Genomic DNA, 141435 nt, shown 5'->3' on the forward strand with positions numbered 1-141435 from the left:
ATTTTACAAAGAAACACTAAATTTAATCCAACAATCATATAATTTCAGGTCAGGTTGATTTTGAGTGCACATGATATTTGAAGGAAGACTTAAAAGATACAGCCTACATCATTGAAATACATTACAGAATGGATCATACAAAAACTTGTGTAAGAAATTATGTAAAAAAAGTGATATCACGTATCTGCCCTTTGTGTGTGTGTGTGTGTAAGCATGATGTTGGATTTGTAAAACCCATTCAATTTGTAGTTATAAATGGAAAAGAAAAGAACATGGAGGTCCTTCCAAAAACTAGTTGGATTTGGAAAACCCATTCAATTTAAGAATGGCTTGTGAGACCATAATTCAAATATAATTTCTACAAAAATGCTACGGTCAACATGGCATCTAAGATTTCAATGTACACAAGAGCTGTGAAGTGAAGGTGTTAAAGTTACGGCCCCCTTTAAACCCCTGATCACAACTACTAATGGCCAAACCCTACCTAATCAGAAAGAAAACGCAGTTAAAAAAATTGGGTGCTGACCTTACCATGTACACGTGCTTACTTAACCCACCTTTGGATAGAAGCATCTTCACACCTTTCCTCCAAAAGTTCATTGTCCATCGAGCTGCAACACAAATTCAATGCAGTTTTCAAAATAAATGGATTTGACTTTAGTAACCCCTTTACAAAGTCATATAGTGAATTGCCCTGTTTCGCAATAGCTGGATTGTTTTAGTGGTTGTGTTTTTTCCTTCAATTTACTGCGATCTGATTTTAAATTATCCTCGTTTCTTTTAATGTAGATATTTTAATATAAATAAATAAAAACCTTGGTTCCAAATATAACATTTTTTTTACCAAAAATACCTTGTTTTATCGTCAATATTGTATCAATTTACTATTAACTCAATATCATATATCAATATTGTATTTATATACTTCCAGTATTAGCGATAAAGTGCATATTAGTGCTCGAAAACAAGGCTAATTTAAAATTTTAGTTGGTGGTTTTGTAAACTAAAGCCAATTTCCCACCAAAAAAAAAACTTTAAAAAATTGAAAAAAAAATACAAGAAAATTGAAATGTCCAGTAACCTAAGGACACTTGTGTTTATTGAACGCTGCCTTCGAATGTGAATATTTGGCTTAGTTTAATCCAAAAAATCAAATATTTTTAACTTAGGTTTATGCATGGTTTGGTGTAACTAATTGACAAAAATTAGGTAACTTATTCGCAACTAAACTTCTCTTGCTAAGAAAACACATGTATAAACTGGTAGGCACCAAACAAACATATTGAACGGTAGTTCTACCCCAGTTTCTCCTCTCTCCCTTCTATTTTTCTACAAAATGTGACAGGACATAAATATACATAATCCCATTACTCCTCCCAGGTAAAACACACACTCTCTCTCTCACAGTGTCATAGCAAGTAGTGGTGGCTCAGCCGTCTGAGGTTACCATGGGATCGCAGGAGGAGTACCAACCGCTACTCATCCGGCTTGATTCATACTCCCAGATACCTAACTTGTCGTCCAGTGCCATTGAAGAGTTTCTGGAGCACAAGCCCGTGGCGGTTCGATGGTGGCCTAAACTGGTGGCTTGGGAGTCGAGGCTCCTCTGGATTTTATCCGGTTCATCTATCGCTGTCTCCATATTCAACTACATGCTCAGCTTTGTGACTCTCATGTTTTGTGGGCACCTGGGTGCCTTGGAGCTTGCTGGGGCCTCTATAGCTAGCGTTGGAATTCAGGGTCTCGCTTATGGTATCATGGTAAGTCCTCTAGTTTAATGTACTTTATAAATAAGGATATTAGCACACTCCAGCATCTAATAATCCTGAAAATGCACTATGGTAACTATTATGTTGCGCAGATAATAGTTCTCTGATTAATTTATATAGCAAAATTTCATCATGTTTTTTCATACGCTTCAGTATAGTATTTGTGTTTTCCCTTCGCGCATGAAAAACACACAAAGTATTCGATTAGGAGATATGACAGAATTTCATCTCCCTATTTTTCTTGTGTGGTTGGATTAACACTTTTTGTGTTCTTAATTCTTGGTTTGGAATCACAGTTGGGAATGGCAAGTGCTGTCCAAACAGTGTGTGGGCAAGCATATGGAGCCAAACAACTGCCAGCAATGGGAATCATATGCCAAAGGGCAATCATCCTGCATTTGGGAGCAGCAGTACTACTCACATTTGTGTACTGGTGGTCAGGACCAATCCTCATAGCCATCGGCCAAACAGAAGACATAGCAGAGCAAGGCCAAGTATTTGCCAGAGGAATAATCCCACAGCTCTATGCATTTGCCATAAACTGCCCCCAGCAGAGGTTTCTCCAAGCCCAGAACATTGTAAACCCTCTAGCTTACATGTCGTTCGGGGTCTTCCTCGTCCACATTCTGCTCACTTGGGTGGTCGTTTATGTGGTGGACTATGGGCTGATGGGGGCGGCTCTGACACTCAGCCTCTCTTGGTGGCTTCTTGTCATCACATATGGAATTTACATTCTTGTCAGCCCGATGTGTAAGGAGACTTGGACTGGCTTCTCATGGAAGGCTTTTAGGGGCATTTGGCCTTACTTTAAGTTGACTCTTGCCTCCGCTATCATGCTTTGGTAAGTATAAGATTTTGAGAAATATGCAAAAATAGAACCGGTTACACATTTTTTCCACTTTTCACTTTACCATTCACTTAAAATATTTTTTGCTTGCAATTAACTGTTGGGTTTTATGGTAGTTTGGAGATATGGTACAACCAAGGACTAGTGCTGATATCAGGGCTTCTCTCCAATCCTACAATCTCTCTAGACTCCATTTCTATTTGGTACACCTTTTGTTAAAGCAATCCATTTTTTAACCTTTTTACTTTTACCCTTCAACTTGATAATTTTTGTAACTGCTATTTAACTTTACATTTTCTCATGTGATACAATTCCAGCATGAACTACTTGAACTGGGACATGCAATTTATGTTAGGCCTATCCGCGGCAGCCAGTGTTCGTGTTAGTAATGAGCTCGGTGCCGGTCACCCGAAGGTGGCCAAGTTTTCAGTGTTTGTGGTGAACGGGACGAGCATATTGATTAGCATAGTCTTCAGTGCGATTATATTGATATTCCGAGTTGGATTGAGCAAGCTTTTTACAAGCGACGCTGAAGTTATCGCGGCAGTATCTGATTTAACCTCATTGCTCGCCATCTCTGTTTTCTTGAATGGCATTCAACCTATACTCTCAGGTATTGAAAAATGATGGAAGCCGTAGAGAAACAAACTAAGTTTGCAGGCACTATCAGCATCATTTCTAATTCATGTTGTGTGGAATTTTAGGTGTGGCAATCGGAAGCGGATGGCAAGCTGTTGTGGCGTATGTTAACCTGACTTGTTACTATATTATCGGTCTTCCGATTGGATGTGTTCTAGGCTTCAAAACTAGCATGGGAGTTGCAGTAAGTTGAATCTCACCTCACTTTTGCCGGTAAAGTGATTGCTTTGCTTTGTGAGTGATGGAAAATGATGAACTTTTGGTATTTTTCAGGGTATTTGGTGGGGAATGATCATTGGAGTTTTTCTACAAACAGTAACTTTAATTGTTCTCACTGCAAGAACAAACTGGGATTCTGAGGTAATTTAAATTTCAAATTTTGTGGGAAATATAATTATTAAATGAATATATATAGACATGAACTGCATTTGACCAAAACTTCTCACCATTGATCATGCTTTTGTAGGTTGTAAAAGCAGCTGAACGATTGAAGAAATCTGCAAGTGCTGAAAGATTAGACTTGTTGACCGATATATAAGGCTGCCGTGAAGGTTTCTGAACTTCATTTCACCTGCGATTCCTGTTCAAAATCCTTTGATTCGACAGTGCATTGCGGTTCAACGAGAACTAGCATAGATGTTTGTTACGTTTCTTTTTTACCCTGCACACAACTAAGCAGATTATTACCAATTTTGATGATTTAAGGGAAAGAAAAAAGTCCTACTTGTTTGGAGCAGTAAAAATTTCTACCAGGCATAATTTCAGTAGAAGCTGCACTACTCGAATCACATTGTGCTTGTAGTTAAACTGCTACAACATCAAACGGTTCCATTCTGTTCTCCATCCGTCTCACCCCGAATGGTAAGACGAAGGGTGGCCAGAATGCTGAGCCAATACAGTTCACAAGCGGCAAAACGTACTGGCTTAAGCTGGTGATCATCGTCAAGATTGTTTGATTTGGTTTGATACCAGTTGCCTGCATTTCCTCATATTTCTCCATCATCTTCTCGATATTATTTGTCTTAGTCTTTGATCCATGTCAGATGCATTTACATATGCGGATAGCATCGTCGCATAGGAGCAACGATCAGGGTTAAACCTGAAGCAAAAACAAACAAAAACAGGGCTATTTCTACCCTCCTACAAAAGCATGTCTTTAATTATCTGTCGAAGGAGCACACTGTTTTTGCCTTGCGATACTCACATTACGACAGACAACCACCTAATGAATTATGGTTCTATCATGTTGGAAAATTTCAAAAACAAAAGAGGAAAACGAAAAAATCCGACCAATCGGCGATATCGAGCGACCGATAGATGAAGGCAGAATATCGTGATTAGAACTTCTAGCATGGGCAACCAGTCGATCGGCTGGGCCAAAAGCACGAGTAGCACTCTTTGCCGTGGTCATACCGGTCGCTCGACTTCGCACGAGTGCCCAGTTCTTTTCTATTCGCATCTAAGCATTGGTATTCCGTATATAAAAAGAAATTGGCCAACGGACTAGTTTAAAATTTAAAGGACAACTTTTGAAAAAATAACAAGAGGCGCCATCAATTGGAATGTGCCTCATTAATCTAATGAGGCGCCTAGTGAAATTGTTGTCCATACGTCCTTATTTTATTGGCACGTGACGCCACGTGACAATACATTTGTGCTACGTAATTTCAACACTGGTATGGCTATCCGACCGGTCACAATCAATTTCAATTTATAATGGAACACTGCCTTCGAATGCGGATACTTGACTATATTTGACTTGGGTTTATGGATGGTTTAGTGTAATTATGAAAAAAAAACAGGTTGCTGCAGCTAAACTTCTCTTGCTAATGTCACGCGTTTATACACTGGTGGTCACCTAACATTTTTTAATGGTGGTTATACCTTACAGTTTTCCTCTTTCAAGACCATCAAATAGTGGTGGCTCAGCTGGTGGCTCAGCCGGCTGAGCCACCACGGTCAGCGAGAATTAGACATTTTGATTAGAAGCTAATCAGATTGTTACAAAGTTTGATGATTTAAAGGAAAGAAGAGAATCCTACTTGCTTCGCAGAATGGAGTAGTAAAAATTTGTACCAGACATTTTGTGTAGAAGCTGCAATACTTGAATCACAAAAATTGTGCTTGTGGTTATACACATTAATTAGGCTGCTACAAGATCGAACGGTTACATTTTGTTCTCCGTCCATCTCAAAGAGCAAAATGATCAAGGGTGGCCGGAATACAGAGCCAATATAGTTCACAGGCGGCAAAATGTACTCGCTTTAGCTGGTCTGAAACGATACCGCTCCCACGTAGTAATTCTTAACTTATATTCTCGACCAACCATCAAGCCTGAGTAACGTGACTATATCACAAATTAGGATATCCCAACTTTACAAATCTGCAACTGCAAGTAAGCCCTCAAGGTTTTTCTCGTTAACACCGTTGAGATAAACCAGTTCATGTTTTTGCTCAGCATTTGATGAAGTGACCAGTGAAGGACCATCTAATTCATCATCATACTTTTCATCCTCATCCTCATCCTCATCCTCGTCCTCATCCTCACTATCATTCTCATCGGTAGGCACCGGATACTTACCAGATCCTTGTTCATTGCTACTCTGATCCAGATTTCCTACAAGTTGGTTAGCCACCTTCTGTTCCTCTGCTGTTTTTGCCAAAGACAAAAGGATATTCTTTGCTTTCTGATCAGGCGGAAGCCTACAGGATTCCATTTCCTGGTACCAAACAACAGCACTGCCAAAATCTCTGTTTTTTCCATATGCATCCATGATTGTTGTCAAGATTGTTTGATTTGGTTTGATACCAGATGCCTGCATTTCCTCATATTTCTCCATCATCTTCTCGATATTACTTGTCTTAGCATACCCTTTGATTAATGTCCCATAAGTGACGACATTGGGTTTAAATGCATCTTGTTTTATTCTTATGAAGAATTTCTCAGCACCCTCCATGTCAGATGCATTTACATATGCTGACAGCATCGTCGTATAAGAGCACAGATCAGGATTAAACCTGAAGCAAAAACAGACAAAAAAAGAGGGATCACTATCCAGATCATAGAGTGTAAACTTTTAGGGATAGGGCTATTTCTGCACTCCTACAAAAGCATGCCTTTGATTATCTGTCGATAGACCACACTGTTGTTTTAGACATACGATACTTGACATTATGACTGAAAACAGCTTAATAAATTTGTGGTTCTAACAAACAGATAGTAGAACCATTAGGTGCATTCAATTACACAGGTATTTCACTCCAGCAAATATGTGTGAAGATAATAGGTGAAGGGAGAGAAGTAATGAAAGGACTGATGGATGCCAATTGAATCCAATGGTAAGGAATGGACTGATGGGTGCCAATTGAATCCAATCTAATGTTGACTGGTTTGTAGAATTCACAATCTGATCTAATAATGATCAGTTTGTGGAAATGCGAGTCAGTTGTTATGCATGCTCGGATACATAAACAGAACAAATTCACCATAAAACAAAATTTTAAGCAAACGGGATGGACACAGGCAACACGTCATATATACATGAAAAATCCTGCTTGCAAATGATATTTAAATATCTTATCAAGTATGAAATACTGACATCATCCAAGTTCCCCTGTTAACACGTAAACATCAGTTAACTATAACTTCCAAGTCCCAGACTTCTAGGTCCTAGAATCTAGGATATGTGAACCTAACAACTAACAGGTCTAACCTAATATGTCAACGTAACCACTTATTTGTAAATTCATTCTGCTCATGATAGAGCTAGACAAGAAAGAGACACTACGTAAATATTTTATAGTTGAAACCTTTTCGTATACAGTTTTGGTTATTAGGTACTATCCCACAAAGAGTGTGCTAGGTATTCATTTATAGCAACTAATTAGCACAACAACAATCCTTTGGGAACCAAAACAAGAATATAAGGTTTAGCAAGTGCAACTCATCTTCAACTATAGCATAATCAACATAAAGGTACTGAGAAATATACCTGTCCCTTCTCATGCTTTTAAAAACTGTTCGAGCTTGGTCCACCATTCCTGATACTGCAAATGCGTCAAGCAAAATGTTATAAGCTTTGCGGGTTGGTCTGCAAAAGAAAGAGAATGGTGGCGATTATAGGTTTCATCAATGGTGAGGAATCAATGTCAAAAGTTGAAAATCCATTTTTAAGTTTCAAACACTTCAGCTCCCTGTATCACAAGAAATAGTAGCATTAACCCTGTACCTGACACCAGCATCAAGCATCTCCTCAAAAACAGCTAAGGCTTCTTCCTCTCTTCTAGCTTTCCCATAAGCACTAATGAGTAAGGCATAACTCACTACATCGGGTCGGAGACCAGCTCTTTGCATCTGCCATTAGAAGTTTCCTTTAATTTCTGATGCATATATTAAGGTCACGGAACTTTAAGTGGGTAGTTTGTACCAATTTCAACAAAACGAAGTAACGTGATAAGCATGAGAAAGGGAAAAATACAGGACTTTTAAGTCTGCTTTGATCAATAAATTTTGTCAAATCTCTTTCAGAATTATACAGAACATTGATAAGTAACTTTTATGTGTGATTGGGAACCACGTAACATTATTGTTAAATCTGGGTGATGAAAAACGCATCGGTTTTTCATTAAGGTAACTATTTTTTTAAATTAAACAAGATATCATTGCTGCAAGACCGGACATTTTCTATTTCGATCATAGATCAACCAATGATGCTTAAAAAACAGACTAAGGAAACTATTTTTCTTTCTTCAAAACAAACCAGGAAAATATTGCTGTAACCTTATTTTATAATTCTAAAGCATACTCTAATAGGAAGGTTTAGCATGCTCTACCAAGCTGTATGACTAATTATTAAGATATTTTTCCCAAAATTTACCTGGTTATACATCTTGGAGACTTCCTTGTAATTATTTTCAAAAGACATCAAGCTATTATAAGTAACCGTCGATTGTGGAACCCCTCTCTCAGACATCACTGAGAACATCTTCCGAGCTTTATCATAGCTCCCAGCCTTCTTATACATATAAATCATCATGTGGAACATCTTTTGGTCTGGCTTTAAAGGTGATTTTTCCTCATTTAAAAGAGTCTCAAATATTTCTTCAGCTTCCTTGAACTTACATCCCTGTATTTCAAGGTACCATGTGAGGCAGGTAGAAAGACTCCAATGAAAGCATGCATATTGCTCAAATGGCAGCTATATCATAAATATTGAAGATGCCAGCATCATCAAAATGTTGTCAGCACTAGGCTGAAAATTTAGAATTAAGATTTAATCGATGTTTTTAGGGACACTGACAAGTTTGGCTAAAGAAGGTTATTACCTCAACAAATATCTTTAGTATTATTTGATATGTCACAGCAGACGGTTCAGGGCCAGAAGACTGCATCCTTCTAAATATTGCTTCAGCATTGTTATATCGGCCTCCTTTTCCATATGCTTCCATAAGAGCAGTATGAGATATTACACTTGGTGGATAGCCTTTCTCATTCATCAAACTTAAAAGCTTCTCAGCCCTCGTGTAGTGCCCTTGCTTTCCATAAGCTGTTATAAGCATCAGGAAATCCATTTTGCTGAAGTCCCACCAGTTCTGAGTCTGAAGCCATTCGAGAATCTAGAAGACAAAGAACATAAGCAAACAAGTGATTTAATCATCAAATAAAATCAAGTACTTAAAGAAATACGCTCAGCAACCGAATAATTGCACAACAAAAAAGAGCATCTTTACATACCTGGCTGACTAGGTTCCATTTTTTCAGTTGCTTAAATCTAACCAAAGTTCCAAGGACAACATCCTTGGGAATAGTCTTGTCCTTGAGCTTTTCACTTTTGAGCACAGAAACTGCAGAACCTGTCTCCTCAATTTCATTCATAAGTCTCCTCCAGTTCTTCTGCTCGGCTTCATCAGCAGCATCTTTGAAAACTTCTACCTTCTTCCTTTTCTGCAAGAATTTTCTTGGTGCCAGCATGCCCATACAAACAACCCCCACTCTTCCACGCACCCTGACATTGGAACCTATAGAATTTGTGCATTCTTTCAATCTACTGAAGACACAAATTCACACAGTTATTACTGGATATCACAATGAACACATAAATCATCGAAGAGCTCTCGGACTAGTAAGTTCTATGAAAAACATGATCCTCCCCCGTTAATGGCAATCAGAATGTACAAAGTCGATATACATCCACTTGCGCAAATAAGCCAAAGGCCACAGCGCAAAGAATAAACTACTTAACACTGCAATTAGAAAGATATAAAATAATGTAAATGTACTCCTACATCTATTGTATATGCTTGCACTTCTTCGACTTTGAGTATAATAGCAACCCAATTTCACTCAATGAGTTTATGACTCCCTACTTTGATTCCAAAGACATAAAGAACCAGCAAATTCACCTTCAACCCAAGAAATGCAGCAGCGCTAAGACAAATGCAATCATGCAAGACGGGAAAAGTGTAACAGCAACAAAAAACATACTTTATATCAATCTTTCAGAATTTTGAATCATAATTGAAACTTTAGTTAACCACAGTTCCCTGTTTGGCTGCCTTCATAATTTCATAGCTAAAGCATGCAACTTTCTAAGTAAAACAACAACCCAGAACCCCAAATTCTCCATGCTATCCCCCTAATTACACAAGAAACCAAACAGGACACTAAAAATTCAAACTACAACCCGAAAAGAAACCCAAATGCTCAAACGTCAGATGGGTTTCTGAGGGTTTTGCAGGGGTTTAACAAAAGGGGGTGAAGGAAAAACAAACAAACCTCCAATTATCCAAAGGAGCTGATGAAATAAAGGGCTTTAAGAAAAGGGTTTGAGGCATTTCTCCTCTGGATGTCTCTCAGAAGTAATTGAACCAAAGCTGAGTGTCAATGAAGTTGAAGGGGATTTCTGAAGAAGGTGTGGGAGCAGAAGATTGTCATATTTTTTTGGCAAAAATCTTATCTTTTTAGAGCGGGACTGACTGGTAATACTGAGAAAACCTGAAAGTTGTGGACATACACTCACAAACAATTTTAGGCCTCGGACCTCAAGGCTCAAGACCTGTTGGGCTTTGGGTTCTCCGTTTGTTATAAACATGGTCTAAAATATCCATAATATTTTGATATTTTCATCAAAATTTTCGTGTTTTTTAACTATCGATATTTTTTTGGACTACCAATATTTCTAATATCATCGATATTTTAGACCTTGCTAAGTCACTCATGTATCTTACTATGCAATGTATAGAGTGTAAAATATTGTACTAATTCATTATATATAAATTATTATGGTGTATTTTATTAATTACTACATATTTTCTACACTCACAATGTTTGCCAGCTCGCTATATAATCAACTTAAATCAGTTATATCTATCATGCAATGCATTTCCTTCTAATTTTTTGTGATAAACTAATAGATAATTGACTAAATAAACATCATACAAAGTTTCAATAAAAATTTCCAAGTTTTTCTTATAATTTCCGTGGTTTTTATTCAATTTTTATCGATATCGATAATATCCCGATATTTCCATCGAAATTTCCTTGTTTTTGAACTACCGATATTTCCGATATCATCGATATTTAATACCTTGGTTATAAACCATGATTCTCTCCCGCCCGTCATTTTTTATAATTGGACGGTCGAGATTTAAATAAAAATTAATATTTTTTTGTACTTGTAAACAAAAAATTATTGTTTGACTTGTATGAATAACGAATTCAATATCGTTTAATAACGAGTTCAATGTCGTTTATAAGTGTTTGGCCACAAGCATATTCTTTAAAAAGTAATTTATCGATTTTCCTCCTAACTTATACCCCACTACCCATATCCCCCTTGCCCTTTATTTTGGTCAATATATTCTTGAGCTATTATAAATAGTCAATATCCTTCACTAGTACATCTCATCTAACTTTTTGTTAAAAGTTTATCTCATGTTGATCATTAATGTTATTTAAATTACACAAAAAGAAATCAATAGTGGGATACAAGTTTACAAAGAAATCGAATAAATAATTTTATTAAAATCACATCAAGAATTTTAGTTACAAGGACTTCAAACTTTTTTGTCAATTTTTTGGTTATTTGAAAACGATCTTAGCTATTTTCTATACAGACAATATATTATGCTTTTAGTTATTTTTAAACATTTTAACCTATTTTAAAGACAATTTAAACATAGGTGAAAGATTTTAGGATTCCGCTACACTCGTCATTCAAGCCGCCATAGGTTAGCCATAATATCACACAATGCCTAAAATTACAGTTCTAAAGACTGGTTTGGTATTGCTGTGCTTTGAAAAAAAGTTGTTGTAAGAATAAGCGGTTGTGCTGTGAGAATAAGTGGCTGTGAAATAAATCAGCAGAGTGTTTGGTAAACTTTTTTGTAAAAGTGCTTTTGGAAAAAAAAAAAGCAGTCTTATAGTGGGTCTTTTCATTAAAGGAGCACTGTAGCTCCGTGTGCTTTGAAAAAAAGCCAATTTTCCAAAGCTACAAATAGCAGTTTCAGCTTTTTCCTTTGATTTCAACTTATTCTCACAGCAGCTTCCAAAATAAGCCCTTTTTTTTTCAATTTACCAAACACCTAAAACCCGCACAGCTTTTTTTCATGTGTGCTTTTTTTTTAAGCACCTCACTCCCAAACCACCCCTAAGTAAGCACAGTCATCCTAATCCCATTCAATTCCCCATTTCCCAAATACCCTTCGTATAAAAAGAAAAATAAAACTTAGTTTGAATCAATGCCCTATAATACTAGTGCCCGCTCATAACCATGGACGGAGCCAATGAAGGCTCACTGGGAGCAGATGCTCCCACTCAAGTAATTTGTTTGTTTAGTTGCAAACTACAATTATATAATATACACGGGTTATCTTTGAAGAAAATATATGTATCTAATATCCAACATACATTCATTCTACTTATACTTCATATCAAATATTATATGAGCAATAGTGCTCTTGTTCTGTCATTCAAACCGAAAAAACCCTCTCTCGCCTATTATGTACTTATATTTTTCTCATCACTTTGCCACTTTCCACTACTATATTGAAATTTTTGTAACATTGGAATTGTGATACATCATCATTTGAAACCATCCTTAATATCATATTGCGTATAACCAGTGAAGAAAATATCGATAATATCGGCGAAATATCGCCGATATTATCGTTTTTTTTGGACCCCGATATTTTATTAACTATCCAACTTGTTTTCGGCAGAATATCGCGATATTATCGATAATATCGATAATATCGCGATATTTTCGAAACTATCGCGATATTTGGTATGGACTCATCGGAGAACACAGCCGGAGCAAATAATCCGAACCCCTAAATCCCCAAATTCTAATTCAAAGCAAATGAACTGAATCTACAATACAGGAATCCCTAAAATCGATTTCAGTACAAAAATCAACATGCAGAAAAATCGCAATCTGTACAAAAATTGTAATTTACAAGCCGAGAAGAACGCCGGAGCAAATTAACCGAATCCCTAAATCCCCAAATTCGAATTCAAAGCAAATGAACTGAATCCCTAATTCCTAAATCCCTAAAATCAATTTCAGTACAAAAATCAAGCAACATGCAGAAAAATCGCAATCTGTACAAAAATAGAAACCCTAATTCCTAAATCCCTAAAATCGATTTCAGTACAACAAAGGTGCAACATGCAGAAAAATTGAAATCTGTACAAAAATTTAAAGTAAAAGCCGAGAAGAAGAGAAGTAGGAGCCTGGGAACATCGTCTTCCTCACGAATCCAAGAAGGCTGGGACAACGTCGTGCTCCTCAGTGGTGTCGACGGCTGGGACTACGATGATTTTCGGTCGATCTCCATGGATCAAGGTGGTTTAGAAGGCGGTTATCGAGTGGTGTCGACGGCTGGGTTTAGGGCGGGTGAGATGGGAGGAGCAGAGGGAGACACGGAGACACGGACGAGGAGGATTGAGAGATGGATCGAGATTCGAGAGATGATGTCTGTGTGTGTGTGTGGAAGAACTGGTGAAGGGGGAAGGGAGGGAGAAGACTGAGAAGTTCTCAGTGAGAACGAAGGCTCAGACCTCAGAGGGAGAGAAGAGAGAAGAGAGAGATTGAGAGGATTCGAGAATATGGTAGTGGGAAATGAATGATCGAGAGAGAGACTGAGCTCCGTGTGTGGTGTACGTGTGTGGTGTGCGTGTGTGGTGTGGTGTGGGGGGTCTCGAAGTGTGTGTGTGGTGGAGTGTGAGTTCTTCACTCTTTTTGACTGTCTGAGTGGTGGCGTGTAAGAAAAAAAAAGCATCCAATGCTCCAAATTATTCAAAACCAAATCATTCCAAACCTATGTCTAGCTCTCTGATCCAATGATCCAAATAACTTTTTGCAATTTCAGAACATGGACAACAAATAATACTGCTTTCATAATGAAAAATTTGAACCTCATAGGAACTCTATGTGGTACTAAAGTGTAAAATATTGTACTAATTCATTATATATAAATGATTATGGTGTGTTTAGACTTCTTTCATTAATTACTACATATTTTCTACACTCACAATATTTGTCAGATCGCTATATAATCAACTTGATAATGTTAAATCCATCATGCAATGCATTTCCTTCCAATTTTTTGTGATAAACTAATAGATAATTGACTAAATAAACATCCTACAAAGTTTCAATAAAAATTTCCAAGTTTTTCTTACAATTTCCGTCGTTTCCATGTAATTTTTATCGATATCGATATTTTACCGATATTTCCGTCGATATTTCCGTGTTTTCGGACTACCGATATTTCCGATATTACCGATATTTTCTTCCTTGCGTATATAACCATACTATAATAAGGTTTTCTTAGTTGTTTTCGGTTGCTCCCACTAGAAGAAATTTCTGTCATCCTCCCCGATCATAACTTGGATTTTTTTAATATATTCGATAGTATTAACAACACGAGTAGGAGAGTGAGCTAAACTTTTCATTGGATTAGCTATAATAATTTTATTCAAATTTACATTTGACGAAAATCAAATAAAAAAAATACCGATACATCGTAATAACAAGTGGTAGTAAAATTTGATAAAAGATTCTAGGGAACCATCCATTTTTAACACTGTTCATTGTTTTCCATAAAAACCAATTTTAAACTTGAGATTTACCCCCAAGAATGAAATAAAATAATAAAGACAGAAGGGGAAGGTGGAGAAGAAGAAAAGAAGAACGTTTATTTTTATGTCGCAGCCGCAGATAACCCCATTAAATGCATAATACTTTAACATTCTCTCAGATCACACACGCATCCTCTCCGCCTCACAAACGCCCTGAATTTTCTCACTTACCAAACACACCGCTTCCGCTGATTCTCCCCCACTGGTCGCGTTCCGTCGCGGGAATTCGATATTCAGCTGCGTCGTTTTCAGCGAGCCGTGATCTGAATCTGGTACGACAGGGAAGGTGAGCAATTATTAGGAACTGGGGATTTTGAAAGGTGTTTGGTTGGTGAGAAAATTGACAGAGGAAACGAAATAAAATGGAATGGCAGTGTGATGAAATTGTGAAAGGTTGTGTTTTTCAGATGGGGTTCTTTTGGTATTTCGAAATGGCGGTGCCAACTAAATGGATATTGACAGAAAATGTTGCTTTTTGGGCCCTGGATTATGAAAGCTTGTAAATTTATGATTTTTGATAACTTTTCGTCTCAAATTATTACATTTTCTTAGCAACCAAATGATAATTTGACTTCTTTCTTTCACCTTAATTGGATTGCATTGGATCTGTAGATTGGTAATTTTCCTTTGGCATTGTTCGTTACGTAAAACTGTAGTAGATTATATAGATATTAGTAATGTAGTGCTTAACCATCTGTTTCTCTGCTGAGGAATTTTGGGAAATGGAATAGCTTCTAGTCATATGCATTTGGGCTTAGCTGAGATGAAATGTGTTCCAGGTTAGATAGGGAAAACCTAAGATCAGTTTTTTCTTCGGCTTCCAATACCCTCCCCTCAAAGTTTTGGTATAATTTTCAGTTTAACTAGAACAATTTCCCCCACATTTTCCTGCTATCTTTTGTGTTTTTGCTTCCTGGGATGCAATGCTAACTTGGTCGAGTGGCGTGAAGGTTGTAATGCATTGTAAGGTTTTGTTTCAATTAAGTGAAAGCTTACAGTTTACAGCTTGTGACATTTTTGCTATGCAAGTTAATGTAGATGTACATATGGAATTAGTACACATGCACAGAATGTGTGAGGGAAGCTGGATGTTTTTACACAAATTATGTTTTATACTTCAATTGATTTTCTTGTTTGACTTTATAAGAACCGCGGCATTTGTATGTTTGTCAGCTAAGTGTTGAATGGATCAGAGACCGGGACAAAGGTGAAATTTGTGAACAAAGGGCGAGGGAGCAGATAGTTGTGAACCAATCTATGGAGTCTGGAGAGTATGAGGAAGGCATGGAGGTTGAATTCTCTGCAAATGGGAATTCCATGAAAGCAACAGAGGTTCAGGCCAAGCTTGATGAAGGAAATATTCAGGAGGCAGAGTCTTCATTACGAGAAGGGCTATCACTCAATTTCGAGGTTAGTTTATGCCATCATCGATAGGTGTCAAAAAGAAACCATCTTTTCCATAAGTTTATCTCTTTCTGTACGACTATTAGCACCAATCAGAGTAGTGCTTTGATGATTGATTATGACTTATCCAAGATGAAAAACACTCATTTCTGATAATCTACAGGAAGCAAGAGCCCTTCTTGGAAAGCTGGAGTATCAAAGAGGTAACCTAGAAGGTGCACTTCGTGTGTTTGATGGCATTGATCTTCAAGCTGCCATAGAGCGATTGCAACCTAATCTTGCTGAGAAAACACCTTCTAAGAAGGGCCGATCTCGTTCTGACTCACAGCATACAGTCCCACAGCATGCTGCTACTCTCGTTCTTGATGCCATATACTTAAAAGCCAAGTCTCTACAAAAGCTTGGGAGATTAAAAGGTTTGGTATTGTTCCAGTAATTTATGTGACGGTTTTCCATTATCTTTTACCTTTTTAAGTTTGAATTCAAGTAAATTGGAATCTTGTTTTATGTGTTTGCAGAAGCTGCTAATGAATGCAACAATGTTCTTGATGCCGTGGAAAAAATATTCCATCAGGGCATACCTGATGCACAAGTAGATGGCAGATTACAAGAGACAGTCAGCCAATCTGTGGAGCTTCTTCCTGAGCTTTGGAAGCAAGCTGGCTACCCTCAAGAAGCAATATCTGCTTATAGACGTGCCCTACTTAGTCAATGGAACCTTGACAACGACTGTTGTGCAAGAATTCAGAAAGGGTTTGCTGTGTTTTTGCTGTACAGTGGAGTAGAGGCTGGTCCACCCAGTTTAGGTGCTCAGGTTGAAGGTTCATATGTCCCTAAAAATAATCTGGAGGAGGCTATTCTGCTTTTGATGATCCTTTTGAGAAAATTATCCCTAGGTAAAACCAAATGGGATTCATCATTGATGGAACATCTAACGTTTGCTTTATCTTTATGCAACCAAACTTTTGTTTTAGCCAAGCAACTTGAAGAAATCATGCCTGGAGTATATCACCGTGTTGATCGTTGGAATTCTTTAGCCCTTTGTTATTGTGGAGCAGGACAGAACCAAGAGGCTTTGAACCTATTAAGGAAGTCTTTGCACAAACATGAACGACCAGAGGAACTGATGGCATTGTTATTGGCCGCCAAAATCTGCAGTGAGGATTCCTATGTTGCAGCTGAGGGAGTGGGATATGCACAAAGGGCTATTAGCAATGCTCAGGGGTTGGATGAACATTTAAAGGGTGTAGGACTTCGCTTGTTGGGTCTTTGTTTGGGGAAGCAAGCAAAAGTTTCTTCCTCTGACTTTGAGAGGTCACGTCTTCAGTCTGAAGCACTGAAATCACTAAATGAGGCCATTAATTTGGAGCCGAACAATTCAGATTTGGCTTTCGAGTTGGGTGTTCACTACGCTGAGCACCGAAATCTAGATACTGCTTTGCGCTATGCAAAAAAGTTCATTGATCAAACAGGAGGCTGCCTAATAAAGGGTTGGAGGTTGCTTGCTCTTGTTTTGTCTGCTCAACAGCGATTTTCAGAAGCTCATGTGGTCACTGATGCTGCTTTAGATGAGACCGCAAAATGGGAACAAGGGCCACTTCTCAGGCTTAAAGCAAAGCTAAAAATCTCCGAATCGTTACCCATGGATGCAATTGAAACTTATCGTAACCTTCTTGCTTTGGTTCAAGCTCAAAGGAAATCCTTTGGGCCTCTCAGAATTAGTCTTCAGGTTAACATTCTGACTACTGCTTTACGTTCTTCACTTCGTATCAAAATAGAGTCTATCCAGATTCCTCCTAAATATAAGAGTCCTCCCTAAGCTATTATTTGTAGTGGTGGGAAAATGGTATTATATTGTGAATCTGCAATATTTGGGAGGAAGTTCAGAAATTTGATCTGATTGTTTCATTCACGTAGTTTTTTTTTTCAGATATTGGGGTTGGTATGTGAACGCTGGATTAAGTTGCTTTATCTGAAGATATCGGTTGGGTTGGGGTGGGGGTAGGGGTGCTTAAAGGTCGTTATGAGTTTGATTTACAAGGTGGGGCTAGTTCTGCACTTTAAAAGATGGACAAACTTTAAAATATACCAAGATGTGTGGCACTGTCTAGTAACTGGGAAACGAGTAATTGTTGCCATTCGATTAACATTTACTTGTTCCTCTTTCATTTTCAAATTCATTTCTGATGCAATATTTTGTGTATCTAAAATTACATTTTAAATATTTTCTCAACAAGTTGTTCCTTCCTATGTTTTTGTTTGCCTTTTTATATAGGTTGAGGATGATAAAGTCAATGAATTTGAAGTTTGGCATGGATTATCAGACTTATACTCTAGCCTTTCATATTGGAAGGATGCTGAAATTTGTTTGAGCAAAGCCAGAGAGCTGAAGCAACACTCTGCAGAAACGCTGCATGCGGAAGGTAAGAACTAAACTCGTGTGCTATAATTAATGGATTTCTAAGGCATTTCTATTCTATTTCCTAGAAAGTGATGCATGAAAATCTCCAAAGTGTCTTTCAAGGGTGAGTTTTAATCATGAAGGAACTAAATAGTGTGACAGAACTTTCAAACACTTCCAACACTAGGGGACCTAACGTGGCACAGAAGCCGTGTACCTTCATAGAAATGTAATGTGATCATTTGATATGCATTATGTTGACTGTTAAATTACATCATGTGTAGGTGTCATCTTTGAAGGACAGGGACAAATTCAGGAAGCTCTAGCCGCTTATATCGATTGTCTTCTGCTAGAACCCTGTTATGTTCCGTGCAAGATTTTGATTGCCGCTCTTCTGTCAAAGATGGGATCAACGGCATTGCCTGTGGCAAGGAGCTTGCTGTCGGATGCATTAAGGATCGATCCTAGCAATCGAAAGGCTTGGTATTACTTGGGAATGATTCACAGAGATGATGGACGAATAGGGGATGCCATAGACTGCTTCCAGGCAGCTTCCATGCTTGAAGAATCTGATCCTATTGAAAGCTTCAGCTCTGTTCTCTGATGTCTCCCTCTGAAAGAGCCACTCGGGGAACTCGGAATCTGCTTAACTTTCATCTCATTCATCTGTTGAAGGGAAACATTTTTTTGAGCGTATTACGAGAAGAAACGAAAGCAAGGGAAGCAGAAGCTCGTTTGATTTTTGTGCATTGGAGAAGTGAAAGTACAGGAGATTTTTTTTTCTTTTATTCTTTGTTTTGTTTTCATTTTTGGAGGGCTGGTTTTTAGCAATACTTTTGCTCAGCTGTGTAAATGTATGTGGTTTAACTGAGCAAAAGTATTTATCTAAATGAAATTCACACATTCATTTTATTGAGTTGTATCAATTGTATCTTCTCATGCTCTCAGTTTTGGAGGGCAGGTGTTACGCACACCGTTATGTAGCGTTACAAATTCACTTTACATAACGCATATTTTTATTTTATTTTATCAAATATTATATTCTAAGTTCATACGGTATCAACAATATTGTCAACGTATATTGTAGTACGTGGATTAATAACACCTCCCGGTAGTGCCACCAGGCACCACGCCAACAGTCCTATGTTCTCCATCCTCAACTCCATCTCCACTATTTATTTATCGTATAAATACAATTTTTCTCCAAGGAATGTATTTCGAGGGTGATATAAACAATAATTTGGGTTTGGAAGTGGGTATTTGAGGCTTTGCGTCCACCCCAGATGGATAAGAAATGCAAGTGGGAAGAGGGCCCAGCAAGCTGCAGCAACACGTGAAGGGGGAAGTGGTGGTCCCGCGGGTCAAAAGCAACATGACCGCGAGAGATTCGCTGTGGGTGGGCTCACAACAAGCCCAGTTTCTATGATTGAGATCGGTAGAGCCATTGTCATTCAAAGCTGCCATGCCTCCTGGGTTATATGATTATTGTGGCGAGCCCAACTACATCTTTTTGTAAATCCCACGGCTCAAAATCAATTCTAACGGTAATAAAAAAAAAATCTAACGGTTTAAATATAAATTTAAACGGTCAAAATAATACTATTAATTAGTTTTAAAATCAGATATACCCATTGCATTTGACCATTAATAATAATATTAATTAATATTACTTTAATATATTTTTTGTATTGATTTGGAAGGAAAAGCTGCAGCAGCCAAATGAGAAAATCGACTAACGCTGAGCGGCTGATAAGTTGTAGTATTCAAATTCTACTTTGTAATTTGGGTAACGGATATCACAATTAAACGGAGGCCACCTAAATATCACAATTTATTTATAATATTCCGTTACCTATTTTATTCTTAGGCTATATTTTATAATAATAATAATAATAATAATTCAGTGATCGTCCAATGATTGTGCAAATACTGATATATGCCACTCACATGAGACCTGCAAACACAAAACACCACTGCTTGATCCACAGGGAAAACAGTAATTTTCCACACCCTTTCCCAGCCACCCCAATCGAAATGGCGAGTTTATGTGAGCCATTCTGACGTGAACGTATCTTCAAGACTTGGGTTCATGTAGCCGGAGGATGGCGGCCGGGAAGTTACAGGCGGGAGATAAGAAGCGGTATAGACATGGCCTCCTCGCCCATGACTGGCTCGAACAAATCCAACTCCCCATAACGCTCAAGAACTCTCATCCTGCAGTCTTCGGCTGCCATTGCTCCAGTAGCGAATGCACCGTGCACTGAGCCTGGGAAGTCCACACTTGTTGCCTCCCCGGCAAAAAATAGGGTATCCACCGGGACCCTTAGCTTCTCGTACAGATCATGCGGTTTGCCTACCATGTCGTAGCTATAAGACCCGAGCGTGTTAACATCGCTACCCCAGCGAGAAACAAGATGCTGAATCTGCAAAGTTGGAAAGGGATCAATTAAGTTAGGGTTCAAAGATTGAAAGAGACTAAATCGCATTTCAGTGTCTGATATGGAGTTTTGGAAACAAGAATTACCGGAGTAGAAGCGTCTGGAAGGATCTTCTTGAGTTGCGTAAAAGCAAAATTAGCAGCCTCTTCATCAGACATTTTCTCTATGTCTTTAGCCAGCTGCCCTGCAGGCATATAAACAAGCACAGAGTGACCGGTTGCCTTGTGAAGATTTAGAAAGTAGCTGCAGCAGTAAGATGTGTCAGCAACCACTCCTAAGAACTCCACGTTTGGCCAAAACACATTTTCAAAGTGCAATACGATTTTATTCTCAATTCCCACTCCGAGGTCTTCAATGGCTGCTTCCTTCCAATCGGGTAGCTTTGGCTCAAACGTTATGCTCTTTGCTTTAAGCACACCGAGAGGAACAGCAACAACAGCAGCATCTGCAACAAACGTTCTCCCATCCTCTACTGTTACCTTCACCCCATTATATCGCCTTGTTATTTTTTTGACCCTGAGAATAGGAATGTACAATGCTGGTTAGTTTAGCTGCATGCAGATTGCCGAACATATATAAAACAACATGGTCGTACCCAGTGCACAAGGCTCCCGCTTTACGCAGGGTCTGGGAGAGGTGAATGTCGGCTAGCCTTACCCCCATTTATGGAGAGGCTGCTCCCAAGTCTCGAACCCGAGACCTACCGCTTATGGGCGAAGGCACTTACCATCGCACCAAGTGCGACCTCTGATATATAAAACAACATGAATAAAAAAAAATGCATACCTGTGGCTCAAGCGTACATCGAGACCCTTGGCAAGGGTGTTAATAACAGGGAGGTAACCCCTGACCATCAGACCATGACCACCAGGGAGCAGTTCTTCCTATATAAGAGAATAAAAAACTATAATTAAATCACCTAGGTTATAAACTCGTTAATGCAAAAATTCGGATTAACGTACACTGACATAATAATTTACAGTTGAATTAAGACTCAGAAAGGCAATGCGTTTATTAGTAATCTGATGGATGAGAAACTTGCCTGATCCCAGCATTTAAGTGAAATTGTATCAGCATCTGCAGCAAACCAACCTTCCATTCTGCACAAATACCACTGCAGTACCTTATGCGCAACTCCTTCCAACCTGTCCAACATAAAGCATAACACTTTCCCTAAACTATTTCTAGACCAACAAGACGTAAACAACTGAAACAACGTAATTAAATATGATTTTAAATTATGTACCTTAATTCTGGTTTCCTTTCAAAAACAATTGAGAAAGCACGGGCAATGGGCATGTCCTCACTAAATTCCTGTCTTACCGCGTCTGTCTGCATTAAGGAAACAAAAGCATATCAAAGAATGGCCAAAATGGCAAGACACTATTTAAGGCTTAAGATAAAAGCAAAGAAACAATAAGAGTATTTCAAAAACCCAAGTCTACAGCTTTAGAAAAATAAAATATACACATCAGATGACTTGCCTCTTTCAAAATGTTCTCAAATACTTCGCCAACTTTCGTGACCAAATCTTGAGGAACTTGATTCCCATCCATATCAAAGAGTGCATAGCTGCAAAGAACACAAGAAAATCTCCATGATGTCAGACATGCCGGTGCACATGACAGCTGGGGAGAAAGAAATCAACTTCAAAGAAAAGAGAAAGCAATGTATTACCATCACAAATATTTAAACACACTTGAACGTATCAACCGTATATATATTACATTGTAGACTGCTGGTAATACTGTAAATTGTCGACGGCATACCTTGGTAATATACTAGAATGTAGGAGTATAAAGCGACAAAACAATTTAGACCCAAAAACAAAGAACCAAGCACTGTAAAACTAAAGCAATGCTCACCGACAACCCAAAATTGAACAACATTTAAAATTCACATCATTTCAATACAGCCACTCATTTCAATACAACACCTACATAAAGGGAGTATCAGTTTGAGGAAGATATTAGTACCTTTCCAAGTCATGGTCATATAACACAGAGTTATCTCCACTCGTACGGTATAAGGGTAACCCCAGTCTCCCAATCAATGGTGCCAATGGATTCTCTTTGCATACTCCGTGCAACCTGAAGCATCAAACAACAAAATTTAGGCTTCTAAATTCAAGTCATCCGAATTCAAAATTCAGGCGAATCGAATCCCTATTACAAGCAGGCAATCCACATTCTTGGCTTACCATGATGCACCCAAATCAATGGGGAAACCGAATGAGTAATCGGTGCAAACTCGACCGCCAAGTCTATCTCGAGACTCCAACAGCACAACCTGACCATCAAAATTCAAAATTCAACAAAACCCATAACTGCAAATTTCAATGTGCAAAACACTGAGCTGGGATTTCCATCTGGGTACCTGAATTGAAGCATCGTGGAGAGCACGTGCGGCTGAAACACCCGCCATGCCGCCGCCTATAACTATTACAGACGGAGACGGCGCCGATCGCTGCCTCTTCTCACCATTTGAGCAAAGAGCTGAATTTGCACAAGAAAAATACCAAACAAATTAATTTTACACATAATCCAGGATTACGAACTTTTAAAAGAAACGAACTTTTAAACCCCACATGGAAATTAAAAAGGTAAATGTGAACGGACCTCTTCGCAATTGGTGATTACTCTTGCTTCCAGACGCCATGGTGATTCAAATCGAAATTGGTATTGGAATTAAAATTAAAATTGGGATTAAAATTAAAATTAGATAATAATAATAATAAAGGATCGAGGGCTTTCTTCTCGAATTTAAGAATGGTAAGAGGCAATTGAGGGGAGTAATGGGGAATGAAGAGCAAGAGACACGTAATGAAGTGATTGGAATTGGAATTGGAATTCAATGTCCTCTTTGAAAAACCGAGCTCTCCCAACCAGCTCATGCGACTTTCTTGTTACCAAACGATTTCTCAAACAGCTGCGATCGCCGATCGGATTCCGATTTCCGGCGAGATATCGAGCGCAATCGAACAATGGAGAGATCGGGGGGAGGGGGGTGAAAGTCGGGATTTTTGGCCGCGGATTTGGGTGCAAACTGGAATTTAGTGGGTTTTGTGAGAAATTGGTGAAAACGACACGTGAATTCTGGAGAGAGAGAGAGATTTGATTCCCACCGCCCTGGTTGCCGTGGGTATATATAGACAGCTAGGCCAGCCCCAACAGGTTAAGGAGATAAAAGTATTCTCAACTCGCTGGGGTATCTGGATGTGTACTCGCTTCAGGATTGTGCCGCGTGGAGATGATATTTTGGAAATTATAGGGACTCTGATTTCAAATTTTCGCGCAAAAATGGATTTTCCCGAGTAGGGTTAAATGTGGCAACAACTGAAAAGAAAGTGAAGCGTCAATTGTCGTACCGTGTACGGTATTCAACCTGTTTTTTTTTAACAAATAATATTATTCACATTAAGAAAGAAGTTGTAGATTTAATCTCACAATAGATTAACAATAATATATCTTTTATTTATTTTTTATTTTTTATTTTTTGTTCTTTTCTTAAGTTTATCCAAGTTTTTTCTTACAAAAAAATAAAAAATAAAAAATAAATCTAATAATTTTATTTAATGAAAATGACTAAAAATTTAATATGATAAGTAAAAAGGCTTTTTATATTAGCACCCCACAAAATGTTGAATGTACCCCACATTAAAATTTAGGGGTGTGATATCCACACACCCCATTTTACTTCTCACACACCTTTTTAATTTTCGGCTGTCGGATCAGATGAATTGAAGAAGATCAACGGACATAAATTATCAAGGGTGTGTGAGAAGTAAAATAGGGTGTGTGGATAGCACACCCCTAAAATTTAATATTAAATGACTTATTTATCCCACTATACAGTGACAATTTTGACCTTATTGGATTTAAAAATGTTCTAAATACACTTCAAATCACTTTTAGTGTATTATTTATCTTCTCAACTGTCATAACACTCTCACCCTCTATTGTTGAATAAAGCCCTAACCAATAAAACTACAAACATGTTGATTGAGAAAAATTGTTTTTGACGAATGGAAAGGCCTAAATTGATGATCGTATCCAGAAACAAATCAAAGAGCAAAACCAATGAGGACTTGTTGGTGGAAATGTCTGAGAAAATTGGGTTTGAAGTTGAAGTTCTTAGACCTAATTCGAGCACCAAGTTGGCAAAGATTTATTGGGTTCTTAATTTGAGTGATGTCGTGATAGGGGTTCAAGGTGCTACAATGACATATTTTCTGTTCATGAGACCTGGCTCTATGTTGATCCAAGTGATTCCTCTTGGAACTAGTTGGGCAGCTGAGGCATAATTTGGGGAACCTGCAAGAAAGCTTGATTTAAACTACATCGGCTACAAAATTCTTCCCATAGAGAGCTCGTTGTACGAAAAGTATGGTAATTAAAGATGATCATGTTCTTAAAAATCCAGCAATGAAGCCATTACTGATGTTATCCTACTTAACGATGGTAAACATCTGTCAATGCAAACTATGCTAAGACGATTTCAAAACATTCGACAAACTAAACGTCTAGATGATTCGAAATATTTCTACAAACTAAACGTTCAAATGGTTAGATTCAGTCCTTGAAAATTAAAAATGAGTGTTATAAGATTTGAGAAATGTGAGGTGTATAGAAAACGTGGGGTGTATGTACAAAATATAAGGTGTATATTGAGAATGCGGGGTGTGGGGGTATTATGGGAAAGTATGTGGGGTGTATTAAGATAATTTTTAAGTGAAAAAAAAATGTGGGGTGTATTAAGTATGTGTGGGTTTATTCAATAATTTGTGGGGTGTTAATATAATAAGCCTAAGTAAAAAACATAAAATAGGTTAACAGGCAAATCTCGCACATCTCTACTTTTCTCTCTCTCTCTCTCTCTCTCTTCTTTATCTTTTCCTCTCCCTCTCTTCACCCATCACCATCATCTCTCTCGTTTCTTTCACTCGTTACAAACATCATCTCTCTTCTTTTTCACACATCAATATCATATCTCTCTTCTCTTTAATGTCACTCCTTCCTCTATCCCTTTCCTTTTTTATTTATTTTGTGAGAAAATTGTAGAAATAGTCATTCAACTTTAATTCAATTGGAGCAATAATTCTTCAACTAAAAATTCATGATAATTGGTCTCTTAACTTATCAAAAACGTGCAAATATGGTCATTTTTGTCTACTCCATCAGAATTCCATCAAAATGAGCCGTGTTGAAATGACCGTTACTACAACTGAGTTAAAGTTTAGGTACCATTACTCCAATTATGTTAAAGTTGAGGGATCATTTCTCCAATTGGGTTAAAGTTGAGGGACCATTACTACAAATTTTCTCATTTGCTTTTCCATATTTGTTTTTTGATTCAACCTCACGTGTGTAGCACGTTACTCATTTTAACGGAAGTTCTAATGAAATTGACGGAAAGTTGATGAGAGGTGGCTGGGAGGAGAGAGGGGAGAGAGAAGATAGAGAGGTGGATGAGAGGAGAAATGAGAGAGAGAAATAAAGAGAGAGGGTGGCGATGGGTGGAAAATGAGAGAGGGAGGGAGAGAAAAATGAGTCTTATTGGGCCAGTTTTATTGAGCTGTTTAATTTGAGTTTTGTCATAACTATTAAACAAAGTTATTAAGATACTTTTGGTTAAGATTCAAATTTTTGAAGTCATTTTCATTAGTATTCCTTCATAAGAAAAAAGTTAACAAACATATTTCACGTAGAACTCGGTCCAGTGAATTGTGCTACGATGGATATAATTTATGTAATTTATCAAAAATATAAAAAATGAGATTCAAACTTAAGGGTAGATGATAAATCATAAAACACACAACTACAACCAACTTGGGTAAACAGTAAATCCATATTTAAGAGATGTATTAATGCCAACAGGATCCTCTCCAGATCCTTTTGGTGAGAATCTTGAAATCTATAAATCGTGTCCGTTCATCGTACATCATGCGGTCAGTTTTTGTCAGGTATTATTTGTATTCAATTTTAAATAAAAATAATTAAAATGATTTCTGATCGCACGATGTACAATGAACGGATATGATTCACGAATTTCTAGGATCCTCACAAAGAGAATCCGGCGAGGACCTAGATTCGTATTAATGTACCACTTTTGTGGGCTTTGTCAAAACACATTGAGCTGTAAATAAAGTTATATTTACGTGTCAAATTAATTGTTTGCGCACATCTTTTAAGAGAATGATAGGAGTTGGGTTAATATTGAATAATAAGAAAACATGGGTAGTATTATAAGGGGGTGTTTGTTTTCCTTCACTATAGTTCACTGGACTGGACTGGACTAAGGCTTAGTCCAGTCCCATGTTTGTTCCCCATGGGGCTTAGAGTTAATGAGATTAGCTCTCACTCGCCCCGACTAAAACAGGGCCTAGCCAGTCTTAGCAAAGCCCCCAAAAACCATGGGATTGCTAATCCCGTCTCCAAACTTGCGTAGAACGATCGCATGCAGCAAGGCTTATGAACTGCAAATCTGCAAAAATGCTTCTGGGCGACTTTGTTTGCCAACCCATGTCCAGATCTGAAACCCAGCCCCACCCACAGCCTAAATCTCAACACCAAAATTCAAAAACATATATGCAAAATGATGATAAACAACAATCCCAATAGCAAAATTCTTCCTTATTCTTGAAAATTCCCAGAAAATTTCCAATTTTTTTTCCTTTTCCCCAGAAAATTTCGGAAATAATGGATAGAGAAGGGGAGAGAGTAGCTTTGGGACAAAGAGATATGGAGAGATAGAGAGGGAGAGGATAGTAGCATGGGGACGATTTGCAAGAAGAATGATTTGAAGGATTTTGTGTTGCAGGAAAAAGATGGAGAAAGGAAGTGACGGGGACAAAATTAAAGAGGAAGAAAAGGGAAGAACTCTCTAGAGAGAGAGGTGGTGCGTGTACTTTGGAAATAAAAAGGAAAAAACTTGATTTAGTAATAAAATATTATTGAATGAATAATAAAATATTATTAGATGTGTATTATATAATATAATATTATAATTATTAGTTATCATGTTTTTTAGTCCGACACTACATCAAACGCATCACTAAATCAATCCAACTTAGTCTAGTCTAACTTAGTCCCTGAAACTAGTCCAGTCCGAGATAGTCCGGTGCAACAAACGCACCCTAAAGGGCTAATCAAATGATTTTCCTTCTCAATTGAATCTTTATCATTTTGTCACACTCGCATCATCGAAACAACTTGAACTTTGAGAGGTAGTTTGGCTCATTTGAAGAAGTATATTCGAAACTTGTACACACAAGGACAAATCTTCCACAGACCGAGAAGTGTAAACTTGTGGGAATTCCCGAATAGATACAATAGGCACGAAATGTAAAAATATGTTGCATGTAAAATTTCTACAATATAACATGTTTGTAGACAAATACACTCGTGGTATTGACATTACACTCCTCTTCCTATTTGGTGATATTTATATAAAAATAAATGTGGTCATCTCAAGCCTCATCCAGTGGCGGAGCCAAGATTTTTTGTGAGGATGGGCCTCTTACAAAGGTTCTTAAAAAACGATGCATCAAAGGTAATTAAAATTCCAAAATATATATGCATCGATAATATTTCATTCATTTTATGATCGAGATCGTTCATATTATAAATTACTATAAAAAGAATATGCATTAAAACTAAGATCATTTCGTCAATAATTGTAACAAATAGATAGACCATTCGTAATGCTTTTATTGAATCCGTCTATCTGTTTCCATACAGTTCGATGACAAAAATCTTAGTTTAATTGATTTTTACAAATATGATATTTATATATTAATTTAGGGTAAATTTTCGTTTGACCCCTAAACTATAATCCCAGTTGAAATTGAGCTCCTAAACTTTTTTTTTTGATAAATTAACCCCCTAAACTATGTAAAATCAGTCAATTAATCCCTTATCATTAGAATGCGAAATCAATTCCGTCAAATTCAAGGGCAAATTAGTCCTTTCATGATTAATTGTTACTTGTCAGCTATAACCACCAATAAAATTTTGACACATGGACACAAAATTATCCAAAAACATATAGCATAATGAGAAAATATTAAAAATGAAAATAAAAACCAACACATTATTTTGTTTTCACATGTTATAATTTTATTGGTGGTTATAGTTGACAAGTAAGAATTAATGAAGGAAATACTAATTTTCCTTTGAATTTGACGAAATAGTGGATGAAATATACTAATAAGGGGTCAATTGACTGATTTCAAATAATTCAAAGGGTTCATTACCAAAAAAATAGTCCATGTGTTAATTTCAATTGGAGTAATAGTTCAAGAGGTCATATGACAGTTTACCCAATAATTTATGATATGAACGATCTCAATTATAAATACAAAATTCTATAAATTGATCACGATGTATCTTAAAGTTCCTCCTAACCCTTGAGGAGTCAAATCTTTATTTAAAAAAAGGGTAAAAGACTGTTTACTTATGTTTCGTGGTTTTCAACATTTAGTACATCAAGTTTTTTTCATCTCAGATTCATACCTAAAGTGTAAATTTTGGGACAGTCTCATACATCCGTTAGTCAAACTGTTAAATCTGCCGTTAATTGTGACCTGGCGCCCATGTGGACAATGACTGGATGCCACGTGTCATCCACGTTTTTTTTTTCTTCTTTCTTCTTCCTTCGACTGCAACTTTTTTTTTTCTTCCTCCTTCTTCTTCCTTCCTCCTTCTTCCCCTTCTTCCTTCTTCCTTCTTCTTCCTTCTCCTTCTCCTTCTCCTTCTTCCTCCGAATCTGGGGAAGTTTTTCTTCTTCTTCTTCTTCTTCTTTTTCTTCTTCCTCCGAATCTGCCCAAATTCAATTTTTTTTTTCTTCTTTCTTCTTCTTCCTCATTCTTCCTCTCCTTCTTCCTCCGACTGCAACTTTTTTTTTTCTTCTTCCTCCTTCTTCCCCTTCTTCTTCTTCCTCCTTCTTCTTCTTCTTCCTCATTCTTCCCCTTCTTCTCCTTCTTCCTTCCTCCCTCTTCCTTCCCCTTCTTCTCCTTCTTCCTTCTTCTTCTTCTTCCTGCTCCGAATCTGGGGAAGTTTTTTTTGCTTCTTCTTCTCCTCCTTCTTCTCCTTCTTCTTCTTCTTCTTCCTCCGAATCTTCCGAATCTGCCCAGATTCAATTTTTTTTCTTTTTTTTTATTTCTTCTCTTCCTCCTTCTTCCTCCTTCTTCTTCCTTCTTCTTCTTCTTCTTCCTCTGACTGCAACTTTTTTTTTCTTTTTTCTTCCTCCTTCTCCTTCTTCCTTCTTCTTCCTTCTTCATCTTCCTCAAAAAAAAAAAAAAAATCCTTCATCTTCCCCAGATTTGGAGGAAGAAGAAGAAGAAGGAAGAATGGGATGGAAGAAGGAGAAGAAGGGGAAGGAAGAAGCGGGAAGGAAGAAGAAGGAAGAAAGAGGAAGGCAGAAGGAGAAGAAGGAGGAAGAAAAAAAAAAGTTGTAGTCGGAGGAAGAAGAAGGAAGAAGAAGGAAGAAGAAGGAAGAAGAAGAAAAATGAAAAAAAAAACAAGAATCTGGGCAGATTCGGAGGAAGAAGAAGAAGAAGAAGAAGAAGAAGAAGAAGAAGAAGAAGAAGGAATGAGGAAGAAGAAGAAGAAGAAGAAGGAAGAAGGGGAAGAAGGGGAAGGAAGGAGGAAGGAAGAAGAAGAATGAAGAAAAAAAAAAGTTGCAGTCGGATGAAGAAGAAAGAAAAAAAAAACGTGGATGACACGTAGCACCCAGTCATTGTTCACATGGGCGCCACGTCACAATTAACAGGAAAATTAACATTTTGACTAACGGATGTATGAGACTGTCCCAAAATTTACACTTTAGGTATGAATCTGAGACGAAAAAAACTTGATGTACTAAATGTTGAAAACCACGAAACATGAAAGTAGTAAACAGTTTTTTATCCTAAAAAAATAAAAAGTATTTGATCGCCAAACCGTCTTATGTATCATGAGTGACAACTCTATAATTATAGGCCCCGCTTATATTATTATTATGAAAACCACCAAGTTGGACCACTCCCTAAGTCTAACCATAGAGAAAATGAAACGTAACTGAAACCGATAGGTGTTGGCCTCCCTTTTTAGTAAATTTTCTCTGCCTCAGCAGTCGGCATCACATGAGTGCCTTTTCAGAAACAAAAGGAGCCCCAAATCCAACTATCCTACCACCCGGCAAGTTCATCATCGTTTTTAAGTGGTAAAAAATATATGATATTCATTTAACTACTGATGAAACGGAGATGACTCTTTCTACAGGATTACATCAATATTCTACAGATAAATATTGAGGAGACTTTTTCAAAAATGATTTTTCATGAACTCTATTTTACCTCATGTCTTTGATATAATATTTTATAATGTTATGATGAAAATTAACGTTAAGTTGTGACGTATCAGAAAATATCACTTTGAGAGTCTTCTTAGCATTTCTCATGTTCTACGTACAAGGAGTCTCTTTCCACGTAAAACTACAACTAGTGATTGAGGACTTGCAGCCAATTATCAATCCCAACAATTAAATATATTTATAGGGTGGAAAACACTAAATTTATATAACTATATATAGTCAAAGAAAATAAAGAAAGCAAGATAGCAATAATCGAAGAGAAACCAAGTTGCTAATGGAGGGTGATTAGGCATGACAAATGCTTATGCAGTGTGACGTAGGTTGATGGAAGTAATTCTAAACCCTAAGTCCTAAATCAATGTCACATGTTGTCTATAATATATGAACTCAAAATATGATATCTTTAGCATTTTTCATCAAGATTTAATAGAATTTACCGAACAGGTGGAGATTTAAGAGATGGCCGGAGGGCAATCGACAAGAGGAGTTATACATGAGCCTAGCTCAAACAGTACTAGCTAAAATACGTGGAGCATTTCTAACAGTACTAGCTAAATTTCTTTTATTGAAACTAGACATATGACCCGCGTATCATCTGTCCATATCTAAACTATTTATTAAGGGAAGAGCCATGTTAACTACTTTTCTAAAATTCTTATCATGTAGTCATTTTTCTAATATATTTTTCGTTTAGGGAATTGCTATTAACACTCCAAAAATCTCATTCTACATTCCAAACTTTCTATATTAAGAAAGAAAAATACACTTATGAGAAGTGCAGAATAAGATTTTTAGAATGTCAATAACACTTCCCTTTGCTTATTATATATATTAGGGACATTTCGTATAGTTTTTTTTATTAGGGCTATCTATATCAATTACTAAAATTTTCACAATATCAATAAGTTATCTTAACTGTTTAGCATATGTACATTGCTCATAATCCCATAACTTCTGGTCAGATTTTTTTTTTTTAAAACAAACTATATTATTTATACTAAGAAGGTGATGGGTAGGCTAAGCCTGGACTACCAATTATATTGTTCAAATTCGTCTTTGGCGATAATTGAATCTAAGACCTCTCACTTACAAATGAAGAATAATACCATTAAACCGTAGTACTAAGTGACTCCTTTTAGTTAGATTTTCATTAAAACAAAAAATCCTTTGGTTAATAAGAAAAATTAGAAGAGATCGACAATTCATAATCCAATAATAAAATAATACTTTTGAATTTGAAACATACACCCCTTCCTTTTGAGGATTAAAAAACCAAAACAAAAAACAAAAAAAAACAAAAAATCAAAAGCCCAAAGGAGTAACATACAAAGGGTTAGATCTTTTCAATGTAGTTTTAATTACTAGCAACCTAATTTTGCAGAATTGGAGCAAATGCCAAATGGTTTTCCTTACCTAATTACGTACCAAATGTTTCAACTCATATGATTTCTTGGTGATCCTACCTACCAATGCTTTGCACAAGGATTATTATCAGCCACAAACTTTTACATAACTAATAAACAATGATTAAATTAGATTAATCCATTCAATATTGCTCTTTCATTACTCAGGCCGGTCAGCACCGACCACCTTTTTTTAAAGCCCTCAAAGGCTCAAACGCCATTTCTGTGCGGAGGTTGAAATGTCAAGGGGAAAGGGACGTTCACATTCATGAGGATTATGCATGGGGGCACTTGACCAACCACGTGTTGAAAATACATAAATAATTCGTGTTTAATTGTTGTCGCAAAATTGTCTTCCTATGGGGGTGTAAACCAAAGGTCACGTAAATATCTTACTTTCCACTCCACTTGAGGATTTGTCAAGCCAGAGGCTTGGGGACATAAGTCAGTGACTTGGGGACACGTGCACCCTTTCATTTCCTGACGTTTGTTTTGTTTTTCTTTCTCCCCAAATGGAGTTTATTCAGGCTTTTGAGCCCGTGACTCAGTCTTTTCTTCTGTTGTTTTTCTTCATGAAAAATTATTTGGTGTTCCTGAATATAGATTATAAGGTTGAATTCATTCGATTTTTAAAAAAGATTACTAATCTTTAACTTTTGATGAATCTTTCATTAGTAATCGTGAATGATCCTTAATTTTTTTGATCTTGATTCCGTAGGAGTAAGTCAGAAAGATTGAGAAATAGAATCATCTGATTTGATTCATTCTCAATAACTATAATATGATAGATAAAATCAACGCTAGTAAGAAGTCCTATTGAAGCCAAGAAATATGAGGCTGCATTTTCTAAGCTAATTAAAGTTTAGCAAAGTTAGGTCCTCTAACCCTAGGTTTTGCTTAAAATCAGGATTATATTGAGTAACCATACTTAAGGAGCTTCAATTTTCAAACACCAAGGAACATAGAGAAATATAAAGAAATGAAAAACAAGTCCCTATGTGGTGACTTAGTTAAGTTATGCTCATATTTAAGTATTCTATGGCTTATCTTTGAGTAATCTTTCATTTTAATCCTTCCCCCAAAATCTTCTTTTTAAATTTATCATTTTCTCTAACTTTTCTACTCTTTATTTGGTGGACTTCGCTACCACTTGCCCATGTGTTAGCTTTTGTTCAACTTTGTCCAGTTAGGACTTTTTGTTGTTATTATCTGATTCTTATTCACTATTAGTGGGATTGTTGAATATTGATTATTTCTCTTATATGCCCATTTGTCTACAAATTCATCGTGACTACTGACTAGATGTGTTGAGTTATATGGCTGTGCAATTTCGATTCGTAGTGGTAGTCATGACTTATGCGCTTTGGTTTCCAACCTATTTTTGGATACCAATCTAATGTTCCATATTAACCACACGTTTTTCATATCCTCTCGTCGTTCTTGTTTTTATCATCTAACCTAACGCAATGGACAGTCCACCCCTAAATGATAAGGTCATTGCCCTTCACACACCCTTAAATGTAGTTTTCGTTCTCACAAGATGATATGAAAAACGTGGAACTGAAAGGTCATGACCCACATGCACGTTACCTGCATGCACGGTGTACGTATACTATGCCCTACTAGGAGCAAGATGATATGAGAAGGGGTCAGATAATAAGGCAACCTCTTTTGTAAGCATCCTATTCGTTAAGGGTTGAAAAAGCCTCTAAGAAAACTTTATCTTGTAAAGTTAATAGGATTCTTTTTAAAGGAAGAACAATCTAAAGGGCACGATAACTGTTGATGCTAAACATTGCATCAACTAGGTTAACGCTATAAAATTACACAATCACAAAAAGTAACACGACCGGTTTGTCGCGGTCCACCCAACTCCATTGGAGCATCAGGCTACGTTTATAAGTTAATACACAACATGTTATAATATATTTTGTGAAGATTATATTACTTATTGGTTTGAATCCCACACAAGCATTTCTCTTTTTGGCATATTTGTTAAGGAAACAAAAATATTCACAAAAGGCATTAGCACGCACTAAAATGAGTTGTCTTAACTTATAGTAAAAATTTGATTTAAGAAATCAATTCATGGTAAATCTTTTTACGACGTTAGATTGTGTGAGGATTTTAGTTTCAGTTTCACATATGATCCTCATAATCTCATGGTCGCTGTTCTCTATGAGAACATTTTTGTACAAGTGATATTGAGAGGAGAAAAAAAATCAAATCTTGAACTTTGGATTAACCTCTTTTTGTAGTAGATTGATAGGGTTAGTATGTCAAAAAGTTAGTCGTTACGGAGAGGAGAATGTATAGGCGTGATTGTTTTCACCATGCAGTAAAACGCCATCTTCAAATAGTGTAACCTATAGATTGGTAAAATTACAAGATACAAGCTCCTTGCTAAAGCTGAATGGTAAAAATTTAAGATGGATAAAATAGAGTAAATTGTCGATTTGGTCCTTTAATTAAATTCCGAGTAAAAATTTCATCCATAAACTAAGTCTTTAAACTCATTAAAAACTACAGAGTTCATCTTTACTATAAGAATAAAAGCTATTCAATTCAAATTATCATTACTTGCACATGAAAATAATTGGCATGCACCGTTGGAAAAATGAATGAGCTCTCCACGTCTCTATTAGGCTTTTAATGTGGCATTCGAAGTGGACTTAGGCCCAGTCCAATTGGCTGGGCTAGCCATTCCAACAATGAGTCTAGAGACATTGATTTCCACGGTAACATCGCCAAATTTCCAATGACCAAATTTCCATCACCGAAAGCAAAGAACCAAAGAAACTGAAGGCATGTTTGGTATTCAATTTGTATTTTTAACTTAAAAACAGTTTTTGAGTTTCAAGCTAAGAATCTTTATTTGGTAAAACTATTTTTAGAAATTGAGCTCAAAACCAATTTGAAAAACTGCATATATTAAAAACACAAAAAGTTAGAGTTTATTTGGTACTCTACTTGAATCCAACTTTTTAAATTCAAAAATAATTTTCAAGTTTTAGGCCTTAAAAACTTGTTTGGTAAGACTATTTTCAAAAACTAAATTCAATACTAACTAAAAAAATATAGTCTATTCTTTAAAAACATAAAAAGTGACTTTTTAAAGTTTTTAAACTTAAATTCTCATTTCTTTTCTCTCCCTCCTCCTCTCTCACTCCAAATCTATCTCTCTTTTCTTATTTCTCTTTCCTTTTTTTTTTACCATTTTTGGCTCTCCTCCAATCCATTTTCTTCATTCTCTCGGTTCTTTTTCTTACTCCTCTTCCTATCTATCTCGTCTGATCCTCTCCATTCTTTATCTTTCCTTCAATTATCTCTTACTTTCTTTTCTACACTCTCCTCTTTCTCCCTCTCATAAGATTTAAAAATTTTAAATCACAAACCAAACAAGTTTTTGAGTCTTAAAGAAAATTGTTTTCAAGAAATGTTGTTAAAAAATGTTTTGAGAAATAATAAAAAATTTCAAATATGATACCATATAGCCCTTAGTTTTTCAGAGTTTTCAAGCTCAACACTCTCCACTCTCTCTCTCTCCTCTCTTCCTCCTCTGTCCCGATCTCTTCTCTTTCATCTCTCTCTACTCTAATACCATATCCTATCTCTCCCCTCTTTCTCTCTCCTCTCTCTACTCTCACGACAGATCCTCTCTTTCTTACCTCCGTCAGCGCCACCAATGAATTGATGGGTGAATTTTTTTTCTTTTTAAAAAAAATGTGAATATAAAAACAATTTTAAATTTTATACCAAATAAGTTTTGAGTCTTATTAAAAATTGTTCTTAAAAATGGTCAAAAGAAGTATTTTTTAAAATGATGAAATTTTTTAGTAGGATACCAAACAGGCCTTAACTACTTTTTTCGGAGAAAAAAAGACCCTTAACTACTAATGCTATGATTAAGGAAACCATTTAATATTGCTTAAAAATAAATTAATAAAAGCACTTAACCAAATTAAGGCTGCAGTTTTGAAGAAAACCTAAAGAGACTCCACCAATGACACAATGTTATTGTGCCAGCAGTTAATGGGCTAGTTGAGCACCTTCTTATGTAGGCCCAATGTGAGATTTGCTATTTTAAAAACCAAACACAAACATTTTGTTTGCAAATGCAAGTCATGTAACTTAATGAATATTTTCTAGTGCACATTGAAGTTATACATTTGATAGATTCTCTAAGGTTAAATGATCTAACGGCCTTTATTTAGACGTATAACTTAAATGTGTATTTTTGATGTGCATTAAAAAAGTCTCATTTTGTCTGATTCTTCTTCCCGTTCTATTGTATTATGGTGCCCAAGTTAGAGCTTGGAGCCCAATTTTGCAAATGTTGGATTTTGTTGTTTCCAAGCTTACGTCTCATGGGCTTCTCTTCAATTCTTCCAGTCATTTATTCTACATTATAAACAAAACTTACTGACATACTATTAGGGTGGTGGATTCCATGACATTAATTTTTGTGATTATATAATTATTAATTGATCGTAGGTACAAAATATATATGTCTACACATATAACTATTCAAATTGAAATAGTAATCTTAAGTAACAAACAAAAAACTTCATTTTGTCATCAATCAAAGATTAGGTGGTATAGAACACCAATGATTGATAGGGAAAACAAATTAATTCATAACGATTTAAACATGGTTGTTAAAATCTTTGAAGTGCGGTATAACGATGTTGATGATTAATGCCACGCACATGACTACTGGATATTAATTTTTATGTCGATCCAACTTGGATAAGACAGAAGCTGGGAAAAAAGATGTTCGTGAAAGTTGGCTGGGCAAGTTTTGCTAGAAATGGGACCAATTAGTGATGCCGATCAGTCTTCGTCCACCTTTCCAACATCAAGAAAAAGATATGCAGTGGGGACGACTGAGAGAGATATTAGTAAATAAGAGAAGCTGCCATTTGCCACTAGCTTCAAATGGTTCATGTATCATCTCTTGTGGTTATCTGTTTATATGGCCAGATCTTCTAGTGGAGGTCCTGTTTGGATTAATATTTGAATATTGTGCTTAGTAGAAGGGAAGCCCAAAGGCACTAAATCAAGTCACATTTGCCCGAAGCCTAACCTTGAAGCCTGAGTGCCGGTTCAAAGACTTCTAAACCAAGACACAAGCCACGTGTCTATAATGGAAGTGACAAGTGATGGAGACTAACCTACTATCAGCCAAAAAACACTTTTTAGTGGCACTTCAAGTAAAACGATGATGACTCACTACCCCCCAAAAGCTTTTGGGCAAGAGTAGAACTAAGGGCAGTCAAGCCAAACTGCCTATAAAAAAAGCTGAATCAACCCAGATTTAGTCATTTTAGCAATAGTTTCCTTAGAAAAGCTATCTTTTGTCTAGTATAAAAGCTCTGCTACCTCCCTTAGTGTTGTAGTATCGATTCCCTCGTGTAAACCTGTTTACCACCATCCCTTTTTAGTGTACAACCCCTATAAATTCAAAGAGAAGTGGCTGCAAGAGGTTCAACCTTGCCAAACAAGGTGAAATCTTGCCTGAGTCTCTTTGTTTGTCCTCTAAATTAGTAGATTTGTTGTTTAATGCACTCTTTAGCATGTATTCAAGTCATTTCCGCTTGTCTTCTATTTTAAGAGTCTCATTTGCATCTGAATCTGGTTAACTTAATAGATTTGTTTTCATTCAGAGCAACTTGGAATCAAACAAGTGACTTAAAGGGCTCTAGATTCCCTCCATTCGAACATACAAGATCATGAACTAAAAGACCTTGTTTACAAGGCAAGAAAAAGAACTTAATGCAGACTTAACCCATCTCCGACAATCCTTTGATAACAAGAAGTTTGAGTAACTGGGGGCGCAAGTAATCACTTAAAACACACTTGTTTTGCATCTGCTATATTGCGATAGTAGTGGCATGCCTAGCACTTTGTTAATTTTGATTGCGAGCCTCAAAGCCTATACCTAAGGCCCTACAAAGGCACCTTTCAAAATTAACTTTATACTCTTCTTGTAGAACACCAACAAGCAAAAGCCTGACTACTAAACATCAAAGTGCCAATCCTTGGGGAGCTGTGCTGAGGTCTAGAGACCTTCTCCAGAGAAATATTTGCCCAAATAGACCCCATCGGTACAATGTAACAATTGGGAGGCAATAGGAGTCATGGGATGATGACGGTGGTTGTGGTGGTAGTGAGGCGTTGCTATTTCATATTTGCATGTGAATTACATCAATGGGAAACTGACCATGATGACAGGACCACCCTCAAACCCTCATCTCAAAAGACATAAAATAGGGTACAAGTTGGGGGAAGTGAGAACAAATTGAAAAGGTTGTACTAAACTTCGGAGTATGACATGAATATGATGTATGAGATGTGTAGTCAGGAATCAACTAGTCATAAATGGCATTATATAGTATACGGTTGCATACTAAAAAAAAACTAAATCATAGCAGTTAACATTTACATGTACTGCGTTTGTTGATCATATTGACGATTATAATAGCTTTGATGGAGATAAAACTGGCTCATATAAGCGACTTTCACACAAATGTACTCTTTATGCAAGATGCGATTAGTAAGTGTACTAAGTTTAGTTTTACATTTTATTCTACTCTGTGATTAGTGTACGTTAGTTCTCAACTTCTCATTTTCCTTTTCCTCCAAGTGAGCTTTTCAGGAACTTGAAAAGATGACAATGAACTCCACCCACTTGGTGGAATATAATGCTATTATCCCATGCATGTCGGAGAAAGCAGAAATCCTTTCTTGCTGGAAAGGGGAATGGAATTTTGATCAATTATTTTATAGATTATAATGATGATGGGAGACAAATGTCAATTATGCACGTCCACATGTAAGTAATTGTTATATAATATTGTACTTCTAACTAGAACTGCACTAGTTAGTCTAAGTACCAGAACCCTAATCCTTAAATCCTAATAGGCGTTTACGCTGCAGATGTACGTAGTTTCCCGTTGCTGATGAGTGCAAGTGATTGATGGCATTGCATGAGCCAAAATGAACCCACCATATATAAGATGTACCAAAGCGTAAGTTAATCGGCCATCGATGCATGCGAAGCCCACATCGCATAAATAATACGACGATTGTTATCCATTTAAGTAGGTAACTACACTTAACATATTTCTTCAAAATACTAAACACATACTACTTTGTGGTAATGTTCTAAAAATCGACCAAGATAGCTTCTAGACATAGGCAATGACCAGCCTCAATTAGGGCCTAGGTGTAGGCGATATGCAACCGCATTTCTGGCCATCCCACTAAGGAGACAATAACTTTGTGGTGGCTGTCGACTTGAATCCAAAATGCTAAAAATGCAGAAGCACAAAGTTGTATAATTGACACTATGACAAGTGTCCAATTCAAATCTCTCAAACATAGAAGGCAATTAACTTGGATCCCAAGTCAAATAATGCAATAAAAGGATAAGTCGTGCAAGCCAAGTGCATGATCCTGGAGTTTGATGACTATGTAACATGAAAGTTTACAGATAAAAAGGTAGCCAATATCAGCCGGAAGTAGTTGTGTCACACTAATTGTGAATTGAAATGCATAGTACCAATTAAATTCTTTTTATTTTTTGGTTGTATTTAACTTTTAGTTTAAATTGTTTACGTAGGGATCAAACTATTTGGATTCCACCAATTATTTATTATTTTCTTAATCCCTGATCTATTACTGACTTCATCAACATCCAACCATATCTTTAAATTGTACCATCACAATTTCAATTAAATTACTTTTTGCATGAATACATCTTATTAAGTAGTATAACTCAATCTGCTCAAATATCTGTCTTAAGGTTCCAACTAAATAAAAGTATACGTTATAGTGACAACTCAACCAACATGCAACATGAATTAGAGCTCCAGCAGCCACAAAGATTCAAGAATTTACCTTGGTTGCTTCAATGTATCCTCAATCTCCAAATTACGTCTCCACTAATTACAATTAACTCAAATCTAGCTCTGTAGATAGGGGCGGATGCATTAAGGGGCAGAGGAGTTAGCTGACCCCTCGAACTTAAGTGAATATTCAGGGATAACTTGAGTACTGACCCTTTGAACTTCGGTGAATGTCTATAGATGACTTGGGTGTTGCCCTTTAAAGGTTGGAGTTGCCCTTCATATATGCCTTTCAACTACTTGATAAAATGCATTAGAGAGGTGTTGCTCCTTTATAGTCTACTCCTAATATTATTTACCTCTGGCTTGTTTGTTGGTTGTGATTACAATGGTAGGCAGAAAGAAAGAACCAAGTAAAAAACTATCCAAAAATGCAAGGTAAATGAAATGGTGATCTCAGAGACTAACAAAACATCATCATTCTTGGACAAACATATTAATGAGATGCAATAATATCAAACATTGTTAGTGTGTTCAAGATAAGTGTGTTTCTTTGTTAAGCATTGACATGGGAGCAGCCTTGGAACATGTTAGTTGCCCACGTAAATGAGGCATTAACAGGTGTATAGTATGTCTTTTCCAAATGACTTCAGACCTACCAAGACTCGATGAAATGACGATATACATGTTATTTCTGTTAAAAAAAAATTACACGCTGCCCGTACTATTCTTATTAACCCCCCTAATATTATTTCTTGGACCGCCACTGTCTGAAGAGCACCCTCATCCGACCGCACCAGGGCTGTTCGTTGGTGCTTCGGAAGCCAGAATCAAGGGCTCTAAGGAAAGAAAGCTAAAGATGAGAGAGAGGGCTGACCCCCAAGAAGGATGGAATAGCACCCCCAAGAGGAAAATAAGGCCCCGAATTCTCCAGCTTCCCTTCCTTTTCTCTCATTTTTTGTATTTTTTTTTCTCCACCTTTTTACCCTCCTTTCTAGAGCATCTAGCTCTCTCCTTTCATTTTGTTTTTATTTTTTTTATTATAAATTTTGGTTCCACATGAGTATCCAGAAACCATAACTTAAAATCAAAATGGCACTTTGGTAAATCTTCCAACAATGAAGGTTAAAATAATCACTTTGATCATAAATTGAATTACAAAGTCTAAATGGTAATCGTGTCATTGTCGAGTCAAATAATTAAAGGGTATCACAAGTTGGCTTTGGTTGTATTTTGATTCCAAGACCGCTGTAATTGACTAAGAGACCAAGATATATAAAGCTTGAGATAGGTTATTGATGCTCAACTTTGAAAACAACATGCAATAATTTCACAAGAGAGAATCGAACTCAGGATTTCGGAGTGCAAATGTTGAATGCTCTTTATGAACTGAGCAACAAGTCTCTTGAAACATATTATAATTAGCATGTGTTCGAACTAGGGATGGACAACGGTTATGGCTGACGAGTAACCGCAGTTATTTATCCATAACCGTTTATTCTCATACCCGTATAACCGTTTATCCGTTGAGTAATTGTCTAACAGTTATACCCATACCCATAACCGTTTATAAATGGTTAACCATACCCATAATCGTGTACCTATTTAACCGTAACCGTTTAGTACCCGTTTACCCATTTATCATTTTTAAACTCGTTTATCCTTTCTTTTTTACCATTTACTCATTTTTCACCCGTCTACGTGTTTTTTAACAACTTGAAAATTAAAAAAGAAAAATTTGTCATAATTTTCTTTTTCTAACAATTAAACACTATTATAGGTACATTTATCATACATTTCCGCATTTTAATTTTTTAAGTCCTTGTACCATTCCAATAATTGAAATAATATTTTACAGACAATATTTTTAACTGTTAGCAATGAAGATAATATAAAATTTGCTAAGTATTCTTGGGTTACGAAAACTGTTGAAAGACAGTATTCTTGGATTATTTAACTTGGAATGTAAAATATTAACATAATATATATAATGGACCATGCAATTTAAAGTGGTTCAGGAAAGTTATATTATATTAGCTATAGAAGTCATGCACTATAGTCAATAGCATTGATCTAGGTTTTGTCTGATAAAGAACCATGGTTTGTGTTAATTTTACATATATAAAATAAATGGGTAAATGGTTACCCGTTTATAACCGCGATTAATACTTATAACCTCTCATTTAAATTTTACGGGTAAACGGTTATACCCATAACCGTTTATTTATCTAAACGGTTACCCATAACCGTAACCATAAAATTTAAATGGACGGGTAAGGTTACCCATAACCGATGGGTATTTGTCCAACTGTAAGTACAACATTGAATTTACCAAAAAACAAAATTTAAAGGTAAGAACAAAGAAAAGCTTATGTGATCATTCAACTTTATTTATTTATTCATTTGAGTTTTCCAGTTTCTCCATATATCTGCAGCGACAGACAAGCTCCTCACAGGCAAAGCATAAGCATAACGGCGCAAACAAAGAAAACACTTGAAGAAACATATATCAGTTTCCATTAAAATTTTGAGGCATCCTTTAACAAGAGGAACATCGATGAGCAGCAATAATATGCCCGTGTTTATACATTTTTATGGGGCATGAAATACTATCTTCCTTTCTTCCCAGAGTAAAAAAAACTCAACTCAGAAAGCTACACAACTAGTCTTGTGTCCGCTTGTAAGGTTTCAGAACCAGTTTAATGCCGGATTGAGATGTTTGAACTCTTGCAGTAGTTGTTCATTGGCATACACATACGAGAGTGACTCTTCGAATTATCTAAATGGTAAGATCATGCGATCTGCGTGAGCAAAAAATGTTCCAATATAATTCAACAACTTCTGCCACCAATTATATGATCTTGTTTTATAAGCCAGCTAGGGCCGGGGGACCATATATAGAGATGAGATAAGTATGCATCCTCTCTCATTAACCTGTTAACATCAGAAAAAAGCAGTGTGTCCACTGAAATTAGTATGACAGTGACACTTATGGCATCAATGATTCAACCAACCAAACTACTTTTAACATATTATCAGTAAAAATGAAGAGCTAGAAGAAGAATTCAATTCAGTGAGACGCGCCCATGTGTTTCTGAACAGATTTGTCCATCGGTAATGGAGATCACATTGGTTGGAATATAGGCCGATACGTCTCCAACTTGTGTTCAATGACAGGTAAGGCGGTTAAGCTACCTGCATCTGTCTGGTCCGATTGTTTAGCGGACGGGAATGCAAATAGAAAACATCGCCTGGGGTGTAAAGGTTTTTTTTTTTTTTTAAATCTCAGCAATTAGTGTGAAACCATTAATTATATATTGTAATTTATTTTGTCAAGTCTCCGACGTGAGATTCTTACATTCTTCAACAGATATGAGCTGCTATACTGCGCAACAAGAATATATGCGGCCAACCCCTTTAGAGAGAAGTAACAAGTTTGTGACCATTCACTTTCTTGAGAGATGGCAATGAAGATAAGGTGGGAAATGAACACAAAAAATTAAACCGAATTCACCACACAGCCCCTGATTTTGACAGCCACTTGCTAGGGTTCACAGAACTTATTTAAACAAATTATTCCTTTTAAGTTTGAAAAAGAAGTTATGCATGCTTCTTGTATAAAAAGTGATTATACGTTAAGTGCTTTTAAGTGACTTACTCATTTTTCCACTTAAAGGGTCATTAGTTGCAGCTCTTCCACCGAAAGGTCCACTGCTGAGACCATTTGGTGCCATCATCTGATTCTGTTGTAGAGGTTGGGAGCCAAATCTGAACATATTCATTGGCTACACAAAAATTTCAATATGATAGAAATGAAAATCGTTTGAGTTAGATAATTAACGACAACAAATTTTTTAGTCTAACAAGACACCGATGACTAATAATTTACTCAAGACTAAGAAGACAAACCTGAGACATAGTCTGCATGTGATGGAAGTTCATGAGACGCATGTATTGTTCCTGAAAAGAGGGATTTTGCATCTGGTTGTGGTAATCAATGGGATTCAAGACCGGTGGTTGGCACATTACAGTCTGGTTTGCTGCTGGAGCCATATTCATGCACTGATCAACGAGCGGATGCCTAGGTAAATGCATCGGATTGTGCATAGAAGGCAAGGCCGGCGGTCCCATTCCCATTCCCATTCCCATTCCCATTCGGGAAATATAGTGCTGCATGCCCGGAAACATCATTGGTGCCATCCCGCTTCCCATCCACATTACCTGAATCAACAAGAAAAATTGTTAGTAGCTTGAGCTACGTACAAACAATATAGGACCAATTTCGGTTTTATGAGGGGACGTTGTACCTGCAGTTGCATCTGAAGTGACTTCAAGTAATCAATTGCCTCATCTAACATTGATGCTTTATCTGTCTGAAAAATCAAGGATCAAATCAGTAAAAGATATTTATAACTAGATAATAATTAGAAACAATTAAAGGGGTTGTAAGAAAGTAAATTCACCTTGTTAGAATGAGGTATAAGCTCTTGCAATGCTCTCATTTTCTCGTTAATCCGATCTCTCCGTTTCTGCACAAATGGACAAGTTATTAGAAAGAAACAAAAAGTGACAAATTCCGAAACTTTGTAATGCTAGGAAACTTAAAAAATTCTACCCTTTCTGAGAGGTTATGGACTTCAGCAGCACGACTCCTCCTGGTCGATCCTGATCGATGCGCTGACTTACTTCTCGCAGCTGAAGCTGATTCAAGTTCAGCAGCCTAAAACATAAGTAAAATCCTATTAATCGCGGCAAAAATCATTATTACAAGTCATGTGTTGGAAAGAGGGTTTTAATTAAGTTTTTACCTCACTTTGGCACTCCGAGTCTTCTGCCTCTCTACCCTTTCTCTTGTTGCTATTGACAACATTAGACTGGTTTCCTCCTCTGCCAAAACTACTACCAGAACCGCCAGAAGACGAAGTAAGCGTTGGATCAAGCGTATCCGTTTTCCCTGTCTCGCTCTGAGGCATTATCTTATGAACGTTGTCGTAGAAATGTCCAGCCGATAAACCAGTAGTTCCATCACAATTGCTTGAAGCCCTGCTCACATCAAGGTCATTTAGAACTTGGTTGCTACCAACGTAACTCGAACCAACCGTCATCACAGAACACTCCCTAACCTCCGCTTGCGCTAAATTTCCGGACTCTTTCCCTCCTAACTGTCCTCTAGAAGATCCTGCTGAAACCTTTCCCGGGGTTGCAAATTGCGAAAAATTAACTATTTTCCCCAAGCCTCCTTGATTTTGGTTCTGCTGATCAGTTGAATTAATGTATTGATATCTTGGAGGAGGCATTGGATTTGCAGGGTATTCCACACCAGCGGAGGACTTGCCATTAGGCCGCGGTGAGTTGGAAACAAGACGCGCGGTGTCAGAAGCATCAAACTTCACAACCTTCTCTCCCTCAAACTGTTTGATTGGTTTGTCAAGCTCAATTGGATCACAGGAAGGCAATTCAGAGAAAAAATGGGAACAAAACTCTTTGTCGAAAGAATCCTCAAGCGGGTAGTGGATAAGTGAAACGGTGTCATCATCTTGAATCAGATTACTTGAATTCCCATACAACCCCCCAGACCTTATTGATTGCTGATCATGTTTCTGAACTTGTCTCGATTGATCATTCGGATTAAAACTTGGTTTTCGATGCGTTTGGCTGTTCAAAACTACTTGCCCATTTCTCCACAAGAGCTCTACAAGTTCATGGTCTGGCCTGTAAAATATTTCCCCCCAATCAAGATAGCTCAACATGGAAGGCGAAAACTTTGAGAATAAGTAAAGAGAATACAGACCCTATTGGTTTCTTCTGGTTGGTCAAGGGGAGATCAGACTCAAAGTTCCACTCGGGAATGCAAGAATTCATGTCTCTGAGCAGACAGAAATTGCTGCAAAACAAAGAAAGAAGACAGATTTAGAGATGATTGCAAATGATTAATACTACTATAATTAAAAAAATGCTGCATACTAAAAATGGAACCAATCCTAAGTCCTAACCCCAAATATATAACTACAAAATTTAATATCATGTTTACTAGACCACATAAAGTTTGTGGATTAAAAAATTCAGAACCCAAATCAGACTCTTCATCATTAAAGTATTGATTAACATAAAAAATCATTAAAAATTGAGAATAAAATAATCCCTACCATAAAAATAGGCAAAAGATGGAGAAACTTCAACAGGAAAGTTGCAGTTGGAAATAGAGACATCATTCACCACTTAAAGGAAAATATTATTAAGAAAAATAAGATAAGAAAGAATAAAGAAGATTATGACATGAAATTTTTTCTGCTTTTCTACAAAAGTAGAAGCCCAAAAAGCAAAAAGGAATTCTTTTATTGCATAGAGCAATACAAACCCAGAAGGGAAATGAGAAATAAAAGAAAACCCAAAGCAGAAAATTAAATAGAAAAGCACCCCTGATCAAAAGCACGGCTCTTGAACTGGAAACTGAAGGCTTACAGTACAAGCTCTAAACTGCTGTTGTCAAAAGCACTTCTTTTTCTCTCTACCCCTCTCTTTGTGGTTGTGAGGTGAGCTTGGAGGGCAACAGGAAACTGGGAAACCGACCAAATTAATGAGACTTTTACAGCAGTTAGAGTTAAGACAGGGGCTTGTTGTCAGTGAGAGCAAGGATTGGCTAGTGACACAGAGAGCTACGTATTTCTACAGAAACCCATGCCATCAGGCCACGTGGCAGTTACCCAGTTGTGCTATGCTGAAAACTTGTGGCTAGGTCAGTTACTTGTAGAATGCAGGATGGTTTGGAAAATGGATGACTGGGATTGGTTATTTGAAGGCAGCCAAAATCTAGAACTTGAAGGGCAATCGATCTGTGATATGATAATGTGTAAGGGTGGTGCCACGTGTGCATTGGCAATAATATTTTATTGGACAATGATGAGGGACAAGATTGTCAGAGGCAAAGTTTTTGTTGACAGCTTGGCCTAAGTTGGCAAATTTTTAGATTGCTGGATGATGCAATTGCAAATCTGCACTTATCTTATTCTTATCTCCATAGAAGTTAGAAGCAAGGAAAAATAAAACCTACAAAGTCAACTTTTTTCTATTTTTTTTAAATCAGTTTCAGCTTTGAGTTCCATCTAAGAGTTCGAAAAAGAATTAGTCAAACGATATATGGGTCTGGTATAAGGCCAATTTTTTAATATAATCACGTGAAGAGTATTATAGAAATATATGATATCGGTTTGCATGGTACAATATCTGTGTAAGAGGAGGAAAGGTGTACTGAGAAGAATAAAATTAAAGATGGTATACCTTGAAGTTTGTCTGTATAAGCACCCCCCAACCCCCAATATATGTAATCAAGAATTTAGATTCGTTAGTCATTTTCTAAGTCACCCATCACGTGAATTGTCATAAGTACATACATAATAAGTGATATAGAGTGATGAGGAATCAGAAATATATCACTGATTGCACCAAAGTTTTTCTGCCTTGGAAGCCAGCAATTGCCATAAATATTGGAGGCAGCAGACCTATTGATCCAAGCCAAAATTTTATGGAGGATGGTGGCCAGTCGAATCTGCTAACAGATCATGTTTTATATTTTCATGTGAATCAACACAAGGAAAAAACAGATTTCCACTTTAAAAACCTCAGCTAAGGGCAAGGTCCAAGTCTTTGGAGAAAACTGTTGGATTTTGGAGCAAAATCTTGTAGCTAATGTTCGCTTTCATTTGTAGGTAGTGCTTGTTGGCTAGAATTTTGTGTATGTAAGTTTATGCACAAGGCTACTAAGTACTAGCTCACAAAGGAGGTAGACACAGTTTTTTTTTTTTTTTTTAAATGAGTAGACACGTGTCATGTTTACTTATAGAAAACAGAAATTAAAATAATTTCGATTATTGACTACCATCTACTACTTGGAATTTTAGGAATCAGATCAACTGGAGGGACTAATTGATTTCCTTCCCCTTCCTTCTTTCTTGGCCCTAATTCATTACTTCCCATTTTTAAGTACGTAAAAAACATGCTACTAATGAAACACAGTTTGACTTTTTAAATGTAAGGAGTCACTCATCCAATTTACAAAAAAAAAAAAAAATACTTGAACACACATAACATTGTGTGGAATGTAAAAAGTAATGCTCCCTTACAAGTAATGAGTAATGGTCTCATAGAGACTATTAGGGTGTGTTTGTTTGACCGGATTAGGGGGGACTGGACTAGACTAGATTAATTGTTTGTCCAGTCTTATGTTTGTTGTCCACATTGGACTAGTTTTAATGGGACTAACGGGGACTCGCCCCGACTGAACGCTTCATTAAACATTCTTAGCGAGACCCCTCAATTTCAAGTGGACTGCTAATCCCGTTCTTTCCCCTGCCATTGATCCCTCGATGTCTCCCTTCTCCTTTGCTGCTTTGCCCTCTCCCTTCTCCTTCGCACCTTCGCCACTCCCTTCTCCTTCGCACCTTCGTCCACTCCCTTGGGCCTTTACTATCCCACCCAAAAGCCTAAACCCAGACCTCAAACAAAAATTGAAAAACAATCCACTGATTCCCTTTCTTTCTTCTTCATTCAATTCACTCTCTCCTTCTCTCTCAGCAAAATCGCCATGGTTGCAACCACCAGACGACCATCACCAGAAGCTCGATGTCGATCTCCGCATTCGCGCGCGACCCAGACGCAAGTCGGGACCGAAAGCGTACCAAATGCTCAAGCACCTGCGAATCCCCACACAAATTCAAAACAAAAAGGAAAAATCACTACAGAACCCCGAGATTTTCCGAGAAATTCAGAGGAGGCGCTGGGTGGAGAGCTCCGATGAATCCTCCGCGTGAATCTTCTGCATAAGGAAAAGAGGGAGAAGTTAGGGATAAGTGGACGGAGGAAAAAAGGGAGACGGGGGGGGGGGGGGAGACAGTAGCCGGAAGAAAATAGGGAGAAGTATGGAGAGAGAGGAAGAATATTCTGGAAAAATGGTGAAACATAATAAAAAGAGGGAGATGAGAGGGAGAATGGCGGAGGAAAAGATGAATAGGCTACAGAGAGATAATTTTAAGAAAAAATTAAAAAAAGATTTTGGCCTTCACGGAAGGAATATGATTCTAGAAACAAATAAAATGATAAATTAATAAATATAGATAAAATAAAATAATATTTGAGTTAGATAATTATTCAGCTTCTTAGTCCAACATTGCACCAAACGCTTCACTAAGTTAGTCCAGTTTAATTTAGTCTAAGTAAGTCCAGCTTAATCCCTGAAGCTAGTCAAGTTCGAAATAATCCGATGCGACAAACGCACTCTTATTGTCCGACTTGTACGTAAGAAGCCAATTATTTTCTGACTCCATCGATTAAGGATCCAAAGTTTATGAACTTGACATTCATGTCACTTTGTTCTCAGAGGCCTGCTGCTGTCCATCTATGAACCTGCAGGCTATGATGTTTTCAGTACAGGAGTAGCAGGCCTATCATTTAGCTGCTACTTTAATATCAAGTTAGAACCTTCCTTCCACTCTCATTTTTTTTTTCTCAATGTAAAGAAGTTCATAAGAGGTCGCACTTGGTGCGATGGCAAGTGCCTTCGCCCATGAAATGTTGACCTAATTTAATTATGACCGTTTAAACAAAAATATATTGGAGATGAGAAAAATTTGGAAGGGAGAGAATCCTACTTCATTTAAGAGAAAGGCTAGTTAATGCGTACTGTACCTATATGCTTTTTTTCTTCATCGTCCAAGTTATATGTTTGAGATCTTGGATTTGTTTTTCCATTTACAAGCAAATGTCTTTAGTTAAGTATTTATACGATAGTGTTTCAACTTATTGTTAAAGTCAAACTACATTATTTTCTTCCTTGTAAGTCATAACTACTCGTATCGGAAGACGAAAAACAGAGAACTGTCGTTAGATGTTTGTTCTCCGCCCGTATCGTGTCCATCTGAACAAACACTTACGAACTTGTTCTAAGACCACAATGACAGTGTATGACTACGATTACTAGTTACATCAATGGTCAGCCTGCAATCACTTTTAAATTAGATATGTCAAATTTGCATTAGATGTGAAGATGCGTATACATATTTCTTGTATAGAAGAACTTACAGCCCAGATGCTTGTATAAGAATTTATAATTTTTCAACAGGGAAACCAGTAACAGGTTTTATCTTTGTAGCCAAAGCGCGCAATTCGGCTACTTCTTCACTGTTGAGCCTCCATCCAAGGGCACCTGCGAATTCTGCAGCCTGTTCTCCGTTTTTGGCTCCCGGGATTGGCACAACGTTGTCCTGGGCTATCAGCCAGTTTAGGACTACCTGTTAACAGGAACCCGACTCGCATTAAACCCCAACACCTATTTCTACATTTCAGAATTCTTGCCTGATATATCAATATGTGGTTTTATGATCTTATATGGAGAACATGAAACTACCAAGAGTTGGACCACATGTATATAAAACAGTGAAACAAAGAGCTGCTTTCAGCATGAACTGGAAGTTGCAACAGTATCTATGATGCGTTTGATACTCGTATTCAAGGGTCCAAAATGAATGAACTGCTTAAATACAGATCTTTTGGGGATAATTTTTCAGCCATGCTTCACACAGAAATGAAAACTTTAGGGCTTCTAATTGAAAAGGATAAAAGCTAGTTAAATTTAAAGAGCATCAACAAACCTGTGTGTTTGTTTTACTGTACTTTTCTCCTATTTCCTTGATCCGGTTCAGCAGAGGTTGGAGCTGCAGATAACAGCAGTATTTTAGCAAAAAAAATTGGAACTTGTGTAGCGGCATTCAAAGTATTGATTATGACCTTTGTAAGAAATTCAGGAGTATAAATTTGTCCTCGGGGGCCACTTGGGGGATTTTCAGGTGTATACTTTCCTGTAAGAGCACCTGCATAAGTATAAATAGTAGAAATGTCAATCTTCTCATCTCTTTTATCTCTGGATCGGACAGGCAAAACGTGACTGCTGTGACAACCAATCTAGCAAGATCTGCGTTTAAAGGCCATAATCGTTGTAACCGGAGTTGTGAAGAGATTACAAGTACTAATATAATATCCGAACAGACATCTTTTATCAAGAATCCCTATGTTTTTTTTGTTTGTTTTAGAATAACTACGTCCCTTTTGTATCGTTAAAAACTGTTTAATTTCTTAACCAAAAACAAGATGTTTGGAATTTTTTGTAAGGTATTTATTGGTTTGGTGAAAATATGAGTGCAAGTGTAGAACAACAAATAGACAACACCTCCTATTGCTAATAAGATATTTCACCCTTTACCATGCAAGACCGCCATTCGCCAACTATCCAGCGACAGTTGAATTCAACAAAAAGAAAAATACAAGCAAGATGTTGAAAAGATAAAGCACATTAATGCACAAGATATACAGAATTTTATGTGCTTCACTGTTTCATTTAGGCATATAGTTGGAAGGTGATAGCCTGAAAGGTGAATCTTTATGTGCACAACTTAAGTCCATAACTATCATGAAACATAAAATAAATACGATCGTAAAGTTGAAGTTAAGAACTGCTTGACAAGGAATGCTCGAAAATTCAAAATTCAGATTAAAAGGCCGACTGAGAAAAGCGAGTAGGTCTGCCTTCCCCTAAGTTCTAACTTAGCAAGGATTAAGTTCACGCAGAGAGGTCTTGAATACTGTAAAATAAGAAGATATTATATCTTCTAGAAATTCTTTTATTAATTCTTAAGCTAACATATATGAGTGACGATAAGAACATGGTAAGAAAACACAAGGTTCCAACTTCACCTTGAGCAATAGGTGAATAGGCAATCAAAGTGATCCCAAGTTCATCACAGGTAGACTTAACTCCGTTCTCCTCTGGTGCCCTGTATATGAGGCTGTAATTCACTTGATTCGATGCTAGTGGGATACCTCTCTTTTGAAGTTTCGTGTGTGCCTCACGCAATCGCTTTTCTGAAATGACAAACTTTATGCGTCATCTTCTGGTTACGAGCATCTATGATAGAACCTTTTTTTCATGGTTTGAACTGCTACTTTTAACCAACAATATAAAATAGATAAGATATTGATTTATACCGCTGTAGTTGGAAACACCAACGGCCTTCACAAGGCCCTGCTCAACAGCGTCTCCAAGACCATCGAGATACCCTGAATTGATTTTCCAAATACCCCTCTTCAGAAACAAAACGAAAATATCATACATAACGGTTATAACCTCCTAATTATATTAGAAGACATATTTATTCAATGAAAAAATGGTTTTACTTATGAACAACCTTTATTTCCCCATATTCCAGGCCTGAAAAATGACACAAACACTTGATCAGATTTTGCAGTTACCTTAGCACAAAGAAGTATTTATACATAGAGCAAAGCCTCATAAGGGACATACCAATGGAGTTGATACAGTTCTACCGAAGAAAGTTCAAGGCGATTGAGGGAATCCTTAAGGGCGCCCAGGACACTTTGTCGGCCCAGCCTCCACGGCAAAGCTGCAAATTTGGTCGCAACAGCAACTTCTACTCCTGGATCCTTTTGTTTCCTTTCCTTGATAAATCTGTGCAAAATTCGGAGTCAGTTGTCTACTAATACTCTCAAAATACAGAAACCGACGTGATTCTCTGTACTCTCTGTTGACTTGAAATTAGAATGACCTCTACAAAGAATTCCTACAATGTACCTTCCTAGTAGAGTTTCAGAATTTACAGCACCAAAAGAAGCCTGCGAGAATAGATAACGATGAATTTATTTGGATTTGCAACAAATTTTATGGAAATGTATTTGAGAGGAATAGAAGAACTATAAGACGCTTTTCTTACCCTGGAGCCGTACACTTCAGCAGTATCAAAGAATGTTATTCCGCCATCTACACTGACATCGAAAGCAGCCTTAGCTGCTTTCATTTTCCTGTCTGCAGTTTTCTCCAAACATATTGTCATCATGAACACATTTGAGTAATTTCTAATTTCCCCTTATAAATATTAAAACCAATCCAAACAAGAAAACTGCTTTAATAGATACAAATCATACAATAATTCATACAACCATTCGGATTTTACGGCCAAACCTAAAACCCCATCAATCCACCAGCAAAAAATTTCCATTGCTTTAGCATAAAGATGAACCATGAAAATACAACTCACTTCTCACGTTCAATCTGAAGCCATGATGGGCTCACACTTCACATTGTTATTGAAGGTGCAAGGAGTGAAGCTAAATTAGAAACACCCCTTCATATGCTAAAAGTTTTTCTCTTAAAAGTGATATTTTACTTTAAACTAATATAAACTCGGGTGCATGGGAAGAACACATTCACACTAGCCTATATGGTTACACCGTACAACAACATCTGGGATGCTAAAAGTTAATATACAAAGACAATAAAGGCTCAAAATTTCAGCAAAACTCATCTGCAACTAGTACAGCCACAATCATCTATACATAAATAATATATATAAAAAGACGAAAAATGTGAAGATTTTGTAATACCCAAATTACTCTTCTACTATTGAAATTTCAAATAAATAAAATATTTATGGCTAAATTTTTTATCATATATTATTTTTTTTGTGCCCATATTTTTTAAAGTTTTATTTGTGTTTGTACTATGTATATAGTCACGCGACAGTGTATATTTAATTAATGATAGAAAAATTACATATGGTATATTTATGTTTTATGCCTAAACTTTGTATCATATATTTATATTTTTAGTCTGTACCCACTTTTAATTTGCAACATTTTTTTAAATTTATAGTATTTTCTTTTTAGTTTTATTTTGTACCCATGTATTAATTTCTATTAGGGCCTATATTTTTTAAAAATTCATTTGTCCTCATAATTTTTTAATCTTTTATCTATTCCCTAATTTATTTATAATGTACCCATTCTTCTTTAATAATGTACCACTTTGTTATACATGAAATGTACCAATTTTTTTAACACTTTGGATACATTATATTTTACCATTTATTATTTCTTATTTTTACATAGTTTTTATTCATTTATTCAATCAAAATATTTGAATTTTTTTATTGTAACCGTTTTTAATAGTATTATAACGAAAGATTTTAAATTTATACGATTATAAATCTCATAAAATATCAAATAATTAATGTCAAAACTATAAAAATATAAATATTAATTGTAATATAATGAGGTGTACAAAGTCAATAGACTTTGATCAAACTTTGAATACCATTAGGGGGCGTTTGTTGCGCCGGACTATCTCGGACTGGACTAGCTTCAAGAACTAAGCTGGACTGGCTTAGACTAGACTAAGCTAGACTAACTTAGTGAAGCGTTTGGTGCAGTGTTGGACTAAGAAGCTGGATAATAACAAATTCTAATATTATATTATTTAATATATAAATTATTAATATTTTATTATGATCTAGGTGATCGGAGATGACGAGGAGTTTATCGGGAGTGGTTGTTGAGCATGACGAGGACGAGAAAGGATAGTCTTAGCTAGTCCCATAGTTATTGGGGGGTCTCGCTAAGACCTCTTAGTGAAGGGTTTTGTCCATGCTAGTCCCCTTTAGTCTCATTAATGTTAGTCCCAGCATGGAACAAACACGGTATTGAACTAACAGTTAGTCCAGTTCAGTCCAGTCTCACTTAGTGAGGGCAAACGAACACCCCCGATTTTAGTCAAATAATGTTAAGGATTAGGATCTCATCCAAATATCCCAAAAAACAATCACAAAAAAAAAAAAAAAAAACAAAACAAAGACGTTGGCTGGTTACGTTCATTACTTTTCAAAATATATTTTAATAAGAATTAATAATATCTAGTAACATAATAAAGCACCGATTTGAAAACGAATTTTCAATTATTTAATCATTTCAGTAATGTTTAAGTGAAATTTCAGCAACTTACCATCCCATTGGAAGTTATTCCAATAACTGGTGTCACCCCATGACCAAGCTCCAATCCCAAGCCTTGTCACCTTCAAATCAGAGCCACCCAATTTCACCCTATCATCCTCTGCGGTCACATTCTCAGAAGCAACAGCTCTAACCCTAGGAACTCTCCTCTCACTCAAAGCAGAAAAACATGCACTGCTAAGATGCATAGCCATGTTTCCCAGGAACAACCCAATTGAAGAAACACAAAACCAATCTAAAACAACAAATGGGTTTTCGAATTCGAACAAATTTATGATAAAAAAACAAGTCAAATTTCCAGAAAGTGGAAAAAAGAGTGATCTGAAAGTGAGGTTTCTGAAATTTAAGAACTCCAAACTCCAGAGAAACTTGGAGGGTCGGAGACAAAGATTTGTGGTAAATTAATAAGTTGTCACAGAAGTAGTTTGTGTTGTTGGGTGAAGAATTGAAGATTGAAGAGTTGGGACAGGTGAATTTTGTGGGGTGGGAATAGTGAAGAGAGACTTGGTCCTCACAGTGTACACGTTCGTGTTGATTTTTCACACGAAAAAAGGACGGCTGGAATTGCATGAGCCATCAGTCCCAGCGCGACCATCAAGTGAAGTGATAACTTTAACTGGGCTCTGCCTAAATTTTTGACAACTTTGTCGACTGCCCGGCCAAAAGAAGACAACTTGGGTCAGGATTCTCAGTGTGAACTACAAGATTCAGTACTGTTTGATCCATAAGGAAGTTATGATCAAAGGGATAGGATTCTCTTATCTTTTTTTTCCTCTCCTTCTCTTCCCTTTTATTTGAACAATCACGGTTAAGTCACATTAACATCTTATATTAATTTTTTATAAATAGAGAAAGAGAAAAACAAAATAAAGAATGTAAGAGAATGGGATGGAAAGGAAGAGAAAGAGGAGGGAAGAGAATCCTAATCCATGATCAACAGTTAGACTCAGTTGCAATGCTTGTGTGTTTGGACTTTGGACGAGAGATTCCAAACTACGGTAGAACTTGGATAAATAACCTCGGTTAAGTAATATATCTGACTGGTTTCGACTTAAAGATAATGTGCTAAATTAATAGATGGCTAAAGTTTTAAGATAATATATTATAAAAAATTCATATAGGTCTCACTTAATATATAAATTAATAATTCGTGCTGGTCGACACTCGGGGGTGACGAAGCCATTAAAAACATGCATACAAATAAAATATGTAATTAGAAAGAGAAATACTAGTGCAGGAACGTGTTTAGAGCATACAACTAACCAAGAATAAAGTGAAAGAAATATTATAGAAAGGTACGAACCGAGGAATGTGTACTACACAAAGGAGACTCAAAGATGCCTAAGCGGAAGTGCCCTGACGTCGGGATCGTGTGCCTCGAATCTAAATCCTGAGGGGCGCAAAACCAAAATAGTGAGTGGACCAAAGTTTATAATAATAGTATTAATAATAAGAAAAACCATTTCCTTCATGAACATACTAACCCCCTATTTTGAAAACAAATATAATACTACATATAGTAAGTTTTCTGAAATCTCTAGCATGCCATGACATCATTCGTAAAACAAGTACGAGTAAAACGATGCTCAATAACAGTGCTATCATTGCCCAAAGGAAAATCCATAAATCTTATCAATATTGTACTCTCTAGGGGTATCATAGTTGCCTGAAGGCAGTACATGTCCATCACCCAAAGGTGAAGTTGTACGACACTGGGTTACGCCAGTGAAGAAACCTGGTAAGCCTCATCATTCAAGGGTGAAGTTATACGACTCTAGGTTATGCCAGATAAGAAACATATAACATCACACACCGACACTAGTCCTGGGCTAGTGAAGCTGGGGATATATCATCAACTCCTCATTCGCCCGAAGGTAGTACATGTCCATCATCCAAAGGTGAAGTTGTACGACACTGGGTTACGCCAATGAAGAAATATGGTAAGCCCCATCACCCGAAGGTGAAGTTGTATGACTCTGAGTTACGCCAGAGAAGAAATATATACATAGATATCCTCAACTGTGTCATAGACGTCTACATACCCGTGTTTTGTGGATGTATTGTATGATAACCCCATAGTTGCCTGAAGGCAGTACATGTCCATCACCCAAAGGTGAAGTTGTACGACACTGGGTTACGCCAGTGAAGAAACCTGGTAAGCCTCATCATTCAAGGGTGAAGTTATACGACTCTAGGTTATGCCAGATAAGAAACATATAACATCACACACCGACACTAGTCCTGGGCTAGTGAAGCTGGGGATATATCATCAACTCCTCATTCGCCCGAAGGTAGTACATGTCCATCATCCAAAGGTGAAGTTGTACGACACTGGGTTACGCCAATGAAGAAATATGGTAAGCCCCATCACCCGAAGGTGAAGTTGTATGACTCTGAGTTACGCCAGAGAAGAAATATATACATAGATATCCTCAACTGTGTCATAGACGTCTACATACCCGTGTTTTGTGGATGTATTGTATGATAACCCGCTAGATAAGTACCAAAAACATATCTCAAAATCTCATCTCAAATTCGGAACTCAAAAACTCAAAGTCTCATCTCATCAATCCATGATATTGCACAATCATAAATCTGTAAAATAAATCATATTTGAAAGCCATAAAAAACGGGAATCCAATAATTTATATCCTTTAGTAAAACTTAATTTTGATATATCATAATTATTTCAAAAGCATTAATATAGAATTCACAAGACATAATAGAAACCATGTTCATTTCATAAAATATGCAATGCATGCAAACCTAACATTTTATAAAACCATGCAAGTTAAGAAGGGGTCCACTCACAGATATTTTGTTGCCCAGGAACCGCTTAAGCTAGTGAGGATTGAGTCATTTTCCACCGATGCACCTAACCACAATTAGGAACCATTTAGTAAAACTCTACTAAAACATTAGAATTTGAGAAAACAGACGGCGGATTTGGATTTGGCACGTTGAAAAACCTAAAGAGGCACCTTGGGTTTCCCCCATGTGCCATCGCACGAGCTGCCACAGGGCGGTGGCCCGGAAGGCCACGCCCGGTTTCCGGCGAACGAAAACCCAATTTTTTTACTTACTCTAAAAATTGCCAAACTTTTACAAGCAAGTAGAGCTCAATGAAAGGAACAACTTTCATACATGGGCCGAAGTCCAATTCGGCCAGAAAACACCTCAAATCACCCTCGATCCGCCGGAACCCTATAAATGGGTATTCATTTATTCGTCCTCAAATCGAACTCCGATGCCCCTGATCTTGTTTGGGGCTTGTTCCTGGGGTTTAAGGAAGTCCTTTAGTGGTGGTGGTGCTGGAAGGAATAAGCTTCAAAAATGGTCGATCACCGATAAAGGGTTTTCAAACCCGTGGGTACTGTGCACCACGAAATGTGGCCAAAACTTGTCGGGTTTGAGGTGGGAATCATAAGAAGGATTATGTGGTGATGTTTACAGGTGGTGGTTGGCCGTGAAAAGCTAGAAAAACGCCTTGAAAGGCGTCAGAAAAGTGGCAGAACACCAGGTCAGAGACTGGGTCGCAACTGGAAACGGGTTGGGTGGTCTAGGGTCCAATTGGCTACTCCTCACCTTTCTCATTTCTCTCATTTCTCAGCTTTCTAATTGGCCGTCCTCCCTACTTTCTTCTCTCATCCCTCCATCTTGGCCACACATGTGGCACCATCTCATTGCTCCATCAAATCTGGAGCCTTCTAGATGATGGTCAAATTATCATTTTGCCCTCAACTTCGTAGTTCCGTAAAATCCTCGTTTTAGCTCCAAATTTAATTTCACTTGTGCCCACGCGTTCGTAACACTGAGTACTACAAGAATATGCCAAGGAAACGGATCTTACGTGACACGACAAGACGGTCAACAAAAGTCAACGCATTTACCTCGAATGGCATTTTTTTTAATTTCACATTTAAAAATTATAAAAACCGTAATATTTGGGGACAGGTTGTTACAAAATAGCACTTGACATTATTAACATTTCTGGTCATGTTTGACAGAAAAGTCTAGGTGTTTATATCTTTTAAACAAAAGTTAAAGGAAAAAAAAAGAATATTTAAACAGATATCCCTTTTAGCCATTTTAGATGCAAACTCAAATAGTCTTTGATTACATATGCAATACAACATTAGACAAAGGATCTTAATGTTCTACATTTCAAAAATTTCCAAGTTCAAAACGACGTCTCTTTGGCCTGATTATTTTTTTTTATTTTTAAAAAAGGCTATGCAGCCATCGCTACGCATCAACAAGGAGCAAACTTGCTAGTTTTCCGATGAACCAGAAGGGCGGCCCATCGCTCTTGTGCTCGATTTCTGGCAAGCGGAGGTGCGTCCTATGCATGTAGCCTAAATCCACTAGTAACATGTCCTTGGTTAGAAAAGCAATTCAACATTAGATAGAGCGTCCCAACGTTTAGTAATGCCTTAGTTAAAAATGTATTTCAAATTTCTCTAATGTTTTGTACTATATTTCTGCTACTTAGTATTATGGTTTAGTCGTATTCTTCCACTTATAAGTAAAAGATTTTAGATTTAAATATCGAGTTCAATACTAATTTATTATCTTATTTTTTAGTTTAAATATATTGTTGTATTAAAAATATGTTTTGAAATGCAATTTTTATTTATAGCCCAAATCCATTAGTCCTGAATTATCTCTTATTTACCCACACCATTTGGAATACCAATTGGGCCCTTCAGCCTGTAGGCTCCTCAATTCAAGCCCAGAAACCACTAAAATATTTTCAAGGTGCCCAAAGAATTATTGAGCCAACTCCACTACAAAATTGGAAAGAAAAACTAGGAAGATGTGATTATGTGAGGCCCATTCCATGCAGAAGAGAATGGAAACTGATCAGAGAAACTCCATACCGCCCAAAAATCTTCCTGAAATTTAGACCGCAAAAACTATTGTACTTTCTTTGTACAATCAAGTTTGAATCCATCGCTCGCAAAGTTTAGATTAGATTAATTAGAGAAGAAAAAATTAACATATCCAAGCATATAAGCCTCTGCACTTATCCTTTAAATTAGTTAATGATCTTTCATGCTATATCTGAACTGAACAAGCTAGTCTGGGACAAAACTGAAAACCCTAGCAAGGTTGAGAAAACTGGGTTTTTGCATAGATTTTCATGGCTGTTCTGATGCTTTTGAAAACCCTAGCAAGGTTGAGAAAACTAGGTTTTTGCATAGATTTTCATGCCTGTTTTGATGCTTTTGGTACGGTTTCTTGTGTGGTTTTGTGCTAATAAGATTTTGTGTCGCATGAGCTTTCCAACAGTATACCATACATTCATACGCGTCTGGCGTCCCCATTTAAATGACAAAAGAAATTAAAGCTCATTTGCCTTTGTACATTACAACTGAAAAAAATGGTGATAATTTTTCTTTTTTTTCGGTAACGACTCCGGATCATAGATTAAGAGCTGGTTTGGTATTGCTGTGCTTTGAGAAAAAACTACTGTGAGAATAAGCGGCTGTGCTGTGAGAATGAGCGGCTGTGAAATAAATCAGTAGAGTGTTTGGTAGTGAGTCTTTTCATTAAAGGAGCACTGTAGCTCCGTGTGCTTTGAAAAAAAGCCAGTTTTCCAAAGCTGCAAATAGCAGCTTCAGCTTTTTCTTTTGATTTCAGCTTATTCTCACAGCAGCTTCCAAAATAAGCCATTTTTTTTAGTTTACCAAACACCTAAAACCCTCACAGCTTTTTTTCATAAGTGTTTTTTTTTTAAACACCTCACTCCCAAACCACCCCTAAGTCACAGGGAAAAGCAAGATACAGCAGATGTAATCTATATACTTGTTTCTATTGAATGTTTGTTGCAATACTATATATATGAAACCTTCCCAATCAAACAAAACGATATATCTTTGAGAACTGGCACGGGCCAATTGCCAAAACCGAGCATTGCTCAACCACCTGTTGAGAAAAAGTAGAAGTACCACACCATCCTGTACCCCATCGTTGCCAAGCTCACAATCTTGAGGAAGTGCCTCAAGCTTTCTCAATGCATACATTTAACTATGCGGCTGGGGCAACAGCTCCTGCATCATCGTCGTCATCGTCGTCGTCATCCCAATTATTCTTTTTGTAAACATAGAGCTGAGTCTTCATCAGGTCCTCCTTAACAACCAACTTGGAAGAATTCCAAGTCGCCATAGCAAATGATATATATTTATATATGTGTGTGTCTGTGTTTATAAATAAATATTAAATCGCTTAATGACCAACAATGGAACTGCTTACCTAAGAAAATGACCAAGAAACTAAATAAGTCATGTACTGCAGGTAGACCTTTATATTTTATGCTGGAGACTGCAGTAGTACAGTATATAGTATACATCTCTGCTTGTATATTTATATTAAGGAAACAAAGGAATAATACCATATCTCTCTGACAGAGACCTGATATTTTCTTATGGTGCGTTCTGCAATCTCTCTACTTTTTACTGATCTTGATGGATGCAAAAATCATGTACCCTTGGCTGGTAATTTGGCGCCCAAGGGAGAGAGTGATGACATGGTTGGGCTCCCTCCATTCATTTGTCTTAGTGGGGTGTTGGTTTTTACACGTTGGCTAAGCTCATGGCAAGTGTCTGCACTGCACATTCCATACGTGGAATCAACAGTCCATCCACGCTCTGAGGGACTATTGTCACCTCCATGTCATCGAACACGGAACTTGCTGAAAAAAATCTCATTTCTAATCAATTTCTACAACGGAAAAGCTACTGCACAGCAAACGGGAAATCCACAGTTTGCGCCATCCAATCTAGTCACATTAGAATATAGTTTTACATTAAGTGACTCAGCTACGTTTTAAAAGAAAAGGAAAATGGCTCGTCTATACAGATTTGGTCCTATTTTTTAGCGTTGTTATGTTTTAGGGTGTAGAATCAACATCCATACATGTTATAGCTTAAATTAAGATGCTAGTCTTATTGTATGTTTGGAATTCATTTTAAAATGATCAAAAACGTTTTTAATGAAAGTGCTTTTGAAACTAATTCTTATTAAAAATGCAAGTGAAACTTCAAGTGCTTTTGGAACCCAAAATTACTTTCACCAAAAGCGTTTAGTCATTTGAAAAACATTTCCAAACGAGCTATTATATCGGTTAAGTGATTGGATTTTAGGGTTTAAGTCTCAAATATTGGGTGCAAAGCCAAACAATTAAATCTGAAATTGAAGCTCTAAGGGTGATTTTATATCCTAAATAATCAATATGTTCAATAACAAAAAAAATCAGCTTATTTTTTTGTCAAACGATATATTTTGTTAGATTAGCTAACGACGAGGTTTGAACCCACGTAGCCATACAAGGATTCAACCTTTCAATAAATAATTTTTTTTTCTTGATAGCTTCAATAAATGAGATTAAAGTAGTATAAAATTGATTAAAAGTACGATTTTCTTGGCCCGATGTTCATCCTCTTGGAAAGAAGAAACATCCTACTATGAGAAATTTTTTTTTGGATAAATTAGGTTTTCATCCCTCATTTCTCCTTCTCATTAATTGAAATCTTATTCCTATTTTCATTTTTGGTCAAGGTCCCTGACTTTTCTTTATGTCATTATTTGAATATTAAATTATTTCCAAGTCATTATATGTCAATTTAAAAATGAAAAATTAATCTTTTTAGTGTTTTTTTTCTTCTTATATTTCTATTTATAATTTGTATCATTTTTTTAAATTTATACCAATATTCTTTTTAGTTTTAGTTTGTACCCATAATTTTGAAGTTTAATATGTACCCAGATTTTCAATTTAATTTGTACCCATAGTTTTGAATTTTAATATGTACCCATATTTTTAATTTAATTTGTACCAATATTTTTTTTGTGAACGTATACCATGCTAATTATATGTATTTATTTTATGTTTTAAAATATATCAATAGTTATTTCTTGCACTATATTAATAAGTACGTGGGTATTTTTTTCTTGCTAGAACTATGTGAGAATAAATTATTCTATTATTGATTTTTAAGTAATTGTTATTGCAACATTATTATTTGGATTTGTTTAAATTTCATAATTTGTGGGATATTGAATGCATAAAAGCATTAGTTAAATCCCTTAAATGATGCTAGGGACCTTGATCAAACTATTTAAACAAATAAGGTTTCATTCTAACAACTAGGTTGATTAAGGACCGGAACCAAAATGACCATTTTTTTTGTTGTCAAACGATGAATTTTGTTAAATTAACAACTAACGGGGTTTGAACTCACGTCGTCATGCAAGGGCTTAACACATTTCCACCACTGTGGTAAAGGGCCACTTGCTCCTACTATGAGAAATTTGATATATACTAATAGAAGACGTTCCTCACAAACCTAATTTATGGATTGAAATTTTTGTGTTTCAATTTTCTTTTCATAAGAAGGTTTAGTAGTCATTGAACTTTTGTTATAATGCTGACCATTTTGGTTTGGAAATTCCGACTTCGACCTGAGTAATTTCTCAATCGAAAAAGTCTTAAATCTAATCATTCCGAAAAAAAATTAGATTGAATCAAAATGCACCTAGCTAGTGATTCTGAAAATTTCAAACTTAAGCCCCAATTTTGGATTCCCTTTAATTTTAGTTATTTACTAGTTGCATGTATCTTGTAGTCAAATTTTATATTTTTATCGTGTTCAATGGTAACTAATTTTGGATTCCCTTTAATTTTTACTTCTTATATTTAATCATATACATATATATACAAAATAAAGAATAGAATTTGACGAGTATAAATCTAGGTGTGCTCTATTGTATCTGTATATTACAAACATACATGTATTTATGTTTTATACACTCATAAACATAGTTCTATGGTAATGCTAGGAAGATCAAATTTGCAAACCAAATAACATGGTTGTTGATAATTAGATTATTACTTAAGTATTGATTATGTGCTTATTTCCTATTCAATTGCAAATTTGGTTTAAAAGTTTGATCTCCCTAGCATTATCCTAGTTATATATATATATTCATAAAATAAACATACTTAAATACTACAAAATTAATAGGCTTAATTGGATTAATAGTCTCCGCGGTGACAGGATAGTTAGAGGATAACCCATGTGGTAAAAAAAAACTAGGATTTAAGTCCCTATGGTAAAGTTTATTAGGATTTGTGCCCAAAATTAAAAATTTATGTCAACTTTTTGTTAAACATTAGCACGTGAGCCAGCCCCATGTGCTAACAATTAATAGAGAGTTCTGTTTTAGCCTAATATGTGTGGTTCACATGCTAATAATTAACAAAAAGTTGACGGAATTTTTAATTTTAGGCATAAATCGTAACAAACTTCACTACAGAGGCTTAAATCCTAGTTTTTTTTTTTTTACCAAATGAGTTATCTTTCAATTATCCTATTACCACAGATACTAATAATCAAATTAGACCAAATTAGTAATGAAAAATATAAAAAAATACTTACTAAAAATTAAGGAAAAACGTTGGATTGCATGACTACAAAATTAAGTTTGAAAAACATGTAAAATGCAGGAATTTTGTTATATGTTCCAAAAATTCTGAGATCATACCGATTTTCAAAACTCTTAATAGTGTTTGTTTCCCCTCACTAAAGTTCACTGGACTGGACTAGACTAAAGATTAGTCCAGTCCCGTGTTTGTTTTTTGGCTGGACTAGTTTTAATGAGATTAGCCAGGACTAACTTTCACTAACAACCTCACTAGCCGTTCTTAGCGTGTCCCCCCAAAAACCATCGGACTAGCTAAGAACTTCTTCATCCTTCTCAAATCAACTCCCCGACCTCGATTTCGACAACATAAGCTTCGGGTTCATCTCCGATGACGAACTCGTCGACTTCTTCATCTCCGACGATGACCTTGTCGACTGGGTCATCTTCGCCATCTTCTTCTCTTTTGCTGCTTCGCTATTGCCATGGTTATGGCTTTGAAGCTACTAATTTTGGCTTTGCCGAAGGCTTGCGGGTCAGCTCCTCATGACTGCTTTGCAATCTCAGTAAATCGATTTTTGTTCTGGGTTTTTGGGTTTTTTTTTTTTTTTTTGGGATTTACCCAATTGATTTTTGTTTTGAATTTCTGTAAATCGATTTACAGGTTCAATTGGTTACTGGAAGGCTTGCCTTTCTTTTTGGAATCTCTGAAGGCTTGGCGAATGGTTAACCAACAAATTCTCTTAATTAAACAAGAAAAGTAAGAGATTGATGCATTATTCGATGGAGAGAAAATGATGGAAAAGAGAAACGCGGAAGGGTAAAGGAAGGGGAAAGAAAATTTTCTTATGTCCATTCATTTCCAAGACTTCACTGTCATTTAATTATTAACTTTTGTTTAATTTTTAAGGCAAAAAGAAATTAAAAATGGCAAAAAAATATATAGTATGTGACTTAGTCCGACACTGCACCAAACGCTTCACTAAACTAGTCCAGCTTAGTCTAGTCTAAGCCAGTCCAACTTAGTCCCTGAAGCTAGTCTAGTCCGAGACAGTCCGGTGCAACAAACGCACCCGAATTTTTTTGGATTAGAATAGAAAAGCTTGTTTCTGATCAAATCCTATGTATCGAAAATCAGCCCTATCTATTACATTATAAGTATAGTTCAAGTGATGGGGTAGAATTGAGTTTACGTACATCAAGATCTTTATTAACTACATGCAAATCAATTCCGTGTAAGAAATGCGAATCGAGATCTTATGGAGAGAGAGAGAGAGAGAGGGGAGAGAGAGTGATCTTATTAGGTACTCATAATAATTAAGTAGATATCACTAATTATATAAGTGCAATATTACATCAGTACGTATAACGTATACATGATGATCACATCAGTAAAGAAGAAGCTGTCCTTTATTAGGATGATATAGGGGAAGAGCACCACAGATAACCAATAGTACTTCTTCTAACTCAGATACCTCTGGTGCTTAATATATAAGCCACAGAGGAACCTTTTGTTTATTTAAGGAATTGTTTTGTTTACAAACAGTTGTATGAAATATAGGATATTGATCCGTGAGTATATGTTCATAACTGCATGCGGATATTCTTACTATATTTGTAAATTTTTCTCTTCAGCTCAAGACTCAAAGTTGATGAAGTATATCAAACCTTAAGCCACTGATCCCCATCCACAACACTAGTAACTATGCTGCCGGTGCCACATCTCCGTCGTCGTCGTCGTCGTCATCGTCGTCCCCATCACTTTCTGTATAGAAAGAGGGAGTTGGGACTTGGTCTTCATCCATGCCTATCTTGGGAAAGCCAGGCTTCCTATTGCTGGTAACGATCACCATTGGAATAAAAAAGAGTAAATGATGGATTTAATTCGTGAAACTGAAGCCCCCTCCTTATTTATAGACTAGTAAAATAGAAATGGACATGATACACGTTAAAATGTGAGCATCCAATACGGCCTAGCATGTGAGACAGAGAGTACCACGTATTCGTTTTATATTGGGTGATGTGAGAGCACGTATGACTCTTAGATCTAACGTGTGAATAGCTAGCTCTAGTATCTACCATGTCGGAATATGTGAGCATCCACCCTAGTATCTACCATGTCGGAATATGTGAGCATCCAACTCTAAAACTAATTGACAATAAGTAAAGAGACCCAAATCTTCTAATTAAGCACTTAATGCCAGACTTCATCTCCAATGTGGAATGTACTCTCAACAACGTGATAAGACGAGATAAAATGTATGTGAGAGATTCTTATTTGCTCGAAAATATAGTATCGTTCACGCGTCATTAATGTCTTTGTCCAACATCACTCCACTTTATCATGCATTTACCAAATTTAAGTTTGAGTTTTAAAACTTCTCTTCCCAATATTGAAAAAGGTCTCAAGTTTGAATCTATCCTCCTAAAACTTTTAGTTTGGAAACATATCACTTCATAATCTCCAAAATATGTGAACCAAACAATCCCTTTTAATCTCAATCAACAATATACATATATGTGCATCAAAACTGAGGAAAAAAAAAGAGAAAAGGAAATGGCTAAGTTTCTCTTGTTTTAGTATGTATTAAAAAATTAGACAGATCATTATGAAGATCTTAAGTTGTCATCAAAATTGTTTATTTGTTTGCTAATATGGATAACTAAATTATTTCTAAATGGTGATTTAACAAACGAATGATATAGATTATAACATGTTTATTATGAAAGATTAGTTGTTAATCACATTCAGAGTGAACAAGGAGGTGTGTCATGTGTGTGTGTGTATCCGCTTGCACGTTCTATTATTGAATCTCTATACACACGAGGACGGTTCACTAATAGAAAAGAACTAGAAAACTTAGCCTATTTCAGAAACTTTTTATTCCAATACTTTTTCCTTTCAATTCATTTGAAACACAAACTGTAAAAAAGATGATGTGTGATGAGGTAGACAGATAAGTCGGAGAATATGCACCATGAGTACTGAAAAGGAGAGGAAGGGAGGTCTGCAATACTATATATATATATATATATATATAGACACACACACACACATACATTGGTCAATATATACATTAAGCTTTAGCTCCACACATTTTGCCTAAAAGGCAGAGTGAGGGTGAGGGACCACACGTACGTGAGCTCAACTCATGGAAGGTGGCTGCACTGCACATTCCACGCATGGAATCAGCAATCCATGCACACTCCCTCGAGCTCTTTCCTCATGCACGTCCAGACAACCTGGAGTATCTGCAAGTTATTTCTATTTGTACATTTGATATCTTTGTTCCTTTTATTGACAACCATATGTAATCAATAGCATTTAAATACAATCTACGAAATCATATGTACCACACATGCATGTTCTGCGAATCAAGCAGGCCGCAGGCCAATCATGACTGTATATTAAACATGTTCATGCATGATTTATTAGGAACTTGATTTACATATATAGAACTGCATATTCAAGTAACGACTTGGACACACACACACACACACACATTGATAGTGTTCGAGTGCTAAGCAATCTACATCACAATGTCTTCGGTCATGATCCAAACTATTTGTTCTTTAAATCATCATTCTAATGTCACACATACAAAACTAATAAGCAAATTCAAAATCGTCTCGCCATGTAATTGTTATAAAAAAAATTTACATATTGTCTTAAAGGATATATTGTGTTAGTTTATCTGTTTCAAATCATGAGATTCTACATAAATAAAAAATATAAATAAAAGTACATAATACACATGATCCATGAACATTATGCATACTGTGTCATAAATCACCTTATAACTGGAATCACGATCAAGCCACTGAGAACGCCACGTACTTTATATAGTGCTTGTCCAGCTAGCTCAGTTATCGTTATTTTGTCGAAGTTCTAAAAAGATATCATGTGCTTTGGTTTGTCTTTGGTATCTAACATCACTCTTTATCAAATTGCACATGCTCAAGAAAGAAACAAAAGGGGAAGACCAGTTGACCAATTGTTACCCCCCAGAAAATATTGGTCCTACGCTTACCAAATGGTCCTCAAAAATGCACTATATTACTATAGGTAATCAAATTATTTTGTCGAAGTTCTTATTGATCGACATTAAGGTTGGCCATACAACGTGAAAAATCTTCCCATAATTCTTTTGACCTCAATGATATATGGTTTACACTTAAAAGAAAATTTTGGTTAGACAGTGACATGTCTTGTTCGACCATCAAATAAAATGTTGCCTTATCATCATTTACTTACTCCTAAACTGTTATTAACAAAAATATTAACATCTATGTAATCAAAGAATCAATAATACCAATGGTATAAACAACATATCAATAATCAATAACCAATAACGTGTTATAACATTAAGTTATCGTACGTATCAAAGTGTTCACTCAAGATTCTCCTTACGGTAAGACCTCTAGGCTCTGTAGTGTTTCTTTCATTGTACAAGAGGTCGACAACCAGCAACCAACAAATTGTCGACAGGATAGATGGATTGAAATTTGGGTTTGAATATAATATTCCTATACACAAACTCGTTTATTTTCGATGAACTCAAAACCGTAGAATCTTTAGATGGATTTTTTTGGTAATCAAACACGTCGGTTAACGAATTTCCCGTCGGATAACGGTTTTCCCGATTATAACATTATGTATTTATATCACATATGGGTGAGTTTAACATCTCTAATTTAAAAAGAATAAAAAAAAAAAAAAAAACCTCCCTCCCTCTCTATCTCTCTCCTCACTATCACATTCTCTTTCACTTGCTTCCTCTCTCTCCTTCAATTTTAAAAACAAAAATAAAAAATTTCGCACACACACTACTATAATAGTAGTCTATTTAATCTCGTTTTTATTAAAAATTTGCTATTTAGTTACTAATATAATGCATATAATAAATAAGATAATACTAGCAAACAATGCCTCTGCGCAATGTTGCGGGATTGAAAACAATATAAAATTTTGTATATTACTATTTACATACAAAAGATTTAGTAGATAGTCCTATTAAAAATCATACAAAATCTATAAACAATCAGATTGTGATACATAAGCTAATATGTGCATACCCCTCTTTACTTTGAACGCCCCTGCATACAACAACAACGAAGTCTTAACTTACAAAATCACAGATCAAATTAAATAAAAATTTCCAATAAAACTTAATCACAAATTTCATCTGAATAATTATCAAATAACCAAAAAAAAAAAAAGAAGAAGATTAAAAGGGTCAAATGAATGAATTAGGAATTTAGGAGAAGACATGAATACTTATAAATAAATAAATAAATAAAAAACCAAAATCAATATTAACATTTTCTATACATGTTCATGGTTCTATACATAAGCATATTTGTTGATTTGGTAATGCTAGAGAGACTAAATTTATAAACAAAATTTGCAAACTAAATTATGTGTCACCAATAGAAATGAGCACATTTATCGTCGCTTAAGTCATAATCCAAATCCAATCATCAATTTTCATATTACTTAATTTACAAAATTTAATTTACAAATTTATCTTCTTAGCATTACCCTAATTGATTTAAAAATTAAAGCAAAGGCTTTGGCCTTTTACGACATACTAAATACCTCCCTTAGTTCGAAAAATAAAATGACTCTGCATCAGCAGCAAGCTTTGTTTTTCAGTCTTTTTCATCCTAATCCACCTTTTATGGCATATTGTTTTTCAGTCTTTTTTTAATAATTTTTTTTATCATAATCCATCCTTTTATTGGTCTGAGACATTTCATCTCTATTTCCTCACAAAATCTCCCTGATTATTCAGCCGTTTATTTACATCTGTGAAATTCAAAATCAAACTCAGCAGAACGCACAAACCAAACTTAGATTAGGAAAAACCCTCAATTTCTCAAAATCCCACCATATATTTTCATATTGACTGCCCAACGGCGAGGAATTTTCGAATGAGAGAGATAGAGAATTTTAGAGAGGAACCAAAAACACCAATCCTCTCCCTTTCATCTCAGAAACCAAAATCACTCGTCGCATGCCTCGTTACATACCGGCAAGGAGAGGGTTCTTTTTTTGTTGGTTTGGTCGTCGTCCCAGCTGGGTCGCGGGGAGAGGAGTGAGAGGAAGAGAGAGAAGGGAGAATCAAGAAAAAGAATATAAAATAAAAGGAAGTGTTATTGGCACTTCAAAAATCTCATTCTACACTCTTCGTAAATGTATTTTTCCTTTATAATATAGAAAGTTGAGAGTGTCGAATGAGATTTTTGAAATGCTAATAATAATTCCCAAAATAAATACAGTACATATATATCTAATGGGTGTATCACGATATAATCAAAATTAGTGTAAAGTTGGGAGGGTAAAATCAGTTAACCACTGTTTTATGAATAGTGTTTCAGTGAATTTTCAACTTAAGTATATATTAAATTTATATTTTCAAGAAAATATTTATATTAATAATAATTGATAAGCATATAATTTGGGGTAGTGTTGAGTCCACACCCTTATTAATTTTTGTTTATTGATCATTTTTAATTCATTTGATCTGACGATTAAATATTAAGAGTAGGTGTGTGAAGCAAAAATAGATGTGTGTGAATAACATCACCCATGATTTATACTATTAATGATAATAATGCATTTAATTATAGCATGGACTTCCATATTTAATAATGCATGATTATTGATAACTCGTTTTTCAATATAATAAATTAATATTTATTTATTAAAAAATAAAAATGGTTTTGTTTCGGGTATGGGTTCGATGGCAGATAACCCAACCATAACCTGAAATTGAAGAATTTTCATGACGGTTACCCATAACCGTAAAACATTCGAAAATGAATCCCAAAACAAACCATTTGGATCGGTTACCTGCAAAGATTGAACCCAATACCTCTTACTTACAAGTGAAAAAGAATACCATTAGACCGTAGTACTAAGTGACAGCTACTAATTTTGTGCTAGAAGTAATCTAAATTTGGACGAAAACCTCAAACCTTAATCCCTGAGAGTGAATTTGGACCCGTCCTTTGCACGTGCCTCAACCAACTGGTACAATCTTCCATTCTTTGACCTTTCTCAAGATTCGAACTTTCGGACATCTTCCAAAATTGGATTAACCGCTAGACTAAGATCGAGTTCGTTTGGTCTAATGCTGTTACTTTGAGTTTTAGAGCAGTTCCACCGGAGGGCTTTTTGCCCAGCACCCAGTTGAAAAAATAGGCTAGCACCCAGTGAATCCCCTCCAGCCGACGCAATTGACTGGCGCCCAGCCCAAGCTGGTCTCTAGCCCAGTCCAAAATTGACTGAGGCGTGGCCCAGTCCATCTGACGCCAGCGTGGCGTCCGACGCTTGGAACCCCGTCCCGATGCTTTGAACTCCGTCTCCGGCGAGGAAGATGGCTGGACGACGCTACCTTCGAGGACGAGGCTGCCGACCCAGAACTTCCTGTTGAGGACGAGCTGGTCTTGGAAGCTGTTGAGGACGATGACATCAAATCCGGCGATGCAGCTGAAGGACAGGGCGTAGGTCCAGAGGCGGCGGGTTTGGAGCTGGCGAGCCCAGGCGCCGATGTCAACTAGTTTGGGGCGGGTCAGACCGCGGAGGGCGGTGGAGAGGAAGCGGAGGGTGAAGGGGAGGTGGAGATTTGATGGAGGGTGGAGATGGGGAGGGTGAGAGAGAAGGCTCACGGTGATGGTGAAGGAGAGAGAGGGAGAGAGAGCTCACTGCCAAATTATTATTTTTTATTATTTTATAATAAAAATAATAATATTTTAATAAAATGGACTAGGCTATTTTTTGTTAGGGGTGGAAATGCTTTGGCCTATTACTGTTTATATGGGTTTATTACTGTTCACTGGAGTGGATAAATGCGCTGAGTGCTAGCACAAAGTCCTTCGGGGTGGACTTGCTCTTATGGATTACAATCTCAAAACAAGAACTGATTAAATGGCAGTTGAATTTGGAACTTCTCAAGAACAGTACATATGCTTCAGTAATAATCACACGACCGACTGGTTTCTGTCCCTACAAACAGTGATATTCAATGTTTCTTACCCCTACATTCCCCTCTTTTGGAACATGATAATCCAATCTAACTCCTGAGCTATTGGGGAAGTAATATTTACGTTGCTAAATGAATCTATTCATACTTCTTCCGGTTCGGCTTTCCTTTAGGTATCTTGCTGAGGACACCGGCATCCAGCTTCTGGTAATTGTGTTCAAGCAGCCCGAGGACCTGGTATACAAAGCTGTCAACCTGATCATCGTATCTCTCATACAGAACCGGCAATGTGTGAGCAGCAACAAAACCTAACAAAGAACGAAGCATCAGTTCTCTTGCATATACACAAAACCAGATTACGCACCGTAAAACTTAGTTTTCAATTCCATGCAGAGAGTGATGCATAACGCAAAATGGTGAAAGAAAACGAAGTTTTTGTTATGTAAATGCAAAATTCGGATGACAATCAAATACTTTTTCTCCCGACCATCTTCATGGTTATCCCAAATTTTAAGCATCCTATTGACAGAACATGTGATGTATCAGATCATGCGGCAACAAGAGAGACTCGTTATCATTAGTGGTTGGAGCTCTCACCAATGTACAAAATGGTCAGCAAATTGCACCAGCTTCCTATCACAGCAGCAATCCACAAGCATCCTACAACCTGAGAGGATACCTCAACAGTTCAGTACAATCTTTAAAGACTAAGACTTTAGGTAAAAGTATATAAGAACAGGCTGGCATTCCTACGATAACTTAAATTGAGGACCTCATTTGAGGACTTGCATATCAGTCATCAGATCAACGATACATGGTTGAGAGGCATAGTGAGTGAAGGGTGGATATGATGTACTTTAATCATATCTAATATAACAGCTGACATGCAATCTTCCAGTAACATTCACAACTTAGATCATATCCGTATAATAAATATAGAAAGAACAATAATAGTTGAAACATACCTTAAGGAATTGCTTCACATTTCCTCCATATGCCACATCTTGAACAAATGCCAACCCTCGATTAATTTGAGCACCAATTGAGACGGCAATATTGACGAATAAGTCCTCAGGCAGAACAAGTCGAGGTACTTTAGATGGGGAACTGCTGCCAAGGAGAAACAATACTGAGATCACAATATTCACCTCTACTGTACACAAAACAGGAATCAAGCAAAACGAAGAAGCTCAAAACTCAACATTGCAAAGTGACCTGCTAATCATGCCTGAAAAATTTGACCACAGGAACTGAACAAGCATGCCAACAACCAAAGCAAACCCCACAAGAGTCAAGAAATGATAATTGAGCCATTCAAAGAGCACCCAGACAACAGTTGCAGCAGTTAAAACACTAGCTGAAATTTTTTTGTTCCTCCACAACAAGACATCAGCAGCTACATAATTCAACCATAAAAGAGAAGAATTAAATATAAGGAGACTTGGTGGAGGCAACAACTTATAATTGCATAGAACATGATCATTGCATGTAATGAATTATGAAACAGAATTATATAATACATTTGCCTCCACCCAAAATGTGGTGGACAGGTTTCTGGCGTCCAAACAGCCGGTTGGACTGAGTGGTCACCGAGCTTGATGTCTCTTCCCCAAATAAAGAGCTAGATTTCAGTTTCGTATCAGCAAGTGTGCCCGCGATGTTGTTCACGAGGTCCTCGGTAGTTATTTTCTCAGGCATTGCTGCTACACTTCAAGAAAACAAACTCTAGTCAAGAGAGAAACTCTATACAGAATTTTTTTTTATGAATTTGGAATTATTTAAAAGCACGAATAAAGAAATGAAATTTTCCTCGGTCTGCCTCCCATCCCCATCCTCCCCAGCCCAACCCCGCAAAAAAAAAAAAAAAAAAAAAACAGATTTAGAAAAATCATCCCTGCTTAGATAGTGCATGCTATATGCATATGTCAATACATCTGTTGCCTCTGTATCTAACTTTTGCATAATGGAACAGTCACCACACAAGTTTTTCATCTGCCTTGCAGGATGCTCCTCGGTTAAGCACCCATTAAATGATTTACAAATAAAGGCACAAAAATGGTCATGCTAAAGCAATGTAACTAATAATGTAGGCACAACAAAAGGAAAAGGTAGGCAAGCACCTAATGCAGAACATTGCACTTTGTAGCCTCAAATAAAAGGAAACTGCTATCCATATGATATATTCTCTTTATACATGATCAGCAGAAAAAAGATTTGTGCTTATGCATCATTCAACCCTTATATACAAAGCACCAAATCCTCTAAGCTAACCAGATTCTCAACTGGATCATTGGGTCAGTCACATGAACAGACGTAACAGAAATTGCTCCAAGCTAACCACGTTCTCTCAGCATCTAGACTCACATCCAAAAATTGTAGACCACCAAAAGGGAAAAATTCAGAAGAATATCTTGCAAAAGAAAATTTGGAAGATCACACAAACAAAATTTGCATTAAACAGCCTCTTTACCACAAGACCCATATTTATTTATGAAATTTATTTTCCTCAAATTATCAGTTCAAACCAGAAACTACCAACTGAAAGCGTAGAATAGAGTGGAGGAGTTCAAATGGCCCTCCAATGAAATCAAACAGATTACAAGGGAAATCACATTGACAGAAAGAAATTGTAGCCTAACAGAAACAACTGAACTAAGCAGGCATAACAGTTTTCACTCCACTAGCTCTAACACGATTGCTGCTCAGTAGAAGATAAATACTTTGTACTTGTTAACCACCATATCTCCAATTTATTAACCATAAATACACGAAAGTTTGTGCATTGAGCATTTGTCATGTGTTACTATAAGGACATCAACACGCCACAAAAAAAAAAAAAAACTAGTTTCTATTCGCTCTGTGATCGGTACTTTATGCCAAGAAAGGGCAAGAACCACAAGCTAAATGAAATACTGTAAACGGAAGTTTCCCTAAAAGATACTCCAAGCTGAACAATTTAACAATACTAGGGGGGAAAACCACCAATACCAAGACGTAATTTTGGAAAATGGAATCACAACAAACCATATAAACAAGTTCCAATTCACACAACTTTACCAAAGATAACAAAATTCTTCCCAAATTCTAATGACCCAGAAATTCAATTTCACATATCAACTAAAATCAACTTCCTCTAACAAAATCACTTCTTGAAAAGTGAAACTAAACAAAGAAATCACAATAAACTCAACCCCATTTCTACAATTCAAAGCATCAAAATTCATTACAAAAAATACAACCATTTGCAGAATTTAAGCCAAACGTAAAATAAAGCAAAAACTAGGGAAAAGTAAAAGATGGGTTTTACCTGAGGAGATAAGATTAGAGCAAGAAAGAAGAAGCAAAGGATGATGGGTTCTTCTTGTAGATTATGAATTATGATGGCATATGAGTGCAGAGCACTGAAGTTGGAGAGGACAAGTAGAAATAGAGCTCCAGAAACTAACGACAATTGGCGTGCAGGACTCGAATATTTGTTTTTCTATTAGAAAAAGGGCTGTTAAGTATGCAAACGCACTCAAACGGTCGCCGCATGCATTTCTACCTTGAAGACTTGCAGTTGGTAAACTGTAAACTATATTCTTTTTTCTTTTTAATGAAAGAAAATTTCTGTTTAAATCATTATCTTGGTGCAAATAGTAGATTGTCTAATAGTTAGTGTATTCTTCTTCAATCGCGTTGAAATTATTTCTCCGTCTTTCAGTATAAATTAGTATAGAATATCGTTTGAAATTAAAACAATTACTTTTATCAGTGCGGTTTAGCACTTTGTTTTAATGGTAGTTATTTATCCGACCCTCGTGAGTGGCTTTTTATATCAAATTTTTAGTATTAATATTATTATTTTTGATACAACGATATACATCAAAGAAAAAATAAATTGAAACCTCATTTGTCATTTCTAAAACTCAATTTCAAAATCTCTTAGTTACAAATAAAAAGTAATATCACTAAATTGTAATTATCACTCACTCAAATTGTATTCTCAGAAATATTATTGAAGCCATGACAATGAAATGATGTTCACAACATGCATGTGGAACTTACTAAATGACAATTAGATTCACGTGAATATATTGTGAAAAAAAAAAAATGGTTTTGTATGGTGTGCAATGGACAAGTGTAGGTTCACTACTTAAGTCCGATCCAGCGCTGAATTGTTTTTAACTTAACCTCCCCAATTACCTTGAGCGAAATTGGGTCGAATAAACCATACTAGATTTTAGGTGGAGTTTTATGTCCGGATCTCTTCTACCAAGGTCATTGGATCAAGTGATTCGGGGCTTTGAAATTTCATCCAACATTAAAAAATTATTATAGTTTTTAAGGGATTAAAACAGGTGGGTTGTTGGATAAAATTTCAAAAATCCGGATCACTTAATTCGATGACCTTGGTGAAATAGATCCGGAGAGGATCTCTTCTCGAGTTTTATCTCAAAAAGTATCGAAGCTAGTAACCATGAATCACCTGATATAACTTGTGAGAATACACTACCTACCTACACATACACACACGCACGCACATCACTTTTGAACAGAGTTTATTCATTGCTATTATATCCATATTAACGACTTGTATTGTATCGAGCCATACAACATGACTTACCAACTTCTAACTAATTAATGTCTACGTATGATTAATGGGCACCGATTTAGTTAAATGAATGCTTGTTTAAACGTTAAATGTGGTAGTGAGTGGTAGTGTTTGGTAATCCTAAACGTATTAAGAAGCGCTTTTAACTAGAGTTGAATTTGATCAGTAACCAAGCTCGAGATGCCAAAACTGAAAATGGAGCCAACTCCTTGGGTTGAGCCATTTTTTTATGCCAACACCACCCCGCAGCCAGGCCAAACCGATCACATCGATCAGCCAACTTCGACGGTGCGGTTCGGCCGGCGACGGGTTTGTTTTTAGAAGGGAGTTTGAGGCCTTCAAAGGAAACCCATAACTAAATTGGTCCATTCCTCAGACGGGCCCTCCTACAGAAAACATAACAAATGTCCAAAGTGCAAATGCATGACTTGGAAACAAAAAATGTACGAAGGCAAAATGAGAACAATGCCACATGTCACCAATGAAAACCTCTGCAACCTTATCCCACATCAAAATCTAATCTTCCAAGTCATCCAATTCCCTGATCCAATATCCAAAAATTAACCAACCATTTGCCTTCACGTATCACACAAAGAAACTTAACATATCCAAAAACCCAACTTTCCCCAGCTCACATTCTACACCACACTTGAGACGATCACAAAGAAGAGTGAGTGTGAAGGAAATGGCCTCCACTGCATGCTTTTTGCACCACCATGCACTAACTACCGCCGCTTCTGCCCGGTCATCATCGTCGTCACAGCGCCAAGTGGTGAACATCAACAAGCACAACCAGGTTGTGATCTGCCGGGCCCAGAAGCAGGCAGCCGGCCAGGAAGAAGAGAGCGGTGCTAACGTCTCACGGCGGTTGGCTCTCACAGTCCTCATCGGTGCTGCAGCCCTTGGCTCCAAGGTTTCCCCTGCTGATGCAGCTTATGGTGAATCGGGTACACACACTCACTCACTCACCCTTACGAAACCTTTACGTAGTTAATTAATATACGAATTGTTCTCTTGTCAGACAATCTTTTCAATACGAACACTTGAATTGTTTGGTGTTTCTTAAAGCGTAGTACAAACTGACAGCCTAGCAACATAACACGATCTATGTATAATGTGCTCATTCTGCATTGATCAAAGTGACTTATAATTATTGATTGAATGCAACTGCAGCCAATGTCTTCGGAAAGCCAAAGTCGAACACAGACTTCTTGCCATACGTTGGAGAGGGATTCAAGCTATCCATTCCTGCAAAATGGAACCCTAGCAAAGAGGTTGAGTTCCCTGGTCAAGTTCTTAGGTACGAGGACAACTTCGACAGCAACAGCAATGTGTCCGTCACAATCACCCCAACCGACAAGAAATCCATCGCCGACTATGGCTCCCCCGAGGAATTCCTCGCGAAGGTGTGCTAGCTTCTTCTTTTTTCCGATGACAATGTAAAATATGTTACAATTACATCGTCCAAGTACTTCCAATTACTAACAATTCAGTTATGGTGTGGGTTTTTCTAGGTGGACTACTTGCTAGGCAAACAAGCCTACTTTGGCAAGACTGAATCCGAGGTAATTAGTTGTATAACACACACAAAAATAATGCTAAAGTCTCCAAATTTGTTTACTGAATAACGTTATGTCACTAAACGAGGTTCATAATTGAACAAATGAAATATTGTCACATCACTTAACAAATAAAACTATGTGATCCTAAAAATACTCAATAGAAAAGCACAACGGTGGCAACTGTGTGAGTTCTTATGGAATTTGAATTTGAATTTGAATATGGTATAGGGTGGTTTCGACCCGGGTGCCGTGGCCACAGCCAACATATTGGAGAGTTCTAGTCGAGTGATTGACGGAAAGCAGTACTACTACGTATCTGTGTTGACAAGGACAGCCGACGGAGATGAAGGAGGCAAGCACCAGCTTATCACAGCCACCGTGAAAGACGGCAAGCTCTACATTCTAAAGGCACAAGCCGGAGACAAGAGGTGGTTCAAAGGAGCAAGGAAGTTTGTAGAGAGCACTGCAAGTTCTTTCAGTGTTGCATAAGAATTTATTTGAGAGGGTTTGTGTAATGTAAATTACCTTAAGATTGTGAATTGTCTTTGAGCTCTCTAGTTTTTCTTCTTCTTTTCTCCTCTCAAGTGTTTAAGAGTTGGCTATAACTGAGGAAATGGTTGAGCATATATAGTTGTTTCATGGTATTAAGAGAAGGACCAGTTCTCTTCTGCTTGTGTAAGTCAAAGAAATTACGGGCCTCTTACTCGAGTGGTTAAGAGCGTTTACCCTCGAGCGTCAGAGTTCCTATGTTCGTTCTATTGTTTCTATCGTTATGAAACTTCATAAATGGTATAGAATTTAAACACCAATTGCCATATGGAAACTTATACCGAGAGATTCAGAACAATTCTGAACAAACCAGACAGCAATTTCTGTTCCTCTGAAATCTGAATGCAATAGAATCCCTAAACACATGAATAGCATGGAATGAATAACGCACAAACGTAAATCTACGAAAGAGGAAGCCTGCATCGCCAGATTGCCCCCATACAATTAGGGTTTACCGAAGAACGTACCAAGGAAATTTCTCGTGCACAGAAGTTCGGAAATCGATTCAAAGAAAACAAATCAAGATAATAAAATGAAACAGTAAATTTATTAATACTTGCTGCACAATCCACATGCTTGTTTGACATGAATGTCTGATTTTTTGAAGATGATAAAAAGGCATTTACACAAAAAGCAATGGTCAGAGAAAGAAATTATAACCAGAGATTAGCTTTTTCAAGTCTTTTTATCATGTTCCTCCATTACAATTTAAATGGATGCCATTGCTGTGTGCACCCCTGTGCTTCACCTTTTGCTCGCTCAGGCCCCATATCCGAATTGTACGGTCATCGCTGGCAGAGGCGAACATGTGCGGGTTTGCTGGATTCCAGCTGACACAATTAACAGCACCAGAATGACCCGGCAATGCCTCTATGAGCTCCCCTGAGCCTCTATGCCATACATAAACCTGCAGAGTGAAACCATCAATTAGCACTCTGAAAGGGGAGTGACAAGTAATCTTCAAAGCATTTATGTACACGTCCTCCTGTGATGTCCTCTTAATGCCATTGATCATGTTGACCTCACCGTACAGTGACAGTCCGAGATGATCCACATCATCCAGCAATACACAGAGGCATGAATGAACAAATATCCAACAGAAAAGAATGGATTAAACTAACAAATAAATGTCTGCGTTTTTAATTTAGCCTCCATGCCCTGGCACTGAGCGACTAAAGTGGTTCAACCCTCAATGTAAACAATACACACAAAAGAACAAAATAAACGTGAAGCCAGTCTCATCTGTCATTAATGAAACTGCATCAACGGAACTACACTAACGATCATATCTTGTACTCACAAAAAAGCAGGATGGAAGACATATAACTAATAACAGATTTAAACATGAACATTTATACGGCTGTTAACTGATATGTCCAGACTTGAACCTGATATTGATTATACGACATTGACGTTATTCAAAGGAAAACATAAGCAAAAAAATGCTTCAGCATCACTCTTCTATTTCTGCTTAAAAACTAAAAGCAAAGAGGGTTTAGGATTAACAAAATTCTTTACCTGTGAATCCTCACTACCGCTAGCAACAAAAGCTTCTTCAAGTCCACCAAAACAAGACCTGATAACAAATCGGGTGCGTTTGTGACCTTTGTACTTAGCGACAAGCTTGTTTTCACCTTCTATGTTCCAGAGATGGATTTCTTGGTTCAGAAGATTAACCAACAAGAACCTATTATCTCTTGATAAAGAAAAAGATGTTATAGTTTGATCTTCTTCAATAAATGTCTCAACTTTGACTTCCCTGTCGAGGAGTAATATAGCATTCTCTCTACAAGTACTTATAAGTTGCTTCCCATCGCTAGTTATTTCCAAATCAGAGATTCTTAAAGTTCGTTGGCCTTTCCAACACTCCAGCTCTTTCCCATCTAACTCCCACATGCAGATACTCTTGTCACTGACACCAGAGAATATACATTTCCCATCTGGAAACCATCCACAGGACACCAGACCAACACCAGGTTTTTCATAAACATGGAGACATTCACCAGAAGAAACATCCCAAAGCCGGACAGCCTCCTCCACTCCACAAGTGAGGAGTTGATGGTCATCAGGACTCCATGAAACTGAGGAAACAGGTTTCTGGTGACCAGATAGTCTATGCTTTAAAGAAACCCCACCATTCATATCAACCTATACCCCAACAAGAAGAAGATTAGCGCATGATACTTCTGAGATAATAGGATCAAAATAAAAGACAAAAAGAAAGCGGTATAACGTTAAATAAGAATTACATGCAGAATTATCCAACCAAACTGATATTATCTTTTAAATTTTTTGTATTGCAACAATATAAAACACGTATACGTTAGCCTGGATTTGAGTTCAGATAAAACTTGAGCATGCCAGGCTCAGCCAAGTACAGTCCTTTCAAAAGTATGGTGAAAACTAACCGTATTTAATGTGTGTACCGTGTTTTTTTCTTCTTTATGCAACTCAACATATCTATGAATGCATACGTCATGTACTTATCCCAAATGTATACATTCCAACCTCAAAGATTCTCCCACCCAAGATGAGGTTATGTAGGTCATAAACAGAAATTGTTGAACATACAAATCCTTATCTCGCAGCCATTAGTTGGAAAAGTGTCATCTAAGCTGCAGATACACACAAAGGATAACAATGTTTGAAAAAAAAAGGAAAGAAATGGAGAACTGAAAACCAATTATATCGCTTATGTTTCATGCACTTGCAAACAATTTAATCTAGGGCACCACAGAATGAGTATATATTTAATACATGATGAAACAGAAAAGAAGCATGCAACAGTGTGAAAATAGATGGAAGGCCAGCATAGAAACTACATGTGAAGAAGGAAGCAGCAACGAGTGATCAATTTCTATATAAGACAACCTTTATAGATGAACGCCGACACAAGATTAAGTTCCATATGATATTAAAGTTACCTCCCATATGATTGCTGATTGATCACTTGATGATGAAGCTAAGTACTTCCCATCGTGTGAAAATTGCAGAAACCAGACTTCGTCATTGTGTGCCTGTAATATCTGTAAAATCGGAAGTGATAAGAAAGATATAGAATAAACATGATTATCATGTACAGCCAAATTCACAGTAGCATTTATAAATGTAAGAGCGAGGTAATCCAGATTCTAGACAAGGTAAATAAAATATCTACCAAAAAAGCATAACAAAAGAGTACGATGAGAGAGAATGAGTGATTAATCTTCATTAACATAGCAAGTCATGGAACCAGAAGATAGCAACAACGCAGGCTAATAAAACAAAAAATAAAATCAATGAAGATGGAATCAAACATAGATTAAGTGGTGCCAGTTACAGAAGCACTTGATACATTGTAAGAAAACCATGGGTTGCACATTCTGTTAAATTTTAAAGGTTGGAGAATGAAACTCAGGCTTTACAGTTTTACCCGTGTGCCGAATAAAATACACACCTTCTAGTATTGTCCACCAATTTTATTCATGGTTTTGTGAAATGCTAAGGATAATACCACATACTTTTTACTGACTCCCCTCCATTTTCTATTTTGAAGTCAAACTAATTGGAAGGACTAAAAGAACAAGACTGGAGAAGAATCCTCTAACTTATCAAACAGAATGGCTAGTTGCTTCTCACGGTACATAAACCCCCGATAAATGAAGACTTATTAAATAATCTCAGCTTACCCTAGATTGTGACCCATTCACTAATATTACTTAACTTCAAGAGATTAAGATGAGATAACTGAGATCAAAATAAATGAAGAACAAAAATTTGCATACACCATATTATATATGACCAAATCAGTAAACTTGATAAGCACACAGCACTCTAATAAAGCTTCAACCAAATCTAGTTCCAACCTGTAACGTTTGAGAAGGAATCTGCTCTTTCCCACACCGATGATCAGTGTACAATGACATTTCCTCGTTCAAGGTGTTGTGAAAAATGCAAGCATCACGTTGTAAGACAAGGGCCTGTTCAACCAAATGTTCCAACCGTCTGTCAAGTATCATAAGTGTTGGGGGAAGCAATTTCTGCAAGTCCTCCAGTAACTTTGATCGAGACTTGGCCCGCACAATGTTCTTACCAGGAGTCCCACCAAATGAAGGAGAAACTATGCAGGAAGAAAGCTCGCGAACTCTACTACCATTGATGCAGAGAGGCACAATCTCAGTCCTCAATGTCTTCAACGCATCCATGTCTTTTTCTTCATCTAGAAGTTCAAAGTACTTCTGCTCCAATATCATAAAGGAGGCTGATTTAACAATGGTTTCATCAGATAGACCAATTTTTTGCAATGTGTCAACACTTCCATCCCAGTTTCCATCCAGAATTTGCTGCATAAAGAGATTTACGAAAGAAGAATGCAACGGTATCCCAGACTCTTCTTCCAAATGAGCACCACTTTTCTTATAGCCAAGAGAATATAGCGCCTTAGCTATTAGTCGAACAAATTCCACCCTCTTAATAACTCCTTTTGAACCAACAACCTGTTCGTCCCCTTCAGATGGTAGGGGCCGAGCCATCAAGTCTCTTGAAGAGCCAGCTACAGGCTTTGCACAAGATGAACCGTTGGAAAGTCCTCTCAATTCTCCAGCGGATAATTTCATGCGTTTTGTGGCTGGTTCTTCATCCCCCACACCTCCCATGAAATGTGCACCTCAGCCCATATATTAATACAACGGTAGAGAAGCAAGAAGTAAGTAATTTCAAACAGCCAGTTGAAGACAAGAAACAAATTCCTGGATACAGTAGAAATGGTAATGAATATCTAAAAGCTTAAGTCTTATCCATCACAACATTAACATCTCTAAGTTGAGCACACAAAAGAAAGAACCCAATCATATAATACCATCTACATAGAGCATTAAAACTTCTTTACAAGATCTGATTGGAACTAGAACCAGTAAATTTTTTACCGCAAATGCCTGAAAATTTACAATTTCAGCAAGTCCATTCAATGACTTCAAGGTTGAGTTAAAGATATAAGCAAAGGAATCATTAGTTGACTGGTCCATATTCTAAGATCAATAATGTACATCAATCATCAAACTACTGATACCACGAATCCTGAAGAGCTTAAGAAGAACACACCAAACTGATGATATACCATTTAAGGAAACAGAATCAGTCCGATTTCAGTCCATAATATGCTCAAGAAAAGCTAAAATTTACCAAGAAAGGGAAAGACATCGTTTTTAACACCTAAAAAAACACATCTTAGTGATAATAGATCAGAACCCACATCAGAAACAATCAAAAGTAGCAGAATCCTACTATCTTAGCAATCAAAACAAACCGAAACACGAAATCTGACCTAGAAAATTTCGATATGCAAAACATATAAACACATAAGAACAAAAATCCAACAAGTTCAGCAAGAAATGAGAACCAACCAAGAGGATTAGAAGCCGTCACAAGGTTAACCCAGATTAAGAAGCACAAAAAAAGCAAAATCCAAGATACCTAGAAACCGATTCGGGGTTTGGGAACCGATTCCGATCAAAAGAAGAAGAACCCAATACAGAAACACCCTCAGAAGTTATATAGGCGAGCAAGCAGCAGATTAAGGCGATAATTATGATGAAATTATGTGAAAAAAGAAAGAGCAGATTGCAGATTTCAATGAATGCCAAATGGGTAAATGATTTGGGGATTTTGAAGGGATGAATAAAGCATATAGATATACCGGTACCTTTATCGTATAACACACTGAGAGTTCCTCTTTTGCGTGGAGGAAACCACCTCAATGGGGGTTATATTTTAAAGAGAGAGAGAGAGAGAGAGAGAGAGAGAGTCAGAGAGATGAGTCCTGCAAGTTCTACTTGTGCTGCCTTCACAATCTTCCAATTTTATGGCTCGTTTACTAGTTGTAATAAAAATGAAATGAATTGAATTAAGGAGGTGATTGAAGGGGAAAAGTTAGAATTTGATTCTTGTTAATGACTTTTTACCCCTAAATTGCAGATTTGCTGTCTTGGTGGTAGACCACAGTTCAAATTTGGGCCAATGCCTTGGGCTGGGCTTTTAGGTTAACATATTTGTTTTTTTAACGATAAACTAACTTTATATACGAATCGATACCGTCATTAAATTATATATACTTGAACTCAACTACATTTTTAAGTTGAGTATGTGTTCTTTCTTATCTTCTAATAAGAGATTTCAGGTTCGACTCATATAAATAATAATATCAATGCTCAACTACTATAATTGCCCTATTATATATTTGTTGACAAATCTTCATATTGAGTCTATTGAATAATATAAAGTCCTATATCAGAAATCTAACTTAATTAGTAATGGACCCCTGGGCGACCTATCAAACTTTAACATGAGAAACCCTATTAATAAATCACAATATGACCTTCACAATGTGAGTCATGAATTTCAGCTATACGCTTGATGAGATTAATTCATCGAAATCAATATAAACATTGTGAAAAACATATTTGCACATAAAATAACGTGTGTGAAGAAATTAGTTTACAATTTTTCTCTTTAGATATATTTTTTTCATCAGAATGCTTACATTTGCATAAATAACGAGATTTGAACTTAATACTTCGGTAGAAAGCGGTTAAGCTAAAGTCATAGCCAAAAATAAAGGGTTAGCGGCGCCCCCACCGCTCATGTAAATCAAAGCATAAAAAAAAGGTATATGCCGAAGAAGGGCCAAAAGCACTACTAACTTGCGAAACACACAGCCCAACTCAAAACACCACCATTCGCAACCAGCAGCAGTCGCCAACTATTAAGGGCAGAGCCAGACGCCGATACCCCAACCTTCCACAACTCCACCGACTTTCTCTCTTTCTCTCTCTCTCCTCCCGTCTCTCTCTATCAATCTTCTTCTTCTTCTTCCTCGAGCCTTTGCATTTCTGTAACTCAGGCCCAGATTCGGAATTTAACGAACAAAGAAGCAAAAAAGAAGAAGGCCGGAGCCGAAGGAAGGGAGAGAGATGGCGAGGAAGAAGAAACATACTAAAGTTGATGAACCCACAAAGAACCGATTACTTGATGCACTCGAGCGGTTCAACGCTTCAACTGATGAAGGTAAAGTTTTAATTTTTATTAATTTAAAGTTCCTGGGTTAAACTGTGTGCTAATCAATTTTTGCAATTGATTGCATTTTAATCCGTGTTCGCTTCCGTTTATTGGTGGGCTTTTGTGATTCGAAAATACCCAGTCATTGATTTTGTTTTATTTTTTGAAAATTAGGGTGCTTTTGATGTTTGTATGAATGTTTTTTTATTTACTTTTTGAATAATATGGGAATCTGATTGCAGTTTACACATTCGAGGCCGGTCTTTCGAGCTTCGAACGGGCTTTCGTGCATGAACAATGCAGGAGATGGTCTATGAAATCGAAGAGTAAAGGGTGAGTGTGCTTGTGACAAAATGTGGTTTATTTCAATTTGAGAGAAGCTTACATGTTCCCGTATTTTTGGAACTGAAAGAAAAGAGAAAATTTTCGGCTTTCCCATCTGCACGGTCAGCATTTTGGCCCTTTTCTACTTGGTTTACTGATAATGAACCTGAACTCTGTATAGGAAAGGGGAACACCGGTGTATCTCTGTTTCCAAAATTAGAAAGAAGAACACTGATGTACCAAGTCTCAGTTCCTTGACATTTTCCGAAGGCACAAAAGAAGTATTAAGTGACTTGTTCGTACATTACCCACCTGGTGATGAAGTGGAGGACTTAGAATTGTCTGGGAAAAGTAGCAATAAGAATGAGAGTGCCCAGCGGAAGAGGGACAATACGTTTCGCAAGCCTTTGATGAACAAGGAAGAAATTGCAAAGAAAGTGGAATCACTTGCTTCTAAATTAAAGAATAACGCTAACTTGAGAAAGGTATTTCTGAGCTCACTGATGTTATACCCATAGTATCATTCTACACAAATTTTAAGTCATATTTTCAAAACAGTAGTCTCAGCATGACAAGGTTTTTGTGGCTTTGTGCATGCAGATTTTTGAAGACAAGTCCAAGCTTCCAATTATGTCCTACAAGGATGTCATTACATCGACAGTTGAATCTCACCAGGTTAATTTAAAAAAAAAATCACATACTTGGTGCTTTAAAAGTTATTAGCAATTTGTAAAAAAAAATAAAAGTTATTAGTTATTATCTGATCCCATTAAGTATGATATTATTTTGGTTCTCCCTAGTTTAAGCTAGATATGTGATGTTACCTTTCCCGAACATGATCGGGTTTGTTACTGGGTACTAGAATCCCTGTTTTGCCTACATTATTCAACCTTCATTCAACTTGAATGTATTTCTTACATAGGTTTTGGGGCTTAATGTTTGTTCTATGTTTGAAAACAGGTAATTCTTATATCTGGTGAGACTGGGTGCGGAAAAACAACACAGGTTACAATTTCTTTGCTTTGTCCTCTTTATGGTATATTTATCACAATGTGTCTTGAACCTCTGTTTCAAAGGAATTTCATTTCATATCTTTTTCTCACAAATTTATCTGTGTTTTAGCAATGAAGTGTTTAGTTGTTTTAGAGCTTCATTTGTTCATTTACTTTTTAGTAGGACTTTTGTTGAAATCAATCAGCGAGTTGGAAAGATTGGAAATAAATGAAAGATAAGAAAAGCAACTTTGAGCTTGATAAGTAAGGATGTTTTACTGTCTTATGATATTTGTGGAGTGCATGTACTGGTCTTGCAAGAAAACCCTATTTGGTTGGTAAGCTGATCATATAATAGCGAGATTTATATTCAGTCGTGAATTTGGAGGCAGGTTTAGCTGATTTAGAACACTTAAGGAACATGAACAACTCTGTTAGAAGTATAATTATGAGCTTGTAAATGCATAGATAAGGAGATAGTCGGCATACATAGTTGTGGGTTGAATGCTTAGACACTGATGCATAATAGGTGGAAGGCCAAGGCACCTCAATTCTCATATGTGGTACAGTAAGCTACATTGAACACACACACACACACACACACATATATTTAATGTTAAACCTGAATCTGGCAAATAATTAAGGATAGTGCTATTCACACACCACATTTCACCTTCCACACACTCTTGTTAATTTTTGTCCCTTGATCTTCTATAATTCAATCGATCCGATGGCCAAAACTTGAGAAGGGTGTGTGAGAAGTAAAAATGGGTGTGTGGATAGCACCACCCATATTTAATTGTTTGACCTGATTCTACAAAAGACTTGGGTCCTATAATTAATTTTTGGGTGATTGAATTAAACTTTGACACGATCTAGGCATTGTGTCTCATCAGGAGGCACGTTGATCAAACCTTTTTTTGGTGGTGTGGGAATTGCCTCATTTATTAGTGACTGCTAAAGGAGATTTGGTTGATACTACTTGAATGACATGGTAGGGTACTAGGGTGGAAGTTAATTCCTGAACTTTTAATATATGTTAAATGAATATGGAGGATCATGCTAACATTAATTGGGTAATGAACCTATTGCTTTTGAAAGCTTGATGTTTTAATACGAGGGGTGTTACTTGTTTGATATTTAGCATCAACCTATCTTTTTGTATTTCATTTTTGGTTGACCAACTTTGAATGGTTTTTTCTTATATGATTACTAACTTTTCCTTTCATGGAACTACCATTGTTGTTTTAGGAAATACTGATAGCGTATAAAAGTTGTGGTTTGTTAGGTCTTAGGTGTATACTATGATTATTAGGGGACTAAGTTGGATATAAGTCTTGATGAATGGTACATGTTGGCTAATTGACCTGAGCCTTCAATTCAGTGGTTAAAATAAAATTACTATTAAAAAATAAATGTCTTGGTGTTTGTCTAGATGAGCCATAGTGATGACAAAAAAATGTAAGTCAGTAGGGGTTGCTTGTTAGAACTATGAGGAGATTTGTAATCTAAAAAGGTCTTGAATTGAGTAAGACAAGTTTACGATATTTAGTTAGGATTACAATAGGATTAAAACAGGCTAACTTTTAATCTTACAGCCTAGATACCTCTGAACTCGCACTTCTAATATTGTGGCTAATAAATTCTAAGGTTACATGAAAATCTGATACAGACAAGTAGAGTTTGTTGGATAAAGGGAAGACATCTTTGTTGGGTGTTTTGGGATCAAGGAACACCTAGAAAATTGCATGGAGATGAGTGCCTACGCTTATGACATATTTTGGTTGATGTGAACTCTTACAAAACCTGCTCCCATGGCAAAATTGGTACATTTACTTTGCAAAACTAAGCCCAGTGCATGTCCCCATCTGGAGTAAAAATTCATCAAGATTTTGAATGTTTATTTAGTGAATAGCATTTCAAAAAAGGAGAGTTGGAGTATCTAGACTTAAACAATGTTTGTGGATGTGCATTTTCAAAAGTGCAATAATAATGTCATCATTGGGAATTGGGAGTTAAAATCTTGATCAGGTTCTTATATTCATTGGATTAATCTGTTTCTATGATAAGCTTTAGTAGTTACCTTGTGTTTATCAGTCATGTGAAGATGTATATGACATGCTTTTAACCTTTCTTTGATGTTACCTTTACACTGCGCACTAGTTTTTTTCTGCTTAATATACCGTAGCATTTATATTTTTATGAAGGTACTTACCATCATTACTTTCTGTGATTATATTTGACGGTGTGTTTGTTTAAAATGTGGTTCAGGTCCCACAATTTATTTTGGACCACATGTGGGGCAAGGGTGAGGCATGTAAAATAGTGTGTACTCAACCTCGACGTATCTCAGCCACTTCAGGTTGACCCTTGAGACTATTTTTTCTGCATACAGAACTTTTAGGTTCTTTTTTTTAATATCCTTTTCTCTTCTCATTGTAAACAAAAAAAAAAGTTCAATGCTTTGTATTTTGGTGTCCAGTTGCTGAGAGAGTCTCTCAGGAAAGAGGAGAAAATGTCGGAGATGATATTGGATACAAGGTAATGCTACTCATGAGTTGTTTTAATGTGTAGTTTGTCTTTTATCTTATGAATGACCATTTTGTCTTACATTGTTGTTAGAAGGCAAGTTGTATTGTTAGCGGCCTTGTATTCAGTTTAGGTATATCTACTAGACATGACTGTCACTAGGGAACAATATTCTCCTGAGTTTTGCAAGTCATTAGTCAGTAATCTGGAGAGTTTGAACAAATTAATCTTTTCATTGGAAATTAGAGGGCAGAACTTGTTGTGAACACCTTTGTTGGGTGTTTTTGGTTGGTCTGATTGTCAACATGTAAAGTTGGTTGGTTGTGTCATTCTCTGTTATTTGGTATTAAATATATTCTTGGGGTTTATATCAAACCAGGGAAGGTTATATTCCTTGTGATTATACATTTCTGTGTGGAAGTATGCATAGGGTCTATTAGATTCCAAGTCTTATCTATCTTGTCTAATAGGATTTTCGAACTACTTATAACTTGTGACTAATTAACCTGTGTACTTTTGGCAATGTTAGATACGGTTGGAAAGTAAAGCTGGGAGGCAATCATCAATTGTTTTCTGCACAAATGGAATTTTATTGAGGATGCTAGTTTCCAGAGGTGCTGATAGATCAAAAGCAGATGCCTCAAACAAAGATACCGAGCATAATCTTGCTGACATAACTCACATTATAGTGGTACTGTACTTTCTTCATGTGGATTTTTTAATTTCTTTCTGGAACCTAGGAACAGATTCTAGTAATTAGATTATAGGGCTGGAAGGTTCATATGTGCATTCATTCATTTGTATTAGGCATATGCTGTTGAACTAATTTTATCGATACCAGGTTAAACATGTGCTCTCATATATATGCTTCCTTGTTTGTGTTATTGTGGATTGCAATTACAATTACTGGTGTTCATTCTGTAGGATGAAATTCATGAAAGGGATCGCTACGCTGATTTGATGCTAGCAATTATCAGGTATCTCTACAACAGACCGATTTATCACCATTGAGTTGTTTGCTTGTGTTAATTAGCCTCGATGTCTATATGCTTTTGGTTTGCTTAAGAGCTCAAATTAGAGTAACTTAAATTTGGGAAAAGCCAAGTATGAGTAGCAATAATACTATCAAATAGTCAAGTGGAGAAATGTTTGAGCGACGTGCTACCGTGTATTGTAATTCATTACTGGTGGACATTAACTCTAGAATGCAGATAACTCTTGCAAAGTTTATCAATCTGGAACTTTCTATTCTGTTTTTTCTATATTTATTATTTTTTTGTGTGTGGTTTATGTGCAGAGACATGCTTTCTTCACACCCTCATCTACATCTGGTTAGTTCAAACATGTCTTCTGTTTTGGTGATTCTCACCAACATTTGTACGTTTCTCTTTTTTTAGGAACTTATATTAACTGGTGATCCACGGTCTCTTTCCTATAATTCTTAACCTAACAGATATTAATGAGTGCGACTGTTGATGCTGAACGATTTTCAAAATATTTTGGTGGCTGCCCAATTATCCGTGTTCCTGGGTTCACTTATCCTGTAAAATCTCTTCCTCAGATAGTGACTTGTCAGTGGTTTGAAAAAATACTGTGGTTTGTTAATATGTTGATCTTGTGGTTCTTTTTTTCAGGTTAAAAGTTTCTATTTAGAGGATGTACTTTCTATCCTGAAATCTGCAGAACATAATCACATTGATAACACTGTAGTAGGTTTACAAACTGAAGACCCTGACTTAACCGAGGAAGATAAGCTTGCTTTAGATGAAGCTATTAATTTGGCTTGGTCTAATGATGAGTTTGATCGCCTTCTAGAATTGCTTTCTACTGAAGGAACACACAAAGTCTTTGATTACCAGCATTCTTTAACCGGACTTACGCCGTTAATGGTGTTTGCTGGAAAGGGTAGAACTGCATATGTTTGCATGCTTTTATCTTTTGCTGCTGACTGCCATTTACGGGCCAAGGATGGAACAACCGCATTGGAGTTGGCTGAACGGGAAAACCAGCAAGAAATTGTTGAGATATTGAAAGAGCATATAGAAAATTCTCTTTCTAACTCAATGAAAGAACAACTGTTACTTGATAAATATCTCCAATATTTCAATCCTGAAAATATTGATGTGGTTCTTATAGAGCAATTATTAAAAAAAATTTGTAATGATTCAAAAGATGGAGCCATCCTTGTTTTCCTTCCAGGGTGGGACGATATAAATAAAACCCGGGAGAGATTACTTATGAATCCACATTTCAGAGATTCTTCAAGGTTTCTGATAATAGCTCTACATTCGATGGTTCCATCTTTTGAGCAAAAGAAGGTCTTCAAACGTCCCCCTCACGGTTGCCGTAAAATTGTTCTTTCAACTAATATGGCTGAAACTGCCATCACCATAGATGATGTTGTTTATGTTATAGACACTGGTCGGATGAAAGAAAAAAATTATGATCCTTATAGTAATGTATCAACTCTTCAGTCTTCTTGGGTGTCAAAGGCAAATGCCAAGCAGCGAGAGGGCCGAGCAGGCCGTTGCCAGCCTGGAATCTGTTATCATCTCTATTCTAGACTTCGAGAAGCTTCATTGCCAAACTTTCAGGAGCCTGAGATTAAGAGAATGCCAATTGAGGAGCTCTGTCTTCAGGTAACATTTCTGCTCATTTTTTGAACCTCTTTGAATCATGACAGAGATTTCATACCTGTTTATTTACTGCATTGTATCAGTTCTCTGTTAACATTAGTACAAAGTCTACGTCTATGAAGAAAATACTTTTGCCCAAATGGTTGCATCGTTCTACTGTTGACATGTTAAAGTTCCACATAATTGTTATTCCCTTGCTCCTACCCCCTTTCCAAAAAGATTCCACTTCCAAAGAATTAGTAAAATGACGAGTTGTGTGATCATAAATAAGAATGATAGGCATATCTGCGTGTCATACGTAGGTGGGATGTTTTGCAATTGTTGAGTTATGTTTTAGTCACTTCTGTTCTTTGTTTTCTTGCATGCTGCTTGTATTAAACACGCAAATTGCTTGCAGAAACTTGATTCTTAATATAAAGTGAATTGCATTATATGCGGTAGTAATATTCGAAGTGATAAGAGAACAAGTGTTGTTTAAATTTATAATTTGTATGGTTTTGCTGTACAAGAGTAGCTTTTAGGGCTAGTTTGGTATTGTTGTGCTTTAAAAAAAAAAAACTCTGCTGTGTTGTGAGAATAAACAGCTCTAAAATAAAATTGTTGAGTGTTAGGTAAACTTCTATATAAATTGATGTGAATATGTTAAATGACTAAAAAGGATATGATATTTAATGTGATATAATAATTGTCCAAGAGAATAATGTAGGGTCAATGATTGTAATTTTGTAAAATATGTGGAGGTATACTTGCCATTTGAAAATTTCATTAAATGGCCACTGATTACTATGCTTTGGAAAAAAAAAACATTTTTTTTAGAAGCATGGTAGACCCTAATTCTACTTTTCTACTGTCATTGACATCAGTGTTTTTTTTTTTTTAAGTACTTTTGGTTTTTGTTTTACCAAATACAATTGATGTTCTAGATTTTTTAACAAGATGCTTCATTTTTTTAAAAGCACCATAATCTCAAACCAGCCCTTTGTAATGTCTTAAAGCTTTGTGAGATTTTGGTTCTGGTTGACAGGTGAAGTTACTCGACCCAGAATGCAAGGTAGAAGAATTCTTGCGCAAGACATTGGATCCCCCACGTGCAGAGACCATACGCAATGCAGTTTCTGTTCTTCAAGATATTGGGGCACTGTCGCTCGATGAGAAACTTACAGATCTTGGAGAGAAGTTAGGCACTCTACCTGTTCATCCACTGACGAGCAGGATGCTTTTCTTTGCAATACTGATGAACTGTCTAGACCCAGCTTTGACTCTGGCATGTGCTTCTGACTACAGGGATCCATTTGCCCTGCCTATGTTACCTGATGAAAGGACGAGAGCTGCTGCTGCTAAATTCGAACTTGCTTCATTGTATGGTGGCCTTAGTGATCAGCTAGCAGTCATTGCAGCATTTGACTGCTGGAAGGCTGCAAAAGAAAGGGGTCAAGAGAGAGATTTCTGTTCTCGATACTTTGTGTCTTCAAGCACGATGCACATGCTATCTGGTATGCGTGGGCAGCTCCAAAAGGAGCTAAGTCGGCATGGGTTTATTCCCGAGGATGTATCAAGATGTAGCTTGAATGCAAGGAACCCAGGTATACTCCGTGCTGTTCTTGTGGCCGGTTTGTATCCAATGGTGGGTAGATTGCTTCCTCCTCTCAAGAATGGGAAACGAACTTTAGTAGAGACTGCTAGTGGTGGTAGAGTTCAATTGCACGTCCACTCAATTAACACTAAGTTATCATACAAGGCAAATCCTGGGGAACGTCCTTTGATTGTTTATGATGAGGTAACTCGCGGGGATGGGGGTATGAATATACGGAACTGCACTGTTGTCGCACCACTTCCATTATTATTGCTTTCATCAGAAATTGCTGTTGCTCCAGCCGATGATGATGATGACAATGACGAGGGGAGTGATGTGGAGTACATAGAGGATGGAAGTGATGAAGATGTAATGGAAATAGATCGTAAGTCAGGTGGACAACGCGAGGAGAAAATTATGTCGTCTCCTGATAAATCAGTCAAAGTTATTGTCGATTGTTGGCTTCATTTTGGGTCCAAAGCTCTTGATGTTGCTCAAGTTTACTGCTTGAGAGAACGCCTATCTACAGCAATCTTATTCAAAGTACTTCATTATTCTTTTACGGCTTACTTTGCATCGCAATTTGCAGTACCTCACAATAATTCATTTATATCCCGAAACCTTGTTGATTTCCAATCTGAGTTTCTGTTCACTTTGTTGTAGGTTACGCATCCAAGGAAAGATTTGCCTCCTGCTCTCGGGGCCTCTGTCTATGCTATCGCATGTGCTCTATCTTATGATGGTCTATCTGGGATCACATTACCGGAGGAATCTGTGGAGTCACCGACTTCTGTGCTGGAGAGTCAAGCGTACTTGCAATTTCTTATCAGCGGTAACTCACATGACCAACACATCCTCCGACCACACTCTAAACCAACACGTAACACAAGCCATAAACTTTCTTACTCTCCCAAACCATGTGAGGGGCATGGAACATCACTTATGAGCCATAACGCACACCAAACACATCAGTCTGCACTTGTGAGCCATGGGACACACCAAACACACCTCAGTCCACATGAGAGGCCTCCACCACAAGGTACTAGTGTACTTGCCGCTAATGGAGCAGTGAGGTCTTATGTGAAGGGAAACAAAGCAGCCAACTTGAGTGGCCCTTCAAGTCACAGCGTTGGACCACCGCTTCATTCGGCTTCCATGACTGCACACCAGAAGCCTCCATCAGAAGGTACTAGGTTACCTGGCATTAATGGAGGGGCAAAGGTGAATGAGCCATTAAGTCAGACTGTTGGCCAACCAGTTAAGTCAACTTCGAGGAAGAAGCGTAGGAATGGTGCCGGGTAAGCGGTGATTACTAATGAATCTAACTGCATGTTGTAGGCTGTTAGATGGGCGTAAGCTGGCCGCGTAGAAGGCCTAGCAGTGGTGGGTATGGCGGATGTGGTTATTGATCAACCTACAGATTTTCATTGCCCTCTTTTAGGCCCATGTTTATGAATTCTGTCATTTTATAGGATGTGTAATATACCTTCACATTGATCGTTCTAAATCTCCCGACATGTATTCCTCCAGGAAATTCTTATTTGCCAACATTTTCCTGCGAACAAATGAACGCATCCGAACCGTAGGTTCGATTTTATTGTTAGAAGATCGGTGAAAGCGAAAATGTTTTTGGTTTGATTAACAGTTCATATAAGTTTATATCAGTAACAAGCTTGAAGTGAAAATCTTGGTTAAGAGGAAGCCATAAAGTTCTCTTATTTTTGAACGACATGGCCAAATTTTGGTGGTTGTCTCTCTGAACTGTAGCAATGCCAAACCCTACTTGTTGGACTACCTATCACAAGTCATCGATCAAGAGCAAGTGGACTATTGCAACAATTTGGAAATAAAAAAGCTTTTTATCTACTCCGAGATATGTTTTAGACCAACCGAAGGGTCTAGAGGGCCAAAGGGCTTGTGGGCCCCACTAGACAAAAAAGGGCCAACAGGCCAGCCCAAATGAGCCAGTCAACCCTAGGTCGGGCTGGAATTCAAACAACCAACGGTAACTAGCTAATGTCATGCTAACGTCAACCAGTCGTTATTTTTGAATTTTTTTTTTCAAAATTTGTTTAAAAAATTAAATTTTTTTTCCCTACAACTTCCTAAACCATTAAACATTACATAACATTAAGTAACATGAAACACCATTAAACACTATTAAATAATATTAAACAACATTAAATAACATTAAACAACATAAAAATTATACAACATAAAAAAAAAACATTTAACAACATGAAACTTAAACAACATTTTTAAAAACATTTAACAATATAAAACTTAAACGCCTACTCCATACTTCTTTGGGCCCAAAGATGTGCAACAAGATCCTGTTGTAGGTACTTATTTGTGGCACGGGAACATATCATTCTATAGCCTCATGTACTGATTTATAAAGATACTACCAGTTCTTGGATTGAAAGGTAAATTAGACACATCATATATTTTTGCACGAGCCCTTCTTGACCTATTTGGATCGTCTTGATTGTCATCGGACTCTCCATCAGTATACCCATCTCACTTATCCTCCACAATCATATTGTGTAATATGATGCAAGACATCATGATGGAGTCCAAATTTTCTCGACTCCACCCTCTTGCCGGTTCGCTGATGATCTTCCACCGTACTTGTAGAATACCAAAAGTTCTCTCAACATCTTTCCGGTATGCCTCTTGGTGTAAGGTAAACAACTTTTTAGCTTCATTCGCAGGGTTTGGAATTGATTGGACAAGTGTCGCCCACTTTGGGTAGATGCCTTTTGCCAAGTAATACCTCATATTGTACTGACAGTCGTTAATGTAGTAGTCAAGTTGAGGTGATTTACCTTCCGTCATGCTATTGAAGAGGGGCGAACGCCTAAGAACTGTAATGTCATTTTGGGATCCATGGACTCCAAAGAAATCATGCCAAATCCATGTGTCATACGAGGCAACCGCCTCTAACATAACAATTGGCTTTCTTGACATTCCGCATAAGTCTTATTGCCATCCGGTGTGATAATTCTTCCAATCCCAATGCAAGCAGTCTAATGATCCTATCATGCTCGGAAACCCACAGTATTCAGCTTTGCGAATGAGCCGATTCAGATCTTCTTGATTTGGCTCACTAAAGTACTCCTCTTTGTAAGATTGAACAATTGTGTTATAGAATTCAGTAAGAGTATCAAGGCATGTAAACTCAGACATAACATATGTTTCATCAAGCGAATCAGCTGAGGAGGCATAGGCCATCATTCGGAGTGCAACAGTAACCTTTTGATGAGGTGAGAAATTAGGAAGGCTTGCTCTGTCCCATTTTTGTCAAAAGTATGGATTGACCTGCTGGACATCACAAAGTAAACGCTTGAAGACATGACTCCTCATCCAGAAGCGACGTCTGAAATTCTCTTTTGTGTACACCGAGTTGAGGTTGAAGTAGTTGTTCATCAAATTGGCATGCATCATCGCTCTGTTTCGTGGTTTGTAAGAGCGATCAGCAATAGAGCCACCCCATTAAGGTTGTTCCTTAGTTGGCTGACACACCATGGCTACAGTCATGGCTGCCATATATTATGTGTTGCGCCATGCTTCATCTTCTTCATTAGACTCCTCATCTTCTCGCCTCATCTGCGCCCATTTTTTTTCCAATTTGGAATTGGATGAAGACCCCCAGTTGGAATCCGAAGAGAATCCAAAGTTGAAACTCATTGCAAACTTGAATTGAAAGAGAATTAATTCAAAGGTGTGTGAATTATAGCCCAATATCCGCCTTATTTATAGCCCATAAAAATTCAAATCCAACGGCTAGCTGACGTCACTTAGCTGTTGGATTTGAATTTAAGTTGTAGTTTTTAAATAATAAATTATGTTTGACCCTATGATCCTTTGGCCTTCGGTTAGAGATGGTTTTTTGTGACATGGCTAAAACGAGCCCTATGGTTCTTTGGCCCTCGGTTGGAAATAGCCCGAAAATCGTCTTCAATCGAGGGCCAGGCCAAAGGGCTCGTGGGCCCTACTGGACAAAAAAAAGGCCAAAGGGCCAACCGGCTGGCTAGCCTAATTTCATTTTTTTTTGTTCTTTTCCATTTGCCCAGCCTAGGGTTTAGGGTTTAGGTTTTTTTTTGTCCCAACACATTTTTTGTTGTTTATGCCCAGCCCACTTTTTTTTTTTTGGACATTTTTTTTAATTTCTAATTTTTTCCTACATCATTTCTCACATATTTTTCACTATTTCATACTATCTTACATCATTTTATTTCAATTTTTCACATTCCATACTATAGCCATTTGATCCTCAGTTGGAAATGATTTCTTGTGACAGACTTTAGCCCTCGGTTGGAGATGGTAAGAAATATGGCCATACACTATTCATTAAAATATTAATTTCTTGAAGAGCTAGAGGGCTGAAACGAGCCATCTGGCCAACCTTCGGTTTGAGATGGCCTAAGAAATATGGTCATGCACTGTTCATTAAAATATTAATTTCTTGAAGGGCCATAGAGCTAAAACGAGCCTTTTGGCTAGCCTTCGGTTGGAGATGGCCTTACGCAACGACATGTCACATGGTGAAAGATAGATAGAGAGAGAGAGAGAGAGAGTTAAAACAATTACACAAATAATCTTTTTGAGCCAATTGGTACCCTTGCTTATCCGTTACAAAACTGAAAATGCAACATTAACCTTATCACTTAGCATGTCAATCTTAGGAGAAAAACTTGTGCGGGATAGTCCGACCACATTATCTATAAAGTGCCGCTTAAAAACATTGAAACTCTTATATTTTAACAACATTTAATCCTACGCATCTGTCATAGCCCGTCCCGAGATTTTCTATCATGAGTGTTAAATGACGAAAGTACCCTTGGCGTTACTAAGGTGTGTGTGTGATATGTTTTGGATATTTCATATTTTTCCTAAACTATTGGAAATACCATTAAGTGGATAAAAATATTAAATTGTTGGATTGCTTGTGTGGTTAGGGAATTAGGGAAGAAATGGATGGTGGGGATTGTTTTTGGACATCACAAACCCTCTCTCTCTCCCTCTCATTCTCGTAGCCTCTCTCTCTCCTCCATCTCGACTCCCTCTCTCTCACACACCCATACGTACGGACACACCCAAAACCTCCCAAATCTCGGTGGATCGAGGCAACCAAGGGAATTCTAAGCTTGTAGTGAGCTTAGTGAGGTCCCAAGGAAGCTCGGAGTGCTTCGTTTGAAGGTTTTGGACGTCGGGATCACGTGGTTCAACTTTGGCAGGTTTTCTTGGGATTTTTCCGGTGACACCTATCCCGAGGACGAGCGCATCCAGGGACGTCACGGGGGTTACGACCCATCGACTTATCAATGAGTGAGCAGTTTTGATTTCGTATTACCTATATACAACTGTTTTTCTCAGAAAATGCGTTTATATGAAAATTATGATTTAAATTACCATGCATGCAAATGTTGAGATATTTTAATTGAGAATTGATGCATATATATGTGAATTGACGCGGTGGACGCACATGTGAGTTTTATTATCATTCAGATGAGTTATTTTATATGAATTGCATTGAAAGCTCATAACCTGCACTTAGGTGTTAGTGCTTATATTGTTATTCACCACACCGCACGCTCGCCTTGGATCCAAGTAGGTGGATGTCGTACAGACCATGTGAGGGTTCCGACATGCTAGTCGTACAGATCACTAGATGTGATTCCGACTAGTGGGTGACCTTAGTTATGCGCACTGATGATTGTTGAGAGAAGCACTATAACGTATTTATACACCTATCATCGTACAGACTATTATACGTAGTTCCGAGTAATGTGCAGTGTAGTGTCGTACATGTCACAATTGGTGACTCCGGTAGGGCTGTATAGGTCACTGTGGTGACTTCGGCTGAGTGGGATGTTGAGCTTTAGAATCAGCCGTACATGACCATTGTAGGGTCTCTGGTTGATTTATTATTTCACCTAATTGATATTGATGCATTCTGATTATATTTTGGGCATGGCATATCATTTCTGAGATGTTATTACGATGGATTGTGATTTGAGCTCTTGATGATATATATATGTGTTTATATACTATTTTTCTGGGAAAGTATACAGGTTTTACGGTGAGGGGTTAGAAATGTTTTTAACGAAATGTTTTGGAAAATCTTTAGTTTTACTGACCCACTCATTTTGTTTTGCGCCCCTCCAGGTTCTAGTTAGCAGTTGGTGGCTCTCGAGGTCTTTTTTTTCCGGCATTCTGACAGACACTTGACATGTAGGACTCACCTGAGGGTGATGTACTTTTATTTTTGTCCTACTTGACTGCACTTAAACCTATGCTCTGAATTTATGTTTTTGTCCTACTTGACTGCACTTAAACCTATGCTCTGAATTTATGTGTTTATCTTAACTCGTCCTGTTATTCTAGTAGGTTGTTCTGCTAGAGTTGGTTTGAATTCCTTCTTATGTATGCTGTTGTTTCGCTTCCGTGTCGCACTTATGGTTACGTCACGCTCACGTGACGGCCAGCACACCTGGATCCTCTTGATCGGGGTGTGTCACATCACTCAGTATGAGAGTTGACCTAGTCAGACAACCTTACCAAAAAACGAATAAAAACGATAAGAATGAGGAAAACAAAAGAAGCCAACAAAATGAGGATAACCATAGTGACCAAACTTTGTCCCCATTATGCTCCATACCAAAATAAAAACAACCCCAATCATGCAAAAATTTGCATACCCTTGGAGATGGCAAAAGGCAGAAGGAGATAAAGAAGGTAGAATTCCATTGTTAATTGCAATGAAAGGCCACCCCAGGCACATGCAAATCCACCCTGGCCCGCTCCTTATCCTACACCCTCAAACTCGAGAAATTTTTCAGTGTGATATGAATACGATCATATGCACCAAATATTTATAATATAATTAGTTGAAAAAAAAATATATTTAAGTTTTTAACTAATTGTATTATATTATACTTGATGTACCTCAAAATTTTATCAACCTTTCCTAATATAAAGTTTCTCATTTTTTTTACAAGTAATGTTAAAGGAGAACAAAAAATAAAACTCTTTAACTCGAGTGCATAAGTAAGCACCTTAACAGAATCATTAAGAAAAAAGAAGAAGTTCAATATCATTTCGAACCAACGATATATTAATTTGTCATATGAATAATAAAAAAGTCAGTATTCAATATTTTAAGGTTGTTGTTAACTAAACATAAGAATAAAATAGTTAGAGTGGATTCTCGTAGGATTCCTTCGTAAAGATCCTGAATATCCTCTAATCATATTCGTTTATCATATATCGTGCGGTCAGTTTTTGTCAGGTATTGTTTATATTCAATTTTATATAAAAAAATTTACAATAATTTTTTATCACACAATGTACAATAAATGAATGTGATTTAAGAATTCCTAAAATTCCCAAAAAAAAATCTTACGAAGATCCTCACTCTAAAATAGTAGCTGCCTCAAATGCTCAATTACTTACATCATCATATGTTTATTGTGGGCTTAGACGTTCATACTTGTGCCTACTATACTGCAGCTGCTAAGATAAAACAAAATAACTTTCTTACTTGTTACTTGTGCTAAATTTATTATTGATTTTTTTTTTGTCAAATTATTATCGATTTATTCTATCCTATCAAAATAAGAAAAGTCCGAAGTGTAATAGAGACAAGTAAAAGAATGCCAAAATCTTGTAAATCACAGAAGTGATCTAATTGTTAGAAATAAATTTCAGGTTTGTATTTCACACGACACGTTTTGTATTCAATTTTAAGCATTGATGAATCATACGATAAAGACATGGAAAGTTGAAATGCCTCTATTAACCTTTTCAACCTTCAAAAGAATGGATTGTCGTTGAGAAGCCACTAATCCCTTGTCAAGAAAGACAAAGCCAACGTCATCTGAAACCAACTTGACAACGTAATAAAGTAGCCGTAATATGAATGGTTGCTATTTTTCAACCAGAAATAATTGCAGCCGCCGCAATGATTGATGCTTCCTGATAGGTTCCCATGTCAAGAGAACGCGTAGTCAACTCACCCGGGGCTGCCCCCCTCCCGGCACCCTATAAACCCAAAGGAAAGAGGAGGGAAAATCCTTAATATCTTGAATAATCACTATTTTATTTTAGTTTTATCTGATAACATAAATTAATCTTGATTATTATATAAAATTTTAAAAATTTTAACGAAAAACAGCCGGTATTGTTTACTTTAATAAAAAATTACATTTTTACATTAAAAAATCAATTCTAATACTATTCATTTTATCATTTATTTTATTTTTATTATTAAAATTCAAAATTTTCAAATAATTTTTATTAGTTTTCTTTAAATTTTTTGATGGTGTTGAGTATGCTGACCAGTTAAATTTTGTCATTAAGAACATCCAGTTGTGTTTAAAGTTTGTATTATTACTTGTCCAGTCAACCGTTTGCTCTGACCAGTTGGATTCACAGCACTTCCTTTTTCGCTTTCAGAGAAGAGAGAGAGAGAGGGAGAGGGAGGGAGAGAGAGCGGGTTTGTGTTATATTCCTTCAAAATCTTGTTAAATTTCAGGGCGTCATCTTAGAAACCTGAAGCTTTTCTTGGTCAATTCTCAGGTCTTTCAAGCTTTTGTTTTCTTTTTCAAAAGGGTGTCTTTGTAAGTAAGCTTAATCCTTTTTTCTTGGAATTTTGGTCAATATTTTTTCTAGGTTTGGAACTTTTGATTCATATTTTTGTTCACTATTGAAAGCTCGAAGCTTTGAATTTAATGGGTTATGAAGATTCAAGCCATATCTCTGCCTGGATATGGAGCTTTCTGTAGAAATAGAAATTAATCCTTTTGATTTGTTTTTTGGATTTTGGTCAATATTTCAGCAACTGGGTAATTCCTGAAATTAAGTTTTGACTTTTTGAGAAATTGGTTATTTGGGTTCAGATTATTTCTCTTTCTTTTGCTAGTTTTGAGCATTTTTCTGTGTTTGGAGAAATTGGGTAAATTTTGATATGATTTCTCCATAGGATTATGCAGTTTGTGGAGGAGAATTAGCCCGATTTCGGGTTCTCTTAATAGGGTGATTTGGGGTTCGTGAATTATTTATTTATAGCATTGTTAAGCTTAGACAGGACTGCATAGATTTTGGAAGCCATGGATAATGTCAATGAACTGTCATCATCCTTGAGCTTTGCCTCCTCCAATCTGTCAAATGGGTCTAGTAGTAACCATGCATCTGCCTCAGCCAGTTCCCCACCCGCGCCGAGTATTGAACATTACTTGAGTCTAAGCAAACTGAGCGATAATCTTGAGAGGCTGTTACTTGATCCTGAGTTTGACTACAGTGATGCTGAGATTGTTGTTGAGGGTAACACCGTGGGTGTCAATCGGTGTATATTGGCTTCCCGTAGTCAGTTTTTTCAGGAGCTTTTTAGGAAGGGGAGTGATGATTCGAACAAGGAAGGTAAACCGAGGTATCTCATGTCTGAATTGGTTCCAAACGGCGGGGTTGGCTATGAAGCCTTCAAGGTTTTCTTGAACTACTTGTACACTGGGAAGCTTAATCCATCCCCTCGAGAAGTGTCCACGTGCGTTGATGATGGTTGTCCGCATGATGCGTGCGGCCCTGCTATTAATTATGTTGTGGAATTGATGTATGCTTCTTCCACTTTCCAGATGAAGGAACTTGTTCAGCTTGTTCAGGTTTGTTCAAGCTTCCATTTCTAGTGTTTCTCTTCTGCAAATGATTGTTCCATTCAATTATTTGTGTTCTTATAAATATGAATGCAGGGCAAAGTTGTGACAGCTTTTTAAGTTGAATTGATTAGTTAAAATTGTCTGATTAAATTCATGCAGTAATAAGTACTGCTTTATATTAAAAGAAAATGCTTTAAGTTTAATCTTCATAGCACCTGCATTCAAGTTTGGTATGTATGATTGAAACTCCCAAATCGGCAAAGATTTTGATAGTTACGATCTAAAAACACTGCAAATTCAATTTTTCGTTCCGCAGAATTGATGAAACCTGGAATGTGATGATGAAATACTAGCATATGTGTATTAAGGTTGCCCTCTCCGTAGTTTTATCTTCTCTGGCAAATTATTTTCTGATAAAAATTGAAACCCTTGAGCAACTTTCTTTCTGTCAAATGTCCAATTCAGTGCTCTGGTGCGCAGTAGCTTGTGTCGCCTATAATTTCTTAGTCACGACATCTTTTATTGTTCTCAAAGGCTCTGAAGCTTCACAATTACTAAATGGGTACACCAACTGTTTGTTTTCTTCACCGGCCTACAGTTTCTTAATTATTTTCGGGTTTTCCACACTTTCTTTAGTTTCAACTTGTCTGGGAATACTGTATTCTTGTTTTGTTTATTAAAGGGGTTGTTCTTGCTTTTTACGGTGCTATACCTTTTACAACAAGAATGACTGCAATTTTTCTTGTAAGCTTTATTTGGTTTTCCTCTGTAGTTTTGGTAGGATGATAATGTCTAAATAATTTACAAAAGGATCCTTGTCCTTTGCTTGTTTGTGCTTTTTCTTTTTCAGTTGTTTTTAAAATCTTAGATTTGAACGTGTTCGCAAGCCTTCTCAAGTTTGAGATTTCAACACATTTAGTATAATCTACATATAGCACTGCAGATGTTAATTTTTCATCACCTTGTTTTCGGGGGAATCAGTCGCCTATCTGTTCTTTATTACGTTTAGTGGCATTTTTATTCAAGTAAACAGCAAGTTAGTAATGTTTATTTTAGGTTTCCCAACACTAGCCAAAGTTTGGGTGTTTTTATGCTGACGATTTCCACCAATTTATGCAGCGCCGTCTTTCAAACTTTGTGGAGAAAGCCCTTATTGAAGATGTAATACCAATTCTTAAAGCTGCCTTCCACTGCCAACTGAGCCAGCTGCTCTCACACTGCATCCAGAGGATAGCAAGGTCCGATCTTGACTACATGGCCATAGGGAAAGAGTTTCCGCATGAAGTTTCTAATGATATCAAATCGCTCCGTCTCAAATCTCACGAAAATGATGAATCAAGTATGATGGAAATTGAGTTGATAGAGGATAAGAGAATCAGGAGAATCCACAAGGCATTAGATTCTGATGACGTTGAACTAGTTGGACTTCTTCTCAAGGAATCTGATATTACGTTAGATGATGCTTATGCTCTCCACTATGCTGTTGCATACTGTGATCCTAAGGTTGTTAAGGAGGTTCTCAGTCTAGGCGAGGCTAACCTCAATCTTCGCAATTCCCGAGGGCATACTGTACTTCATGTGGCAGCCAGACGTAAGCTGCCAGCAGTGCTAGTTCCTCTTCTGGACAGGGGAGCCTCTGCCTTAGAAACTACTTCAGATGGTCAAACTCCTGTTGCAATTTGCCGGAGATTGACTAGACCAAAGGATTTTTTGGAGAACACAAAGCAGGGACAGGAATCTAACAAAGATCGATTATGCATCGAACTTCTAGAGAGAGAGATGCGGAGAAACTCAATCTCTGGGAACGTATCGATCATATCAGAGGTGATACCTGATGATTTGCACGTGAGGCTGGACTATCTAGAAAATAGAGGTGACCATTCTTAATTTTTAGATTAAATCACTCCCTTGGATTACATTATTGAGTTCAGACCATGGATTGTGAAAGTTTTATTAAGTAAAAAAAGTGAAAATTACTGGCACATTAAGCTGCCTAATTTTTAATGCCATCAAGACATATACGCTCAGTGAGTTTTTGACTCTTGTCGTTGAAAAAAATGACTAACAGCTTTGAGCTTTCATAAATTTGCAGTGGCATTTGCGCGGTTGTTGTTTCCTGCTGAGGCCAAGCTTGCTATGGAAATGGCTGATGCTCATTCCACATCAGTGTACACTGGCCTTGCGGCATCAAGAGGATCAAGTGGGAACTTACGAGAGGTTGATTTGAATGAAACACCCTCTGGACGAACCAAAAGACTACAAATAAGAATGCAAGCCCTTATTAAAACTGGTATGACCATTTTACCTCCGCGACATATATCCCAATCCTTCTGTGATTACATGTTTCCTAGACGAGTGTTATAATGTGTTTCAAACTTCAAGCGTTATTCCATGCCTAATCTCTTTGAAAATTACAAAATGCTTTCGATATGGTTTGTCATCTAACTTCCCTACTACCATGCTGAAGTTACTCCTAAAAGGATCAAGAGTCTTTGGAAAACTGTATTAAGTCTAAAGCTAGTTTAGCAAAGAGCATTCGTGATGATCTTGGGCCAATTAATAAGTTACAATGTTACATCAAATGGTGATGGCAGTGAAAATGGGGCGGCGTTTCTTCCCCAACTGCTCGGAAGTCCTTGATAAGTTTTTGGACGATGAGATGGACATGGCTGATTTCATCCTCGACAAGGGAACTCCGGAAGAGCAGAGAATCAAGAGGATGCGGTTCTTGGAACTTAAAGACGATGTACAGAAGGCATTTTGCAAGGACATGGCTGAAAATAACCGGTCGGTCTTATCAGCATCGTCGTCGTCGTCATCTTCTCCGAAGGACGGGGTAAATCACAAGGTAAGGAGAAGGTGTTGATTATATTTTTGTAGTAAGCTGTTAGATTTTCATAAACTTTAAGGTGTATCTTTCCTTCCACATGTATATTTGGGAGACTATTTTTCTGGCTCTCTCCTTATCAAACAGATATGAATCTGTAATTCATAGCTTAAGGTATTTGGCTTGTATATTGGTTATAAGAAATTCAGTGTTAACCTTTCCACGAAATAAAATTGTAACTCCAATTTTTCTTTACAAGGAATACTTAGGCCTGTTGATTCTTTGTACGACCCGTTAATCCGACATAAATTGACACGAAAATAACAGGTTAATCCGTTAACGATTCGAGTTGTTTTTGGGTCACTTGTTAAGAACTTGTTAACGAGTTGGATCGTTATCGGGTTAGATGTTAAGAATCTGACAAGATATCGTTCATTAGATCTAGACATTAGGTATGGTAATTTCTTGCATGACCTATTAACTCAACACGAAAAGACACGACCTGTTAATAAGTTGGATCATTATGGGATCACCCTAATATGAATTTGTCAAGATAACAGGTTTGACACGATTCATTAAGATAATTGATATAATATGAAAACGACACGAACATGACAAAACATGACTTGTTTCTAGACTTAGGAATACTCACGCGCGTATGTGCGATATTCCAATAAAGGGTTTAAGTGGAGTATCATTATGATACTGCTCATGCGCGTGTGAGCAATTTACCGTGACACAGGAAATGACAATTTATATATTATGGACAAGTGTTAAGTAATCCCATCCTAGATCATAGATCAATAAGAAGCTAATAATTAATCATGTAAACCAATTATGGAAGCAAAATTGAGCCTTACCCTCTCTAGGTGCACAAACAGTAATATGGAACCAGGTCGTTTTAGAATAAGAAATGCTAAAGGGATGAGAGAGTCCGTAAAAAATGGGGGTCTCTCAAAATGGGACACTCTCAAAAGTAGAATTCTCTATAAACTTTCTGTCATCTTATAATTTAACGTCGAGTAATGTTAGAGAGACTAAATTTATAGACTAAAATTTGTAAACTAAATGACGTGGAAGTTAATGATTGAATTATTACTTAAATATTGATAACATGCTCATTTTCTATTGATGACATATCATTTAGTTTGCAAATTTAATCTCCCTAGCATTACTCTTTAACATCATTGAGGTGGCAGAAAGTTTAGAGATAATCCTATTTTTAAGAGAGTTACCTTAATATTTGTCTTTTAAAGTATGCTTTAATCATGAGACAATGGACTGTCTTAGTGATTAAGACATTAACATACAATATTGCTAAATAATAAAAATAAATAAATAAAAATTCATGTACGAGACAAGTGATGTGGTTGACCTACTGGATTCAAGAATTGATCTTCGTTCAAAAGAAAATTTTGGATGATGGAACCCCAACTACGTTATCAATTCATTGAGGAGAAATTTTTATTTGTGACGGGAACACAAGTGATACACCACGCGTTTTACTTAATAGGAATTGTGGGAAATTTTATTTTTTAAGTTATTAACTTTTTAGCATACATATCCTACCATTTGTTTAGTAACACGTGATGTACCATCTCATATATCGATTACATTGAAAAATCTCTCCCATTTAAGGCGCCCTGTAATTTAATTCAACCCTTGATCCGAAAACTGCTATAATAAGACAATCCTATCTAAATTTCTAGATTTAAAAAAACGAAAGTCCAATTGTTATGAAGGGCCCATCAATTTTCCAATACTTCAATTTTAATATAAAAAAGAAAACTTCCCATTAAATACTTAAATTTGTTCGTTTCTTTGGTTCTGGAAGTTTCACATGAGAAGTTGCGTTGCCTTGCGCAGCGATTCATCAGCTTGCTTGGGCCCGAAGCCTGATTGGGTCTCTCGCCCGCTCCTCGTCGTCTCTTTTAACTCGCCACTGCTTTCTCACGTTTCTATCGTCCTTCTTTCCTTCTTTGCTCAACCCCCTCTGCCTACCCTTTCCAATTTTTCATCAACTTTTTCCACCAAAGGAGGCGTCTTTTGCTGATTGCTGCTCGAAATTCGACCTCGGTGTCGATTTTCGGAACGTTAGAGCAATTGGGTTGCTGGGATTTTGGTGCTTCTGAATGGCAATCCAATCGTACGACATGTTGCTGAAGAATTTCACACTCTCCAGCCCTTATGTTCCCTACACGTCGATGATTGTGGGTATTTTCGCTTGCAAATTGGTACGCCCTGCTTCTCTCGCTAAACCCTTTTGCTAATTGTTTCGATGGAAGCATGTAATGTGTAAATTTAGTCTCTTTTTCTTCAATTTTTGGTAATTTTTGTTGTTATTTTTTCAGGTTTATGATCTTAACCACTTGCTTAGTGCTGCTTACTTTAAGAGCTATTCCAACCTTTCAAAGATGCAACGCATTGAGTGGAATAATCGGTGATTTTTTTTCAGCCTAATCTAAATTCTTGCTGATTATTTTTCGGTTTTTGTTCATTCACTCATAACCCATGTGTGTTGTGTTTTGTTATGCTGATTCTGCAGGGCTATATCAACTATTCATGCCCTTTTTATCACTGCTATGTCATTGTACTTGGTATTTTGGTCAGATCTTTATTCTGATCAGGAGCTTAAAGCTTTCGTTACGCTGCAGAGTTCCCCACTGTCTACATTTGCATTGGGGGTAAGTTTTGGACATTTGCATGTTTAAGCTTCGAATATGCTACTGCTTTTCGATATTTCATGTTCAGACTTGGATTTGCTGTTAGTTTCGATTTGGGGTTTTCTTGCATGTTTGAAATTTCAAGTAATAATCAACTAAATTGATATCACTGGCAAATTGATGTGTAAGTGCATTCTAATTTTGAAGTCATACCAATAAGTTTAACCTCAATCGTATGATTAGAAATTTAGGCATTAGAGAAGCCAGTCATGCAAATAATACGTAATTCTAACAGACGCTATGCTGCCTTTTGGTGGTGTCATTGTGGCAGGTTTCAGTTGGGTACTTTCTTACTGACCTTGCGATGATCTTTTGGTTTTACCCTGCTCTAGGTGGAATGGAATATGTAAGTGCATTCTGGTTTGAATTGTTCGTCATCGGGATGAATTCTGTTACCGGTGTTGGACAAGCAGAACCTAATTTTACGAAGTGAATGACCTTGTCAATTTTATGGTGATCATATTAATCTTTCAGGTGGTTCATCATCTTCTTTCTATAACATCGGTAGCATATGCTATGTTGACTGGCGAGGGACAGCTTTATAACTACATGGTTCTTATCTCTGAGACAACTACCCCCGGTATCAACTTGAGATGGTATGCATTTCTTACTGGAAATCCATTTTCAAAATCTATGATTTCGTTCCTTACTGTTGATGCTTAGTATTGTTTTGATTGTGAAGGTATCTTGACACGACTGGAATGAAGAGGTCCAGAACATATTTGATTAATGGGGTTGTAATATTCATTGCTTGGTTGGTGAGTTAGATATATCTGTAATGTTTCTATGACTTCCATTGTGTTCCTTTTCTTTAATTTAATCTGCTGCATTGCGTTTACGAAGGGAAGACTTTTTGACAAATCTTTCTGGATTCGACTTTCCTCGTACCTTTGATCTTAGACATGCTTACGCATTTCTCTGTGCAGGTGGCGAGAATAGTCTTGTTCATGTATCTGTTCTACCATCTCTACCTGCACTATGAACAGGTGCGGAGCAGCTGGTCTGCTGACCTACAATGACTACATCTTAGAAGTTTAAGTTTCAAATTGATTATTTAATTAACATGCGATATGCAACTAGAAATATATTAAGCCTGCATGAACTTGTTTAACAGGTTAAACAAATGCACATAATTGGGAGACTCTTAGCTTTCGCAGTGCCACCAATGCTAGCGGTCATGAATGTGATGTGGTTTTGGAAGATTTTGAAGGGATTGAAGAAGACATTAGCAAAGAGGCAGTGAAAGATCTTATTGATGGGTGACGTTGGTTCAAGAAGCGACTGAAGGTCTAAAGCGATTTGCGGTTTATCTGGATGTATGATACGCCCATTCTTGTTTCTCTGTCCCCACTTCTAGCATGTAAATGGTTTCGAGACCGATAATGAATACGTTTAGGGGTTCTGATTCAATGTGAACCCAAAAATATAGCAGATGTTCGAGAACCCTTCTGTTTTTCTTAGTTCCGTGCTTGGGATGGAGCTTGAATTAGTATTTCGTTTTCATTTTTATCTCAGCATTGTGAGCCAGGGAAGGGACAAGCACTGGTGTACTTCGCACCACCTTGCCAGTCATGAACAGCAGCGCCTTTATGTCACGTGCTGGTAAAGAAGTGGCGGTATTCTGTCTGGAACCGCATATGTATATATAGTTCATATGTTATATTATAATACGTGGATGACCACATGAAAAATTTATTACTATTCACCCAAAGAAAAATCAGATGAGTTGTTATTATTCAACGAATGAAGTACTATTCATGCATAATATTTCACTATTTATTTGAGGAAAATTTGTAAAGTGAATAGTGTTGCTAATGTAATATTTTGCCTATAAGATGAGAACATATGGAGGAAGGAAGAGGAGAGAAGAAGAAGAAAGAGACGAGAGAATAACATACAAAGGAAAGAAAGAGGAGTTATGGAGGAAAGGAAGAGAAGAGGAAATAAGAGAGATGCGGAAGAAATCACCAGTAGCCAGGTTAGAGAGGAGAAAATAATGAGAGTTATTTTGTACTTCAATTATTTTAGATAATAAAAGAAAGTACTACTGTTGTTCCGAGGATGTAGACACACTTGCCAAACCTCGTAAACATTGTGTTTTATTTACTTTATTCTACTGTACACATATCGTCGATTTTACAAAATATTATCAGCACGAGAAGCTCTCGTGTCAATGGAAAGCACACGCCATAAATTCGGTGAAGCACTACCTACCTCTCATCTCTGTTAGTTGGAATCTCACAGATAAGAAAATATTTTCATTTCATCTTTATATCTATGTATGACTAATTTTCTTAAAGTAAATATACATTTGGTTATATAACTATTATCATTATTATTGGCAGAAAATCTGACAGCCATATAAACTGCCTTTGAACTCCAACTTGCTGACCTCGGAAGTGCCATCGTCGCAGATGTCTAAAACACCAACCCAGTTTCTAATTCCGCAGAAAACTAGACAACCATCTTATGAGTACCGAAACTCCTTTTTCAGTAGATCAGATCGAAATTGTTTCTTCACGAAAGTTGATCGGTATCCTCCTATCCATATCATACTAAAATTTGAGCTAAATCTAATGGTTTGATCTTCTCATAAGTTGCAGACACTACTCTTGACTCCAAAGCTTATGGGAACCGTTTTGACTTTTTCAAAATTCACCGGAGGAGGAACACCAATTGGGACTTGTTGATGCACAAAATCAGCAAGAACTTTGGTACAACAGAAAATGTTAAGTTTGTGACCTTCGCTAGATTGCTCCGGTCACTAGTGTGGATAAGTATGTAAATGGATAGGGATAGGGAAGCAAACACAAGATGTACGTGGTTCACCCAAATTGGCTACGTCTACGGAGTAGAGGAGTTCTCATTAATTGTGAAGGGTTTACACAAGTACATAGGTTCAAGCTCTCTTTTAGTGAGTACTAGTGAATGATTTAGTACAAAATAACATTAGAAAATATTGTGAGAGAATGATCTCTATTTATAGAAGAGAGTTTCTAGTTTCATTCTGACATTGACACATGTCGTGTTGTGATTGGCTTCTGATGTTGACATGTGTCGCGCTATGATTGGCTTCTGATGTCGACACGTGTCGCGCTGTGATTGGCCTCCTGGTTGGAGGGAAACTCTTCTGGGTCCTTGACGGTATAACGTTGACCGGTACTTAGTAGTTTTGGGATTGGTCAAGTATGGTACAAACAGTGCTCCCCTAAGTTCTCGAGTGAGGGAAGCTCCTCGGTTGGGGACTTGCAAGATCCAAGCCATTGAGTGATCACGAAACTTCTAAGTACTGAAGTGTGGTATCATTTTCACTTGCCTTATCTGTCTCATATGTAGATGTGGCATCTTCTCTGTAAGTACTTTTCCTCCATCCAGGGGTGGTATCTTTAACCGATGAAGATGCACAAGGTAATGTATCAATTTCACTTGAAGCTTACTTGTAGTTTCGGGCTTGGTCAAGTGCGATACAAACCCTATAGTAGGAGTCCCCTAAGTCGCCGAGCTAGGAGATTTGCTGAAGGAGGTAACAGACAAGGTAAACAATCATACTTCCAAGTAAGCAACCTGGATCGGAGGTTCGACTTCGGCTTCTGGTTGATTGTTCTCATTCTCCTTGTGTCGTAAACAGCAACAAGGATAAAGAGAAGCAAATGGAGAAGATATGATATGAGATACTTTTGCTTTTGAAGAAGTAACTTTCCACAGACTTATTCTTGAACTGGGTTGGAGGGTTTTCTGGTTTCCTCTAGAGTCTAAGGCCGACTCAAGAATTTGAGGGTCAAAACAAGTTCATCAAATCTAGAGTACGTTCGACCCTGATGATATGAGATACTTTTGATGTTGACAAAGTAGTGGATGTATCGACACGTATTCTGTTACGCTTGTCTCCACATGCTTCCTTGTATCCTTCTCACTTGCCCTATCTGTTCCTCAGGCAGATATGGTATCTTCTCTGGAAGCATAAGATGTTGAAGATGAGTACTCGAGAGCAATGCCAGGTAAGTAATCAGGCAAGAGGTTTCAGGCAGTCAGTTCCTGACTGAAAGCTTGATTCCAAGTGCTGATTGATTGATCTCTTTTTCCTTGTCTTGCAGGTAAGAACAAGGCCAAAGGAAAAGACAGGGAAAAAGCATGATATGTGATACTCTTGCTTTTAACCCTGATGATATGAGATACTCTTGCTCTGGTGTGGCTTGTTTGCAGAGGTATTATCGGGAGGAAAAGAAGCTGAGTATTTCGAGAGACTCTACTGAGAGTGCCTTCTAGGATGTGAAGAAAAGTTGAGCATTTTTTTTATTTGCAGGTTTGCTTGGCTGTGGAGGATGGAGGTCGACATATATAGGAGTCTTCCTAACAACAAGTAGTAGTGTTATTCCTTTACCCTTCTTGGTTATAGCAATGTAGTGGGAGCTGCAAGCTTCACGTGTTTTAACTTTGTCAGAGCATTTTGAAAAAGTGGTCTGTGGTATCTGGAAAGCTGATGTTGTGTGTGAAGATTGCAGACAAGCTTTATCCAAGGAAATCTAGCTCTTGAAGTTCGGAGAGCAGTGCCTCTTCGATTTTCGAACAAGCAATCCTGTCGGGGATCTGGCTCTCGAAATTCAGAGAACAGTGCCTTTTTGATTTTTGAGAAAGCAATCATGTTGGGAGTCTGACTCTTGAGATTCGGAGAGCAGTGTCTCTTCGAGAAAGTAATCCTGTTGGGAGTCTGGCTTTCGAGATCTGGAGGGCGGTGGTGTCTCTTCGATTTTTGAGCACGTAATCCTGTTGGGAGTCTGGCTCTTGAGATTCGGAGAGCGGTGCCTCTTCAATTTTTGAGAAAGCAATCCTGTTGGGAGTCTGGCTCTTGAGATTCGGAGAACGGTGCCTTTTCAATTTTTGAGAAAGCAATCCTGTTGGGAGTCTGACTCTTGAGATTCGGAGAGCAGTGTTTCTTCGATTTTTGAGAAAGTAATCCTGTTGGGAGTCTGGCTCTCGAGATTCAGAGAGCGGTGCCTTTTCGATTTTTGAGAAAGTAATCTTGTTGGGAGTCTGACTCTTGAGATTCGGAGAGCAATGTCTCTTCGATTTTTAAGAAAGTAATCCTGTTGGGAGTCTGGCTCTCGAGATTCGGAGAGCGGTGCCTCTTCGATTTTTGAGCAAGCAATCTTGTTGGGAGTGTTTTCTCGAATGTGAGTAAAGGTTGGGCATTTTTTGTTAGTCTGCCTTGCCGCGGAGCACGGAGGTTGACACACATTGGGACTTTCTAGTTATCAAGCAGTGATGATATTCCTTTACCCTTGTGGGTAATAGTAGGGTGGCTGGACCTTCAAAATTTATGTGTCTAAACTTTGTCAGAGATTTTTGGCAAAGTTCATGTGGTACCCGAGGAGCTGATGTTGCGTGTGGAAAGTGGTGCCTCTTCGGAATCCAGAGAGTGGTGCCTCTTCGATTTTTGAAACAACGGCCCTGTTGCCTTTCTTTTATATGGGCACCAATTGTGTGCAAGAAGTACATTCAGAGAGTTATTGCTTGTAGGAATTTTCCCCTTACTTTAGAGATATATTGCACCTCATTTCTCCTTCATCATTTCTGAGAATGTCTGGCCCATCTGACCGTCGTTTTGACTTGAACTTTGGTGAAGAGGCAGCCATACCTTCTCAAGACAAAATATGGCGCCTATCATTCTTATCCCCTACTGGTCCTCTTACCATTGGGGACTCTGTGATGAAGAATGATATGATCGCTGCGGTGGTGGCCAGGAACCTTCTCACTTCCAAAGATAACAGACTATTTTCCAAACGGTCTGATGAGTTGGCTGTTAAGGATTCTCTGGCTCTCAGTGTTCAGTATGCAGGTTCTGTGTCTAATATGGCCCAACGCCTATTTGCTCAAACCCGCCAAGTTGAATCATTGGCGACTGAAGTGATAAGTCTCAAACAGGAGATCAGAGGGCTCAAGCATGAGAATAAACAGTTGCACATGCTCGCACATGACTATGCTACAAACATGAAGAGGAAGCTTGACCAGCTGCAAGAATCTGATGGTCAAATTTTACTTGATCATCAGAGGTTTGTGGGTTTGTTCCAAAGGCATTTATTGCCTTCGTCTTCTGGGGTTGTACCGCGTAATGAAGCTCCAAATGATCAACCTCCAGTGCCTCCTCCTTCTGGGGTTCTGCCTAGTATTGAGGCTCCGACTAATCACCCTCTGGTTCCTCATCTTTCTGGGGTTCTGCCGACTGCTGAGACTTCTCCTGAGCAACCTTTGTGAATGCTTCCTCTTGTTTGTTTATTTTGATTCATGTATATGTATATATTTGTAACTTATCGGAGATATCAATAAACAAGCTTTGCTTCATTTCAACGTATTATGTTAAATACATCAACGCCTTCTTCACTAAGTTCTTTGAATTTTTCCTTTTATTGAAGCTTGTATGTTGAAACTTTATGCATGAAGCATGTAGGTTGAGGTAGTGCTCCCTTAATTTCCCGAGTGAGGAAAACTTCTCGGTTGGAGACTTGAAAAAATCCAAGTCACTGAGTGGTCGTGAGACTTTCGAGTATCAAGGTGCAGTAGCATATGGTAGGAGTCCCCCAAGTCTCTGGTCGATGGAGTTGACGAATGAGGCATTTCTTTTCTAAGTGGTAGCCCAAAACTCCTTCTTCATATATATTTGTTATGAAAGTTGTTAGGCCCAACGAAGAGGAGGCCTAGGCAATTTTTTTTTTCGAATTTTTTTTTTTTGAATTTCCGAATTTCCGAAAAAATATATATATATATATATATATATATATATATATATTTTAAAGCTTTGTAGGTTAAGCTTTGGTGTTAAAGCTTTGTAGGTAAAGCTTTGAGGTTGAAGCTTTGTTGGGTACCATGAATTGATTTTGCTTCACACTATCTTGATCAAGATAGTGTGAAGCTTTTGTGTTGAAGCTTTGTAGGTGAAGCTTTTGTGGGTGAAGCTTTTGTGGTGAGTGAAGCTTTTGTTGGTGAAGCTTTTATGGGTGAAGCTTTTGTGGGTGAAGCTTTTGTGGTGGGGGAAGCTTTTGTGGGGGAAGCTTTTGTGGTGGGGGAAGCTTTTGTGGGTGAAGCTTTTGTTGGTGAAGTTTTTGTGGTGGGTGAAGCTTTTGTTGGTGAAGTTTTTGTAGGTGAAGCTATTGTGGGTGAAACTTTTGTAGGTGAAGCTTTGGAGTTGGAGCTTTGTAGGTGAAGCTTTGGAGTTGAAGCTTTTGTTGGGTATGATAGGATTAAAAGCACACCATAAGGTAGCACACAAATGTCCTATCGGTTTTCCTTATTAAAGCTAAGATTTGTCAATTGTAGCATATGAAAATAAGGATCTTTCCCGCAGAAGATTGTTTTATCTAACTACTTAAAACGTCACACAAAATGGGCTGCTGTCCATACTGACCAGCCACCGAAAAATAATTATTAGACTGACTTACGCTTATCTAAAGTGTATGAAATTTTATATGACAACACTAGACACATAGAGCTACACTCACAAAACGTTTTGGGATTTTTGGAGTTGATTTGCTATTTAAATTAAATTGAACAAAAACAGGACATAAACAAATTTTAAATAGTTCACAAATTAAGAAAAACGAGTTAGGGGAGTTGCTATTCACCACCAAATAATCATGCAAACATGTTATGTTTCATTCAAATTCCTTTTATTTCCGGATGAAGATGCTCAAGTTGGCTCAATGTTAGAACTTAACCTATTACTCTTTCTTATGTAGTATGTTAAGAGAATGTCGTTTTCAACTTAACTTAGTCCCTAACATGCAATCTAGAATGGCGTGTTCATAGATTTAACAAGTAGAAATCATTAAGAACGAAAAGAGTTTGAGTCATCACAAGGCATCGTAAGTACTGGCGTTGTCTTACTTATCCTAGAAATTGGTTCACATGTTAATCGCAATTAACAAGTACTACTCCAGAACATATGTAGGTCCTTATTCGACAAGGGCAGGCACACAAATATTCATAGCATTAGAATCCTAGATATGCTTACTAAGTATGCATCCATAGAAAACAAATAAAGAATTCATCAATGAGACAAGTAGTGAAACAATTTTCATCCATTCATAAAAGTAATTCAAATGAAATGTCATAACAAACTTGCAATCATATTCGGGGCTTCAAAACAGCCCCTAACTACTAAAAATTTAGTTACACACAATCCTTAAGTTAAAACAAAAGATAGACATGAGTTTGAGAAGATAGAACCGAAAGAAATTGACCGAGGCCTCCTCCTAACTTTCCTTCCTTCTCTAACGCTGCTTTTAAACCAATTCTTGCTGCATCATTTTCTTCTCCTTAACTCACCCACTAATAGCCATTTAGTGATGACAATATGTGAGAGGAAATGGTAAAACAATTGTAACTCTTTGTGTAGCCCTTATGCCAATTACTCCATCTTAATCCTCATCTTTAATTCCATTCCCTTTTATATTTGAATAAGTGTCAGCTGACTTGTTCTTGGCTGCATCAGTTTTGGCTGCTAGATTTATTGGGTTTATTCCTTCCATTGCAGTTACAAACTACTTAGCCTCTTGGTAACCTTTCAGTATTAAAACGATCATAACCTTTTCTAGACAAACGATAGTAACAATCCGTGAAAGGCTCCAGAAAATAGGCATCTGTAGCTTTCCAAGCCGATAAGGTTCATTAGCTAATTCATTCTGAGCTGTTCTCAACTTGCTTCCAAAGTCAGCTGATCTGCACACCCAGTTTTGACAAATTTGTCACTTAAAATCCCACTTGTGCTATTTTTCTTTTCTTTGCTTGACAAATCCCACAAAACACAAAAACAAAGTAAATAGCTCAAAAATATAAGGAACTAACTAAGAAAAGGCAAGTGAATTTGGTGTAAAATATATATAAATATGAGCTTATCAGGGAACCATGAATTGATTTTGCTTCACACTATCTTGATCAAGATAGTGTGAAGCTTTTAAGAATTTGTAGTTGTCCTCCATTGATGAAACTTTTGTTGGTGAAGCTTTGGAGTTGAAGCTTTTGTTGGTGAAGCTTTTATGGGTGAAGCTTTTGTTGGGTACCATGAATTGATTTTGCTTCACACTATCTTGATCAAGATAGTGTGAAGCTTTTGAGAATTTGTAGTTGTCTTCTATTGATGAAGCTTTTGTTGGTGAAGCTTTAGAGTTGAAGCTTTTGTTGGGTACCATGAATTGATTTTGCTTCACACTATCTTGATCAAGATAGTGTGAAGCTTTTGAGAATTTGTAGTTGTCCTTCATTGATGAAGCTTTTGTGGTGAAGCTTTGTTGGGTACCACAAATTGATTTTGCTTCACACTATCTTGATCAAGATAGTGTGAAGCTTTTGAGAATTTGTAGTTGTCCTCCATTGATGAAGCTTTGTTGAATTTCCCAATTTTTTTTTTGGGAAACTAGAAAGTTGAAAATGTGGGAGAGACAACATATACAAATTTTGCTTCCACACTGTTGAGCAAGAGATTGTGATGCAAGCCACACCTTGTAGTAGTCAAAGGTTTGGATGAACCATATAAATTGAATTTTCTTCGAGCAGTCTTGAATTTGCTTCGAAGGTTTGAGAATTGTAGTTGCCCTCTATTGATGAAGCTTTTGTTGGCACCATAAATTGGTTTTGCTTCACACTGTCTTGATTAAGAGTGTGTGAAGCTTTTTAAGAATTGCGGTTGAACTCCTTTGATGAGGCTTTTGTTGGCACCATAAATTGGTTTTGCTTCACACTGTCTTGATCAAGAGTGTGTGAAGCTTTTGAGAATTGTGGTTGAACTCCTTTGATGAAGCTCTTGTTGGCACCATAAATTGGTTTTGCTTCACACTGTCTTAATCAAGAGTGTGTGAAACTTTTGAGAATTATGGTTGCCCTCCATTGATGAAGCTCTTGTTGGCACCATAAATTAGTTTTTCTTCACACAGTCTTGATCAAGAGTGTGAGAAGCTTTTGAGAATTGTGGTTGAACTCCTTTGATGAAGCTCTTGTTGGCACCATAAATTGGTTTTGCTTCACACTGTCTTGATCAAGAGTGTGAAGCTTTTGAGAATTGTGGTTGCCCTCCATTGATGAAGCTCTTGTTGGCACCATAAATTGGTTTTGCTTCACACTGTCTTGATCAAAAGTGTGTGACGCTTTTGAGAATTATGGTTGCCCTCCATTAATGAAGCTCTTGTTGGCACCATAAATTGGTTTTGCTTCACACTGTCTTGATTAAGAGTGTGCGAAGCTTTTGAGAATTGTGGTTAAACTTCTTTGATGAAGCTCTTGTTGGCACCATAAATTGGTTTTGCTTCACACTGTCTTGATCAAGAGTGTGTGAAGCTTATGAGAATTGTGGTTGCCCTCCATTGATGAAGCTCTTGTTGGCACCATAAATTGGTTTTGCTTCACATTGTCTTGATTATGAGTGTGTGAAGCTTTCTACGAGTTGTAGTGTTTGCATTGTTATAGAGGGGAAATGTTTGAAGCAGATGCAAGATGGCTGAATAGCTTGATCTTCGTATGCCATGCACTGAAGTTGTTGTTGGCTTGCAATAAGACTTTGTTGGTGACTATAACTCTTGTTGGGCATAAGTGCTCCCCTAGTTAAGTTGTCAAGCTTGAGGGTTTTTGATTATTTGTGAATGCTAGGAGTTCATATGTACAAGTTGTACCACTCGTCTTCTGGTAGGTGGAATGAATGGTGAGTTGCTTTCATCACTTGGTTGGTGGTATGAAGGTGAGTTCCTTCATCACCTTTCATCATATTTCATCACCTGGTTGGTGGCACGAGGATGAGTTCATTCTTCACCTGGTTGGTGGCATGAATGGCAAGTTACCAAATGATATTAGAGTACGGGTTGTACGTTTCATTACCTGGTTGGTGGCATGAAGGAGAGTACGGATTGTACATTTTATCACCTGGTTGGTGGCATGAAGATGAGTTCCTTCTTCACTTAGTTAGTGGCATGAATGGCAAGTTGCCAAATGATATTATAGTACTGGTTGTACTTCATAACCTGGTTGGTGGCATGAAAAAGAGTACAGGTTGTACATTTCATCACCTGGTTTGTGGCATGAAGATGAGTTCCTTCTTCACCTGGTTGGTGGCATGAGTGGCAAGTTGCCAAATGATATTAGAGTACGGGTTGTACATTTCATCATCTGGTTGGTGGCATGAAGGAGAGTACGAGTTGTACATTTCATCACCTAGTTGGTGGCACGAAGATGAGTTCCTTCTTCACCTGGTTGGTGGCATGAGTGGCAAGTTGCCAAATGATATTAGAGTACGGGTTGTACAGTTCATCACCTGGTTGGTGGCATGAAGGAAAGTACGGGTCGTACATTTCATCACTTGGTTGGTGGCATAAAGATGAGTTCCTTCTTCACCTGGTTGGTGGCATGAAGGAGAGTACGGGTTGTACATTTCAACACCTGGTTGGTGGCATGAAGATGAGTTCCTTTTTCACATTTCATCACCTAGTTGGTGAGAATAAAGGCAAAGTGTCGAGGCACATTGTAGCAAGTGTCGAAGACACAAAGTATGTTAAACCCTGTCGAAGCACAATTGGCTTATGTATGGATGTGTTGGAATGTATGATGTTTATGTATGAATGTGTTGGAATGTATAATGTTTATGTTGATTGATATGAGTGATGCTTATGAATGTTTTGCTATGCATGAAGGGATCCATGCTTTTGATATGTGAACCATGTTGGTTGTAACACTTAGTATCACATACTTTGTGTCAAAGTACGCATGTTGAAGCTCTGAGTTAGAGTATAAGGGTAGGTCAGCGTAGACTAAGTGTTCCAGTGTTAGGAACGCAAAAGACTCAGAAGAAGTTGTTTGAATTCCCTCTTCTTTAAATATTTACCGAATGGCTTGTGTGACAAAAGATCTTAAGCGGTTGAGAACATTTATAATGTGTATGCTTTCTTATAATAGCATTTCCTTCAGTACCTAGTCCTCCACTTTGAAAGAGTGAGGCTTGGCCCTATAGTCATAATAGTCAACGGTACGTTCACCCCTGGTTGTCTTGATACGAACTTTTATCCCTCTTGTTGTAATGGGATTGCTGAGAGTAAAAATCCTTCTTCTTACCAAGAGACATATATGTTTGGTGACTTTGCGAGTAGCTAAATAAGGCAGGAGATGATGCAATGGGTGTCTGAATGGCCAATATCTCCTCACTTGGTAGAACTTGACTTCCACTTCCCATTTGTTGATAGGGGTTAACCATATGTGGGTTCCCTTGGTATGTCATTACTTCGGCGGATGCGTGGTTATAAGCCTGTGCCATCACCTCAGAGTAAGTCTTCCAAGTGTTAACATTGATAATGTACTTGAAGAAACAATCATGTAGGCCTGCCGTGAAGGCCTTGAGGGCGGTCTTGTCATCTACCTCAGCGCAGTGAGAATACTCATGGCTGAAGCAACCGGCATACTCTCGTAGTGACTCGTCCAGCTTCTGGCGAATAGTGTACAAGTCATCTGTAGAATGCAAGTGATTGGTCTGGAAGATGTGTTGAGAGACAAACAGTTTCCTTAATTCCTCAAATGAGTCTATTGTCTCAGGTGGAAGACTGCAATACCAGTTTAGAGCTTCGCCAGAAAGGGTGGAGAGGAACAGAAGACATCGTTTTTCGTCGGTGTGCATCCGATATGCCATGGTGGACTCATAAAGGTTAAGGTGTTCAATTGGGTCATCCCTTCCAGTATAGAGTTGTAAACCAAGCTTTTGTTTTGTCTTCGCTTGAAGGGGGTGTCAAGGATCCTTCTTGTGAGAGGGCCATGCCTGGGTTGGTTCTAGTTAGGTATCTCGGCCTGACGTTCGACCTTCAACTTGTTTACTTCCTCAAAGAGCTGTAGGACAAGAGGGTCCTGAGTGGAGTCATGTACCACTGGAATTTTCTTTCGTAAATCTCCATCGCCTCTTGGAAGTAGGAAAGTTTGAGCAAGGGTGTGTGGTTTTTTCTTGAACTCACTGTACTGACTTCTAGGGTGAGTCTGTCGGAATACCTTAGAGTCCCCCTTACCTTCATGTTCCTTTGGGACTTGTCGTTCTTTCCCTAGATTGACAGCTGGCCTGGGTCGTGGGAGGGGACCGAGTCTTTAAAAAACCCTTGGGTCATTGATCTTCGAGCATATGTGGATGGGATTCTCTCGACGTTGCTTTAGCAAGTCTCGGCAGTTACGACAAATGGCTTTCGATCCTTCCAACCCTTATGCAAGGAGGTGTCTTCCTTCACTTCTTCTACTTCGGGTTGAAGCATCTGGGTTGAGAGAAGTCTCATGTTGATAAATATTTTGATGATTAGCTCACTCCTCATCAGGGATACCCATGTCCAAAAGAGGTGACCCTCAGTGTTGGGGGGCACCCAGATGATGGTTAATGTCTACAAGGGCAATGAGCTCGCGTGTTTAAGTACGCCTAGTTTTGTGGAGCGTCTCAAAGAGCTTCTCATACTGCTCCTGGATGACCTCATTCTTTATTGCTATTTTGTTGTTCTGAGCTTCTAACTCATTGACTTTAGCTTGAAGAGCAACCTTCCTTCCTTCATTCTTTCGTTGCTTCGCACTAGGTCCGGGATGGGTGTTACTCTGTGTGCTGTGGCTTCCTTCGCTCCCCATGTTGGAGAGGGATGCTTGGTCAAACGAGAGTGTACGAATGGTGGAAACCAGCTTGGCAAAGCTGAAGAAAGTGGGAATAAGTGTCGTTCCCACAGACGGAGCCAAATGTTGATGCACAAAATCAGCGAGGACTTTGGTACAATAGAAAATGTTAAGTTTGTGACCTTCGCTAGATTGCTCCGGTCACTAGTGTGGATAAGTATGTAAATGGATAGGGATAGGAAAGCAAACATAAGATGTACGTGGCTCACCCAAATTGGCTACGTCCACGGAGTAGAAGAGTTCTCATTAATTGTGAAGGGTTTACACAAGTACATAGGTTCAAGCTCTCCTTTTGTGAGTACTAGTGAATGATTTAGTACAAAATGACATTAGGAAATATTGTGAGAGAATGATCTCAATTTATAGAAGAGAGTTTCTAGTTTCATTTTGACATTGACACGTGTCGTGTTGTGATTGGCTTCTGATGTTGACACGTGTCGCGCTATGATTGGCTTCTGATGCCGACATGTGTCGGGCTGTGATTGACCTCCTGGTTGGAGGGAAACTCTTTTGGGTCCTTGACGGTATAACGTTGACCGGTGCTCAGTAATTTCGGGATTGGTCAAGTATGGTACAAACAGGACTTATTGTTACTATTACTTCCTGGGTAACTAAAAGAACTTTGAATTGTGAAATGAAAATAAAATAAAAAGGATAAAACAAAAAAAAGTGGCAGACAAAGAAAAAAAATTGAGACTTAATCATTGCCTTTTCTGTTTTGGCATATTTATGTGAATGGTGCTGGTTTAAAGCCCTATCACAAGTTCTATTTATTTATAGTGGGTGGAATTATTACCCTTTGCTTTAAAGCTTTGATATTTATGTGAATGATGTTGAATCAAAGCTCTTGTTACAAGCTTTATTTACTTAAAAGTAATTTATTTACCATGACAGGAATTACTGCATATTGCTTTAATTTATTTAGTGTACTACATTTTATGATGAGTATATAAAAGGACCCGAAGTTCCTTGATCATATTAGAACCTAAAGTTTCTTGATCCTCATCATATAAAATGATTGGACCTGAAGTTCCACCATAAAAACAAAGATCAGACCTGAAGTTCCTTGATCATCATTATATATAAAAAAATTGGATCCAAAGTTTGTAACGGCCCGTCCCGAAATATTTATTTTCGGGAAATAATATCGGTGATAGGCCCAAACTAAACTTTTATTTAACTACCATTAATCACAATTCTTTACTTAAATTCCTTAATTTCTCATAAAACTATAATCATGTTTTAATAATACCAAAACCTATGTTGAAATTACCAATTAAATCTCCAAATTTCTTCTATTAAATCAACTTCTCAACAAAAGGTTAATTCTTCATTATCCAATTATGAGTTACTCACAAATTCTATAACCCAACTCATTTCACAAAAACATAAGGTAAGTTTTGTAAATTAATCACCCAATTCCTCTTCTTAAACTAATTTCAATGAAAGATTAATTTCGGTTATTTTAAGGTTGCATCTAACTCTAGTTAGACTGGCTACGTACCCTTGAACGGGATCAAGCCTTTCGTAGTTCACAGTTTATTCTTTTATCCATTTTCGAAAATATTCTAGTTATGGAAATATTCAACATTAGCTTTCACATATGAATTACATCAATTGGGTACCAATTATGGATTTAAAATATCATAATTTGCATAAAAAGACAGCGTCGGCCTACTGACCACGGGCCGCCGTGGGTGGCGGTTTCCGGTGATCGGAAACCCCAATTTCTGACTAACTCTAAAAATTACCAAATTTTACAGGATTGTAGAGTTCAATGAGAGGAACAATTTCCATACCTGGGCTAAAGTCCAATTCGGCCGGGAAAAGCCCCAATTTCACTCAATTCCTCAAGAACCCTGTCCTCAATTCGTCACCTCGAGTCTAACCATGGTGGTGGTCGACAATGGTGACTTCACAAATGGGAGATCGCAGACACGAACCCATAGCACCCATCGGTGCAAGTTTCACTAAATTAAAGCATATTTTCATCAAAATTGGGATGGAATTGATGAAGGTTATTTTGGTACTGTTCCCGTCAGCAACAGTGGCCAGAATTGAAAACAATGGTCAGGTCGGGTCGGCGTGTTGAAGGAAAGTTCAGTTCTCTCCTCTCTCCCATTCTCTCATTTCCCTCATTTCTTCCCATTGATTGGTCCGTGTCTTTCCCTTTCTTTCCTTCCCTTTCCATCATAGCCACACACGTGGCTTCTCAGATCCTTGCTCTAGCAAATCTGGAGCCTTCTAGATATTGGACAAATGACAATTTTACCCCTAACTTCAATCGTTAATAATTTCTTCATTATAACTCTGTTTCATGAACCGTTTTCGTCTACACGCTCTTATGGCCGTCCTCTATCCAAATATGTCAAGAAATCCGATAAAATACGTCCTTGTATAATTATGTTAAACCAGTTAGAAGCATTTTCCTCTTTTCTACTTAACGATAAATTTTACTACGTATGTTTGTACCATACTTGACCAATCCCGAAACTACTGAGTACCGGTTAACGTTATACCATCAAGGACCTAGAAAAGTTTCCCTTCAACCAGGAGGCCAATCACAACGCGACACTTGTCGACATCAGAAGTCAATCATAGCGCGACACGTGTCAACATCAGAAGCCAATCACAACACAACACGTGTCAATGTCAAAACAAAGCTAGAAACTCTCTTTTATAAAAGGAGATCATTCTCCCACAATATTTCTTAATGTCATTTGTACTAAATCATTCACTAGTACTCACTAAAGGAGAGCTTGAACCAATGTACTTGTGTAAGCCCTTCACAATTAATGAGAACTCATCTCCTCTGTGGACGTAGCCAATCTGGGTGAACCACGTACATCTTGTGTTTGCTTTCCTATCTCTATCCATTTGCATACTTATCCACACTAGTGACTAGAGCAATCTAGCAAAGGTCACAAACTTAACACTTTCTGTTGTACCAAAGTCCTCACTGATTTTGTGCATTAAGATTTGGTGCCGTATGTGGGAACGACACTTATTCCCACTTTCTTCAGCTTTGTTAAGCTGGTTTCTACCATTCGTACACTCTCTTTTGACCAGGCATCCCTTTCCAACATGGGCAGCGAAGGAAGCCATATCACACAGAATGACACCCCTCTTGCACCTGGTGCGAAGCAATGAAAGAAGGAACAAAAGAAGTTCGCTCTTCAGGCTAAAGTCGATGAGCTGGAGGCGTAGAATAACAAGATAGCGATGAAGAATGAGATCCTCCAAAAGCAGTATGAGAAGGTATTCGAGATGCTCCACGAGGCTAGATATGCTAAAACACACGAGTTTATCACCCCTATAGAAGTCAACCATCAACTGGGTACCCCAAACACGGAGGGTCATTTGCCCTCAACATGGGTATTCCTGTTGAGGAGCGAGTTACTTATCGAAATGACGACCAACATGAGACTTCTCTCAACCCAGCTGCTTCGACCAGAAGCAGGAGGAGTGGAGGAAGGCACCTCCTTACAGAAGGAGTGGAAGGATCGAAAGTCGTCTTTTGCGACTGTCGAGACTTCCTAAAGCAACGTCGAGACAATCTCATCCATGTAAGCTTAAAGATCAATGACCTAAGGGTCTCTGAAAGGCTCAGTCCCTTCTCATGTCCCAGGTCGGCTACCAATTTGGGGAAAGGGAAACAAGTCTTAGAGGAACACGAAGGTATAGGGGACTCAGAGATGTTCCGACAAACATACCTTGGAAGTCAGTACGGTGAGTCTAGGGAAAATCACATGCTCTTGATCAAACCTTCCTACTTCCAAGAGGAGATGGTGATTTACAAAAGAAAGCTTCAGTGGTACATGACTCCACTCAGGACCCTCTTGTCCTACAGCTCCTTAAGGAAGTAAACAAGTTGAAGGCCGAATGACAAGCTAAGATACCTGATTGGAACCAGCCTAGGCTTGGCCCTCTTACAAGGAAGATCCTTTACACCCCTTCCAAGTAAAGACAAAGAAGAAGCTTGGCTTGCAACTCTATATTGGAAAGGAGGACCCAATTGAACACTTTAACCTCTTTGAGTCCACCATGGCATACCAAATGCACACCGACGAAGAGCGATGTCTTCTCTTCCCTTCCACCCTCTCTGGCGGAGCTCTAAACTGGTATTGCCGTCTTTCACCTGAGACGGTAGACTCATTTAAGGAATTGAGGAAACTATTTGTTTCTCAAAACATTTTCCAGATCGATCGCTTGCACTCTTTCGATGACACACTATTCGCCAGAAGCCAGATGAGTCATTACGTTTGTATGCTGGCCGCTTCAGCCATGAGTATTCCAGTTGTGCCAAGGCAGATGACAAGACTGCCCTCAAAGCCTTCACGGCAGGTCTACGTGATTGTTTCTTCAAGTACATGATCAATGCCAACACTTGGAAGACTTACTCTGAGGTGATGGCACATGCTTACAACCATGCCTCTGCTGAGGCAAGGAGATATCAAGGAAAACCCCCCACAACCATCCATTATTAGCAAGTGGATAGTGAAAGCCAGACCCACCCAAATGAGAAGACCTCAACCTTCCAAACGACAGTGGTGCCTCCCCCTGCCTTACTTAATACTTTGCCAAGTTAACAGACATATCAATCTCAAGGAAAAAGGAAAGATTTCCATCTTCATCAGTCTCAGCTTAGTAAAAGGAGTAAGGGACACTACCGTGATAATCAAGGGTATCACCACAATAATCCTCGACCCCAGGCAGTTAACACAGTGGGTCAAGCACGTGTCAGGACAGGCCCTACCCCGAGGTATGATGCATACACACCTTTGAACGTCACATGCGTGGCCATTTACCTCAGCATAGCATACCCGATACCGAAGCCAAAGTCGAGGCACTCGGATTATAAGCCCACGAAAAACACAGGCACATTTTACTGTTACCACAAGCATAATGGCCATGACGGCGAGAAGTGTATCACTCTCCGTGATCATATTGAAGCTTTGGCACGTGAAGGAAAAATTGATCAATTCCGTATTCACTCTTCCAGGGGTAACCGTAACCAACACCAGGTGAATGTGATATATTCCATAAGTGGTGGCACACTCACATCTAAATCTTCCAACAGGGCCATGAAAAATAGTGAACGAGTTTTAAGGCCTGGCCACCAAGTGTTTCACGTGGAAGACATCAAGGGAGGCAAGTATCAAAAGCCTAATTGGGATCCAATATGTTTCTACCCTGAGGAAGAAAGAGGTATCATCTACCCTTACAATGACCCACTGATCGTGAAAGCTCACATAGCCAACTTTGAAGTACGATGAATCCTGGTAGATACGGGGGCTTCAATCAATATCATGTTTGCTGAAGCTTTCAGGGCACTTAATGTAGCTGAACACTTGCTCGATCACTTAATTTCTCCTCTGATAAGCTTCTCCGGTGATATCATGCAACCTTTAAGGAGCATACACTTACCTTTCACCATTGGTACAGGCCCTTACATAGCTACCATTACCACTAACTTCCTGGTGGTTGATTGCCCAACGACATACAATGTCAACTTCGGAGGCACAAGCATGAATGATCTCAAGGCCATGGTATCCACACATATGTTGTTGATGAAATTTCCAACCCCCTATGGCAATGGTTACATCAGAGGAGATCAACTTAGTGCACGATCATGTTACAACACTTCGGTCAAGCAACAACACCTGCCTGTGCCCAAGGAAACCCTTTTTATACATGACTAAGTCATAAAGACCAGCCCAGATAAAGCTAACTTGGATCTTCACGATGGCAACAGTCAACCCGACGATCCTCGAGATGACCTTTTCACCCAGCAAGCACAACCCGCTGAAGATTTGAAGAAGGTCTCTATCTCAAAAGTTTATCCGAATCGCATAGTAAAGATTGGAACCACCTTGTCACCACTCATTCGGTTGGCATTGATCTCTTTTTTTTGCAAGAGAACACTAAGGTCTTCGCCTGGTTATACGAGGACATGTCAAACATCTCTCCAGATATCATTTGTCATCACTTAAATATTGACCTCAAGACCAAGCTAGTGAGACAGAAGCGAATATCTTATGACGCTGAACGGTACGAGGCAATGAAGGCAGAAGTCGAAAAACTCAAAGGCATAGGCTTTGTCCGCAAATTCAATTATCCAACGTGGGTAGCAATTGTTGTCCTTGTTAAGAAGAATATGACCAAGGAAAGTCTCCTGCTCCAAAAGGTCTTGTGGAGAATGTGTGTCGATTACACCGACCTAAACAAAGGATGCCCGAATGATAACTTTCATCTTCCTCTCATAGACAGACTTATAGACTTTACGGCAGGGTGTGAACTCCTGAGCTTCATAGATGCTTACTCAGGATACAACCAAATCTTTATTAGATGCTTACTTCGCCCAATGAGGACTTGATTTGATCCGCCCAATGCCTGTAGGGAAGGGCAAGGTTCGCTATGCAATCGTTGCAGTTGACTATTTCACAAAGTGGGCCGAAGTAGAACCCTTGGCAACCATTACTGAGGCAAAAATAAAAGACTTTGTATGGAAGAACATCCTTTGCAGATTCGGCATTCCCAATATGATAGTCACTGATAACGGACGACTGTTCGACAATAATAAATTCAGGATGTTCTACTCTAAGTTCAACATCAACTTATGTTTTGCCTCCCAGCTCATCCCCAGTCTAATGGACAAGTTGAAGCCATTAACAAAATAATCAAGCGAACTTTGAAAACCAGCTTGGACAATGCTAAAGGTTGTTGGCCAGAATTTGTACCCCAAGTTCTTTAGTCATACCGCACTTCGTATCGGACGTCAATAGGAGAAACCCTATTCTCACTTGCCTTTGGTACAGAGGCAGTTGTCCTAGTTAAGCTTGAGCAAGCAACGTTCCGAGTCCAAAACTACGTGCAAAGCGAAAATGACAAACAACTTACCGTCAACTTAGATCTAGTCGAGGAACACAGAAATCAGGCTCACTGGAGGAATGTCGCCTACAAGCAGCGCATCTCCAACTACTATGACTCAAGGGTCAAACCTCGTTTTTTCAAAATAGGGGACTAGGTATTGAAGAAAAGATTACTTTGCGATAGAGTCCCGAGTGAAGGAACACTTAGTCCAAACTAGGATGGACCGTTTGAAGTTGTTGGCATCAGTCGTCCTGGCTCTTACAAGCTTAGAAGTTCCATGCATGGAACACTGATCACTTGAAGTACTATTACAAGTAAACTCACATTGTACAAGTGTTAAGTTTCAGCTGTTCGGCATCCTATGTAACGAAGACCATTTGACATGAATTCAATAAAAAGGTGATTTAGACTGCTCGATCCTAATCCTCTTACATTCCTAGCAATGAAACATTCGGGTTCAAAGCTTGAACATGAATGCTTCCAACATGAAACAAAGTCTAAGTATACAAATAAACGAACAGCTTCACAGTATATTTGTTCAATCATACATTCCAACACATTCATACATAAGCCAACTGTGCTTCGAAAGGGTTCAACATACTTTGTGTCATTCGACACTTGCTACAATGTGCCTCGGCACCTTGCCTTTATTCTCACCAACTAGGTGATGAAGGAACTTACCTTCGTGCCACCAACAAGGTGATGAAATGTACAACCCGTACTCTAATATTATTTGGCAACTTGCCACTCTTATCACCAACCAGGTGAAGAAGGAACTCACTTTCGTGCCACCAACCAGGTGATGAAATGTACAACCCGTACTCTAATATTATTTGGCAACTTGCCACTCTTATCACCAACCATGTGAAGAAATAAATCACCTTCGTGCCACCAATTAGGTGATGAAATGTACAACACGTACTCTAATATTATTTGGCAACTTGCCACTCTTATCACCAACTAGGTGAAGAAGGAACTCATCTTCATGCCACCAACCAGGTGATGAAATGTACAACCCGTACTCTCCTTCATGCCACCAACCAGGTGAAGAAGGAACTCATCTTCATGCCACCAACCAGGTGATGAAATGTACAACCTGTACTCTCCTTCATACCACCGACCAAGTGATGAAAGCAACTCACCATTCATTCCACCTACCAGAAAACGAGTGGTACAACTTGTACATATGAACTCCTAGCATTCACAAATAATCAAAAACCCTCAAGCTTTACAACTCAACTAGGGGAGCAGTTATGCCTAACAAGAGTTATAGTCACCAACAAAGTCTTATTGCAAGCCAACAACGGCTTCAGTGCATGGTATAAGAAGATCAAACTCTTCAGCACTTTTGCATCTGCTTGATACATTTCTCTTCTGTAACAATGAAAAACACTACAACTCGTAGAAAGCTTCAAACACTGTTGATTAAGACTGTTCGAAGCAAATTCAATTTATATGGTTCATCCAAACCTTCGACTACTACAAGGTGTGGCTTGCACCACAATCTCTTGCTCAATAGTGTTGAAGAAAAATTTGTATATGTTGTCTCTCCCACATTTTCAAATTTCTAGTTTTCCCAAAAAAAAAAATTGAAAATTTCAACAGAGCTTCATCAATGGAGGGCAACCAAATTCTCAAAAGCTTCACACACTCTTGATCAAGACAGTGTGAAGCAAAACCAATTCATGGTACCAACAAGAGCTTCATCAATGGAGGGCAACCACAATTCTCAAAAGCTTCACACATTTTTGATCAAGACAGTGTGAAGCAAAACCAATTCATTGTGCCAACAAGAGCTTCATCAATAGAGGGCAACCACAATTCTCAAAAGCTTCACACACTCTTGATCAAGACAGTGTGAAGCAAAACCAATTTATGGTGCCAACAAAAGCTTCATCAATGGAGTGAAGCAAAACCAATTTATGGTGCCAACAAAAGCTTCATCAATGGAGGACAACTACAATTTTCAAAAGCTTCACACACTCTTGATTAAGACAGTGTGAAGCAAAACCAATTTATGGTGCCAACAAATGCTTCATCAATGGAGGACAACTACAATTCTAAAAAACTTCACACACTCTTGATCAAGACAATGTGAAGCAAAACCAATTTATGGTGCCAACAAAAGCTTCATCAATGGAGGGCAACTACAATTCTCAAAAGCTTCACACACTCTTGATCAAGACAGTATGAAGCAAAACCAATTTATGGTGCCAACAAAAGCTTCAACACAAAAGCTTCACCTACAAAGCTTCAACTCCAAAGCTTCACCTACAAAGCTTCAACTCTAAAGCTTCACCTACAAAGTTTCAACACAAAAGCTTCAACTCCAAAGCTTCACCTACAAAGCTTCAACTCCAAAGCTTCACCTACAAAGTTTCAACACAAAAGCTTCACCTACAAAGCTTCAACTCCAAAGCTTCACCTACAAAGCTTCAACTCTAAAGCTTCACCTACAAAGCTTCAACTCCAAAGCTTCACCTACAAATCTTCAACACAAAAGCTTCACCTACAAAGCTTCAACACAAAAGCTTCACCTACAAAGCTTCAACCCAAAAGCTTCACCATCAAAAGCTTCAACACAAAAGCTTCACCCTCAAAAGCTTCAACATAAAAGCTTCACCCACAAAAGCTTCACCTACAAAATCTTCACCCACAAAAGCGTCATCCACAAAAACGTCACCCACAAAAGCTTCAACATCAAAGCTTCACCTATAAAAGCTTCACCTACAAAGCTTCACCTACAAAAGCTTCACCTATAAAGCTTCAACAGAAAAGCTTCAACACAAAAGCTTCACCTACAAAAGCTTCACACACTCTTGATCAAGATAATGTGAAGCAAAATCAATTCGTGGACCTAACAAAGCTTCAACCAGCTTCACCTACAAAGCTTCAACACTAAAGCTTAAAATATATATATTCTGTTGATGCACAAAACCGGAGGTCTTGGAACAACGTAAATTCGACCGTGAATCTGCATGAAATGTAAATAACATAAGATGTATCGTGGTTCACCCCAATGTTTGGGCTACGTCCACACTGATTGTGTTTCTCTGACTGTATGTATAGATTACAAGGGTGATGGGGAATCCCCTAGAGAAAGAGAGTGTTGTTGTGTTTGTAAGGGTATTGCCCTCTGTTGGGTTCCCACCATCCTCTTTGTGAGGGGGGAAGAGTCCTATTTTATAGAATAAGGGCTCTTCTTTTTACATAATTATGGGTTGGGTAATGAGGCCCAAATGTTGAGGCCCAATGTGTCAAGGTCTAAGGCCCAATATGTGTGGTACCAACAGTTGTCCCCCAAGTTTTCAGTCAAGAGAGTCTTTTGGCTGGAGACTTCAAATCCAATCCATGTACGGGCCGAAGTGGCTAGATGTCTTGAACTAGTACTCAACCCAAGGCAATGCTCAACATAAAACAATACTCGGTTAGAGGTATCACACGTTACGAGACTGCTCGGCTGGAGGCGATGCTCGTTGCGAGGCTGCTCGGCTAGAGGCTATGCTTGCGGTGAGGCGTTTGCTCGGCTGGAGGCTATGCTCATTGCAAGGCGGCTCGGCTAGAGGCTATGCTCGCTGTGAGGTGGCTCGGCTCATGGTATTCCTTATTGCAAGTATCTACTTTATGTTGACATGCACTCAGTATGAGTTGATTCTTAACATGACTCGGGTCTGCTTGTCGAGTTCGCATATTGGGTCTATGTGTCGGATCCGCAAGTCAGGTCTTTGAGTCGGGGCCATACGTAGGGTCATCGAGTTGGGTCCGGGCACATATGTGTCCCAATAAGTGAATGTCCGAGCAAATAGGTGTCCGGTCAGACAAGAGATTACCATGAGCACGTGGCTCATCACTCTATAAGTTGGTGGACTTCTTTAATCAGCAACAATGTTGATCAGTGGATCTAGTTACTCAATAATTCCTGACAATAAATGACAGTATAAGTATGATCGTATTATGAATAAATCAAATTGACAAAGTTTGTCAAGGCAAAAATATTGTACTATGTGCCTTCTATAAATAAATAATTTATTCAGTTGTGTGGTAAATCACATGTTGTAGACATAATTTAATGGTAGTCACAATATTCTAGGCCATGAATAAATATTGCACAGGTATTTGGGTTAAATATATGTCACTAGCGACAAATAATGGAAAACAATATGAGTATAATAGTCTTACACATGATGACTATAGGGATAAAGTATATGTGTATATATATGTAACTTTGTATTATGGAGTGTGGATCGTGCCCTGATAATGAAAAGTGACAATATGTGATGTGGTCGCACTTCCTACTTTGGGAATAATCATGATAAAGTCGTATTATGATGACAAGCATAGACGTACAGGTTATATGGTATCAGCAGCCTGTGTTGGCATAGTAGTAATGATGTGACAAAAGATTATCATCATAATAAAATCTTTAAATAAACATATATCTGTATACTTGCATTGTGTAGTGTGCCTTGAGTCATTAAAGTTCATCCCAACATTTTAAATAATGAATAAAGTATTCAGAAATAATTAAAGTTATGTTTATTTTAAACGAAAGTGGCCGACACTTGTAACAAATATCATAATATAATAACAATAGAATATTAGACAAATGATGGAAACATAATGATGTTTGCTGAAAAGGAAAAGTAAAGCTCTTTTTTTTTTGGCAGATGGCAGACAATATCAGAATAATAATAAAATTAATAATAGAAAACTTATCTTCTTTTGGCAGACAATATTAATAACATATTATTAAAAAAGATAAAGTTCTTATCTTTTCATTTCATGTTCGGTTGTGGCTTGTTTAATGGGATTTGAGCACTGGCATTGTTTCTTCCACGTTACTACATGAAGAACTGAATTGCCATTTTTGTCCTTCACATTCAAAACGTAGTCCTTCTCATTCCTCAGTTCCATGACTGATTCAACCCAAGTTTTAACTACTTCAAACTGGCAGTTATTAACAGCAAGGTGCAACGAAGTCTCCTGTTTTAGAAGCCTCAGACAACCTCGAATCCATCCTAGCAGATTATGTTAAACTTCTTGTGGACTCTCAAGTTGCTACCATGGCTGTGTTCTGCTGCTTCTGCTTCCTCTGAGAAGAAGACCAGAACTTGAAGAGCTACAAGGCACAGCAAAGCTTGGAGCTTGAAAACCATTTGAAATTTTGAGCAAGTTGTGCCAGATGTTGTTGGGCATGGACTCAGCCTTGTTGCTCCAGGAGTTGAAGACGCAGAGCATGGATCCATTTTACTGGTGTTGTTGGACTTGTCAAGGGGTTTGTACTGGAGGTAGGGATTCTGGGCTTGCTTGGTTCCGGCAGCACCCTACAAAACTGCTTTTTTGTTGTCCGGATGGCTAGTTGGGACGGCAGGGTGCCCCATGACATGAGTCCCCCCACTACGCTGATTTTTCTTCCTCGCTTGGAGTTGGTGAGATTGACGGAGGAGATGAGCCGCTTGATGAAGATGGAATATCTTGATCATGAGTAACTTGTTTTGGTTCTTGGGTTATGCAGATTCACGATGGATATTGTGGTGAGGTTTCACGGTGATGAGATGAAAAAATGAAAGAGAACCGACATAGCTTTTTGTGTCGATTCCCACAGACGGCGCCAAATGTTGATGCACATAACCGGAGGTCTTGGAACAACGTAAATCCGACTGTGAATCTGCATGAAATGTAAATAACATAAGATGTATCGTGGTTCACCCAATGTTTGGGCTACGTCCACACTGATTATATTTCTCTGACTGTATGTATGGATTACAAGAGTGATGGGGAATCCCCCAAAGAAAGAGAGTGTTATTGTGTTTGTGAGGGTATTGCCCTCTGTTGGGTTCCCACCATCCTCTTTGTGAGGGGGAGGAGTCCCCTTTTATATTATAAGGGGCTCCTCCTTGTACATAATTATGGGCTGGGTAATGAGGCCCAAATGTTGAGGCCTAATGTGTCAAGGTTTAAGGCCTAATATGTATGGTACCAACATATTCGGAAAAAAAAATCGAAAAAAAAATAAAAATTGCCTAGGCCTCATCTTCTTTAGGCCTAACAACTTTCATAACAAATATATATGAAGGAGGAGTTTTGGGCTACCACTTAGAAAGGAAATGCCTTATTCGTCAACTCTCTCGACCGGAGACTTAAGGGACTCCTACCATATGCTATTGCACCTTGATACTCGGAAGTCTCACTACTACTCAGTGACTTGGATTTTTCAAGTCTCCAACCGAGAAGTTTTCTTCACTCGGGAAATTAAGGGAGCACTACCTTAACATACATGCTTCACTCATAAAACTTCAACAAAAGATAAAATTCAAAGAACTTAGTGAAGAAGGCTTTGGTGTATTTAACACAATACGTTGAAATGAAGCAAAGCTTATTTATTGATATCTCTGATAAGTTACAAATATGTACATATACATGAATCAAAATAAACAATCAAGAGGGAGCCTTCACAAAGGTTGCTCAGGAGAAGTCTCAGCAGTCAGCAGAGCCCTAGAAAGAGTAGGCATCGGAGGGTGATCATTCAGAGCCTTAGTACTGGGCAGAACCCCAAAAGGAAGAGGCACCAGAGGTTAATCATTTGGAGCTTCATTACGCGGTACATCCCCAGAAGACGAAGGTAATAAATGCCTTTGGAACAAACCCACAAACCTCTGATGATCAAGTAAAATCTGACCATCAGATTCCTGCAGCTGGTTAAGCTTTCTCTTCATGTTTGTAGCATAGTCATGTGCGAGCCTGTGCAACTATTTATTCTCATGCTTGAGCCCTCTAATATCTTGTTTGAGACTTATCACTTCATCCGCCAATGATTTAACTTGGCGGGTTCGAGCAAATAGGCGTTGGGCCATATTAGACACATAACTTACACACTGAACACTGAAAGCCAGAGAATCCTTAACAGCCAACTCATCAAACCGTTTGGAAAGTAGTCTGTTATCTTTGGAAGTGAGATGGTTCCTGGCCACCACAGCAGAGGTCATATCATTCTTCATCACAGAGTCTCCAACGGTAAGAAGACCAGTAGGGGATAAGAAGGATGGGCACCATATGTTGTCTTGAGGAGACATAGCTGCCTCTTCACCAAAGTTCAAGTCAAAACGACGGTCGAATGGGCCAGACATTTTCAGAAATGATGAAGGAGAAATGATGTCCAATAAATATATGAAGTATAAAAATAAGGGGAAAATTCCTACAAGCAATAACTCTCTGAATGTATTTCTTCCACACAATTGGTGCCCCTATAAAAGAAAGGGTAACAGGGCCGTTGGTTCAAAAATCGAAGAGGCACCACTCTCCGGATTTCGAGAAACGGATTTTCCTGAGTAAAATATGTCGACAATCTCCACACGCAACATCAGCTCTTTGGGTACCACAGATAACTTTGCCAAAGATTTCTGACAAAGTTTAGACACTTAAATTTTGAAGGTCCAGCTACCCTACTATTACCCACAAGGGTAAAGGAATAGCACCACTACTTGATAACTGGAAAGTCCCTATGTGTGTCAACCTCTATGCTCTGTGGCAAGGCAGACTGGTAAAAATGCCCAGCCTACACTCACATTCGAGAAAACATTCCCAACAAGATTGCTTGCTAAAAAATCGAAGAGGCACTGTTCTAATCTAGAGAGCCAGACTCCCAACAGGATTACTTGCTCAAAAATCGAAGAGGCACAGCCTTCCGAATCTCGAGAGCCAGACTCCCAACTGGATTACTTGCTTAAAAATCGAAGAGGCATCGTTCTCCGAATCTCGAGAGCCAGACTCCTAACATGATTACTTGCTCAAAAATCGAAGAGGCACCGCTCTTTGAATCTTAAGAGCCAAACTCCCAACATGTTTGCTTTCTCAAAAATCGAAGAGGCATCATTCTTCGAATCTCAAGAGCCAGATCCCCGACATGATTGCTTGTTCGAAAACTGAAAAGGCACCATTCTCCGAACTTCGAGAGCCAGATTTCCTTGGATAAAGCTTATCTGCAATCTTCACACGCAACATCAGCTTTCCAGATACCACATAACACTTTTTCAAAGTGCTCTGACAAAGTTAAAACACGTGAATCTTGCAGCTCCCACTACATTGCTATGACCGAGAAGGGTAAAGGAACATCGTTACCACTCGCTATTGGGACAATTCCTATATATGTTGACTTTTATCCTCTACAGCCAGGCAGACCTGCAAATAAAAAAAATGCTCAACTTTTCTTCACATCCGAGAGGGCACTCTCAGTAGAGTCTCTTAAAATACCCAACTTCTTTTCCCCCCGATAATACCTCTACAAACAAGCCACACCAGAGCAAGAGTATCTCATATCATCAGGGTTAAAAGCAAGAGTATCCCATATCATGCTTTGTCCCTGTCTTTTCCTTTGACTTTGTTCTTACCTACAAGACAAGGAGAAAGAGAACAATCAGGCAACACTTGGAATCAAGCTTACAGTCAGGAACTGACTGCCTGGAACCCCTTGCCTGATTACTTACCTGGCATTGCTCTCGAGTACTCATCTTCAACATCTTATGCTTCCAGAGAAGATACCACATCTACCTAAGGAACATATAGGGCAAGTGAGAAGGATACAAGGAAGCATGTGGAGACAAGCATAACAGAACACGTGTCGATACATCTACTACTTTGTCAACAACAAAAGTATCTCATATCATCAGGGTTGAACGTACTCTAGATTTGATGGACTTGTTTTGACCCTCAAATTCTTGAGTCGGCCTTATACTCTGGAGGAAACCAGAAAACCCTTCAGTCCAGTTCAAGAATAAGCATGTGGAAAGTTACTTCTTCAAAAACAAAAGTATCTCATATCATCTTTTCTCATTTTTCTTCTCTTTATCCTTCTTGCTGCCTACAAGATAGGGAGAATGAGAACAATCAGCCAGAACTCGAAATCAAACTTTTGATCTGGGACTGATTGCTTGGAACTTTGATTGCTGACCTTGTCTGTCACCTCTTTCGGCAAATCTCCTAACTCGACGACTTGGGGGACTCCTACTACATGGTTTGTATTGCGCTTGACCAAGCCTGAAACTACAAGTAAGCTTCAAGTCAAATTGATACATTACCTTGTGCATCTCCACCGGTTAAAGATACCACTCCTGGATGGAGGAAAAGTACTTCTAGAGAATATGCCACATCTACTTATGAGACAGATAAGGCAAGTAAAGACGATACCACACTTCGGTAGTTTGAAGTTTCGTGATTACTCAGTGGCTTAGATCTTGCAAGTCCCCAACTGAGGAGCTTCCCTCACTTGGGAACTTAAGGGAGCATTGTTTGTACCATACTTGACCAATCCCGAAACTACTGAGCACCGGTCAACGTTATACCGTCAAGGACCCATAAGAGTTTCCCTCCAACCAGGAGGCCAATCATAGCGTAACACATGTCGACATCAAAAGCCAATCATAGCGCGACACGTGTCAACATCAGAAGCCAATCACAACACAACACGTATCAATGTCAAAACAAAGCTAGAAACTCTCTTTTATAAAAGGAGATCATTCTCCCACAATATTTCCTAATGTCATTTGTACTAAATCATTCACTAGTACTCACTAAATGAGAGCTTGAACCTATGTACTTGTGTAAGCCCTTCACAATTAATGAGAACTCCTCTACTCCGTGGATGTAGCCAATCTGGGTGAACCACGTACATTTTGTGTTTGCTTCCCTGTCTCTATCCCTTTGCATACTTATCCACACTAGTGACCGGAGCAATCTAGCAAAGGTCACAAACTTAACACTTTCTGTTGTACCAAGGTCCTCACTGATTTTGTGCATCAACAACGTAAATTATAAAATTTCTGAAAACAAAACTTTAAAAGTTCTCAATTTAATTTTTTTTCATAACCATAAATCGATTTATTTTCGATTTTTCTTCACACATTCATATATTTAAATGTTCAGTGTTTTACAAAGTTCCTCGATCAAATCAAAACCAAAAGTTTTTTAATCAACTGAAAGAGCAGCAGTTCCTCAATTAAATTAAAATGACGGCCATAAGCGCCTTAGTCCATAAACTATTAAACGAGGGCCAGAAGTTTCTTGATTCATGTAAATGAGGACTATAAGTTTTTTTTTTAATCCATGTATAGATTAAGTATGGGTATGAATTCCAAAAATATGAACCTGAAGGTTCTAATGATGTCGATTTTGAGAATAAATTTCGAGTACATATGAATAATGTTTTGATCTGAAGTTCAAAATATGAATAATGTTAAGAACATGAAGTTCTAACATTTTGTGTAGACATGTTATATGTGTTATGGGTTAATTTTTGCAATTTCTATCGTACCTGAATTTCTTCCTTTTGGGAATAAGAAAATGGTAAACTTAGCAAAATCCGATTTTGTGACCATTGACATCTTACACAAGAGATACTTTCATGAATTCATAATGTCCGAGAATTCATATGGAAGCATATGATATTAGAAACATTTATACTTAAAGGCTCATTGAATTATATTCATGGAACTAGGTGTTTCCATCGTTTCCCCATTAATTCATTAATTATGGAACCATAAGTTTCTATGGGTTCCCATATATAACAAGCTAAAGTAGAAGCTTTTAGACATGTGTATATGTACACATGAGTTATAACTATAAAAACAAACAAATTGGGGGGGGGGGGCTTCCCAAAGGTTGCTCATGTGATGTCCCAGTACTTGGCAAAACACCAGAAAGGGAAGACACCAGTTGCCTTCGGAATCTAACCACGAATCTTTGGTGATCACTTTGAATCCAACTTTTGGACTCCTGCAGCTGGTCGAGCTTTCTTTTCATGCTCGTTGAGTAAACATTTGCAAGTTTATGCAACTCTTTATTCTCGTGCTTGAGCCCTCTAATTTCTTGTATAAGACTTGTCACCTCAGACATTAATGTTTTGACTTGGCGAGTTCGAGCAAGTAGGCGTTGGCCCATGTTGGATATAGAACCCGCACACTGAACACTAAAAGCCAAAGAGTTTTTAATACTTGAACAGCCAATTCATTAGACCTCTTTGAAAGTATTTTTTTTTATCTTTGAGAGTAAGAAGGTTCCTAGCTACTACTGTAACTATTATATCATCCATCATTAAAGAGTCTCCAACCGTAATAGGGCGATTAAAGCATATTATCCTGACACTGCTTGTGTGTATCTCCTCCAAGACTCAAATCCAAACAAAGGTTGGATGGGCAAGCCATTTTCAAAAATAATGAAAGAAAAAGGTTGGATAAAGTGAAATCTCAAAAATACAATAGAGACAATTTTCATAGGCGAGCAACCTTCAAATCATGCATTTTGAATACTATTGATACCTCTATAAAAGGAGTGACAACACAGCTACCTGTTCAAAAATCGAAGAGACATCGCTCTCCGAATTTTAAAAGCCGGATTTTTCTGAATAAAGTTT

The 141435-nt window shown here is 37.7% G+C and overlaps 12 protein-coding genes and 2 long non-coding RNA genes across 32 annotated transcripts; 6 read left to right on the plus strand and 8 right to left on the minus strand.

Moving 5' to 3' along the window:
• The first annotated feature begins 1284 nt into the window (after positions 1–1284).
• Positions 1285–3998, plus strand: LOC103443147 (protein DETOXIFICATION 41). Its single transcript, XM_008381932.4, has 7 exons — positions 1285–1760; positions 2066–2610; positions 2733–2819; positions 2934–3229; positions 3321–3439; positions 3529–3615; positions 3722–3998. Exons 1-7 carry the CDS (start codon positions 1449–1451, stop codon positions 3791–3793), a joined length of 1518 nt encoding a protein of 505 aa, XP_008380154.3. The 5' UTR covers positions 1285–1448; the 3' UTR covers positions 3794–3998.
• Positions 3999–5337: 1339 nt separating this feature from the next.
• Positions 5338–10312, minus strand: LOC103443148 (pentatricopeptide repeat-containing protein At3g59040). 2 transcript variants are annotated; one of them, XM_008381933.4, is made up of 7 exons: positions 10031–10312; positions 8990–9302; positions 8581–8871; positions 8133–8381; positions 7485–7609; positions 7248–7346; positions 5338–6273 (listed from the first exon to the last, which is right to left on the minus strand). In XM_008381933.4, exons 1-7 carry the CDS (start codon positions 10087–10089, stop codon positions 5631–5633), a joined length of 1779 nt encoding a protein of 592 aa, XP_008380155.1. In that variant the 5' UTR covers positions 10090–10312; the 3' UTR covers positions 5338–5630. The 2 variants fall into 2 exon arrangements, with proteins under 2 accessions (XP_008380155.1, XP_008380156.1); XM_008381934.4 differs by having other exon boundaries at positions 8990–9299; positions 10031–10291.
• Positions 10313–14393: 4081 nt separating this feature from the next.
• On the plus strand, positions 14394–19174 carry LOC103443149 (protein NPG1-like). The gene is made up of 6 exons (XM_008381935.4): positions 14394–14684; positions 15572–15808; positions 15966–16218; positions 16321–17531; positions 18078–18225; positions 18488–19174. Exons 2-6 carry the CDS (start codon positions 15656–15658, stop codon positions 18805–18807), a joined length of 2085 nt encoding a protein of 694 aa, XP_008380157.1. The 5' UTR covers positions 14394–14684; positions 15572–15655; the 3' UTR covers positions 18808–19174.
• An 838-nt stretch (positions 19175–20012) lies between these two features.
• LOC103443150 (polyamine oxidase 2) lies at positions 20013–23786 on the minus strand. 2 transcript variants are annotated; one of them, XM_008381936.4, is made up of 10 exons: positions 23260–23786; positions 23018–23136; positions 22842–22930; positions 22618–22731; positions 22126–22213; positions 21888–21973; positions 21684–21786; positions 21428–21525; positions 20728–21157; positions 20013–20626 (listed from the first exon to the last, which is right to left on the minus strand). In XM_008381936.4, the coding sequence occupies exons 1-10, from the start codon at positions 23297–23299 to the stop codon at positions 20321–20323; spliced, it is 1473 nt and encodes a 490-aa protein (XP_008380158.1). In that variant the 5' UTR covers positions 23300–23786; the 3' UTR covers positions 20013–20320. The 2 variants fall into 2 exon arrangements, with proteins under 2 accessions (XP_008380158.1, XP_070661608.1); XM_070805507.1 differs by having other exon boundaries at positions 21428–21521; positions 21680–21786.
• Positions 23787–42741: 18955 nt separating this feature from the next.
• LOC103411497 (transcription factor PIF4-like) lies at positions 42742–47066 on the minus strand. Of its 3 annotated transcripts, none has more exons than XM_008350129.4 (9): positions 46665–47066; positions 46039–46131; positions 45056–45959; positions 44863–44967; positions 44711–44776; positions 44555–44620; positions 44157–44468; positions 43906–44032; positions 42742–43181 (listed from the first exon to the last, which is right to left on the minus strand). In XM_008350129.4, the coding sequence occupies exons 2-9, from the start codon at positions 46107–46109 to the stop codon at positions 43177–43179; spliced, it is 1656 nt and encodes a 551-aa protein (XP_008348351.1). In that variant the 5' UTR covers positions 46110–46131; positions 46665–47066; the 3' UTR covers positions 42742–43176. The 3 variants fall into 3 exon arrangements, with proteins under 3 accessions (XP_008348351.1, XP_008348353.1, XP_008348352.1); XM_008350131.4 differs by having other exon boundaries at positions 46710–47059; XM_008350130.4 differs by having other exon boundaries at positions 46394–46795.
• A 3181-nt stretch (positions 47067–50247) lies between these two features.
• On the minus strand, positions 50248–55734 carry LOC103411496 (uncharacterized oxidoreductase At1g06690, chloroplastic). Of its 2 annotated transcripts, XM_008350128.4 has the most exons (10): positions 55087–55678; positions 53024–53115; positions 52885–52925; positions 52597–52761; positions 52481–52503; positions 52281–52352; positions 51990–52157; positions 51027–51109; positions 50891–50953; positions 50248–50530 (listed from the first exon to the last, which is right to left on the minus strand). In XM_008350128.4, exons 1-10 carry the CDS (start codon positions 55286–55288, stop codon positions 50345–50347), a joined length of 1095 nt encoding a protein of 364 aa, XP_008348350.1. In that variant the 5' UTR covers positions 55289–55678; the 3' UTR covers positions 50248–50344. The 2 variants fall into 2 exon arrangements, with proteins under 2 accessions (XP_008348350.1, XP_070661610.1); XM_070805509.1 differs by lacking the exon at positions 52481–52503 and having other exon boundaries at positions 52281–52375; positions 55087–55734.
• A 598-nt stretch (positions 55735–56332) lies between these two features.
• LOC114826744 (uncharacterized) lies at positions 56333–58488 on the minus strand. Of its 2 annotated transcripts, none has more exons than XR_003775790.2 (3): positions 58178–58488; positions 57906–57969; positions 56333–56484 (listed from the first exon to the last, which is right to left on the minus strand). It is a non-coding gene; the product is annotated as an uncharacterized lncRNA (long non-coding RNA). The 2 variants fall into 2 exon arrangements; XR_003775791.2 differs by having other exon boundaries at positions 58076–58488.
• A 1871-nt stretch (positions 58489–60359) lies between these two features.
• Positions 60360–61435, minus strand: LOC139188262 (uncharacterized). Its single transcript, XR_011571594.1, has 2 exons — positions 60866–61435; positions 60360–60531 (listed from the first exon to the last, which is right to left on the minus strand). It is a non-coding gene; the product is annotated as an uncharacterized lncRNA (long non-coding RNA).
• An 11008-nt stretch (positions 61436–72443) lies between these two features.
• Positions 72444–76125, minus strand: LOC103443152 (reticulon-like protein B8). Of its 11 annotated transcripts, none has more exons than XM_070805512.1 (7): positions 75813–76052; positions 74742–74859; positions 74026–74208; positions 73721–73901; positions 73471–73612; positions 73103–73172; positions 72444–72813 (listed from the first exon to the last, which is right to left on the minus strand). In XM_070805512.1, the coding sequence occupies exons 3-7, from the start codon at positions 74201–74203 to the stop codon at positions 72644–72646; spliced, it is 741 nt and encodes a 246-aa protein (XP_070661613.1). In that variant the 5' UTR covers positions 74204–74208; positions 74742–74859; positions 75813–76052; the 3' UTR covers positions 72444–72643. The 11 variants fall into 11 exon arrangements, with proteins under 11 accessions (XP_070661613.1, XP_070661611.1, XP_008380166.1 ...); XM_070805510.1 differs by having other exon boundaries at positions 73471–73615; XM_008381944.4 differs by lacking the exon at positions 74742–74859 and having other exon boundaries at positions 74026–74213; positions 75813–76125.
• A 1406-nt stretch (positions 76126–77531) lies between these two features.
• Positions 77532–79470, plus strand: LOC103443153 (oxygen-evolving enhancer protein 2, chloroplastic-like). Its single transcript, XM_008381945.4, has 4 exons — positions 77532–78046; positions 78273–78505; positions 78614–78664; positions 78890–79470. Exons 1-4 carry the CDS (start codon positions 77785–77787, stop codon positions 79148–79150), a joined length of 807 nt encoding a protein of 268 aa, XP_008380167.1. The 5' UTR covers positions 77532–77784; the 3' UTR covers positions 79151–79470.
• A 268-nt stretch (positions 79471–79738) lies between these two features.
• Positions 79739–85129, minus strand: LOC103443154 (WD repeat-containing protein 26 homolog). 3 transcript variants are annotated; one of them, XM_008381947.4, is made up of 5 exons: positions 84891–85129; positions 83056–83937; positions 82135–82236; positions 80729–81358; positions 79739–80117 (listed from the first exon to the last, which is right to left on the minus strand). In XM_008381947.4, exons 2-5 carry the CDS (start codon positions 83842–83844, stop codon positions 79899–79901), a joined length of 1740 nt encoding a protein of 579 aa, XP_008380169.1. In that variant the 5' UTR covers positions 83845–83937; positions 84891–85129; the 3' UTR covers positions 79739–79898. The 3 variants fall into 3 exon arrangements, with proteins under 3 accessions (XP_008380169.1, XP_008380171.1, XP_008380170.1); XM_008381949.4 differs by having other exon boundaries at positions 84662–85106; XM_008381948.4 differs by having other exon boundaries at positions 84592–85063.
• A 702-nt stretch (positions 85130–85831) lies between these two features.
• Positions 85832–95920, plus strand: LOC103443155 (DExH-box ATP-dependent RNA helicase DExH6). Its single transcript, XM_008381950.4, has 14 exons — positions 85832–86251; positions 86485–86575; positions 86748–87051; positions 87167–87241; positions 87527–87571; positions 89830–89920; positions 90041–90099; positions 90617–90778; positions 91012–91064; positions 91385–91418; positions 91541–91630; positions 91722–92726; positions 93748–94839; positions 94960–95920. The coding sequence occupies exons 1-14, from the start codon at positions 86158–86160 to the stop codon at positions 95596–95598; spliced, it is 3834 nt and encodes a 1277-aa protein (XP_008380172.3). The 5' UTR covers positions 85832–86157; the 3' UTR covers positions 95599–95920.
• Positions 95921–102339: 6419 nt separating this feature from the next.
• Positions 102340–107041, plus strand: LOC103411528 (BTB/POZ domain and ankyrin repeat-containing protein NPR1). Its single transcript, XM_008350154.4, has 4 exons — positions 102340–103958; positions 105072–105825; positions 106045–106242; positions 106547–107041. The coding sequence occupies exons 1-4, from the start codon at positions 103410–103412 to the stop codon at positions 106816–106818; spliced, it is 1773 nt and encodes a 590-aa protein (XP_008348376.3). The 5' UTR covers positions 102340–103409; the 3' UTR covers positions 106819–107041.
• A 1543-nt stretch (positions 107042–108584) lies between these two features.
• LOC103411498 (uncharacterized) lies at positions 108585–111242 on the plus strand. The gene is made up of 8 exons (XM_008350132.4): positions 108585–109013; positions 109131–109219; positions 109325–109463; positions 109774–109848; positions 109977–110098; positions 110185–110260; positions 110429–110488; positions 110617–111242. Exons 1-8 carry the CDS (start codon positions 108912–108914, stop codon positions 110743–110745), a joined length of 792 nt encoding a protein of 263 aa, XP_008348354.1. The 5' UTR covers positions 108585–108911; the 3' UTR covers positions 110746–111242.
• Positions 111243–141435: the final 30193 nt, after the last annotated feature.

This window comes from Malus domestica, chromosome 09, assembly GCF_042453785.1.
Source record: "Malus domestica chromosome 09, GDT2T_hap1".
NCBI lineage: Eukaryota > Viridiplantae > Streptophyta > Magnoliopsida > Rosales > Rosaceae > Malus > Malus domestica.

Coding starts and splice junctions, on each gene's coding strand:
- LOC103443147 (XM_008381932.4), top strand. CDS start 1,449: ATGGGATCGCAGGAGGAGTACCAACCGCTACTCATCCGGCTTGATTCA. Junction 1,761..2,065: donor GTCTCGCTTATGGTATCATG/GTAAGTCCTCTA, acceptor TTGGAATCACAG/TTGGGAATGGCAAGTGCTGT. Junction 2,820..2,933: donor CTAGACTCCATTTCTATTTG/GTACACCTTTTG, acceptor ATACAATTCCAG/CATGAACTACTTGAACTGGG.
- LOC103443148 (XM_008381933.4), bottom strand. CDS start 10,089: ATGCCTCAAACCCTTTTCTTAAAGCCCTTTATTTCATCAGCTCCTTTG. Junction 9,303..10,030: donor GCTCCTTTGGATAATTGGAG/GTTTGTTTGTTT, acceptor TTGTGTCTTCAG/TAGATTGAAAGAATGCACAA. Junction 8,872..8,989: donor AATGGAACCTAGTCAGCCAG/GTATGTAAAGAT, acceptor TTTGTCTTCTAG/ATTCTCGAATGGCTTCAGAC.
- LOC103443149 (XM_008381935.4), top strand. CDS start 15,656: ATGGAGTCTGGAGAGTATGAGGAAGGCATGGAGGTTGAATTCTCTGCA. Junction 15,809..15,965: donor GGCTATCACTCAATTTCGAG/GTTAGTTTATGC, acceptor GATAATCTACAG/GAAGCAAGAGCCCTTCTTGG. Junction 17,532..18,077: donor CTCTCAGAATTAGTCTTCAG/GTTAACATTCTG, acceptor CTTTTTATATAG/GTTGAGGATGATAAAGTCAA.
- LOC103443150 (XM_008381936.4), bottom strand. CDS start 23,299: ATGGCGTCTGGAAGCAAGAGTAATCACCAATTGCGAAGAG. Junction 22,732..22,841: donor ATTGATTTGGGTGCATCATG/GTAAGCCAAGAA, acceptor TTGATGCTTCAG/GTTGCACGGAGTATGCAAAG. Junction 22,214..22,617: donor TATGACCATGACTTGGAAAG/GTACTAATATCT, acceptor TGTTCTTTGCAG/CTATGCACTCTTTGATATGG.
- LOC103411497 (XM_008350129.4), bottom strand. CDS start 46,109: ATGAATTCTTGCATTCCCGAGTGGAACTTTGAGTCTGATCTCCCCTTG. Junction 44,968..45,055: donor ACTCGGAGTGCCAAAGTGAG/GTAAAAACTTAA, acceptor CTTATGTTTTAG/GCTGCTGAACTTGAATCAGC. Junction 44,033..44,156: donor ACATGCAGACTATGTCTCAG/GTTTGTCTTCTT, acceptor ATTTTTGTGTAG/CCAATGAATATGTTCAGATT.
- LOC103411496 (XM_070805509.1), bottom strand. CDS start 55,288: ATGGCTATGCATCTTAGCAGTGCATGTTTTTCTGCTTTGAGTGAGAGG. Junction 52,762..52,884: donor TCTGAAACTCTACTAGGAAG/GTACATTGTAGG, acceptor AATTTTGCACAG/ATTTATCAAGGAAAGGAAAC. Junction 52,376..52,596: donor GAACTGTATCAACTCCATTG/GTATGTCCCTTA, acceptor GTTTCTGAAGAG/GGGTATTTGGAAAATCAATT.
- LOC103443152 (XM_070805510.1), bottom strand. CDS start 74,203: ATGCCTGAGAAAATAACTACCGAGGACCTCGTGAACAACATCGCGGGC. Junction 73,902..74,025: donor CATTTTGGGTGGAGGCAAAT/GTATTATATAAT, acceptor TGAATTATGTAG/CTGCTGATGTCTTGTTGTGG. Junction 72,814..73,102: donor GCTGACCATTTTGTACATTG/GTGAGAGCTCCA, acceptor GTTCTTTGTTAG/GTTTTGTTGCTGCTCACACA.
- LOC103443153 (XM_008381945.4), top strand. CDS start 77,785: ATGGCCTCCACTGCATGCTTTTTGCACCACCATGCACTAACTACCGCC. Junction 78,047..78,272: donor TGCAGCTTATGGTGAATCGG/GTACACACACTC, acceptor ATGCAACTGCAG/CCAATGTCTTCGGAAAGCCA. Junction 78,665..78,889: donor TTGGCAAGACTGAATCCGAG/GTAATTAGTTGT, acceptor AATATGGTATAG/GGTGGTTTCGACCCGGGTGC.
- LOC103443154 (XM_008381947.4), bottom strand. CDS start 83,844: ATGGGAGGTGTGGGGGATGAAGAACCAGCCACAAAACGCATGAAATTA. Junction 81,359..82,134: donor AATCAGCAATCATATGGGAG/GTAACTTTAATA, acceptor GTTGGGGTATAG/GTTGATATGAATGGTGGGGT. Junction 80,118..80,728: donor GCGGTAGTGAGGATTCACAG/GTAAAGAATTTT, acceptor TTCACTCTGCAG/GTTTATGTATGGCATAGAGG.
- LOC103443155 (XM_008381950.4), top strand. CDS start 86,158: ATGGCGAGGAAGAAGAAACATACTAAAGTTGATGAACCCACAAAGAAC. Junction 90,100..90,616: donor GAGATGATATTGGATACAAG/GTAATGCTACTC, acceptor TGGCAATGTTAG/ATACGGTTGGAAAGTAAAGC. Junction 91,631..91,721: donor TTCCTGGGTTCACTTATCCT/GTAAAATCTCTT, acceptor TCTTTTTTTCAG/GTTAAAAGTTTCTATTTAGA.
- LOC103411528 (XM_008350154.4), top strand. CDS start 103,410: ATGGATAATGTCAATGAACTGTCATCATCCTTGAGCTTTGCCTCCTCC. Junction 105,826..106,044: donor GGACTATCTAGAAAATAGAG/GTGACCATTCTT, acceptor ATAAATTTGCAG/TGGCATTTGCGCGGTTGTTG. Junction 106,243..106,546: donor GCAAGCCCTTATTAAAACTG/GTATGACCATTT, acceptor TGGTGATGGCAG/TGAAAATGGGGCGGCGTTTC.
- LOC103411498 (XM_008350132.4), top strand. CDS start 108,912: ATGGCAATCCAATCGTACGACATGTTGCTGAAGAATTTCACACTCTCC. Junction 109,849..109,976: donor CTCTAGGTGGAATGGAATAT/GTAAGTGCATTC, acceptor TTAATCTTTCAG/GTGGTTCATCATCTTCTTTC. Junction 110,489..110,616: donor TCTACCTGCACTATGAACAG/GTGCGGAGCAGC, acceptor CTTGTTTAACAG/GTTAAACAAATGCACATAAT.